This window comes from Paramormyrops kingsleyae, chromosome 6 (assembly GCF_048594095.1).
Source record: "Paramormyrops kingsleyae isolate MSU_618 chromosome 6, PKINGS_0.4, whole genome shotgun sequence".
Lineage (NCBI taxonomy): Eukaryota > Metazoa > Chordata > Actinopteri > Osteoglossiformes > Mormyridae > Paramormyrops > Paramormyrops kingsleyae.
The window spans coordinates 38,858,675-39,001,190 of NC_132802.1; the positions used below are offsets into that span (position 1 = coordinate 38,858,675).

The 142,516-nt window shown below is 41.5% G+C and overlaps 6 protein-coding genes and 10 long non-coding RNA genes across 27 annotated transcripts; 1 reads left to right on the plus strand and 15 right to left on the minus strand.

Annotated features, from left to right (window-relative positions):
• The first annotated feature begins 26,699 nt into the window (after positions 1–26,699).
• Positions 26,700–28,527, plus strand: LOC140591785 (uncharacterized). The gene is made up of 3 exons (XR_011992087.1): positions 26,700–26,780; positions 27,034–27,119; positions 28,126–28,527. It is a non-coding gene; the product is annotated as an uncharacterized lncRNA (long non-coding RNA).
• Positions 28,528–41,011: 12,484 nt separating this feature from the next.
• LOC140591786 (uncharacterized) lies at positions 41,012–41,938 on the minus strand. The gene is made up of 4 exons (XR_011992088.1): positions 41,876–41,938; positions 41,506–41,660; positions 41,283–41,393; positions 41,012–41,101 (listed from the first exon to the last, which is right to left on the minus strand). It is a non-coding gene; the product is annotated as an uncharacterized lncRNA (long non-coding RNA).
• A 1,337-nt stretch (positions 41,939–43,275) lies between these two features.
• Positions 43,276–46,139, minus strand: LOC140591787 (HMG domain-containing protein 3-like). The gene is made up of 6 exons (XM_072713244.1): positions 46,042–46,139; positions 45,811–45,952; positions 45,065–45,712; positions 44,714–44,794; positions 44,375–44,460; positions 43,276–43,368 (listed from the first exon to the last, which is right to left on the minus strand). Exons 2-6 carry the CDS (start codon positions 45,950–45,952, stop codon positions 43,357–43,359), a joined length of 969 nt encoding a protein of 322 aa, XP_072569345.1. The 5' UTR covers positions 46,042–46,139; the 3' UTR covers positions 43,276–43,356.
• Positions 46,140–46,566: 427 nt separating this feature from the next.
• On the minus strand, positions 46,567–47,423 carry LOC140591788 (uncharacterized). The gene is made up of 3 exons (XR_011992089.1): positions 47,266–47,423; positions 46,869–47,008; positions 46,567–46,765 (listed from the first exon to the last, which is right to left on the minus strand). It is a non-coding gene; the product is annotated as an uncharacterized lncRNA (long non-coding RNA).
• An 11,159-nt stretch (positions 47,424–58,582) lies between these two features.
• On the minus strand, positions 58,583–59,509 carry LOC140591789 (uncharacterized). Its single transcript, XR_011992090.1, has 4 exons — positions 59,447–59,509; positions 59,077–59,231; positions 58,854–58,964; positions 58,583–58,672 (listed from the first exon to the last, which is right to left on the minus strand). It is a non-coding gene; the product is annotated as an uncharacterized lncRNA (long non-coding RNA).
• A 1,335-nt stretch (positions 59,510–60,844) lies between these two features.
• LOC140591716 (HMG domain-containing protein 3-like) lies at positions 60,845–67,410 on the minus strand. The gene is made up of 6 exons (XM_072713191.1): positions 67,313–67,410; positions 67,082–67,223; positions 66,336–66,983; positions 65,985–66,065; positions 65,646–65,731; positions 60,845–60,937 (listed from the first exon to the last, which is right to left on the minus strand). The coding sequence occupies exons 2-6, from the start codon at positions 67,221–67,223 to the stop codon at positions 60,926–60,928; spliced, it is 969 nt and encodes a 322-aa protein (XP_072569292.1). The 5' UTR covers positions 67,313–67,410; the 3' UTR covers positions 60,845–60,925.
• A 427-nt stretch (positions 67,411–67,837) lies between these two features.
• On the minus strand, positions 67,838–68,694 carry LOC140591790 (uncharacterized). Its single transcript, XR_011992091.1, has 3 exons — positions 68,537–68,694; positions 68,140–68,279; positions 67,838–68,036 (listed from the first exon to the last, which is right to left on the minus strand). It is a non-coding gene; the product is annotated as an uncharacterized lncRNA (long non-coding RNA).
• A 10,132-nt stretch (positions 68,695–78,826) lies between these two features.
• On the minus strand, positions 78,827–80,591 carry LOC140591791 (uncharacterized). Its single transcript, XR_011992092.1, has 4 exons — positions 79,773–80,591; positions 79,403–79,557; positions 79,180–79,290; positions 78,827–78,998 (listed from the first exon to the last, which is right to left on the minus strand). It is a non-coding gene; the product is annotated as an uncharacterized lncRNA (long non-coding RNA).
• Positions 80,592–82,266: 1,675 nt separating this feature from the next.
• LOC140591792 (uncharacterized) lies at positions 82,267–83,483 on the minus strand. Its single transcript, XR_011992093.1, has 3 exons — positions 82,958–83,483; positions 82,607–82,687; positions 82,267–82,353 (listed from the first exon to the last, which is right to left on the minus strand). It is a non-coding gene; the product is annotated as an uncharacterized lncRNA (long non-coding RNA).
• A 494-nt stretch (positions 83,484–83,977) lies between these two features.
• Positions 83,978–86,087, minus strand: LOC140591833 (uncharacterized). The gene is made up of 6 exons (XM_072713268.1): positions 85,159–86,087; positions 84,762–84,901; positions 84,454–84,658; positions 84,307–84,347; positions 84,017–84,128; positions 83,978–83,982 (listed from the first exon to the last, which is right to left on the minus strand). Exons 1-6 carry the CDS (start codon positions 86,057–86,059, stop codon positions 83,978–83,980), a joined length of 1,404 nt encoding a protein of 467 aa, XP_072569369.1. The 5' UTR covers positions 86,060–86,087.
• Positions 86,088–95,341: 9,254 nt separating this feature from the next.
• On the minus strand, positions 95,342–96,683 carry LOC140591793 (uncharacterized). The gene is made up of 4 exons (XR_011992094.1): positions 96,288–96,683; positions 95,918–96,072; positions 95,695–95,805; positions 95,342–95,513 (listed from the first exon to the last, which is right to left on the minus strand). It is a non-coding gene; the product is annotated as an uncharacterized lncRNA (long non-coding RNA).
• A 1,023-nt stretch (positions 96,684–97,706) lies between these two features.
• Positions 97,707–102,613, minus strand: LOC140591717 (HMG domain-containing protein 3-like). Of its 4 annotated transcripts, none has more exons than XR_011992024.1 (10): positions 101,685–102,613; positions 101,288–101,427; positions 100,980–101,184; positions 100,833–100,873; positions 100,461–100,654; positions 100,230–100,371; positions 99,484–99,569; positions 99,133–99,213; positions 98,794–98,879; positions 97,707–97,787 (listed from the first exon to the last, which is right to left on the minus strand). XR_011992024.1 is itself a non-coding variant. In XM_072713192.1 (9 exons), the coding sequence occupies exons 5-9, from the start codon at positions 100,369–100,371 to the stop codon at positions 97,776–97,778; spliced, it is 969 nt and encodes a 322-aa protein (XP_072569293.1). In that variant the 5' UTR covers positions 100,461–100,873; positions 100,980–101,184; positions 101,288–101,427; positions 101,685–102,309; the 3' UTR covers positions 97,707–97,775. The 4 variants fall into 4 exon arrangements, 1 of the variants encoding a protein (XP_072569293.1); XR_011992023.1 differs by having other exon boundaries at positions 99,484–100,131; XR_011992022.1 differs by having other exon boundaries at positions 99,484–100,371.
• Positions 102,219–118,085, minus strand: LOC140591719 (HMG domain-containing protein 3-like). Of its 5 annotated transcripts, none has more exons than XR_011992031.1 (10): positions 117,157–118,085; positions 116,760–116,899; positions 116,452–116,656; positions 116,305–116,345; positions 115,933–116,126; positions 115,702–115,843; positions 114,956–115,041; positions 114,605–114,685; positions 114,266–114,351; positions 113,179–113,259 (listed from the first exon to the last, which is right to left on the minus strand). XR_011992031.1 is itself a non-coding variant. In XM_072713195.1 (9 exons), the coding sequence occupies exons 5-9, from the start codon at positions 115,841–115,843 to the stop codon at positions 113,248–113,250; spliced, it is 969 nt and encodes a 322-aa protein (XP_072569296.1). In that variant the 5' UTR covers positions 115,933–116,345; positions 116,452–116,656; positions 116,760–116,899; positions 117,157–117,781; the 3' UTR covers positions 113,179–113,247. The 5 variants fall into 5 exon arrangements, 1 of the variants encoding a protein (XP_072569296.1); XR_011992030.1 differs by having other exon boundaries at positions 114,956–115,603; XR_011992032.1 differs by lacking the exons at positions 113,179–113,259; positions 114,266–114,351; positions 114,605–114,685; positions 114,956–115,041 and adding exons at positions 102,219–102,297; positions 103,276–103,426; positions 103,771–103,864.
• Positions 110,824–112,161, minus strand: LOC140591794 (uncharacterized). The gene is made up of 4 exons (XR_011992095.1): positions 111,770–112,161; positions 111,400–111,554; positions 111,177–111,287; positions 110,824–110,995 (listed from the first exon to the last, which is right to left on the minus strand). It is a non-coding gene; the product is annotated as an uncharacterized lncRNA (long non-coding RNA).
• Positions 117,691–133,661, minus strand: LOC140591718 (HMG domain-containing protein 3-like). Of its 5 annotated transcripts, none has more exons than XR_011992027.1 (10): positions 132,733–133,661; positions 132,336–132,475; positions 132,028–132,232; positions 131,881–131,921; positions 131,509–131,702; positions 131,278–131,419; positions 130,532–130,617; positions 130,181–130,261; positions 129,842–129,927; positions 128,755–128,835 (listed from the first exon to the last, which is right to left on the minus strand). XR_011992027.1 is itself a non-coding variant. In XM_072713193.1 (9 exons), the coding sequence occupies exons 5-9, from the start codon at positions 131,417–131,419 to the stop codon at positions 128,824–128,826; spliced, it is 969 nt and encodes a 322-aa protein (XP_072569294.1). In that variant the 5' UTR covers positions 131,509–131,921; positions 132,028–132,232; positions 132,336–132,475; positions 132,733–133,357; the 3' UTR covers positions 128,755–128,823. The 5 variants fall into 5 exon arrangements, 1 of the variants encoding a protein (XP_072569294.1); XR_011992026.1 differs by having other exon boundaries at positions 130,532–131,179; XR_011992028.1 differs by lacking the exons at positions 128,755–128,835; positions 129,842–129,927; positions 130,181–130,261; positions 130,532–130,617 and adding exons at positions 117,691–117,769; positions 118,748–118,898; positions 119,243–119,336.
• LOC140591795 (uncharacterized) lies at positions 126,413–127,426 on the minus strand. The gene is made up of 4 exons (XR_011992096.1): positions 127,359–127,426; positions 126,989–127,143; positions 126,766–126,876; positions 126,413–126,584 (listed from the first exon to the last, which is right to left on the minus strand). It is a non-coding gene; the product is annotated as an uncharacterized lncRNA (long non-coding RNA).
• Positions 133,662–142,516: the final 8,855 nt, after the last annotated feature.

The following is a 142,516-nucleotide window of genomic DNA, read 5'->3' on the forward strand; positions in this document are numbered from 1 at the left end:
TTAAATATTGTGTCTCTAGTTAAAATTTCCGGACTTGAAATGCCCTTAGATTCAGAACATGAGAAGGGTAACACATTGAATAGACTAAAATGAAATTTGAATAAATAAATCATGTATATATGTTTTGTTTTAGGGCGTAACACTAGAAAACGCAGACGGTACGTTTTGCTGCTAGGTTGTTTCTCTTTTGTTTCAGGGACCGCAGGTCTGGGCCTTATGTCCTAAAAATTATATGACAATATTGCAAAATATTTATCACAAATGCATATGTAGAAAACAGACTACGACAGGTGCTTTTGAGTTTTTCTGATTATGATGACCGAATTGTTTTATTAAGAGTTATGGAGTATGTGACCGATATATTATTAAATTACACCAACAACCTCAATGGTATTTATGTAAAAATAGTATATTATGATTGTTAATTATGCAGATGTTTAGGCTATATTATGATGCTCAGGATACTCAAGTTAATGCTGATGATATGAATGCTCTATAAGATATTTTATCGATATCACAGCCTGATAACCTTACAAGCTGCATTACTTCTGCATGCATGTTATGTTGTTAGAATGAGCGTGCACCTCAGAGTAACAGTAAGTTTACACAATGTTTTATTGTTTATGTTTTAAAGCATCCAACGCATTTACAGGCCAGTCCTGATGCAACAAGGTTTTGCCTAGACGGTGTGTTCAGATGCCCATGCTGCACTTATGCAACTGACCAACAATTCAAATTTACAACACACATTCAGAGCCACGTGAGACATGCAGTACAGCATAGAGGTAATTCCTAATGATGTTTATTGGTCTATTGATTTTGGTGGTTTTAAAACATACACATGCTTAAATGTAGAATGCACTTCTTACAATCAAGATAGACAAAATGATGTGGAGTTCCTTAGTGGGAGTCCCTGAAGTCATGTGAATATTGGTAAGCTAATTTACCTATGTTTGTGTTTTGTTTGACACTGTAACTTTCTGATCAGCTACTCCTGACCTCACTCCCCCAGTCCCGTTCTGTGTATACCTTTCTTTTCTGTTGATAGCTTTGGTCTTCATGTTGCCGTCTTGCAGGTTTCTTCATCAGCAAATGCAACAATTATTGCAGACCCACAGGACACTTTCATTGTCTTTATTGCAGCCAAACAATAATACGCAAAGACCAGTTTAAACATCATGTATCCCAATGCATCAGTGAAACCAAGCCAACCACAACGGAAGCGCATCAGTCACCTCCCGCCTCTCCTGCTCCCTCCTTTACTGCTTCTGAAGCTGCATGTCCCCCTCCCCCAGTCCCCATCCTCCACCCCTCACTTTCTTCATGTTCCTCTGATCCTGGCTCCTCAGCAGCACCAGCACTACCACCCTCTCACCCAAAGAAAGCAGAAAACAGTGAAGTGTACTAGCTGTGGCCTAATCCTTAATAGACGGAACCTACGGATACATCTTCGAAGACGTCACACTCCCATCAAAATGGACATTACGGCACAGAACCACCTCAGTGCTCAGTGTGTTGATTACACAAATGGAGTGTTTGCAGTAGCAAAGTCTTTTATAGCACCCAGCACACCAGTACGTGTCATTAAAAGGACATGGGGTCCTGAACAAAAAACAATGTGTGAGCTGGATATCTGCAGAATTAATGCAGAGTTTGCAGAGAGGTCAAACCTTCGTCCATTTGAGTGCCACCACATTCAGTCCCTCGTGTACTGCCTCCAGCCAGAATGGACACTCCATCACTTACAGAGGATGTTTGCAGGTGATGGTACATGACAAGTGGTTTGGGGAAGACAAAAAGGAAAGGTGTTTGGTACGTCAGAGAGAAGCAAATGATGCAGGAGTCCCGTTGTCCTGTCTGGTGACTGTGTGTGGGACCCCCCTACAAAAAGCACATTTCTGTATACGAGTCAACTATCTCCTATTACAGCCGGCTTGGCAGAGTGGTGGTAAGGAATCAATTCTAAAATCATTTCATGGCATTGTCCTTGCGCGAACCCAAGGCAGTCATGCATACCTAAATATGTTGCCAAGTGGCATTTTATTTGAAACAGACCAGGCACTCTTCAGAAAAACCAGAAGTGTGGAGGAGAACATCACAGAACATTTTTCCAATTGACATGGAAAGTTTTGACCTAGAAGAAGGAGCTCCATACTCACCTGAAGGCAAAAATCTGTCGCGGATGGTTCAATACATTTTTCATAAGAAGAAACTGGCCTGCGATTTTCCCCTCAGACGTGGTCAAGACCATTCATTTCCCTGTGCACTTCATACCATCAGAAACCTTTTGCTCAGAATGTTTAGAGCCCACTCCTCTAAGCGAACCTGTGCTGATTACATCTAAGGCTAAAATCCTAACAATCACTGATGTCATAGAAGGTAATGTTCTCTCTTTATTTAAATATTTATTATCGATATTTTAACATTTCATTACTCACTACATGTACTGTAAATGTCAGTGTAGCCATGACATCCACTATCAGCAGCTTAGCCTCCTTCCCAGCAATTCACACTTGTATGCTTACTGAGATAATTTCATACACTGGCTTTAGTACTGTGCAAAGTATAGAGACATGTCACAGTGTAAAATGGTGAAAGATAAATGTGTAACATTTACTGTGCTTGTGTCCATTAGGAATTTCAGTGTACAGAAAATGGTGCTACAGGTGTGGTATGGCTATCGATACCAGGAGGGGACTGATGGTGTCCACAATTTCGATGACCACACACTTCTGTCCATATACATGTGCCATTTTCTACGCAATACACTTCAGGTAGGAACCATGTTCTGTTGTTTTATCATTTAAAACAATTACGAATACTTTATCAAAATAATATATTTGTAAAGCCTTTAAATGTCATACATCAATTTCACAGACTCATCAGGCAGTAGGGAGTGCCATGGATGTGTTGGAGAAGACCTCTGGTAAAACCTATCCATCCAGGGAAAAGGGTCCTGCAGGCTTATTTAAGCTTTGAAGCACTGTCAGACCCGGGTTACACATATTTTTGTGTATCGTGTGGTTATCATCCAGTATCTGTTGTGATGGACCTTCATGAGAAGGGCGTTTTTAGCATGCCTGGTAAGTGAACACATTTATTCATTTTCTCTAGTCTTACATTGTTTCAAGCACCACATATCCAGCTATGACTGTTGGGAACATGCTTACTTAAGTCTTGCTTTCCTTAGTGAGCAGCATTGAGGAACCATCTCAGACTTTTGATGGAAAGGTAAGTGTTGAAAATTTCTGGGAGATGGTTTCCTTGAATGATCAGCCGTGGGTTGGTCCCAAGTAAGTACAGTCCGCACAATGTTCTAGTGGGATGACAGTATTTCTAGCAAATTTACTTTGTTATCTGTGGAATAATGTACTGTTATGTTAATAATATTTCTAACATCATTAAAGGCAACAAGTCAAACCATTTGTCGTCCATCCCAGTAACCATAGTTGGGCTCCGTGGATGGTCCTCACACAAGAGATAGGGATGTTGTACTCAACACTGAATACAAAGAAGTGTATTCTGCTTGTAGTGCAAAGGAGGAATCTGAGTTTAACCTCACAGGGGACCGACTGACTGATGAACTTCTTAAGCTCATGGTACTGAACTTTAAGTCAATTTTTGTCAGTTTGTCAAAGATGTGTGTTTTTGAACCCACGCCAGACCAACTATACTAATGTTCATTATAGATGGAAGCTGTGCGTGCTCTGTCCGACTGTGTGCATAGACCCCAAAGGCTCACGGATGGACCTGGTAACGAGACTTCAACAAGAAATGAAGAACAGAGCGAGTTATGATAAGGTGTTTCACAGATCTGGGGAGCTTCTGGTAAGTTGTGTTCTATTACTGAGAGACCGTTTTTACAGACAGTTCTTAGTTTCATTACTTGGAATGGTTGCACTCTGATTTACAGTTTCCTTAAACAGGTGGATGGGCTGTGGTCACCTGTCTTGTGCTGTGGTGTATTGGTGTTAAGTTCAACAAAGGGCTGAGAGCCCCCGGGACTTGCTGACCTTTTATTGTCGATGAAACATTTTCCAAACATTGTATTATATGATTTTGCGAGAGGGTTGGCAACACATACCAACCTAAGAGATCCAGAAGCATTACCTTCAAACCTCATGGGGGTAGGTTACTTGAGCCTACTGAAGATAACATCAGATGTGCCACTACTGGACAGTAAAAGTGAGCTTGCCATGGCTAGTCACCAAGAAGCCAGTTCCTGATGAAAATGGCCACCCTATAACTGGATCGTCTGAGCATTATGCTCTTTATGATAGATTTCATGAGGCAAACTCAAAAGATGCCAGGGATGTCTTGCGAAAGGTGGAACTGGTCCCAGAGTTACGTGGTTGGATCAACAGCCCGTGTGCTGAACAGCCTCTTTGCGCTGGAATGAGGAAAAAACAATCATTTTCTCAACATGATGACTCCCTCATCGCATGTCTTTTTGATGCAAATATTTTGTGTCACTACAACAATGCTAGAAATTCAAGAACCATAGAAAGCATGAAGAAGAGATTGGGCAAAGGAGTGGACATACAGTTAAATTCCCAATGGTCAGACAGTTTTGGGTATGTATTCCACCCTCATTCTAAATTATTAGTGTAATGTCATGTTTATGTCATGTTTTTGTAATTTTGCTGTCCGGTGCCGTGAAGTTATATTTGTCTTTTAATTGTAGGTGATTCCTCATGTTTATTTTGCAATTTGAAAGATCATAAAGCTATAACTTACAAATCTGTCAGAAATGCTAGACAGCATAGCGTTGATGAGAATGCATGCAGTACAACCGATTTAACTCATTCTAAATCATTTGGTTTAAAATGTGCTTTTTTGCAGCACCAGCTGAAGCACCAGCCGAACAAGCACAAACAACAACAGCAGCACCAGCTCATGGTATGACAACTGCAGCAACCCTGGTATGAAGACAATATATATTTTTTTGAGGGCCTGGTTGTACAACTTAATAAAAACCTTAACACATCCATGTTTTTTTAGAATATGTATACTTATGTATGTTTGCAGTGGGTACTTGATCTGCAGCTAAATGTATACCAACCTTCAGCCACCCTAAGAAAGTGTTATATGCTTCATAAGATGGCTCAGTATCACAGAAATGTGGTGAAACACTTATTTTGTTAATATTTTCATGCATGGTCTGATATGTAGGACAGGAGATCTACCAGTGGTGCAGTGATGACTGCTGGGGACTACCACATCTGGAGCACACAAGTGCCCGATCGGAAATCAGAGACTCAGAGGTGCATGTTTTATGTTTTGTTCCTCCGTATTTGTTTGTTTGTTTATATATTGATAGACTCATTTGATTGATTGCCGCATGGGCTCTCTTAGTCGCAAATTTGGAAACCATTTAACAATTGGCAACCATTTCATGTAATACTGTTGTCATTGTTTATGGGTGTTATAACTTTTAACATCTAATGTATCGTTATTATATTATTTATAACTTGGAAACAAACTATTCATTAATCTGTAATACAATTCCTTTTGTGTCATACTTTTTAAATATTTTCTGTGATGCCTCGTAGTGCATGGCATATAAGTGAAGTGATTAGTTGTCATTGACACACCACAGCACACAGTGCACAACAACAAAATGTGTACTCTGCATTTAACCTATATGACACCATGACATTGCAGAGGAGAGCAGTGCTTGGGGGTGGTACCTTGCTCAGGGTACTTCAGTGGCACCTTTCGATTACAAGTGCACTTTCCCTATCCTTTAGGCCACCACTGACCCTATTACAAACAGCAGCATAATTTAATGGAGTCAGATTAATTGGTCTTAGTGATGATCTGAAGGTGGGATTAGGGTTGTAACGTATGAGATTTTCACGGTATGATAATCGTCTCAGAAAATATCACGGTTTCGTGGTATACGGTATTAAACTATCATTATTATTAGTATAATCATCAGCTACAATGACCCTTAAATGAATAAAAAGAGATATGGTTTTTGGATTAACATGGTTTATTGTAACAAACTTTTTTTTAATGAAAATAAAAAAAACTTTGGAAGTATGAGTCTAACTTTTGGGGGAAAATAATAAAATAAAGCTGCTCATCTCCCATTGAACAAAATAAGGAATAAGTTATTTCTCTTTATATTAGACAAGAATAAACCAAACTGTCCTTCCTCTTTAACAGCATATATGGAGAGCAATATGTGCAGGGTCATGTTTGTTAATATTTTCCTGAGATTATCAAGCAGCATGCATTTCTTTGCTTTTTTTCAGGTCAGATTATGATGAAGAAATGTAAGCATGTTGAGATTTTCAGGGCTCAATCTTGACCGCTGAGGTGAGAGAATGTGTCCACTTGTACTAAACCACTTATGAGTTTTCAGTTAGTGTATTTGATGATTATTCTTTTAAATAAAATTATAAAATGATCATTAAGTGTTCTCTTGAGAGTAGCTCTGGATATGTTCATGTGTTCACGTCTTCACATAGTGAATGAGACAGCAGACGCTTTAAAAACCATGACCATCATGCAGTGGCGGTTTTAGGCATGGGCGACGGGGCAGCCGCCCGGGGCGGCACTTTTTCATGTCACGTGGGGGGCGGCACACGAACTTGGAGGAAACAAAAATAATCTAAATAAAGCGTTTTCTAGAGGGATGGGCGAGCGGAGACGATAAGGGATGAAGTTGGGAGGGCGCCGGGAGGGATTCTATGGGGGGCGCACACGAACTGGAGGACAAAATAATCATCTGTGCCGCTGTGTGTGTGTGTGTGTGTGTGTGTGTGTGTGGGGGGGGGGGGGTAGTTGGTTAATGAGCAAGCGCAGCCTTTTTGCGCTGTATATTCACAGACGCACATCGCGATTTAATTTGCTGCACAGCTATATTTTGATTTATTCATCCATCTATCTATCAAATCGGACATTTTACGTGGCATCTGAATTATACTGTAATTGACTCCATTACATGACTGGATTCCGGGATTCCTCTGCATCACAGAAATAATACGGCTTTAAGTTATAAATGGAACTTACCTTTATCTTCACGGAGGGATGGTGTTCGCGAATATGGGAGAACATGTTCGACGTATTTCCTCCTTTTGCTGCCACTGTTCGTCCACATTTCTTGCAAACTGGATATCACCCCACGATCATTTTTAGGATACCCAAAATATTCCCATACTGCAGATTTAATTTTTTTTTTCGGCGGGAAATAGAGATTAGAATTTGCAGCCACTATCGGACATTTTCGCCGCTGTGCATTTATGGGTGGAGTCTAAGCAGTAAAGCGGAAAGAAGTTGCATATACACAGCAGCGCAGGTGAGATCTGGTTTCTTTTTTTTTTTTCCAAACCGCGGATAGGCAAATGTGCATGATATGATAATCGTACATGTCAATATCACAATAAACCGCCATACCGGTATACCGTTACAACCCTAGTGGGGATTGATACACCTTACAAAGTTTGATGCTGTAATATTTATCACTCTGATGCATGTTCTGACCCATATGCATATAAGCCTTTCAGTCTGACAAGCTGGTAGTATCATGACTGCCTTTTTCCAGGTCTGGTGCCCAACGTGATCAAATTGTTTTACACCTGTGCCCTCAAGGTGGAGTCAACTCTATGTGATACCATTACAATATGTCATAGTTTTACAATAGTTGTGACAATATAATTTCTTTAGGAAAATTCAATGGGTTGAAAGCACAGATGGTAGAGGAGGAGGAATGGGTTCCATCTCCATTGAACAGGTATTTATGTAGCTGATCTTACAGCTGAACCTGCTGTTTTTCTGCTGAACCTGCTGTTTTTCTCTTTTTTTCTCTGTGCTTACTGTGCTGTACCCTACAAAAATGTGAAAACAATGAGCTTCATTTTAAGCAGTTGGAGTTGGAATGTAGAAGTCATGCTATTTTTGTCTGTTTTTGTTATATTACAGAACTATTGTAAAATAATATTTGCGTGCTTGTATGATTTCTTTCACAGATCCCCCTCGACGTCCTGGAGGATATCCTTTTAGAAGTAGTCCTGTTCGAGGGTGACAAAGCTTTTTTAAAGCTGTCACTTGTTTGTCACCTTTTTTTGGGACTTAGTCGGAAGGGAAACATTCCGTGCCCGAGCGCATTTTCAGTGGCTTGACAGTAGGTATAAAACATATTATGATATTTGAATACCCTTTGAGTTAGGATGTTTGTATTCCCATTAACAAGGGATTTTACTCTAATGAATCATTCTTAAATTTGAAACCTACAGGTGTAGTCCCATGGAAACTGTACAGTGCGGCCTATCAAGCACAATTCCGACGATTGTATCGCCTGGAATGCTGCCAGCACTGTCTAGAGACTTATAAGAACAGCTTACCAGGTATGCATACTGTGTAAGAATGTTGACAATTGTTGCTGAAGTCAGTGGTTGCAAAAAGAAAGTCACCAGAACAATTTATTGTGTGTCAGGTCCTGAATATTTTCTTGAAAGTATGCAATGAAAAACATTGTTGCTCTGTTTTGATACTAAGTATGCTTGCTTATTATTTATTGTCCCATAGGCTACATTGGGCGTGGAAGACGAGGGGAACTTCACACAGCCTGGGTTCTGCAGCGAGTTCTGCAAACACCTTACGGAAGACTTGGGTGTGTGAATGGGTGGGTGGGTCAGTGAGTGAGTGAGTGAATGGGTGGGTATGTAAGGAAAATAGCAAATTGGATGACTTTGGAATAAAAAAATAACAGCTACTATGCCTCTGTTTCCTTGTCTACACACAGACTACACACATGACCGAACCACATTTTACGTTTTATCAGCTTTTCATTAAAAAGCACAGTGGCACCCAATTGTGATGAGTTACTGTATGTGGAAATGAGTGGCACCTCTGTATCATTTGTGAATAATTTGTCATCTCATATCGACATTAAATCATAAGTTTATTTAATTTTAATGTTGGCACAGAAATAAGTTACAGTGCCTTTGGAAATGCAATAAAATGCTCATTTGGAAAACGTTTAACTATCCTTTGTAATTGAGTAAAATTATGATAACTGAATACTTTTATAAGGCACTGTATACTTGATTGCAATGGGTTTTATTACTTTCCGGCTATATTAATACACCAATCAATATGTTAACCAATCATCACAGACAAGCATTACATCGATATCGGATTGAAACTATATTATGGCCATCCTACAGCTACATAAACAAGGGTAAATAGTCCTACATTCACTGTCCTGGAGAGAGAGAGCGAGAGAGACAGAGATGTAAACATGTAAGCAGCAGCAGAATAAAATAGAAATATGATTTCAGAATGTTTTACTTACTGTATGCAAATGTCATTTTCGAGAAATGTTTGGCTCGCATTATCACCAAATTGATGACAATATCACCATTTACTACAAAACTTTGAACTCAATAATTAACAAAATAATATATAAGAAATAAATTGAGAAACTAAATTTCCTGTTACAGACAATTTATCTTAAAATAGTTTGATGTTCAGAATGCTCCTCACTCCACTTCACGCAACTTTAAAACACGCAAGGACCATGTTAGGCCAAAAGCTGAACAATGTTTGTGGGCAACACTCTTGATTTCCCCAGGAGATCTAGACATAGCATATATGCTCACCTAAAGGATTATTAGGAACACCTGTTCAATTTCTCATTAATGCAATTATCTAATCAACCAATCACATGGCAGTTGCTTCAATGCATTTAGGGGTGTGGTCCTGGTCAAGACAATCTCCTGAACTCCAAACTGAATGTCAGAATGGGAAAGAAAGGTGATTTAAGCAATTTTGAGCGTGGCATAGTTGTTGGTGCCAGACGGGCCGGTCTGAGTATTTCACAATCTGCTCAGTTACTGGGATTTTCACGCACAACCATTTCTAGGGTTTACAAAGAATGGTGTGCAAAGGGAAAAACATCCAGTATGCGGCAGTCCCGTTGGGCGAAAATGCCTTGTTGATGCTAGAGGTCAGAGGAGAATGGTCCGACTGATTCAAGCTGATAGAAGAGCAACTTTGGCTGAAATAACCACTCGTTACAACCGAGGTATGCAGCAAAGCATTTGTGAAGCCACAACACGCACAACCTTGAGGCGGATGGGCTACAACAGCAGAAGACCCCACCGGGTACCACTCATCTCCACTACAAATAGGAAAAAGAGGCTACAATTTGCACGAGCTCACCAAAATTGGACAGTTGAAGACTGGAAAAATGTTGCCTGGTCTGATGAGTCTCGATTTCTGTTGAGACATTCAAATGGTAGAGTCAGAATTTGGCGTAAACAGAATGAGAACATGGATCCATCATGCCTTGTTACCACTGTGCAGGCTGCTGGTGGTGGTGTAATGGTGTGGGGGATGTTTTCTTGGCACACTTTAGGCCCCTTAGTGCCAATTGGGCATCGTTTAAATGCCACGGCCTACCTGAGCATTGTTTCTGACCATGTCCATCCCTTTATGACCACCATGTACCCATCCTCTGATGGCTACTTCCAGCAGGATAATGCACCATGTCACAAAGCTCGAATCATTTCAAATTGATTTCTTGAACATGACAGTGAGTTCACTGTACTACAATGGCCCCAACAGTCACCAGATCTCAACCCAATAGAGCATCTTCGGGATGTGTTGGAACGGGAGCTTCGTGCCCTGGATGTGCATCCCACAAATCTCCATCAACTGCAAGATGCTATCCTATCAATATGGGTCAACATTTCTAAAGAATGCTTTCAGCACCTTGTTGAATCAATGCCACGTAGAATTAAGGCAGTTCTGAAGGCGAAAGGGGGTCAAACACCATATTAGTATGGTGTTCCTAATAATCCTTTAGGTGAGTGTATGTGTGTATGTGCACAATGAATGAATGGAATAAGCTGCTACAGTTACATTGAACCATGTGCTTGTGCTCATGTGCACAAGCACACACACACACACACACACACACACGCCGATGGGCTTTAAAGTTTAACTTTAGGTCTGTGAAAGCAGACATAATTATTTCTGTCAGGACCTCGATGTGTATCCAAGCCCCAAAAACACACTAACTCAGGCGTTCACGCAACTTATCGCGAAAAACCAGACAGAAATAGACTTGAAAATTTTAAAGAAAAGACATTAGCGGTTTTTGTTAATGTTTAAAGGTATAAAAAAAAACCTTTGCTGCCTTTCTTAAATGGCTAGAAAACATTGCCTCAACACTATTAAACACGGAATCCGCTGTTTGTAAACGGTCCGCATTTTACCCTCACCGCTAAAATAGTTGTGCTTGTTTCACACTTTCTCTTGTTTCGCTTGGGTATGCCTCTACTTAAATATTGTGTCTCTAGTTAAAAGTTTGGGACCTGTGTCTCATTCACATAGGCTTTCACATATGCAAATTGCCACCCCTCTTCTGGGCTAATGCCGTACGCTCATTTTGACAACGAATTACCAGCGTTATTCGTTGATTTTTTTTGTCTAAAATGTTTATTATTCACATTGGTAGAAAAGTGCTTCAATACTTTAAAAAAAAGGTCATGGTTTATTTGAAATAACTGGGCACTCCGTTTGTTGCTGCCATATTTTGAAATGGGTTGTCTAAGGAATCCTTATTCTTTGTTTGATGCCCCGGTTTCGGGTAAACATCCGCGACGGTTTATGACTACACCACATGGCCAAAGTGGCCTGCGAACGGACGATCACCCTGATAACAAAATACAACTAAATACATCTTTGTCAGGATGTGGGGGGGGGAGGTCTATGACATTCGGGCTAAATGGGGGCAATAGCTTGGGGAGCCAGCCTATCTCAAAGCCTGTGGCCTGTTTGATTCTACCCCATGTTTCCTCCGTGTATGTCCGCTGTGATATGCTTAACAGACACGTTTGATGGCATTATTCTAACATAGCATGTTGCTAAATACCGCTCACTAGTTCCTACAGCTATTAAATGTATTTAAATGAAATCGGGGCATCTTGTTTAGAATAAAACTAAGAAAATACAGGAGATCGATCTTTCGCGTGTGTTGCTGCCGCCGCCATTTTGAAAGGCGCGTCTGCGTCACTGCGCATGCGCAAGCTTCGCATCCCATAAGGCAGTTATTTCGCCCGCATTGTTCAAACGGGTGGCACGCGCCTGGCCCTGCTCCTTGGATAATGGCAGCCTAGATCACGCTAGCTTTGTGCTACGCTGACGGGACCCAGAGCCGCTATGGATGGATCTTCGCCTTTGGTGAAGTGTTTTTTTTTCTCTTTGACATTGAAATAAAACTGTTAAACTGATTACGGCTTTTTCTCATTTTTAAAAACTTGGGCTAAAGTAGTTGTGCTTGTTTCACACTTTCTCTTGTTTCGCTTGGGTATGCCTCTACTTAAATATTGTGTCTCTAGTTAAAAGTTTTGGACCTGTGTCTCATTCACATAGGCTTTCACATATGCAAATTGCCACCCCTCTTCTGGGCTAATGCCGTACGCTCATTTTGACAACGAATTACCAGCGTTATTCGTTGATTTTTTTTGTCTAAAATGTTTATTATTCACATTGGTAGAAAAGTGCTTCAATACTTTAAAAAAAAGGTCATGGTTTATTTGAAATAACTGGGCACTCCGTTTGTTGCTGCCATATTTTGAAATGGGTTGTCTAAGGAATCCTTATTCTTTGTTTGATGCCCCGGTTTCGGGTAAACATCCGCGACGGTTTATGACTACACCACATGGCCAAAGTGGCCTGCGAACGGACGATCACCCTGATAACAAAATACAACTAAATACATCTTTGTCAGGATGTGGGGGGGGGAGGTCTATGACATTCGGGCTAAATGGGGGCAATAGCTTGGGGAGCCAGCCTATCTCAAAGCCTGTGGCCTGTTTGATTCTACCCCATGTTTCCTCCGTGTATGTCCGCTGTGATATGCTTAACAGACACGTTTGATGGCATTATTCTAACATAGCATGTTGCTAAATACCGCTCACTAGTTCCTACAGCTATTAAATGTATTTAAATGAAATCGGGGCATCTTGTTTAGAATAAAACTAAGAAAATACAGGAGATCGATCTTTCGCGTGTGTTGCTGCCGCCGCCATTTTGAAAGGCGCGTCTGCGTCACTGCGCATGCGCAAGCTTCGCATCCCATAAGGCAGTTATTTCGCCCGCATTGTTCAAACGGGTGGCACGCGCCTGGCCCTGCTCCTTGGATAATGGCAGCCTAGATCACGCTAGCTTTGTGCTACGCTGACGGGACCCAGAGCCGCTATGGATGGATCTTCGCCTTTGGTGAAGTGTTTTTTTTTCTCTTTGACATTGAAATAAAACTGTTAAACTGATTACGGCTTTTTCTCATTTTTAAAAACTTGGGCTAAAGTAGTTGTGCTTGTTTCACACTTTCTCTTGTTTCGCTTGGGTATGCCTCTACTTAAATATTGTGTCTCTAGTTAAAAGTTTTGGACCTGTGTCTCATTCACATAGGCTTTCACATATGCAAATTGCCACCCCTCTTCTGGGCTAATGCCGTACGCTCATTTTGACAACGAATTACCAGCGTTATTCGTTGATTTTTTTTGTCTAAAATGTTTATTATTCACATTGGTAGAAAAGTGCTTCAATACTTTAAAAAAAAGGTCATGGTTTATTTGAAATAACTGGGCACTCCGTTTGTTGCTGCCATATTTTGAAATGGGTTGTCTAAGGAATCCTTATTCTTTGTTTGATGCCCCGGTTTCGGGTAAACATCCGCGACGGTTTATGACTACACCACATGGCCAAAGTGGCCTGCGAACGGACGATCACCCTGATAACAAAATACAACTAAATACATCTTTGTCAGGATGTGGGGGGGGGAGGTCTATGACATTCGGGCTAAATGGGGGCAATAGCTTGGGGAGCCAGCCTATCTCAAAGCCTGTGGCCTGTTTGATTCTACCCCATGTTTCCTCCGTGTATGTCCGCTGTGATATGCTTAACAGACACGTTTGATGGCATTATTCTAACATAGCATGTTGCTAAATACCGCTCACTAGTTCCTACAGCTATTAAATGTATTTAAATGAAATCGGGGCATCTTGTTTAGAATAAAACTAAGAAAATACAGGAGATCGATCTTTCGCGTGTGTTGCTGCCGCCGCCATTTTGAAAGGCGCGTCTGCGTCACTGCGCATGCGCAAGCTTCGCATCCCATAAGGCAGTTATTTCGCCCGCATTGTTCAAACGGGTGGCACGCGCCTGGCCCTGCTCCTTGGATAATGGCAGCCTAGATCACGCTAGCTTTGTGCTACGCTGACGGGACCCAGAGCCGCTATGGATGGATCTTCGCCTTTGGTGAAGTGTTTTTTTTTCTCTTTGACATTGAAATAAAACTGTTAAACTGATTACGGCTTTTTCTCATTTTTAAAAACTTGGGCTAAAGTAGTTGTGCTTGTTTCACACTTTCTCTTGTTTCGCTTGGGTATGCCTCTACTTAAATATTGTGTCTCTAGTTAAAAGTTTTGGACCTGTGTCTCATTCACATAGGCTTTCACATATGCAAATTGCCACCCCTCTTCTGGGCTAATGCCGTACGCTCATTTTGACAACGAATTACCAGCGTTATTCGTTGATTTTTTTTGTCTAAAATGTTTATTATTCACATTGGTAGAAAAGTGCTTCAATACTTTAAAAAAAAGGTCATGGTTTATTTGAAATAACTGGGCACTCCGTTTGTTGCTGCCATATTTTGAAATGGGTTGTCTAAGGAATCCTTATTCTTTGTTTGATGCCCCGGTTTCGGGTAAACATCCGCGACGGTTTATGACTACACCACATGGCCAAAGTGGCCTGCGAACGGACGATCACCCTGATAACAAAATACAACTAAATACATCTTTGTCAGGATGTGGGGGGGGGGGGGGGGGAGGTCTATGACATTCGGGCTAAATGGGGGCAATAGCTTGGGGAGCCAGCCTATCTCAAAGCCTGTGGCCTGTTTGATTCTACCCCATGTTTCCTCCGTGTATGTCCGCTGTGATATGCTTAACAGACACGTTTGATGGCATTATTCTAACATAGCATGTTGCTAAATACCGCTCACTAGTTCCTACAGCTATTAAATGTATTTAAATGAAATCGGGGCATCTTGTTTAGAATAAAACTAAGAAAATACAGGAGATCGATCTTTCGCGTGTGTTGCTGCCGCCGCCATTTTGAAAGGCGCGTCTGCGTCACTGCGCATGCGCAAGCTTCGCATCCCATAAGGCAGTTATTTCGCCCGCATTGTTCAAACGGGTGGCACGCGCCTGGCCCTGCTCCTTGGATAATGGCAGCCTAGATCACGCTAGCTTTGTGCTACGCTGACGGGACCCAGAGCCGCTATGGATGGATCTTCGCCTTTGGTGAAGTGTTTTTTTTTCTCTTTGACATTGAAATAAAACTGTTAAACTGATTACGGCTTTTTCTCATTTTTAAAAACTTGGGCTAAAGTAGTTGTGCTTGTTTCACACTTTCTCTTGTTTCGCTTGGGTATGCCTCTACTTAAATATTGTGTCTCTAGTTAAAAGTTTTGGACCTGTGTCTCATTCACATAGGCTTTCACATATGCAAATTGCCACCCCTCTTCTGGGCTAATGCCGTACGCTCATTTTGACAACGAATTACCAGCGTTATTCGTTGATTTTTTTTGTCTAAAATGTTTATTATTCACATTGGTAGAAAAGTGCTTCAATACTTTAAAAAAAAGGTCATGGTTTATTTGAAATAACTGGGCACTCCGTTTGTTGCTGCCATATTTTGAAATGGGTTGTCTAAGGAATCCTTATTCTTTGTTTGATGCCCCGGTTTCGGGTAAACATCCGCGACGGTTTATGACTACACCACATGGCCAAAGTGGCCTGCGAACGGACGATCACCCTGATAACAAAATACAACTAAATACATCTTTGTCAGGATGTGTGGGGGGGGGGGGGGGGGAGGTCTATGACATTCGGGCTAAATGGGGGCAATAGCTTGGGGAGCCAGCCTATCTCAAAGCCTGTGGCCTGTTTGATTCTACCCCATGTTTCCTCCGTGTATGTCCGCTGTGATATGCTTAACAGACACGTTTGATGGCATTATTCTAACATAGCATGTTGCTAAATACCGCTCACTAGTTCCTACAGCTATTAAATGTATTTAAATGAAATCGGGGCATCTTGTTTAGAATAAAACTAAGAAAATACAGGAGATCGATCTTTCGCGTGTGTTGCTGCCGCCGCCATTTTGAAAGGCGCGTCTGCGTCACTGCGCATGCGCAAGCTTCGCATCCCATAAGGCAGTTATTTCGCCCGCATTGTTCAAACGGGTGGCACGCGCCTGGCCCTGCTCCTTGGATAATGGCAGCCTAGATCACGCTAGCTTTGTGCTACGCTGACGGGACCCAGAGCCGCTATGGATGGATCTTCGCCTTTGGTGAAGTGTTTTTTTTTCTCTTTGACATTGAAATAAAACTGTTAAACTGATTACGGCTTTTTCTCATTTTTAAAAACTTGGGCTAAAGTAGTTGTGCTTGTTTCACACTTTCTCTTGTTTCGCTTGGGTATGCCTCTACTTAAATATTGTGTCTCTAGTTAAAAGTTTTGGACCTGTGTCTCATTCACATAGGCTTTCACATATGCAAATTGCCACCCCTCTTCTGGGCTAATGCCGTACGCTCATTTTGACAACGAATTACCAGCGTTATTCGTTGATTTTTTTTGTCTAAAATGTTTATTATTCACATTGGTAGAAAAGTGCTTCAATACTTTAAAAAAAAGGTCATGGTTTATTTGAAATAACTGGGCACTCCGTTTGTTGCTGCCATATTTTGAAATGGGTTGTCTAAGGAATCCTTATTCTTTGTTTGATGCCCCGGTTTCGGGTAAACATCCGCGACGGTTTATGACTACACCACATGGCCAAAGTGGCCTGCGAACGGACGATCACCCTGATAACAAAATACAACTAAATACATCTTTGTCAGGATGTGGGGGGGGGGGGGAGGTCTATGACATTCGGGCTAAATGGGGGCAATAGCTTGGGGAGCCAGCCTATCTCAAAGCCTGTGGCCTGTTTGATTCTACCCCATGTTTCCTCCGTGTATGTCCGCTGTGATATGCTTAACAGACACGTTTGATGGCATTATTCTAACATAGCATGTTGCTAAATACCGCTCACTAGTTCCTACAGCTATTAAATGTATTTAAATGAAATCGGGGCATCTTGTTTAGAATAAAGCTAAGAAAATACAGGAGATCGATCTTTCGCGTGTGTTGCTGCCGCCGCCATTTTGAAAGGCGCGTCTGCGTCACTGCGCATGCGCAAGCTTCGCATCCCATAAGGCAGTTATTTCGCCCGCATTGTTCAAACGGGTGGCACGCGCCTGGCCCTGCTCCTTGGATAATGGCAGCCTAGATCACGCTAGCTTTGTGCTACGCTGACGGGACCCAGAGCCGCTATGGATGGATCTTCGCCTTTGGTGAAGTGTTTTTTTTTCTCTTTGACATTGAAATAAAACTGTTAAACTGATTACGGCTTTTTCTCATTTTTAAAAACTTGGGCTAAAGTAGTTGTGCTTGTTTCACACTTTCTCTTGTTTCGCTTGGGTATGCCTCTACTTAAATATTGTGTCTCTAGTTAAAAGTTTTGGACCTGTGTCTCATTCACATAGGCTTTCACATATGCAAATTGCCACCCCTCTTCTGGGCTAATGCCGTACGCTCATTTTGACAACGAATTACCAGCGTTATTCGTTGATTTTTTTTGTCTAAAATGTTTATTATTCACATTGGTAGAAAAGTGCTTCAATACTTTAAAAAAAAGGTCATGGTTTATTTGAAATAACTGGGCACTCCGTTTGTTGCTGCCATATTTTGAAATGGGTTGTCTAAGGAATCCTTATTCTTTGTTTGATGCCCCGGTTTCGGGTAAACATCCGCGACGGTTTATGACTACACCACATGGCCAAAGTGGCCTGCGAACGGACGATCACCCTGATAACAAAATACAACTAAATACATCTTTGTCAGGATGTGGGGGGGGGGGGAGGTCTATGACATTCGGGCTAAATGGGGGCAATAGCTTGGGGAGCCAGCCTATCTCAAAGCCTGTGGCCTGTTTGATTCTACCCCATGTTTCCTCCGTGTATGTCCGCTGTGATATGCTTAACAGACACGTTTGATGGCATTATTCTAACATAGCATGTTGCTAAATACCGCTCACTAGTTCCTACAGCTATCAAATGTATTTAAATGAAATCGGGGCATCTTGTTTAGAATAAAACTAAGAAAATACAGGAGATCGATCTTTCGCGTGTGTTGCTGCCGCCGCCATTTTGAAAGGCGCGTCTGCGTCACTGCGCATGCGCAAGCTTCGCATCCCATAAGGCAGTTATTTCGCCCGCATTGTTCAAACGGGTGGCACGCGCCTGGCCCTGCTCCTTGGATAATGGCAGCCTAGATCACGCTAGCTTTGTGCTACGCTGACGGGACCCAGAGCCGCTATGGATGGATCTTCGCCTTTGGTGAAGTGTTTTTTTTTCTCTTTGACATTGAAATAAAACTGTTAAACTGATTACGGCTTTTTCTCATTTTTAAAAACTTGGGCTAAAGTAGTTGTGCTTGTTTCACACTTTCTCTTGTTTCGCTTGGGTATGCCTCTACTTAAATATTGTGTCTCTAGTTAAAAGTTTTGGACCTGTGTCTCATTCACATAGGCTTTCACATATGCAAATTGCCACCCCTCTTCTGGGCTAATGCCGTACGCTCATTTTGACAACGAATTACCAGCGTTATTCGTTGATTTTTTTTGTCTAAAATGTTTATTATTCACATTGGTAGAAAAGTGCTTCAATACTTTAAAAAAAAGGTCATGGTTTATTTGAAATAACTGGGCACTCCGTTTGTTGCTGCCATATTTTGAAATGGGTTGTCTAAGGAATCCTTATTCTTTGTTTGATGCCCCGGTTTCGGGTAAACATCCGCGACGGTTTATGACTACACCACATGGCCAAAGTGGCCTGCGAACGGACGATCACCCTGATAACAAAATACAACTAAATACATCTTTGTCAGGATGTGGGGGGGGGGGGAGGTCTATGACATTCGGGCTAAATGGGGGCAATAGCTTGGGGAGCCAGCCTATCTCAAAGCCTGTGGCCTGTTTGATTCTACCCCATGTTTCCTCCGTGTATGTCCGCTGTGATATGCTTAACAGACACGTTTGATGGCATTATTCTAACATAGCATGTTGCTAAATACCGCTCACTAGTTCCTACAGCTATCAAATGTATTTAAATGAAATCGGGGCATCTTGTTTAGAATAAAACTAAGAAAATACAGGAGATCGATCTTTCGCGTGTGTTGCTGCCGCCGCCATTTTGAAAGGCGCGTCTGCGTCACTGCGCATGCGCAAGCTTCGCATCCCATAAGGCAGTTATTTCGCCCGCATTGTTCAAACGGGTGGCACGCGCCTGGCCCTGCTCCTTGGATAATGGCAGCCTAGATCACGCTAGCTTTGTGCTACGCTGACGGGACCCAGAGCCGCTATGGATGGATCTTCGCCTTTGGTGAAGTGTTTTTTTTTCTCTTTGACATTGAAATAAAACTGTTAAACTGATTACGGCTTTTTCTCATTTTTAAAAACTTGGGCTAAAGTAGTTGTGCTTGTTTCACACTTTCTCTTGTTTCGCTTGGGTATGCCTCTACTTAAATATTGTGTCTCTAGTTAAAAGTTTTGGACCTGTGTCTCATTCACATAGGCTTTCACATATGCAAATTGCCACCCCTCTTCTGGGCTAATGCCGTACGCTCATTTTGACAACGAATTACCAGCGTTATTCGTTGATTTTTTTTGTCTAAAATGTTTATTATTCACATTGGTAGAAAAGTGCTTCAATACTTTAAAAAAAAGGTCATGGTTTATTTGAAATAACTGGGCACTCCGTTTGTTGCTGCCATATTTTGAAATGGGTTGTCTAAGGAATCCTTATTCTTTGTTTGATGCCCCGGTTTCGGGTAAACATCCGCGACGGTTTATGACTACACCACATGGCCAAAGTGGCCTGCGAACGGACGATCACCCTGATAACAAAATACAACTAAATACATCTTTGTCAGGATGTGGGGGGGGGGGGGAGGTCTATGACATTCGGGCTAAATGGGGGCAATAGCTTGGGGAGCCAGCCTATCTCAAAGCCTGTGGCCTGTTTGATTCTACCCCATGTTTCCTCCGTGTATGTCCGCTGTGATATGCTTAACAGACACGTTTGATGGCATTATTCTAACATAGCATGTTGCTAAATACCGCTCACTAGTTCCTACAGCTATCAAATGTATTTAAATGAAATCGGGGCATCTTGTTTAGAATAAAACTAAGAAAATACAGGAGATCGATCTTTCGCGTGTGTTGCTGCCGCCGCCATTTTGAAAGGCGCGTCTGCGTCACTGCGCATGCGCAAGCTTCGCATCCCATAAGGCAGTTATTTCGCCCGCATTGTTCAAACGGGTGGCACGCGCCTGGCCCTGCTCCTTGGATAATGGCAGCCTAGATCACGCTAGCTTTGTGCTACGCTGACGGGACCCAGAGCCGCTATGGATGGATCTTCGCCTTTGGTGAAGTGTTTTTTTTTCTCTTTGACATTGAAATAAAACTGTTAAACTGATTACGGCTTTTTCTCATTTTTAAAAACTTGGGCTAAAGTAGTTGTGCTTGTTTCACACTTTCTCTTGTTTCGCTTGGGTATGCCTCTACTTAAATATTGTGTCTCTAGTTAAAAGTTTTGGACCTGTGTCTCATTCACATAGGCTTTCACATATGCAAATTGCCACCCCTCTTCTGGGCTAATGCCGTACGCTCATTTTGACAACGAATTACCAGCGTTATTCGTTGATTTTTTTTGTCTAAAATGTTTATTATTCACATTGGTAGAAAAGTGCTTCAATACTTTAAAAAAAAGGTCATGGTTTATTTGAAATAACTGGGCACTCCGTTTGTTGCTGCCATATTTTGAAATGGGTTGTCTAAGGAATCCTTATTCTTTGTTTGATGCCCCGGTTTCGGGTAAACATCCGCGACGGTTTATGACTACACCACATGGCCAAAGTGGCCTGCGAACGGACGATCACCCTGATAACAAAATACAACTAAATACATCTTTGTCAGGATGTGGGGGGGGGGGGAGGTCTATGACATTCGGGCTAAATGGGGGCAATAGCTTGGGGAGCCAGCCTATCTCAAAGCCTGTGGCCTGTTTGATTCTACCCCATGTTTCCTCCGTGTATGTCCGCTGTGATATGCTTAACAGACACGTTTGATGGCATTATTCTAACATAGCATGTTGCTAAATACCGCTCACTAGTTCCTACAGCTATTAAATGTATTTAAATGAAATCGGGGCATCTTGTTTAGAATAAAACTAAGAAAATACAGGAGATCGATCTTTCGCGTGTGTTGCTGCCGCCGCCATTTTGAAAGGCGCGTCTTCGTCACTGCGCATGCGCAAGCTTCGCATCCCATAAGGCAGTTATTTCGCCCGCATTGTTCAAACGGGTGGCACGCGCCTGGCCCTGCTCCTTGGATAATGGCAGCCTAGATCACGCTAGCTTTGTGCTACGCTGACGGGACCCAGAGCCGCTATGGATGGATCTTCGCCTTTGGTGAAGTGTTTTTTTTTCTCTTTGACATTGAAATAAAACTGTTAAACTGATTACGGCTTTTTCTCATTTTTAAAAACTTGGGCTAAAGTAGTTGTGCTTGTTTCACACTTTCTCTTGTTTCGCTTGGGTATGCCTCTACTTAAATATTGTGTCTCTAGTTAAAATTTCCGGACTTGAAATGCCCTTAGATTCAGAACATGAGAAGGGTAACACATTGAATAGACTAAAATGAAATTGGGTATGCCTCTACTTAAATATTGTGTCTCTAGTTAAAATTTCCGGACTTGAAATGCCCTTAGATTCAGAACATGAGAAGGGTAACACATTGAATAGACTAAAATGAAATTTGAATAAATAAATCATGTATATATGTTTTGTTTTAGGGCGTAACACTAGAAAACGCAGACGGTACGTTTTGCTGCTAGGTTGTTTCTCTTTTGTTTCAGGGACCGCAGGTCTGGGCCTTATGTCCTAAAAATTATATGACAATATTGCAAAATATTTATCACAAATGCATATGTAGAAAACAGACTACGACAGGTGCTTTTGAGTTTTTCTGATTATGATGACCGAATTGTTTTATTAAGAGTTATGGAGTATGTGACCGATATATTATTAAATTACACCAACAACCTCAATGGTATTTATGTAAAAATAGTATATTATGATTGTTAATTATGCAGATGTTTAGGCTATATTATGATGCTCAGGATACTCAAGTTAATGCTGATGATATGAATGCTCTATAAGATATTTTATCGATATCACAGCCTGATAACCTTACAAGCTGCATTACTTCTGCATGCATGTTATGTTGTTAGAATGAGCGTGCACCTCAGAGTAACAGTAAGTTTACACAATGTTTTATTGTTTATGTTTTAAAGCATCCAACGCATTTACAGGCCAGTCCTGATGCAACAAGGTTTTGCCTAGACGGTGTGTTCAGATGCCCATGCTGCACTTATGCAACTGACCAACAATTCAAATTTACAACACACATTCAGAGCCACGTGAGACATGCAGTACAGCATAGAGGTAATTCCTAATGATGTTTATTGGTCTATTGATTTTGGTGGTTTTAAAACATACACATGCTTAAATGTAGAATGCACTTCTTACAATCAAGATAGACAAAATGATGTGGAGTTCCTTAGTGGGAGTCCCTGAAGTCATGTGAATATTGGTAAGCTAATTTACCTATGTTTGTGTTTTGTTTGACACTGTAACTTTCTGATCAGCTACTCCTGACCTCACTCCCCCAGTCCCGTTCTGTGTATACCTTTCTTTTCTGTTGATAGCTTTGGTCTTCATGTTGCCGTCTTGCAGGTTTCTTCATCAGCAAATGCAACAATTATTGCAGACCCACAGGACACTTTCATTGTCTTTATTGCAGCCAAACAATAATACGCAAAGACCGGTTTAAACATCATGTATCCCAATGCATCAGTGAAACCAAGCCAACCACAACGGAAGCGCATCAGTCACCTCCCGCCTCTCCTGCTCCCTCCTTTACTGCTTCTGAAGCTGCATGTCCCCCTCCCCCAGTCCCCATCCTCCACCCCTCACTTTCTTCATGTTCCTCTGATCCTGGCTCCTCAGCAGCACCAGCACTACCACCCTCTCACCCAAAGAAAGCAGAAAACAGTGAAGTGTACTAGCTGTGGCCTAATCCTTAATAGACGGAACCTACGGATACATCTTCGAAGACGTCACACTCCCATCAAAATGGACATTACGGCACAGAACCACCTCAGTGCTCAGTGTGTTGATTACACAAATGGAGTGTTTGCAGTAGCAAAGTCTTTTATAGCACCCAGCACACCAGTACGTGTCATTAAAAGGACATGGGGTCCTGAACAAAAAACAATGTGTGAGCTGGATATCTGCAGAATTAATGCAGAGTTTGCAGAGAGGTCAAACCTTCGTCCATTTGAGTGCCACCACATTCAGTCCCTCGTGTACTGCCCTCCAGCCAGAATGGACACTCCATCACTTACAGAGGATGTTTTGCAGGTGATGGTACATGACAAGTGGTTTGGGGAAGACAAAAAGGAAAGGTGTTTGGTACGTCAGAGAGAAGCAAATGATGCAGGAGTCCCGTTGTCCTGTCTGGTGACTGTGTGTGGACCCCCCTACAAAAAGCACATTTCTGTATACGAGTCAACTATCTCCTATTACAGCCGGCTTGGCAGAGTGGTGGTAAGGTACAATTCTAAAATCATTTCATGGCATTGTCCTTGCGCGAACCCAAGGCAGTCATGCATACCTAAATATGTTGCCAAGTGGCATTTATTTGAAACAGACCAGGCACTCTTCAGAAAAACCAGAAGTGTGGAGGAGAACATCACAGAACATTTTCCAATTGACATGGAAAGTTTTGACCTAGAAGAAGGAGCTCCATACTCACCTGAAGGCAAAAATCTGTCGCGGATGGTTCAATACATTTTTCATAAGAAGAAACTGCCTGCGATTTTCCCCTCAGACGTGGTCAAGACCATTCATTTCCCTGTGCACTTCATACCATCAGAAACCTTTTGCTCAGAATGTTTAGAGCCCACTCCTCTAAGCGAACCTGTGCTGATTACATCTAAGGCTAAAATCCTAACAATCACTGATGTCATAGAAGGTATGTTCTCTCTTTATTTAAATATTTATTATCGATATTTTAACATTTCATTACTCACTACATGTACTGTAAATGTCAGTGTAGCCATGACTTCCACTATCAGCAGCTTAGCCTCCTTCCCAGCAATTCACACTTGTATGCTTACTGAGATAATTTCATACACTGGCTTTTAGTACTGTGCAAAGTATAGAGACATGTCACAGTGTAAAATGGTGAAAGATAAATGTGTAACATTTACTGGTGCTTGTGTCCATTAGGAATTTCAGTGTACAGAAAATGGTGCTACAGGTGTGGTATGGCATATCGATACCAGGAGTGGACTGATGGTGTCCACAATTTCGATGACCACACACTTCTGTCCATATACATGTGCCATTTTCTACGCAATACACTTCAGGTAGGAACCATGTTCTGTTGTTTTAATCATTTAAAACAATTACGAATACTTTATCAAAATAATATATTGTAAAGCCTTTAAATGTCATACATCAATTTCACAGACTCATCAGGCAGTAGGGAGTGCCATGGATGTGTTGGAGAAGACCTCTGGTAAAACCTATCCATCCAGGGAAAGGGTCCTGCAGGCTTATTTAAGCTTTGAAGCACTGTCAGACCTCGGTTACACATATGCTTGTGTATCGTGTGGTTATCATCCAGTATCTGTTGTGATGGACCTTCATGAGAAGGGCGTTTTTAGCATGCCTGGTAAGTGAACACATTTATTCATTTTCTTAGTCTTACATTGTTTCAAGCACCACATATCCAGCTATGACTGTTTGGAACATGCTTACTTAAGTCTTGCTTTCCTTAGTGAGCAGCATTGAGGAACCATCTCAGACTTTTGATGGAAAGGTAAGTGTTGAAAATTTCTGGGAGATGGTTTCCCTTGAAATGATCAGCCGTGGGTTGGTCCCAAGTAAGTACAGTCCGCACAATGTTCTAGGTGGGATGACAGTATTCTAGCATTTACTTTGTTTATCGTGGAATAATGTACTGTTATGTTAATAATATTTTCTAACATCATTTAAAGGCAACAAGTCAAACCCATTTGTCGTCCATCCCAGTTACCATAGTTGGGCTCCGTGGATTGGTCCTCACACAAGAGATAGGGATGTTGTACTCAACACTGAATACAAAGAAGTGTATTCTGCTTGTAGTGCAAAGGAGGAATCTGAGTTTAACCTCACAGAGGACCGACTGACTGATGAACTTCTTAAGCTCAAGGTACTGAACTTAAGTCAATTTTTGTCAGTTTTGTCAAAGATGTGTGTTTTTGAACCACGCCAGACCAACTATACTAATGTTCATTATAGATGGAAGCTGTGCGTGCTCTGTGCCGACAGTGTGGCATAGACCCCAAAGGCTCACGGATGGACCTGGTAACGAGACTTCAACAAGAAATGAAGAACAGAGCGAGTTATGATAAGGTGTTTTCACAGATCTGGGGAGCTTCTGGTAAGTTGTGTTCTATTACTGAGAGACCGTTTTTACAGACAGTTCTTAGTTTCATTACTTGGAATGGTTGCACTCTGATTTACAGTTTCCTTAAACAGGTGGATGGGCTGTGGTCACCTGTCCTTGTGCTGTGGTGTATGGTGTTAAGTTCAACATAAGGGCTGAGAGCCCCCGGGACTTTGCTGACCTTTTATTGTCGATGAAACATTTTCCAAACATTGTATTATATGATTTTGCGAGAGGGTTGGCAACACATACCAACCTAAGAGATCCAGAATCATTACCCTTCAAACCTCATGGGGGTAGGTTACTTGAGCCTACTGAAGATAACATCAGATGTGCCACTACTGGACAGATAAAAGTGAGCTTGCCATGGCTAGTCACCAAGAAGCCAGTTCCTGATGAAAATGGCCACCCTATAACTGGATCGTCTGAGCATTATGCTCTTTATGATAGATTTCATGAGGCAAACTCAAAAGATGCCAGGGATGTCTTGCGAAAGGTGGAACTGGTCCCAGAGTTACGTGGTTGGATCAACAGCCCGTGTGCTGAACAGCTCTTTGCTGGAATGAGGAAAAACAATCATTTTCTCAACATGATGACTCCCTCATCGCATGTCTTTTTGATGCGAAATATTTTGTGTCACTACAACAATGCTAGAAATTCAAGAACCATAGAAAGCATGAAGAAGAGATTGGGCAAAGGAGTGGACATACAGTTAAATTCCAATGGTCAGACAGTTTTGGGTATGTATTCCACCCTCATTCTAAATTATTAGTGGTAATGTCATGTTTATGTCATGTTTATGTAATTTTGCTGTCCGGTGCCGTGAAGTTATATTTGTCTTTTAATTGTAGGTGATTCCTCATGTTTATTTTGCAATTTGAAAGATCATAAAGCTATAACTTACAAATCTGTCAGAAATGCTAGACAGCATAGCGTTGATGAGAAATGCATGCAGTACAACCGATTTAACTCATTCTAAATCATTTGGTTTAAAATGTGCTTTTTTGCAGCACCAGCTGAAGCACCAGCCGAACAAGCACAAACAACAACAGCAGCACCAGCTCATGGTATGACAACTGCAGCATCCCCTGGTATGAAGACAATATATATTTTTTGAGGGCCTGGTTGTACAACTTAATAAAAACCTTAACACATCCATGTTTTTTAGAATATGTATACTTATGTATGTTTGCAGTGGGTACTTGATCTGCAGCTAAATGTATACCAACCTTCAGCCACCCTAAGAAAGTGTTATATGCTTCATAAGATGGCTCAGTATCACAGAAATGTGGTGAAACACTTATTTGGTTAATATTTTCATGCATGGTCTGATATGTATGACAGGAGATCTACCAGTGTGCAGTGATGACTGCTGGGGACTACCACATCTGGAGCACACAAGTGCCCGATCGGAAATCAGAGACTCAGAGGTGCATGTTTTATGTTTTGTTCCTCCGTATTTGTTTGTTTGTTTATATATTGATTGACTCATTTGATTGATTGCCGCATGGGCTCTCTTAGTCGCAAATTTGGAAACCATTTAACAATTGGCAACCATTTCATGTAATACAGTTGTCATTGTTTATGGGTGTTATAACTTTTAACATCTAATGTATCGGTTATTATATTATTTATAACTTGGAAACAAACTATTCATTAATCAGTAATACAATTCCTTTTGTGTCATACTTTTTAAATATTTTCTGTGATGCCTCGTAGTGCATGGCATATAAGTGAAGTGATTAGTTGTCATTGACACACCACAGCACACAGTGCACAACAACAAAATGTGTACTCTGCATTTAACCTATATGACACCATGACATTGCAGAGGAGAGCAGTGCTTGGGGGTGGTACCTTGCTCAGGGTACTTCAGTGGCACCTTTCGATTACAAGTGCACTTCCCTATCCATTAGGCCACCACTGACCCTATTACAAACAGCAGCATAATTTAATGGAGTCAGATTAATTGGTCTTAGTGATCTGATCTGAAGGTGGGGATTAGGGTTGTAACGGTATGAGATTTTCACGGTATGATAATCGTCTCAGAAAATATCACGGTTTCGTGGTATACGGTATTAAACTATCATTATTATTAGTATAATCATCAGCTACAATGACCCTTAAATGAATAAAAAGAGATATGGTTTTTGGATGAACATGGTTTATTGTAACAAACTTTTTTTTAATGAAAATAAAAAAAACTTATGGAAGTATGAGTCTAACTTTTGGGGGAAAAATAAATAAAATAAAGCTGCGCATCTCCCATTTGAACAAAATAAGGAATAAGTTATTTCTCTTTATATTAGACAAGAATAAATCAAACTGTCCTTCCTCTTTAACAGCATATATGGGAGAGCAATATGTGCAGGGTCATGTTTGTTAATATTTTCCTGAGATTATCATAGCAGCATGCATTTCTTTGCTTTTTTTCAGGTCAGATTATGATGAAGAAATGTAAGCATGTTGAGATTTTCAGGGCTCAATCTTGACCGCTGAGGTGAGAGAATGTGTCCACTTGTACTAAACACTTATGAGTTTTCAGTTAGTGTATTTGATGATTATTCTTTTAAATAAAATTATAAAATGATCATTAAGTGTTCTCTTGAGAGTAGCTCTGGATATGTTCATGTGTTCACGTCTTCACATAGTGAATGAGACAGCAGACGCTTTAAAAACCATGACCATCATGCAGTGGCGGTTTTAGGCATGGGCGAACGGGGCAGCCGCCCGGGGCGGCACTTTTTCATGTCACGTGGGGGGCGGCACACGAACTTGGAGGAAAACAAAAATAATCTAAATAAAGCGTTTTTCTAGAGGATGGGCGAGCGGAGACGATAAGGGATGAAGTTGGGAGGGCGCCGGGAGGGATTCTATGGGGGGCGGCACACGAACCTGGAGGACAAAATAATCATCTGTGCCGCTGTGTGTGTGTGTGTGTGTGTGTGTGTGTGGGGGGGGGGGGGGGTAGTTGGTTAATGAGCAAGCGGCAGCCTTTTTGCGCTGTATATTCACAGACGCACATCGCGATTTAATTTGCTGCACAGCTATATTTTGATTTATTCATCCATCTATCTATCAAATCGGACATTTTACGTGGCATCTGAATTATACTGTAATTGACTCCAATTACATGACTGGATTCCGGGATTCCCTCTGCATCACAGAAATAATACGGCTTTAAGTTATAAATGGAACTTACCTTTATCTTCACGGAGGGATGGTGTTCGCGAATATGGGAGAACATGTTCGACGTATTTCCTCCTTTTGCGGCCACTGTTCGTCCACATTTCTTGCAAACTGGATATCCACCCCACGATCATTTTTCGGATACCCAAAATATTCCCATACTGCAGATTTTAATTTTTTTTTCGGCGGGAAATAGAGATTAGAATTTGCAGCCACTATCGGACATTTTCGCCGCTGTGCATTTATGGGTGGAGTCTAAGCAGTAAAGCGGAAAGAAGTTGCATATACACAGCAGCGCAGGTGAGATCTGGTTTCTTTTTTTTTTTTCCAAACCGCGGATAGGCAAATGTGCATGATATGATAATCGTACATGTCAATATCACAATAAACCGCCATACCGGTATACCGTTACAACCCTAGTGGGGATTGATACACCTTACAAAGTTGATGCTGTAATATTTATCACTCTGATGCATTGTTCTGACCCATATGCATATAAGCCTTTCAGTCTGACAAGCTGGTAGTATCATGACTGCCTTTTTCCAGGTCTGGTGCCCAACGTGATCAAATTGTTTTACACCTGTGCCCTCAGGTGGAGTCAACTCTATGTGATACCATTACAATATGTCATAGTTTTACAATAGTTGTGACAATATAATTTCTTTTAGGAAAATTCAATGTGTTGAAAGCACAGATGGTAGAGGAGGAGGAATGGGTTCCATCTCCATTGAACAGGTATTTATGTAGCTGATCTTACAGCTGAACCTGCTGTTTTTCTCTTTTTTTCTCTGTGCTTACTGTGCTGTACCCTACAAAAATGTGAAAACAATGAGCTTCATTTTAAGCAGTTGGAGTTGGAATGTAGAAGTCATGCTATTTTTGTCTGTTTTTGTTATATTACAGAACTATTGTAAAATAATATTTGCGTGCTTGTATGATTTCTTTCACAGATCCCCCTCGACGTCCTGGAGGATATCCTTTTAGAAGTAGTCCTGTTCGAGGGTGACAAAGCTTTTTTAAAGCTGTCACTTGTTTGTCACCTTTTTTTGGGACTTAGTCGGAAGGGAAACATTCCGTGCCCGAGCGCATTTTCAGTGGCTTGACAGTAGGTATAAAACATATTATGATATTTGAATACCCTTTGAGTTAGGATGTTTGTATTCCCATTAACAAGGGATTTTACTCTAATGAATCATTCTTAAATTTGAAACCTACAGGTGTAGTCCCATGGAAACTGTACAGTGCGGCCTATCAAGCACAATTCCGACGATTGTATCGCCTGGAATGCTGCCAGCACTGTCTAGAGACTTATAAGAACAGCTTACCAGGTATGCATACTGTGTAAGAATGTTGACAATTGTTGCTGAAGTCAGTGGTTGCAAAAAGAAAGTCACCAGAACAATTTATTGTGTGTCAGGTCCTGAATATTTTCTTGAAAGTATGCAATGAAAAACATTGTTGCTCTGTTTTGATACTAAGTATGCTTGCTTATTATTTATTGTCCCATAGGCTACATTGGGCGTGGAAGACGAGGGGAACTTCACACAGCCTGGGTTCTGCAGCGAGTTCTGCAAACACCTTACGGAAGACTTGGGTGTGTGAATGGGTGGGTGGGTCAGTGAGTGAGTGAGTGAATGGGTGGGTATGTAAGGAAAATAGCAAATTGGATGACTTTGGAATAAAAAAATAACAGCTACTATGCCTCTGTTTCCTTGTCTACACACAGACTACACACATGACCGAACCACATTTTAAGTTTTATCAGCTTTTCATTAAAAAGCACAGTGGCACCCAATTGTGATGAGTTACTGTATGTGGAAATGAGTGGCACCTCTGTATCATTTGTGAATAATTTGTCATCTCATATCGACATTAAATCATAAGTTTATTTAATTTTAATGTTGGCACAGAAATAAGTTACAGTGCCTTTGGAAATGCAATAAAATGCTCATTTGGAAAACGTTTAACTATCCTTTGTAATTGAGTAAAATTATGATAACTGAATACTTTTATAAGGCACTGTATACTTGATTGCAATGGGTTTTATTACTTTCCGGCTATATTAATACACCAATCAATATGTTAACCAATCATCACAGACAAGCATTACATCGATATCGGATTGAAACTATATTATGGCCATCCTACAGCTACATAAACAAGGGTAAATAGTCCTACTTTCACTGTCCTGGAGAGAGAGAGCGAGAGAGACAGAGATGTAAACATGTAAGCAGCAGCAGAATAAAATAGAAATATGATTTCAGAATGTTTTACTTACTGTATGCAAATGTCATTTTCGAGAAATGTTTGGCTCGCATTATCACCAAATTGATGACAATATCACCATTTACTACAAAACTTTGAACTCAATAATTAACAAAATAATATATAAGAAATAAATCGAGAAACTAAATTTCCTGTTACAGACAATTTATCTTAAAATAGTTTGATGTTCAGAATGCTCCTCACTCCACTTCACGCAACTTTAAAACACGCAAGGACCATGTTAGGCCAAAAGCTGAACAATGTTTGTGGGCAACACTCTTGATTTCCCCAGGAGATCTAGACATAGCATATATGCTCACCTAAAGGATTATTAGGAACACCTGTTCAATTTCTCATTAATGCAATTATCTAATCAACCAATCACATGGCAGTTGCTTCAATGCATTTAGGGGTGTGGTCCTGGTCAAGACAATCTCCTGAACTCCAAACTGAATGTCAGAATGGGAAAGAAAGGTGATTTAAGCAATTTTGAGCGTGGCATAGTTGTTGGTGCCAGACGGGCCGGTCTGAGTATTTCACAATCTGCTCAGTTACTGGGATTTTCACGCACAACCATTTCTAGGGTTTACAAAGAATGGTGTGCAAAGGGAAAAACATCCAGTATGCGGCAGTCCCGTTGGGCGAAAATGCCTTGTTGATGCTAGAGGTCAGAGGAGAATGGTCCGACTGATTCAAGCTGATAGAAGAGCAACTTTGGCTGAAATAACCACTCGTTACAACCGAGGTATGCAGCAAAGCATTTGTGAAGCCACAACACGCACAACCTTGAGGCGGATGGGCTACAACAGCAGAAGACCCCACCGGGTACCACTCATCTCCACTACAAATAGGAAAAAGAGGCTACAATTTGCACGAGCTCACCAAAATTGGACAGTTGAAGACTGGAAAAATGTTGCCTGGTCTGATGAGTCTCGATTTCTGTTGAGACATTCAAATGGTAGAGTCAGAATTTGGCGTAAACAGAATGAGAACATGGATCCATCATGCCTTGTTACCACTGTGCAGGCTGCTGGTGGTGGTGTAATGGTGTGGGGGATGTTTTCTTGGCACACTTTAGGCCCCTTAGTGCCAATTGGGCATCGTTTAAATGCCACGGCCTACCTGAGCATTGTTTCTGACCATGTCCATCCCTTTATGACCACCATGTACCCATCCTCTGATGGCTACTTCCAGCAGGATAATGCACCATGTCACAAAGCTCGAATCATTTCAAATTGATTTCTTGAACATGACAGTGAGTTCACTGTACTACAATGGCCCCAACAGTCACCAGATCTCAACCCAATAGAGCATCTTCGGGATGTGTTGGAACGGGAGCTTCGTGCCCTGGATGTGCATCCCACAAATCTCCATCAACTGCAAGATGCTATCCTATCAATATGGGCCAACATTTCTAAAGAATGCTTTCAGCACCTTGTTGAATCAATGCCACGTAGAATTAAGGCAGTTCTGAAGGCGAAAGGGGGTCAAACACCATATTAGTATGGTGTTCCTAATAATCCTTTAGGTGAGTGTATGTGTGTATGTGCACAATGAATGAATGGAATAAGCTGCTACAGTTACATTGAACCATGTGCTTGTGCTCATGTGCACAAGCACACACACACACACACACACGCCGATGGGCTTTAAAGTTTAACTTTAGGTTTGTGAAAGCAGACATAATTATTTCTGTCAGGACCTCGATGTGTATCCAAGCCCCAAAAACACACTAACTCAGGCGTTCACGCAACTTATCGCGAAAAACCAGACAGAAATAGACTTGAAAATTTTAAAGAAAAGACATTAGCGGTTTTTGTTAATGTTTAAAGGTATAAAAAAAAACCTTTGCTGCCTTTCTTAAATGGCTAGAAAACATTGCCTCAACACTATTAAACACGGAATCCGCTGTTTGTAAACGGTCCGCATTTTACCCTCACCGCTAAAATAGTTGTGCTTGTTTCACACTTTCTCTTGTTTCGCTTGGGTATGCCTCTACTTAAATATTGTGTCTCTAGTTAAAAGTTTGGGACCTGTGTCTCATTCACATAGGCTTTCACATATGCAAATTGCCACCCCTCTTCTGGGCTAATGCCGTACGCTCATTTTGACAACGAATTGCCAGCGTTATTCGTTGATTTTTTTTGTCTAAAATGTTTATTATTCACATTGGTAGAAAAGTGCTTCAATACTTTAAAAAAAGGTCATGGTTTATTTGAAATAACTGGGCACTCCGTTTGTTGCTGCCATATTTTGAAATGGGTTGTCTAAGGAATCCTTATTCTTTGTTTGATGCCCCGGTTTCGGGTAAACATCCGCGACGGTTTATGACTACACCACATGGCCAAAGTGGCCTGCGAACGGACGATCACCCTGATAACAAAATACAACTAAATACATCTTTGTCAGGATGTGGGGCGGGGCAGGTCTATGACATTCGGGCTAAATGGGGGCAATAGCTTGGGGAGCCAGCCTATCTCAAAGCCTGTGGCCTGTTTGATTCTACCCCATGTTTCCTCCGTGTATGTCCGCTGTGATATGCTTAACAGACACGTTTGATGGCATTATTCTAACATAGCATGTTGCTAAATACCGCTCACTAGTTCCTACAGCTATTAAATGTATTTAAATGAAATCGGGGCATCTTGTTTAGAATAAAACTAAGAAAATACAGGAGATCGATCTTTCGCGTGTGTTGCTGCCGCCGCCATTTTGAAAGGCGCGTCTGCGTCACTGCGCATGCGCAAGCTTCGCATCCCATAAGGCAGTTATTTCGCCCGCATTGTTCAAACGGGTGGCACGCGCCTGGCCCTGCTCCTTGGATAATGGCAGCCTAGATCACGCTAGCTTTGTGCTACACTGACGGGACCCAGAGCCGCTATGGATGGATCTTCGCCTTTGGTGAAGTGTTTTTTTTTCTCTTTGACATTGAAATAAAACTGTTAAACTGATTACGGCTTTTTCTCATTTTTAAAAACTTGGGCTAAAGTAGTTGTGCTTGTTTCACACTTTCTCTTGTTTCGCTTGGGTATGCCTCTACTTAAATATTGTGTCTCTAGTTAAAAGTTTTGGACCTGTGTCTCATTCACATAGGCTTTCACATATGCAAATTGCCACCCCTCTTCTGGGCTAATGCCGTACGCTCATTTTGACAACGAATTACCAGCGTTATTCGTTGATTTTTTTTGTCTAAAATGTTTATTATTCACATTGGTAGAAAAGTGCTTCAATACTTTAAAAAAAGGTCATGGTTTATTTGAAATAACTGGGCACTCCGTTTGTTGCTGCCATATTTTGAAATGGGTTGTCTAAGGAATCCTTATTCTTTGTTTGATGCCCCGGTTTCGGGTAAACATCCGCGACGGTTTATGACTACACCACATGGCCAAAGTGGCCTGCGAACGGACGATCACCCTGATAACAAAATACAACTAAATACATCTTTGTCAGGATGTGGGGGGGGGGGGAGGTCTATGACATTCGGGCTAAATGGGGGCAATAGCTTGGGGAGCCAGCCTATCTCAAAGCCTGTGGCCTGTTTGATTCTACCCCATGTTTCCTCCGTGTATGTCCGCTGTGATATGCTTAACAGACACGTTTGATGGCATTATTCTAACATAGCATGTTGCTAAATACCGCTCACTAGTTCCTACAGCTATTAAATGTATTTAAATGAAATCGGGGCATCTTGTTTAGAATAAAACTAAGAAAATACAGGAGATCGATCTTTCGCGTGTGTTGCTGCCGCCGCCATTTTGAAAGGCGCGTCTGCGTCACTGCGCATGCGCAAGCTTCGCATCCCATAAGGCAGTTATTTCGCCCGCATTGTTCAAACGGGTGGCACGCGCCTGGCCCTGCTCCTTGGATAATGGCAGCCTAGATCACGCTAGCTTTGTGCTACACTGACGGGACCCAGAGCCGCTATGGATGGATCTTCGCCTTTGGTGAAGTGTTTTTTTTTCTCTTTGACATTGAAATAAAACTGTTAAACTGATTACGGCTTTTTCTCATTTTTAAAAACTTGGGCTAAAGTAGTTGTGCTTGTTTCACACTTTCTCTTGTTTCGCTTGGGTATGCCTCTACTTAAATATTGTGTCTCTAGTTAAAAGTTTTGGACCTGTGTCTCATTCACATAGGCTTTCACATATGCAAATTGCCACCCCTCTTCTGGGCTAATGCCGTACGCTCATTTTGACAACGAATTACCAGCGTTATTCGTTGATTTTTTTTGTCTAAAATGTTTATTATTCACATTGGTAGAAAGAAAAGTGCTTCAATACTTTAAAAAAAAGGTCATGGTTTATTTGAAATAACTGGGCACTCCGTTTGTTGCTGCCATATTTTGAAATGGGTTGTCTAAGGAATCCTTATTCTTTGTTTGATGCCCCGGTTTCGGGTAAACATCCGCGACGGTTTATGACTACACCACATGGCCAAAGTGGCCTGCGAACGGACGATCACCCTGATAACAAAATACAACTAAATACATCTTTGTCAGGATGTGGGGGGGGGGGGAGGTCTATGACATTCGGGCTAAATGGGGGCAATAGCTTGGGGAGCCAGCCTATCTCAAAGCCTGTGGCCTGTTTGATTCTACCCCATGTTTCCTCCGTGTATGTCCGCTGTGATATGCTTAACAGACACGTTTGATGGCATTATTCTAACATAGCATGTTGCTAAATACCGCTCACTAGTTCCTACAGCTATTAAATGTATTTAAATGAAATCGGGGCATCTTGTTTAGAATAAAACTAAGAAAATACAGGAGATCGATCTTTCGCGTGTGTTGCTGCCGCCGCCATTTTGAAAGGCGCGTCTGCGTCACTGCGCATGCGCAAGCTTCGCATCCCATAAGGCAGTTATTTCGCCCGCATTGTTCAAACGGGTGGCACGCGCCTGGCCCTGCTCCTTGGATAATGGCAGCCTAGATCACGCTAGCTTTGTGCTACACTGACGGGACCCAGAGCCGCTATGGATGGATCTTCGCCTTTGGTGAAGTGTTTTTTTTTTCTCTTTGACATTGAAATAAAACTGTTAAACTGATTACGGCTTTTTCTCATTTTTAAAAACTTGGGCTAAAGTAGTTGTGCTTGTTTCACACTTTCTCTTGTTTCGCTTGGGTATGCCTCTACTTAAATATTGTGTCTCTAGTTAAAAGTTTTGGACCTGTGTCTCATTCACATAGGCTTTCACATATGCAAATTGCCACCCCTCTTCTGGGCTAATGCCGTACGCTCATTTTGACAACGAATTACCAGCGTTATTCGTTGATTTTTTTTGTCTAAAATGTTTATTATTCACATTGGTAGAAAAGTGCTTCAATACTTTAAAAAAAGAAGGTCATGGTTTATTTGAAATAACTGGGCACTCCGTTTGTTGCTGCCATATTTTGAAATGGGTTGTCTAAGGAATCCTTATTCTTTGTTTGATGCCCCGGTTTCGGGTAAACATCCGCGACGGTTTATGACTACACCACATGGCCAAAGTGGCCTGCGAACGGACGATCACCCTGATAACAAAATACAACTAAATACATCTTTGTCAGGATGTGGGGGGGGGGGAGAGGTCTATGACATTCGGGCTAAATGGGGGCAATAGCTTGGGGAGCCAGCCTATCTCAAAGCCTGTGGCCTGTTTGATTCTACCCCATGTTTCCTCCGTGTATGTCCGCTGTGATATGCTTAACAGACACGTTTGATGGCATTATTCTAACATAGCATGTTGCTAAATACCGCTCACTAGTTCCTACAGCTATTAAATGTATTTAAATGAAATCGGGGCATCTTGTTTAGAATAAAACTAAGAAAATACAGGAGATCGATCTTTCGCGTGTGTTGCTGCCGCCGCCATTTTGAAAGGCGCGCCTGCGTCACTGCGCATGCGCAAGCTTCGCATCCCATAAGGCAGTTATTTCGCCCGCATTGTTCAAACGGGTGGCACGCGCCTGGCCCTGCTCCTTGGATAATGGCAGCCTAGATCACGCTAGCTTTGTGCTACGCTGACGGGACCCAGAGCCGCTATGGATGGATCTTCGCCTTTGGTGAAGTGTTTTTTTTTCTCTTTGACATTGAAATAAAACTGTTAAACTGATTACGGCTTTTTCTCATTTTTAAAAACTTGGGCTAAAGTAGTTGTGCTTGTTTCACACTTTCTCTTGTTTCGCTTGGGTATGCCTCTACTTAAATATTGTGTCTCTAGTTAAAAGTTTTGGACCTGTGTCTCATTCACATAGGCTTTCACATATGCAAATTGCCACCCCTCTTCTGGGCTAATGCCGTACGCTCATTTTGACAACGAATTACCAGCGTTATTCGTTGATTTTTTTTGTCTAAAATGTTTATTATTCACATTGGTAGAAACGTGCTTCAATACTTTAAAAAAAAGGTCATGGTTTATTTGAAATAACTGGGCACTCCGTTTGTTGCTGCCATATTTTGAAATGGGTTGTCTAAGGAATCCTTATTCTTTGTTTGATGCCCCGGTTTCGGGTAAACATCCGCGACGGTTTATGACTACACCACATGGCCAAAGTGCGAACGGACGATCACCCTGATAACAAAATACAACTAAATACATCTTTGTCAGGATGTGGGGGGGGGGGGGAGGTCTATGACATTCGGGCTAAATGGGGGCAATAGCTTGGGGAGCCAGTAAGCATATCACAGCGGACATACACGGAGGAAACATGGGGTAGAATCAAACAGGCCACAGGCTTTGAGATAGGCTGGCTCCCCAAGCTATTGCCCCCATTTAGCCCGAATGTCATAGACCTGCCCCGCCCCACATCCTGACAAAGATGTATTTAGTTGTATTTTGTTATCAGGGTGATCGTCCGTTCGCAGGCCACTTTGGCCATGTGGTGTAGTCATAAACCGTCGCGGATGTTTACCCGAAACCGGGGCATCAAACAAAGAATAAGGATTCCTTAGACAACCCATTTCAAAATATGGCAGCAACAAACGGAGTGCCCAGTTATTTCAAATAAACCATGACCTTTTTTTAAAGTATTGAAGCACCTTTCTACCAATGTGAATAATAAACATTTTAGACAAAAAAAATCAACGAATAACGCTGGCAATTCGTTGTCAAAATGAGCGTACGGCATTAGCCCAGAAGAGGGGTGGCAATTTGCATATGTGAAAGCCTATGTGAATGAGACACAGGTCCCAAACTTTTAACTAGAGACACAATATTTAAGTAGAGGCATACCCAAGCGAAACAAGAGAAAGTGTGAAACAAGCACAACTATTTTAGCGGTGAGGGTAAAATGCGGACCGTTTACAAACAGCGGATTCCGTGTTTAATAGTGTTGAGGCAATGTTTTCTAGCCATTTAAGAAAGGCAGCAAAGGTTTTTTTTTATACCTTTAAACATTAACAAAAACCGCTAATGTCTTTTCTTTAAAATTTTCAAGTCTATTTCTGTCTGGTTTTTCGCGATAAGTTGCGTGAACGCCTGAGTTAGTGTGTTTTTGGGGCTTGGATACACATCGAGGTCCTGACAGAAATAATTATGTCTGCTTTCACAAACCTAAAGTTAAACTTTAAAGCCCATCGGCGTGTGTGTGTGTGTGTGTGTGTGTGTGCTTGTGCACATGAGCACAAGCACATGGTTCAATGTAACTGTAGCAGCTTATTCCATTCATTCATTGTGCACATACACACATACACTCACCTAAAGGATTATTAGGAACACCATACTAATATGGTGTTTGACCCCCTTTCGCCTTCAGAACTGCCTTAATTCTACGTGGCATTGATTCAACAAGGTGCTGAAAGCATTCTTTAGAAATGTTGGCCCATATTGATAGGATAGCATCTTGCAGTTGATGGAGATTTGTGGGATGCACATCCAGGGCACGAAGCTCCCGTTCCAACACATCCCGAAGATGCTCTATTGGGTTGAGATCTGGTGACTGTTGGGGCCATTGTAGTACAGTGAACTCACTGTCATGTTCAAGAAATCAATTTGAAATGATTCGAGCTTTGTGACATGGTGCATTATCCTGCTGGAAGTAGCCATCAGAGGATGGGTACATGGTGGTCATAAAGGGATGGACATGGTCAGAAACAATGCTCAGGTAGGCCGTGGCATTTAAACGATGCCCAGTTGGCACTAAGGGGCCTAAAGTGTGCCAAGAAAACATCCCCCACACCATTACACCACCACCAGCAGCCTGCACAGTGGTAACAAGGCATGATGGATCCATGTTCTCATTCTGTTTACGCCAAATTCTGACTCTACCATTTGAATGTCTCAACAGAAATCGAGACTCATCAGACCAGGCAACATTTTTCCAGTCTTCAACTGTCCAATTTTGGTGAGCTCGTGCAAATTGTAGCCTCTTTTTCCTATTTGTAGTGGAGATGAGTGGTACCCGGTGGGGTCTTCTGCTGTTGTAGCCCATCCGCCTCAAGGTTGTGCGTGTTGTGGCTTCACAAATGCTTTGCTGCATACCTCGGTTGTAACGAGTGGTTATTTCAGCCAAAGTTGCTCTTCTATCAGCTTGAATCAGTCGGACCATTCTCCTCTGACCTCTAGCATCAACAAGGCATTTTCGCCCAACGGGACTGCCGCATACTGGATGTTTTTCCCTTTGCACACCATTCTTTGTAAACCCTAGAAATGGTTGTGCGTGAAAATCCCAGTAACTGAGCAGATTGTGAAATACTCAGACCGGCCCGTCTGGCACCAACAACTATGCCACGCTCAAAATTGCTTAAATCACCTTTCTTTCCCATTCTGACATTCAGTTTGGAGTTCAGGAGATTGTCTTGACCAGGACCACACCCCTAAATGCATTGAAGCAACTGCCATGTGATTGGTTGATTAGATAATTGCATTAATGAGAAATTGAACAGGTGTTCCTAATAATCCTTTAGGTGAGCATATATGCTATGTCTAGATCTCCTGGGGAAATCAAGAGTGTTGCCCACAAACATTGTTCAGCTTTTGGCCTAACATGGTCCTTGCGTGTTTTAAAGTTGCGTGAAGTGGAGTGAGGAGCATTCTGAACATCAAACTATTTTAAGATAAATTGTCTGTAACAGGAAATTTAGTTTCTCAATTTATTTCTTATATATTATTTTGTTAATTATTGAGTTCAAAGTTTTGTAGTAAATGGTGATATTGTCATCAATTTGGTGATAATGCGAGCCAAACATTTCTCGAAAATGACATTTGCATACAGTAAGTAAAACATTCTGAAATCATATTTCTATTTTATTCTGCTGCTGCTTACATGTTTACATCTCTGTCTCTCTCGCTCTCTCTCTCCAGGACAGTGAAAGTAGGACTATTTACCCTTGTTTATGTAGCTGTAGGATGGCCATAATATAGTTTCAATCCGATATCGATGTAATGCTTGTCTGTGATGATTGGTTAACATATTGATTGGTGTATTAATATAGCCGGAAAGTAATAAAACCCATTGCAATCAAGTATACAGTGCCTTATAAAAGTATTCAGTTATCATAATTTTACTCAATTACAAAGGATAGTTAAACGTTTTCCAAATGAGCATTTTATTGCATTTCCAAAGGCACTGTAACTTATTTCTGTGCCAACATTAAAATTAAATAAACTTATGATTTAATGTCGATATGAGATGACAAATTATTCACAAATGATACAGAGGTGCCACTCATTTCCACATACAGTAACTCATCACAATTGGGTGCCACTGTGCTTTTTAATGAAAAGCTGATAAAACTTAAAATGTGGTTCGGTCATGTGTGTAGTCTGTGTGTAGACAAGGAAACAGAGGCATAGTAGCTGTTATTTTTTTATTCCAAAGTCATCCAATTTGCTATTTTCCTTACATACCCACCCATTCACTCACTCACTCACTGACCCACCCACCCATTCACACACCCAAGTCTTCCGTAAGGTGTTTGCAGAACTCGCTGCAGAACCCAGGCTGTGTGAAGTTCCCCTCGTCTTCCACGCCCAATGTAGCCTATGGGACAATAAATAATAAGCAAGCATACTTAGTATCAAAACAGAGCAACAATGTTTTTCATTGCATACTTTCAAGAAAATATTCAGGACCTGACACACAATAAATTGTTCTGGTGACTTTCTTTTTGCAACCACTGACTTCAGCAACAATTGTCAACATTCTTACACAGTATGCATACCTGGTAAGCTGTTCTTATAAGTCTCTAGACAGTGCTGGCAGCATTCCAGGCGATACAATCGTCGGAATTGTGCTTGATAGGCCGCACTGTACAGTTTCCATGGGACTACACCTGTAGGTTTCAAATTTAAGAATGATTCATTAGAGTAAAATCCCTTGTTAATGGGAATACAAACATCCTAACTCAAAGGGTATTCAAATATCATAATATGTTTTATACCTACTGTCAAGCCACTGAAAATGCGCTCGGGCACGGAATGTTTCCCTTCCGACTAAGTCCCAAAAAAAGGTGACAAACAAGTGACAGCTTTAAAAAAGCTTTGTCACCCTCGAACAGGACTACTTCTAAAAGGATATCCTCCAGGACGTCGAGGGGGATCTGTGAAAGAAATCATACAAGCACGCAAATATTATTTTACAATAGTTCTGTAATATAACAAAAACAGACAAAAATAGCATGACTTCTACATTCCAACTCCAACTGCTTAAAATGAAGCTCATTGTTTTCACATTTTTGTAGGGTACAGCACAGTAAGCACAGAGAAAAAAAGAGAAAAACAGCAGGTTCAGCTGTAAGATCAGCTACATAAATACCTGTTCAATGGAGATGGAACCCATTCCTCCTCCTCTACCATCTGTGCTTTCAACACATTGAATTTTCCTAAAAGAAATTATATTGTCACAACTATTGTAAAACTATGACATATTGTAATGGTATCACATAGAGTTGACTCCACCTGAGGGCACAGGTGTAAAACAATTTGATCACGTTGGGCACCAGACCTGGAAAAAGGCAGTCATGATACTACCAGCTTGTCAGACTGAAAGGCTTATATGCATATGGGTCAGAACAATGCATCAGAGTGATAAATATTACAGCATCAACTTTGTAAGGTGTATCAATCCCCACTAGGGTTGTAACGGTATACCGGTATGGCGGTTTATTGTGATATTGACATGTACGATTATCATATCATGCACATTTGCCTATCCGCGGTTTGGAAAAAAAAAAAAGAAACCAGATCTCACCTGCGCTGCTGTGTATATGCAACTTCTTTCCGCTTTACTGCTTAGACTCCACCCATAAATGCACAGCGGCGAAAATGTCCGATAGTGGCTGCAAATTCTAATCTCTATTTCCCGCCGAAAAAAAAATTAAAATCTGCAGTATGGGAATATTTTGGGTATCCGAAAAATGATCGTGGGGTGGATATCCAGTTTGCAAGAAATGTGGACGAACAGTGGCCGCAAAAGGAGGAAATACGTCGAACATGTTCTCCCATATTCGCGAACACCATCCCTCCGTGAAGATAAAGGTAAGTTCCATTTATAACTTAAAGCCGTATTATTTCTGTGATGCAGAGGGAATCCCGGAATCCAGTCATGTAATTGGAGTCAATTACAGTATAATTCAGATGCCACGTAAAATGTCCGATTTGATAGATAGATGGATGAATAAATCAAAATATAGCTGTGCAGCAAATTAAATCGCGATGTGCGTCTGTGAATATACAGCGCAAAAAGGCTGCCGCTTGCTCATTAACCAACTACCCCCCCCCCCCCCACACACACACACACACACACACACACACACACACAGCGGCACAGATGATTATTTTGTCCTCCAGGTTCGTGTGCCGCCCCCCATAGAATCCCTCCCGGCGCCCTCCCAACTTCATCCCTTATCGTCTCCGCTCGCCCATCCTCTAGAAAAACGCTTTATTTAGATTATTTTTGTTTTCCTCCAAGTTCGTGTGCCGCCCCCCACGTGACATGAAAAAGTGCCGCCCCGGGCGGCTGCCCCGTTCGCCCATGCCTAAAACCGCCACTGCATGATGGTCATGGTTTTTAAAGCGTCTGCTGTCTCATTCACTATGTGAAGACGTGAACACATGAACATATCCAGAGCTACTCTCAAGAGAACACTTAATGATCATTTTATAATTTTATTTAAAAGAATAATCATCAAATACACTAACTGAAAACTCATAGGTGTTTAGTACAAGTGGACACATTCTCTCACCTCAGCGGTCAAGATTGAGCCCTGAAAATCTCAACATGCTTACATTTCTTCATCATAATCTGACCTGAAAAAAAGCAAAGAAATGCATGCTGCTATGATAATCTCAGGAAAATATTAACAAACATGACCCTGCACATATTGCTCTCCCATATATGCTGTTAAAGAGGAAGGACAGTTTGATTTATTCTTGTCTAATATAAAGAGAAATAACTTATTCCTTATTTTGTTCAAATGGGAGATGCGCAGCTTTATTTTATTTATTTTTCCCCCAAAAGTTAGACTCATACTTCCATAAGTTTTTTTTATTTTCATTAAAAAAAAGTTTGTTACAATAAACCATGTTCATCCAAAAACCATATCTCTTTTTATTCATTTAAGGGTCATTGTAGCTGATGATTATACTAATAATAATGATAGTTTAATACCGTATACCACGAAACCGTGATATTTTCTGAGACGATTATCATACCGTGAAAATCTCATACCGTTACAACCCTAATCCCCACCTTCAGATCAGATCACTAAGACCAATTAATCTGACTCCATTAAATTATGCTGCTGTTTGTAATAGGGTCAGTGGTGGCCTAATGGATAGGGAAGTGCACTTGTAATCGAAAGGTGCCACTGAAGTACCCTGAGCAAGGTACCACCCCCAAGCACTGCTCTCCTCTGCAATGTCATGGTGTCATATAGGTTAAATGCAGAGTACACATTTTGTTGTTGTGCACTGTGTGCTGTGGTGTGTCAATGACAACTAATCACTTCACTTATATGCCATGCACTACGAGGCATCACAGAAAATATTTAAAAAGTATGACACAAAAGGAATTGTATTACTGATTAATGAATAGTTTGTTTCCAAGTTATAAATAATATAATAACCGATACATTAGATGTTAAAAGTTATAACACCCATAAACAATGACAACTGTATTACATGAAATGGTTGCCAATTGTTAAATGGTTTCCAAATTTGCGACTAAGAGAGCCCATGCGGCAATCAATCAAATGAGTCAATCAATATATAAACAAACAAACAAATACGGAGGAACAAAACATAAAACATGCACCTCTGAGTCTCTGATTTCCGATCGGGCACTTGTGTGCTCCAGATGTGGTAGTCCCCAGCAGTCATCACTGCACACTGGTAGATCTCCTGTCATACATATCAGACCATGCATGAAAATATTAACCAAATAAGTGTTTCACCACATTTCTGTGATACTGAGCCATCTTATGAAGCATATAACACTTTCTTAGGGTGGCTGAAGGTTGGTATACATTTAGCTGCAGATCAAGTACCCACTGCAAACATACATAAGTATACATATTCTAAAAAACATGGATGTGTTAAGGTTTTTATTAAGTTGTACAACCAGGCCCTCAAAAAATATATATTGTCTTCATACCAGGGGATGCTGCAGTTGTCATACCATGAGCTGGTGCTGCTGTTGTTGTTTGTGCTTGTTCGGCTGGTGCTTCAGCTGGTGCTGCAAAAAAGCACATTTTAAACCAAATGATTTAGAATGAGTTAAATCGGTTGTACTGCATGCATTTCTCATCAACGCTATGCTGTCTAGCATTTCTGACAGATTTGTAAGTTATAGCTTTATGATCTTTCAAATTGCAAAATAAACATGAGGAATCACCTACAATTAAAAGACAAATATAACTTCACGGCACCGGACAGCAAAATTACATAAACATGACATAAACATGACATTACCACTAATAATTTAGAATGAGGGTGGAATACATACCCAAAACTGTCTGACCATTGGAATTTAACTGTATGTCCACTCCTTTGCCCAATCTCTTCTTCATGCTTTCTATGGTTCTTGAATTTCTAGCATTGTTGTAGTGACACAAAATATTTCGCATCAAAAAGACATGCGATGAGGGAGTCATCATGTTGAGAAAATGATTGTTTTTCCTCATTCCAGCAAAGAGCTGTTCAGCACACGGGCTGTTGATCCAACCACGTAACTCTGGGACCAGTTCCACCTTTCGCAAGACATCCCTGGCATCTTTTGAGTTTGCCTCATGAAATCTATCATAAAGAGCATAATGCTCAGACGATCCAGTTATAGGGTGGCCATTTTCATCAGGAACTGGCTTCTTGGTGACTAGCCATGGCAAGCTCACTTTTATCTGTCCAGTAGTGGCACATCTGATGTTATCTTCAGTAGGCTCAAGTAACCTACCCCCATGAGGTTTGAAGGGTAATGATTCTGGATCTCTTAGGTTGGTATGTGTTGCCAACCCTCTCGCAAAATCATATAATACAATGTTTGGAAAATGTTTCATCGACAATAAAAGGTCAGCAAAGTCCCGGGGGCTCTCAGCCCTTATGTTGAACTTAACACCATACACCACAGCACAAGGACAGGTGACCACAGCCCATCCACCTGTTTAAGGAAACTCTAAATCAGAGTGCAACCATTCCAAGTAATGAAACTAAGAACTGTCTGTAAAAACGGTCTCTCAGTAATAGAACACAACTTACCAGAAGCTCCCCAGATCTGTGAAAACACCTTATCATAACTCGCTCTGTTCTTCATTTCTTGTTGAAGTCTCGTTACCAGGTCCATCCGTGAGCCTTTGGGGTCTATGCCACACTGTCGGCACAGAGCACGCACAGCTTCCATCTATAATGAACATTAGTATAGTTGGTCTGGCGTGGTTCAAAAACACACATCTTTGACAAAACTGACAAAAATTGACTTAAGTTCAGTACCTTGAGCTTAAGAAGTTCATCAGTCAGTCGGTCCTCTGTGAGGTTAAACTCAGATTCCTCCTTTGCACTACAAGCAGAATACACTTCTTTGTATTCAGTGTTGAGTACAACATCCCTATCTCTTGTGTGAGGACCAATCCACGGAGCCCAACTATGGTAACTGGGATGGACGACAAATGGGTTTGACTTGTTGCCTTTAAATGATGTTAGAAAATATTATTAACATAACAGTACATTATTCCACGATAAACAAAGTAAATGCTAGAATACTGTCATCCCACCTAGAACATTGTGCGGACTGTACTTACTTGGGACCAACCCACGGCTGATCATTTCAAGGGAAACCATCTCCCAGAAATTTTCAACACTTACCTTTCCATCAAAAGTCTGAGATGGTTCCTCAATGCTGCTCACTAAGGAAAGCAAGACTTAAGTAAGCATGTTCCAAACAGTCATAGCTGGATATGTGGTGCTTGAAACAATGTAAGACTAAGAAAATGAATAAATGTGTTCACTTACCAGGCATGCTAAAAACGCCCTTCTCATGAAGGTCCATCACAACAGATACTGGATGATAACCACACGATACACAAGCATATGTGTAACCGAGGTCTGACAGTGCTTCAAAGCTTAAATAAGCCTGCAGGACCCTTTCCCTGGATGGATAGGTTTTACCAGAGGTCTTCTCCAACACATCCATGGCACTCCCTACTGCCTGATGAGTCTGTGAAATTGATGTATGACATTTAAAGGCTTTACAATATATTATTTTGATAAAGTATTCGTAATTGTTTTAAATGATTAAAACAACAGAACATGGTTCCTACCTGAAGTGTATTGCGTAGAAAATGGCACATGTATATGGACAGAAGTGTGTGGTCATCGAAATTGTGGACACCATCAGTCCACTCCTGGTATCGATATGCCATACCACACCTGTAGCACCATTTTCTGTACACTGAAATTCCTAATGGACACAAGCACCAGTAAATGTTACACATTTATCTTTCACCATTTTACACTGTGACATGTCTCTATACTTTGCACAGTACTAAAAGCCAGTGTATGAAATTATCTCAGTAAGCATACAAGTGTGAATTGCTGGGAAGGAGGCTAAGCTGCTGATAGTGGAAGTCATGGCTACACTGACATTTACAGTACATGTAGTGAGTAATGAAATGTTAAAATATCGATAATAAATATTTAAATAAAGAGAGAACATACCTTCTATGACATCAGTGATTGTTAGGATTTTAGCCTTAGATGTAATCAGCACAGGTTCGCTTAGAGGAGTGGGCTCTAAACATTCTGAGCAAAAGGTTTCTGATGGTATGAAGTGCACAGGGAAATGAATGGTCTTGACCACGTCTGAGGGGAAAATCGCAGGCAGTTTCTTCTTATGAAAAATGTATTGAACCATCCGCGACAGATTTTTGCCTTCAGGTGAGTATGGAGCTCCTTCTTCTAGGTCAAAACTTTCCATGTCAATTGGAAAATGTTCTGTGATGTTCTCCTCCACACTTCTGGTTTTTCTGAAGAGTGCCTGGTCTGTTTCAAATAAATGCCACTTGGCAACATATTTAGGTATGCATGACTGCCTTGGGTTCGCGCAAGGACAATGCCATGAAATGATTTTAGAATTGTACCTTACCACCACTCTGCCAAGCCGGCTGTAATAGGAGATAGTTGACTCGTATACAGAAATGTGCTTTTTGTAGGGGGGTCCACACACAGTCACCAGACAGGACAACGGGACTCCTGCATCATTTGCTTCTCTCTGACGTACCAAACACCTTTCCTTTTTGTCTTCCCCAAACCACTTGTCATGTACCATCACCTGCAAAACATCCTCTGTAAGTGATGGAGTGTCCATTCTGGCTGGAGGGCAGTACACGAGGGACTGAATGTGGTGGCACTCAAATGGACGAAGGTTTGACCTCTCTGCAAACTCTGCATTAATTCTGCAGATATCCAGCTCACACATTGTTTTTTGTTCAGGACCCCATGTCCTTTTAATGACACGTACTGGTGTGCTGGGTGCTATAAAAGACTTTGCTACTGCAAACACTCCATTTGTGTAATCAACACACTGAGCACTGAGGTGGTTCTGTGCCGTAATGTCCATTTTGATGGGAGTGTGACGTCTTCGAAGATGTATCCGTAGGTTCCGTCTATTAAGGATTAGGCCACAGCTAGTACACTTCACTGTTTTCTGCTTTCTTTGGGTGAGAGGGTGGTAGTGCTGGTGCTGCTGAGGAGCCAGGATCAGAGGAACATGAAGAAAGTGAGGGGTGGAGGATGGGGACTGGGGGAGGGGGACATGCAGCTTCAGAAGCAGTAAAGGAGGGAGCAGGAGAGGCGGGAGGTGACTGATGCGCTTCCGTTGTGGTTGGCTTGGTTTCACTGATGCATTGGGATACATGATGTTTAAACTGGTCTTTGCGTATTATTGTTTGGCTGCAATAAAGACAATGAAAGTGTCCTGTGGGTCTGCAATAATTGTTGCATTTGCTGATGAAGAAACCTGCAAGACGGCAACATGAAGACCAAAGCTATCAACAGAAAAGAAAGGTATACACAGAACGGGACTGGGGGAGTGAGGTCAGGAGTAGCTGATCAGAAAGTTACAGTGTCAAACAAAACACAAACATAGGTAAATTAGCTTACCAATATTCACATGACTTCAGGGACTCCCACTAAGGAACTCCACATCATTTTGTCTATCTTGATTGTAAGAAGTGCATTCTACATTTAAGCATGTGTATGTTTTAAAACCACCAAAATCAATAGACCAATAAACATCATTAGGAATTACCTCTATGCTGTACTGCATGTCTCACGTGGCTCTGAATGTGTGTTGTAAATTTGAATTGTTGGTCAGTTGCATAAGTGCAGCATGGGCATCTGAACACACCGTCTAGGCAAAACCTTGTTGCATCAGGACTGGCCTGTAAATGCGTTGGATGCTTTAAAACATAAACAATAAAACATTGTGTAAACTTACTGTTACTCTGAGGTGCACGCTCATTCTAACAACATAACATGCATGCAGAAGTAATGCAGCTTGTAAGGTTATCAGGCTGTGATATCGATAAAATATCTTATAGAGCATTCATATCATCAGCATTAACTTGAGTATCCTGAGCATCATAATATAGCCTAAACATCTGCATAATTAACAATCATAATATACTATTTTTACATAAATACCATTGAGGTTGTTGGTGTAATTTAATAATATATCGGTCACATACTCCATAACTCTTAATAAAACAATTCGGTCATCATAATCAGAAAAACTCAAAAGCACCTGTCGTAGTCTGTTTTCTACATATGCATTTGTGATAAATATTTTGCAATATTGTCATATAATTTTTAGGACATAAGGCCCAGACCTGCGGTCCCTGAAACAAAAGAGAAACAACCTAGCAGCAAAACGTACCGTCTGCGTTTTCTAGTGTTACGCCCTAAAACAAAACATATATACATGATTTATTTATTCAAATTTCATTTTAGTCTATTCAATGTGTTACCCTTCTCATGTTCTGAATCTAAGGGCATTTCAAGTCCGGAAATTTTAACTAGAGACACAATATTTAAGTAGAGGCATACCCAAGCGAAACAAGAGAAAGTGTGAAACAAGCACAACTACTTTAGCCCAAGTTTTTAAAAATGAGAAAAAGCCGTAATCAGTTTAACAGTTTTATTTCAATGTCAAAGAGAAAAAAAAACACTTCACCAAAGGCGAAGATCCATCCATAGCGGCTCTGGGTCCCGTCAGCGTAGCACAAAGCTAGCATGATCTAGGCTGCCATTATCCAAGGAGCAGGGCCAGGCGCGTGCCACCCGTTTGAACAATGCGGGCGAAATAACTGCCTTATGGGATGCGAAGCTTGCGCATGCGCAGTGACGCAGACGCGCCTTTCAAAATGGCGGCGGCAGCAACACACGCGAAAGATCGATCTCCTGTATTTTCTTAGTTTTATTCTAAACAAGATGCCCCGATTTCATTTAAATACATTTAATAGCTGTAGGAACTAGTGAGCGGTATTTAGCAACATGCTATGTTAGAATAATGCCATCAAACGTGTCTGTTAAGCATATCACAGCGGACATACACGGAGGAAACATGGGGTAGAATCAAACAGGCCACAGGCTTTGAGATAGGCTGGCTCCCCAAGCTATTGCCCCCATTTAGCCCGAATGTCATAGACCTCTCCCCCCCCACATCCTGACAAAGATGTATTTAGTTGTATTTTGTTATCAGGGTGATCGTCCGTTCGCAGGCCACTTTGGCCATGTGGTGTAGTCATAAACCGTCGCGGATGTTTACCCGAAACCGGGGCATCAAACAAAGAATAAGGATTCCTTAGACAACCCATTTCAAAATATGGCAGCAACAAACGGAGTGCCCAGTTATTTCAAATAAACCATGACCTTTTTTTTAAAGTATTGAAGCACTTTTCTTTCTACCAATGTGAATAATAAACATTTTAGACAAAAAAAATCAACGAATAACGCTGGTAATTCGTTGTCAAAATGAGCGTACGGCATTAGCCCAGAAGAGGGGTGGCAATTTGCATATGTGAAAGCCTATGTGAATGAGACACAGGTCCAAAACTTTTAACTAGAGACACAATATTTAAGTAGAGGCATACCCAAGCGAAACAAGAGAAAGTGTGAAACAAGCACAACTACTTTAGCCCAAGTTTTTAAAAATGAGAAAAAGCCGTAATCAGTTTAACAGTTTTATTTCAATGTCAAAGAGAAAAAAAAACACTTCACCAAAGACGAAGATCCATCCATAGCGGCTCTGGGTCCCGTCAGTGTAGCACAAAGCTAGCGTGATCTAGGCTGCCATTATCCAAGGAGCAGGGCCAGGCGCGTGCCACCCGTTTGAACAATGCGGGCGAAATAACTGCCTTATGGGATGCGAAGCTTGCGCATGCGCAGTGACGCAGACGCGCCTTTCAAAATGGCGGCGGCAGCAACACACGCGAAAGATCGATCTCCTGTATTTTCTTAGTTTTATTCTAAACAAGATGCCCCGATTTCATTTAAATACATTTAATAGCTGTAGGAACTAGTGAGCGGTATTTAGCAACATGCTATGTTAGAATAATGCCATCAAACGTGTCTGTTAAGCATATCACAGCGGACATACACGGAGGAAACATGGGGTAGAATCAAACAGGCCACAGGCTTTGAGATAGGCTGGCTCCCCAAGCTATTGCCCCCATTTAGCCCGAATGTCATAGACCTCTCCCCCCCCACATCCTGACAAAGATGTATTTAGTTGTATTTTGTTATCAGGGTGATCGTCCGTTCGCAGGCCACTTTGGCCATGTGGTGTAGTCATAAACCGTCGCGGATGTTTACCCGAAACCGGGGCATCAAACAAAGAATAAGGATTCCTTAGACAACCCATTTCAAAATATGGCAGCAACAAACGGAGTGCCCAGTTATTTCAAATAAACCATAACCTTTTTTTTAAAGTATTGAAGCACTTTTCTTTCTACCAATGTGAATAATAAACATTTTAGACAAAAAAAATCAACGAATAACGCTGGTAATTCGTTGTCAAAATGAGCGTACGGCATTAGCCCAGAAGAGGGGTGGCAATTTGCATATGTGAAAGCCTATGTGAATGAGACACAGGTCCAAAACTTTTAACTAGAGACACAATATTTAAGTAGAGGCATACCCAAGCGAAACAAGAGAAAGTGTGAAACAAGCACAACTACTTTAGCCCAAGTTTTTAAAAATGAGAAAAAGCCGTAATCAGTTTAACAGTTTTATTTCAATGTCAAAGAGAAAAAAAAACACTTCACCAAAGACGAAGATCCATCCATAGCGGCTCTGGGTCCCGTCAGTGTAGCACAAAGCTAGCGTGATCTAGGCTGCCATTATCCAAGGAGCAGGGCCAGGCGCGTGCCACCCGTTTGAACAATGCGGGCGAAATAACTGCCTTATGGGATGCGAATCTTGCGCATGCGCAGTGACGCAGACGCGCCTTTCAAAATGGCGGCGGCAGCAACACACGCGAAAGATCGATCTCCTGTATTTTCTTAGTTTTATTCTAAACAAGATGCCCCGATTTCATTTAAATACATTTAATAGCTGTAGGAACTAGTGAGCGGTATTTAGCAACATGCTATGTTAGAATAATGCCATCAAACGTGTCTGTTAAGCATATCACAGCGGACATACACGGAGGAAACATGGGGTAGAATCAAACAGGCCACAGGCTTTGAGATAGGCTGGCTCCCCAAGCTATTGCCCCCATTTAGCCCGAATGTCATAGACCTCTCCCCCCCCACATCCTGACAAAGATGTATTTAGTTGTATTTTGTTATCAGGGTGATCGTCCGTTCGCAGGCCACTTTGGCCATGTGGTGTAGTCATAAACCGTCGCGGATGTTTACCCGAAACCGGGGCATCAAACAAAGAATAAGGATTCCTTAGACAACCCATTTCAAAATATGGCAGCAACAAACGGAGTGCCCAGTTATTTCAAATAAACCATGACCTTTTTTTTAAAGTATTGAAGCACTTTTCTTTCTACCAATGTGAATAATAAACATTTTAGACAAAAAAAATCAACGAATAACGCTGGTAATTCGTTGTCAAAATGAGCGTACGGCATTAGCCCAGAAGAGGGGTGGCAATTTGCATATGTGAAAGCCTATGTGAATGAGACACAGGTCCAAAACTTTTAACTAGAGACACAATATTTAAGTAGAGGCATACCCAAGCGAAACAAGAGAAAGTGTGAAACAAGCACAACTACTTTAGCCCAAGTTTTTAAAAATGAGAAAAAGCCGTAATCAGTTTAACAGTTTTATTTCAATGTCAAAGAGAAAAAAAAACACTTCACCAAAGACGAAGATCCATCCATAGCGGCTCTGGGTCCCGTCAGTGTAGCACAAAGCTAGCGTGATCTAGGCTGCCATTATCCAAGGAGCAGGGCCAGGCGCGTGCCACCCGTTTGAACAATGCGGGCGAAATAACTGCCTTATGGGATGCGAAGCTTGCGCATGCGCAGTGACGCAGACGCGCCTTTCAAAATGGCGGCGGCAGCAACACACGCGAAAGATCGATCTCCTGTATTTTCTTAGTTTTATTCTAAACAAGATGCCCCGATTTCATTTAAATACATTTAATAGCTGTAGGAACTAGTGAGCGGTATTTAGCAACATGCTATGTTAGAATAATGCCATCAAACGTGTCTGTTAAGCATATCACAGCGGACATACACGGAGGAAACATGGGGTAGAATCAAACAGGCCACAGGCTTTGAGATAGGCTGGCTCCCCAAGCTATTGCCCCCATTTAGCCCGAATGTCATAGACCTCTCCCCCCCCACATCCTGACAAAGATGTATTTAGTTGTATTTTGTTATCAGGGTGATCGTCCGTTCGCAGGCCACTTTGGCCATGTGGTGTAGTCATAAACCGTCGCGGATGTTTACCCGAAACCGGGGCATCAAACAAAGAATAAGGATTCCTTAGACAACCCATTTCAAAATATGGCAGCAACAAACGGAGTGCCCAGTTATTTCAAATAAACCATAACCTTTTTTTTAAAGTATTGAAGCACTTTTCTTTCTACCAATGTGAATAATAAACATTTTAGACAAAAAAAATCAACGAATAACGCTGGTAATTCGTTGTCAAAATGAGCGTACGGCATTAGCCCAGAAGAGGGGTGGCAATTTGCATATGTGAAAGCCTATGTGAATGAGACACAGGTCCAAAACTTTTAACTAGAGACACAATATTTAAGTAGAGGCATACCCAAGCGAAACAAGAGAAAGTGTGAAACAAGCACAACTACTTTAGCCCAAGTTTTTAAAAATGAGAAAAAGCCGTAATCAGTTTAACAGTTTTATTTCAATGTCAAAGAGAAAAAAAAACACTTCACCAAAGACGAAGATCCATCCATAGCGGCTCTGGGTCCCGTCAGTGTAGCACAAAGCTAGCGTGATCTAGGCTGCCATTATCCAAGGAGCAGGGCCAGGCGCGTGCCACCCGTTTGAACAATGCGGGCGAAATAACTGCCTTATGGGATGCGAATCTTGCGCATGCGCAGTGACGCAGACGCGCCTTTCAAAATGGCGGCGGCAGCAACACACGCGAAAGATCGATCTCCTGTATTTTCTTAGTTTTATTCTAAACAAGATGCCCCGATTTCATTTAAATACATTTAATAGCTGTAGGAACTAGTGAGCGGTATTTAGCAACATGCTATGTTAGAATAATGCCATCAAACGTGTCTGTTAAGCATATCACAGCGGACATACACGGAGGAAACATGGGGTAGAATCAAACAGGCCACAGGCTTTGAGATAGGCTGGCTCCCCAAGCTATTGCCCCCATTTAGCCCGAATGTCATAGACCTCTCCCCCCCCCCACATCCTGACAAAGATGTATTTAGTTGTATTTTGTTATCAGGGTGATCGTCCGTTCGCAGGCCACTTTGGCCATGTGGTGTAGTCATAAACCGTCGCGGATGTTTACCCGAAACCGGGGCATCAAACAAAGAATAAGGATTCCTTAGACAACCCATTTCAAAATATGGCAGCAACAAACGGAGTGCCCAGTTATTTCAAATAAACCATGACCTTTTTTTTAAAGTATTGAAGCACTTTTCTTTCTACCAATGTGAATAATAAACATTTTAGACAAAAAAAATCAACGAATAACGCTGGTAATTCGTTGTCAAAATGAGCGTACGGCATTAGCCCAGAAGAGGGGTGGCAATTTGCATATGTGAAAGCCTATGTGAATGAGACACAGGTCCAAAACTTTTAACTAGAGACACAATATTTAAGTAGAGGCATACCCAAGCGAAACAAGAGAAAGTGTGAAACAAGCACAACTACTTTAGCCCAAGTTTTTAAAAATGAGAAAAAGCCGTAATCAGTTTAACAGTTTTATTTCAATGTCAAAGAGAAAAAAAAACACTTCACCAAAGGCGAAGATCCATCCATAGCGGCTCTGGGTCCCGTCAGTGTAGCACAAAGCTAGCGTGATCTAGGCTGCCATTATCCAAGGAGCAGGGCCAGGCGCGTGCCACCCGTTTGAACAATGCGGGCGAAATAACTGCCTTATGGGATGCGAAGCTTGCGCATGCGCAGTGACGCAGACGCGCCTTTCAAAATGGCGGCTGCAGCAACACACGCGAAAGATCGATCTCCTGTATTTTCTTAGTTTTATTCTAAACAAGATGCCCCGATTTCATTTAAATACATTTAATAGCTGTAGGAACTAGTGAGCGGTATTTAGCAACATGCTATGTTAGAATAATGCCATCAAACGTGTCTGTTAAGCATATCACAGCGGACATACACGGAGGAAACATGGGGTAGAATCAAACAGGCCACAGGCTTTGAGATAGGCTGGCTCCCCAAGCTATTGCCCCCATTTAGCCCGAATGTCATAGACCTGCCCCGCCCCACATCCTGACAAAGATGTATTTAGTTGTATTTTGTTATCAGGGTGATCGTCCGTTCGCAGGCCACTTTGGCCATGTGGTGTAGTCATAAACCGTCGCGGATGTTTACCCGAAACCGGGGCATCAAACAAAGAATAAGGATTCCTTAGACAACCCATTTCAAAATATGGCAGCAACAAACGGAGTGCCCAGTTATTTCAAATAAACCATGACCTTTTTTTAAAGTATTGAAGCACTTTTCTACCAATGTGAATAATAAACATTTTAGACAAAAAAAATCAACGAATAACGCTGGCAATTCGTTGTCAAAATGAGCATACGGCATTAGCCCAGAAGAGGGGTGGCAATTTGCATATGTGAAAGCCTATGTGAATGAGACACAGGTCCCAAACTTTTAACTAGAGACACAATATTTAAGTAGAGGCATACCCAAGCGAAACAAGAGAAAGTGTGAAACAAGCACAACTATTTTAGCGGTGAGGGTAAAATGCGGACCGTTTACAAACAGCGGATTCCGTGTTTAATAGTGTTGAGGCAATGTTTTCTAGCCATTTAAGAAAGGCAGCAAAGGTTTTTTTTATACCTTTAAACATTAACAAAAACCGCTAATGTCTTTTCTTTAAAATTTTCAAGTCTATTTCTGTCTGGTTTTTCGCGATAAGTTGCGTGAACGCCTGAGTTAGTGTGTTTTTGGGGCTTGGATACACATCGAGGTCCTGACAGAAATAATTATGTCTGCTTTCACAAACCTAAAGTTAAACTTTAAAGCCCATCGGCGTGTGTGTGTGTGTGTGTGTGTGTGCTTGTGCACATGAGCACAAGCACATGGTTCAATGTAACTGTAGCAGCTTATTCCATTCATTCATTGTGCACATACACACATACACTCACCTAAAGGATTATTAGGAACACCATACTAATATGGTGTTTGACCCCCTTTCGCCTTCAGAACTGCCTTAATTCTACGTGGCATTGATTCAACAAGGTGCTGAAAGCATTCTTTAGAAATGTTGGCCCATATTGATAGGATAGCATCTTGCAGTTGATGGAGATTTGTGGGATGCACATCCAGGGCACGAAGCTCCCGTTCCAACACATCCCGAAGATGCTCTATTGGGTTGAGATCTGGTGACTGTTGGGGCCATTGTAGTACAGTGAACTCACTGTCATGTTCAAGAAATCAATTTGAAATGATTCGAGCTTTGTGACATGGTGCATTATCCTGCTGGAAGTAGCCATCAGAGGATGGGTACATGGTGGTCATAAAGGGATGGACATGGTCAGAAACAATGCTCAGGTAGGCCGTGGCATTTAAACGATGCCCAGTTGGCACTAAGGGGCCTAAAGTGTGCCAAGAAAACATCCCCCACACCATTACACCACCACCAGCAGCCTGCACAGTGGTAACAAGGCATGATGGATCCATGTTCTCATTCTGTTTACGCCAAATTCTGACTCTACCATTTGAATGTCTCAACAGAAATCGAGACTCATCAGACCAGGCAACATTTTTCCAGTCTTCAACTGTCCAATTTTGGTGAGCTCGTGCAAATTGTAGCCTCTTTTTCCTATTTGTAGTGGAGATGAGTGGTACCCGGTGGGGTCTTCTGCTGTTGTAGCCCATCCGCCTCAAGGTTGTGCGTGTTGTGGCTTCACAAATGCTTTGCTGCATACCTCGGTTGTAACGAGTGGTTATTTCAGCCAAAGTTGCTCTTCTATCAGCTTGAATCAGTCGGACCATTCTCCTCTGACCTCTAGCATCAACAAGGCATTTTCGCCCAACGGGACTGCCGCATACTGGATGTTTTTCCCTTTGCACACCATTCTTTGTAAACCCTAGAAATGGTTGTGCGTGAAAATCCCAGTAACTGAGCAGATTGTGAAATACTCAGACCGGCCCGTCTGGCACCAACAACTATGCCACGCTCAAAATTGCTTAAATCACCTTTCTTTCCCATTCTGACATTCAGTTTGGAGTTCAGGAGATTGTCTTGACCAGGACCACACCCCTAAATGCATTGAAGCAACTGCCATGTGATTGGTTGATTAGATAATTGCATTAATGAGAAATTGAACAGGTGTTCCTAATAATCCTTTAGGTGAGCATATATGCTATGTCTAGATCTCCTGGGGAAATCAAGAGTGTTGCCCACAAACATTGTTCAGCTTTTGGCCTAACATGGTCCTTGCGTGTTTTAAAGTTGCGTGAAGTGGAGTGAGGAGCATTCTGAACATCAAACTATTTTAAGATAAATTGTCTGTAACAGGAAATTTAGTTTCTCAATTTATTTCTTATATATTATTTTGTTAATTATTGAGTTCAAAGTTTTGTAGTAAATGGTGATATTGTCATCAATTTGGTGATAATGCGAGCCAAACATTTCTCGAAAATGACATTTGCATACAGTAAGTAAAACATTCTGAAATCATATTTCTATTTTATTCTGCTGCTGCTTACATGTTTACATCTCTGTCTCTCTCGCTCTCTCTCTCCAGGACAGTGAAAGTAGGACTATTTACCCTTGTTTATGTAGCTGTAGGATGGCCATAATATAGTTTCAATCCGATATCGATGTAATGCTTGTCTGTGATGATTGGTTAACATATTGATTGGTGTATTAATATAGCCGGAAAGTAATAAAACCCATTGCAATCAAGTATACAGTGCCTTATAAAAGTATTCAGTTATCATAATTTTACTCAATTACAAAGGATAGTTAAACGTTTTCCAAATGAGCATTTTATTGCATTTCCAAAGGCACTGTAACTTATTTCTGTGCCAACATTAAAATTAAATAAACTTATGATTTAATGTCGATATGAGATGACAAATTATTCACAAATGATACAGAGGTGCCACTCATTTCCACATACAGTAACTCATCACAATTGGGTGCCACTGTGCTTTTTAATGAAAAGCTGATAAAACTTAAAATGTGGTTCGGTCATGTGTGTAGTCTGTGTGTAGACAAGGAAACAGAGGCATAGTAGCTGTTATTTTTTTATTCCAAAGTCATCCAATTTGCTATTTTCCTTACATACCCACCCATTCACTCACTCACTCACTGACCCACCCACCCATTCACACACCCAAGTCTTCCGTAAGGTGTTTGCAGAACTCGCTGCAGAACCCAGGCTGTGTGAAGTTCCCCTCGTCTTCCACGCCCAATGTAGCCTATGGGACAATAAATAATAAGCAAGCATACTTAGTATCAAAACAGAGCAACAATGTTTTTCATTGCATACTTTCAAGAAAATATTCAGGACCTGACACACAATAAATTGTTCTGGTGACTTTCTTTTTGCAACCACTGACTTCAGCAACAATTGTCAACATTCTTACACAGTATGCATACCTGGTAAGCTGTTCTTATAAGTCTCTAGACAGTGCTGGCAGCATTCCAGGCGATACAATCGTCGGAATTGTGCTTGATAGGCCGCACTGTACAGTTTCCATGGGACTACACCTGTAGGTTTCAAATTTAAGAATGATTCATTAGAGTAAAATCCCTTGTTAATGGGAATACAAACATCCTAACTCAAAGGGTATTCAAATATCATAATATGTTTTATACCTACTGTCAAGCCACTGAAAATGCGCTCGGGCACGGAATGTTTCCCTTCCGACTAAGTCCCAAAAAAAGGTGACAAACAAGTGACAGCTTTAAAAAAGCTTTGTCACCCTCGAACAGGACTACTTCTAAAAGGATATCCTCCAGGACGTCGAGGGGGATCTGTGAAAGAAATCATACAAGCACGCAAATATTATTTTACAATAGTTCTGTAATATAACAAAAACAGACAAAAATAGCATGACTTCTACATTCCAACTCCAACTGCTTAAAATGAAGCTCATTGTTTTCACATTTTTGTAGGGTACAGCACAGTAAGCACAGAGAAAAAAAGAGAAAAACAGCAGGTTCAGCTGTAAGATCAGCTACATAAATACCTGTTCAATGGAGATGGAACCCATTCCTCCTCCTCTACCATCTGTGCTTTCAACACATTGAATTTTCCTAAAAGAAATTATATTGTCACAACTATTGTAAAACTATGACATATTGTAATGGTATCACATAGAGTTGACTCCACCTGAGGGCACAGGTGTAAAACAATTTGATCACGTTGGGCACCAGACCTGGAAAAAGGCAGTCATGATACTACCAGCTTGTCAGACTGAAAGGCTTATATGCATATGGGTCAGAACAATGCATCAGAGTGATAAATATTACAGCATCAACTTTGTAAGGTGTATCAATCCCCACTAGGGTTGTAACGGTATACCGGTATGGCGGTTTATTGTGATATTGACATGTACGATTATCATATCATGCACATTTGCCTATCCGCGGTTTGGAAAAAAAAAAAAGAAACCAGATCTCACCTGCGCTGCTGTGTATATGCAACTTCTTTCCGCTTTACTGCTTAGACTCCACCCATAAATGCACAGCGGCGAAAATGTCCGATAGTGGCTGCAAATTCTAATCTCTATTTCCCGCCGAAAAAAAAATTAAAATCTGCAGTATGGGAATATTTTGGGTATCCGAAAAATGATCGTGGGGTGGATATCCAGTTTGCAAGAAATGTGGACGAACAGTGGCCGCAAAAGGAGGAAATACGTCGAACATGTTCTCCCATATTCGCGAACACCATCCCTCCGTGAAGATAAAGGTAAGTTCCATTTATAACTTAAAGCCGTATTATTTCTGTGATGCAGAGGGAATCCCGGAATCCAGTCATGTAATTGGAGTCAATTACAGTATAATTCAGATGCCACGTAAAATGTCCGATTTGATAGATAGATGGATGAATAAATCAAAATATAGCTGTGCAGCAAATTAAATCGCGATGTGCGTCTGTGAATATACAGCGCAAAAAGGCTGCCGCTTGCTCATTAACCAACTACCCCCCCCCCCCCCCCACACACACACACACACACACACACACACACAGCGGCACAGATGATTATTTTGTCCTCCAGGTTCGTGTGCCGCCCCCCATAGAATCCCTCCCGGCGCCCTCCCAACTTCATCCCTTATCGTCTCCGCTCGCCCATCCTCTAGAAAAACGCTTTATTTAGATTATTTTTGTTTTCCTCCAAGTTCGTGTGCCGCCCCCCACGTGACATGAAAAAGTGCCGCCCCGGGCGGCTGCCCCGTTCGCCCATGCCTAAAACCGCCACTGCATGATGGTCATGGTTTTTAAAGCGTCTGCTGTCTCATTCACTATGTGAAGACGTGAACACATGAACATATCCAGAGCTACTCTCAAGAGAACACTTAATGATCATTTTATAATTTTATTTAAAAGAATAATCATCAAATACACTAACTGAAAACTCATAGGTGTTTAGTACAAGTGGACACATTCTCTCACCTCAGCGGTCAAGATTGAGCCCTGAAAATCTCAACATGCTTACATTTCTTCATCATAATCTGACCTGAAAAAAAGCAAAGAAATGCATGCTGCTATGATAATCTCAGGAAAATATTAACAAACATGACCCTGCACATATTGCTCTCCCATATATGCTGTTAAAGAGGAAGGACAGTTTGATTTATTCTTGTCTAATATAAAGAGAAATAACTTATTCCTTATTTTGTTCAAATGGGAGATGCGCAGCTTTATTTTATTTACAGATGGTACTGCTGGGAGTATGCTGGCGTGTTTGACTGCCGCTGCTCTCCGGTGTATGTTTTGTAGCTCTGCGGCTTGTTTGTTTTTCGAGTTTTATTCAGTTTTATTTGTTTTATCTAATTTTATTCAGTTTTATCTGGAGTTGTTTTATTACTTTAAAATCGCTTTACAAACTTACCTGGATAACACCATTTGTAAAGCTGTACCTGCTAAACGCGGGCTCTCGCCTTGACGCGATCGGCTGTTCTGCCGTCCTCCGTGGCGGAGGTGTGGGAGCTCGGTTCGAGCAACGGGCTGCGTTGTGGAGGAGCAGACGGCAGAGGAGTGTCGGCAGCTCCGTTAATTCCTGGACCGTGGGGAAGAGGAAGGGCCGTTTACGGAGGACGAAGGAGCGCTGGACGCAGCGGCTTTCACCCCCCCCCGAGGAGCTGTCTGCTGACCTGCGGCCCGGGGAGTTTGTGGGGTCACTGCAGTGTTTGAGAATGCCGCCGCTGCTGCAGTACTCCGCCTCTACCCTTCGCCAGCTCAACACCCGCTGCCTCCCGGACTGCGCTGCTTCTCTCCAACAGCTTGGACTCCTCCGCAACTCCCGTCCTTCACATCGGGGATCTGGACGTATTTTTTCTCACCATATCTCATCTGTGGACGCCATCCCGTCCATCTGGTCCTACCGCTCTGATACTTCCGCATTGCGTCATCACAACAACCGATACGTGAGTCAATCCAACCTCCGCTCTGTTCCTCGCGCATCACAACACACTGCAAATTCACGTCATCTGAACTTTTCTCTCCTTAACACCCGCTCCCTCAGCAATAAGGAACTCATTTTAAATGAGTACATCATAGACAATAAACTGGATTTTCTCTGTTTGACTGAAACCTGGCATAAACCTATGGACTATCTCTCCCTAAATCAGACCACACCCCCTGGATTCACTTTTGTTGAAAATCCCCGTTCTAAAGGGCGCGGCGGCGGCACAGCTGTTATTTTTAAAAAAGACATTAAATTAACCCCTCTCTCTTTCTCAAAATTTCACTCATTTGAATATACTGCTTTCAAACTGTCCGGTCCATCTCCACTTGTAACTGCTGTTATTTACCGCTCGCCGAAACCTGACCCCTCATTCCTTCCAGACCTCACAGATTTTCTGACTCAGTTAAGTGCCATATCATCTTCCATCCTTCTGCTTGGTGACTTTAATTTTCACATTGACAATGTCAACTCCAAACCCGCTGCTGAATTCATGGACCTTCTTCAATTGTTCAATATCACCCAATATGTTAATTTCCCCACTCATACTCATGGTCACATTCTTGATTTGGTTTGCTCCAATGGTCCCACAATAATCAATCTCTCCAGCCATAATCTTTGTATATCTGACCACTTTGCCATAAATTTTAACATACAAATCCCACTCACAGCTCATAAAGCAAAACGTATCATAACCTTTAGAAATCTAAAATCCATTGACACTTCTGCTCTTTCTGCTCTTCTTTCTTCTAAACTGCCTACCTTCACTTCCCCTCTGTCTGAAAACCCTTCTGAACTTGTCAATCATTACAATAATACCCTCTCCTACTGTCTTGATGAACTGGCCCCCACTAAAACTAAAACCGTTTCCTTCACTTATACTGCCCCCTGGTACACTCCTGAGCTTCATCAAATGAAGTCTCGTAAGCGCCAGCTTGAGAGACTGTACAAGAAATCTGGTTTAACTGTTCATCTCCAAATCTACACAGACTACATACAGCAATACAAAGATACATTAAACTCTACCCGGTCCAAATACTACTCCAACCTCATCTACTCCGGTTCTAATAACCCTAAAGCTCTCTTTTCCACAATAAACACACTCCTAAAGCCTAACAACATCCCCTCATCTTCCTTCACCACTGACAAATGCAATCAATTTCAATCATTCTTTCAGTCCAAAATAGATTCTGTTTACAGTTCAATAGACCTTTCCTCTTCCCACGCTGTTCCACCTGATCCTCCTCCGCCCAATCAACAGCTCTCTCACTTCACACCCATTACCCCTGCTCACCTGACAAAACTTTTTTCTGGCATTAAAACTTCCACATGTTCCCTGGACCCTATTCCCTCTCCTCTAATCAAAGCCTGTCTTCCTGTTCTCTCTCCACTGATCACCCAAATTATAAACTCCTCCCTCTCCTCCGGTTTTGTTCCACAGTCTCTCAAGCTGGCTGCTATTACCCCCATTCTCAAAAAACCAAACCACGACCCCGACATCTGTGCTAATTTCCGTCCCATATCCAACCTCCCCTTTCTGTCTAAAATCCTGGAACGTGTAGTTGCCGCTCAACTCCAAACCCACCTTTCTTTCAACAGTCTCTATGAACCATTCCAGTCTGGCTTCCGTCCTAAACACAGCACCGAAACAGCTCTGCTCAAAATCACTAATGACCTTCTCCTCTCCTCTGACTCTGGCCACCTCTCCATTCTCATCCTCCTGGACCTCACTGCAGCCTTTGACACTATCAGTCACTCCATCCTCCTGTCTCGTCTCAAAAACTCATTGAACATCACCGGCTCTGCTCTCTTCTGGCTCCGGTCCTATCTCACAAATCGACAACAGTTTATCCATTTTAATCATTGCTCATCTACTATAGCCCCCCTGCAGCAGGGGGTACCCCAGGGTTCGGTGCTTGGTCCTCTCCTATTCATTCTCTACATCCTCCCCCTCGGCAACATCATTCGTCGTCACGGTCTCCGCTTTCATTGCTACGCTGACGACATTCAACTTTACATCTCCACAACATCCATCAACCCCAGCATCCACTCCACTCTCACCCACTGTCTAACTGACATTAAAAACTGGATGAATCATAATTTCCTCAAACTAAACAGTGACAAAACAGACTTCATCATCATTGGTCCACACAACATCACCAAATCCTCACTACATTTCAGTGTGCACTTTGACAACACCATACTCTCTCCATCCCCACTCATCCGTAACCTCGGTGTACTCTTAGACCCCACTCTTTCATTTGAACCCCACGTCAAGCACATAACCCGGACTGCATTCTTTCACCTTAAAAACATAGCCCGTCTCCGCCCATCACTCACCTTCTCTGCCGCTGAAACTCTCATCCACGCATTTATCACATCCAGAATCGATTACTGCAATAGCATCCTCTACGGTTCACCATCCAAAACTCTCAACAGATTACAGTACATTCAGAATTCCGCTGCCCGGCTCCTTACCCAAACCCGCTCACGTGAACACATCACCCCTGTCCTCCAAAAGCTACACTGGCTCCCCGTCCCTCAGCGCATCCACTTCAAAATCCTTCTCATCACATTCAAAGCACTCCACAACCTGGCCCCTTCTTACCTCACAGACCTGCTCCATCACCATACTCCATCTCGCTCCCTACGCTCGTCCAGCTCGAACCTCCTGTCCCTGCCCTGTAGGACCAAGCTCCGAACCTGGGGGGACAGAGCCTTCTCCATCGCTGCCCCCACCCTCTGGAACTCACTGCCCAAATCCCTCCGCGACTGCTCTGACCTCCCTACTTTTAAAACGGAACTCAAAACTCACCTGTTTAAAATTGCTTTTAATGTTTGATTTTATGTTGTAAATTGTGTGTTCTTTTATTCTATTGTGCTGTGAAGCGTCTTTGAGTGTCCTGAAAAGCGCTTTATAAATAAAATGTATTATTATTATTATTATTTATTTTTCCCCCAAAAGTTAGACTCATACTTCCATAAGTTTTTTTTATTTTCATTAAAAAAAAGTTTGTTACAATAAACCATGTTCATCCAAAAACCATATCTCTTTTTATTCATTTAAGGGTCATTGTAGCTGATGATTATACTAATAATAATGATAGTTTAATACCGTATACCACGAAACCGTGATATTTTCTGAGACGATTATCATACCGTGAAAATCTCATACCGTTACAACCCTAATCCCCACCTTCAGATCAGATCACTAAGACCAATTAATCTGACTCCATTAAATTATGCTGCTGTTTGTAATAGGGTCAGTGGTGGCCTAATGGATAGGGAAGTGCACTTGTAATCGAAAGGTGCCACTGAAGTACCCTGAGCAAGGTACCACCCCCAAGCACTGCTCTCCTCTGCAATGTCATGGTGTCATATAGGTTAAATGCAGAGTACACATTTTGTTGTTGTGCACTGTGTGCTGTGGTGTGTCAATGACAACTAATCACTTCACTTATATGCCATGCACTACGAGGCATCACAGAAAATATTTAAAAAGTATGACACAAAAGGAATTGTATTACTGATTAATGAATAGTTTGTTTCCAAGTTATAAATAATATAATAACCGATACATTAGATGTTAAAAGTTATAACACCCATAAACAATGACAACTGTATTACATGAAATGGTTGCCAATTGTTAAATGGTTTCCAAATTTGCGACTAAGAGAGCCCATGCGGCAATCAATCAAATGAGTCAATCAATATATAAACAAACAAACAAATACGGAGGAACAAAACATAAAACATGCACCTCTGAGTCTCTGATTTCCGATCGGGCACTTGTGTGCTCCAGATGTGGTAGTCCCCAGCAGTCATCACTGCACACTGGTAGATCTCCTGTCATACATATCAGACCATGCATGAAAATATTAACCAAATAAGTGTTTCACCACATTTCTGTGATACTGAGCCATCTTATGAAGCATATAACACTTTCTTAGGGTGGCTGAAGGTTGGTATACATTTAGCTGCAGATCAAGTACCCACTGCAAACATACATAAGTATACATATTCTAAAAAACATGGATGTGTTAAGGTTTTTATTAAGTTGTACAACCAGGCCCTCAAAAAATATATATTGTCTTCATACCAGGGGATGCTGCAGTTGTCATACCATGAGCTGGTGCTGCTGTTGTTGTTTGTGCTTGTTCGGCTGGTGCTTCAGCTGGTGCTGCAAAAAAGCACATTTTAAACCAAATGATTTAGAATGAGTTAAATCGGTTGTACTGCATGCATTTCTCATCAACGCTATGCTGTCTAGCATTTCTGACAGATTTGTAAGTTATAGCTTTATGATCTTTCAAATTGCAAAATAAACATGAGGAATCACCTACAATTAAAAGACAAATATAACTTCACGGCACCGGACAGCAAAATTACATAAACATGACATAAACATGACATTACCACTAATAATTTAGAATGAGGGTGGAATACATACCCAAAACTGTCTGACCATTGGAATTTAACTGTATGTCCACTCCTTTGCCCAATCTCTTCTTCATGCTTTCTATGGTTCTTGAATTTCTAGCATTGTTGTAGTGACACAAAATATTTCGCATCAAAAAGACATGCGATGAGGGAGTCATCATGTTGAGAAAATGATTGTTTTTCCTCATTCCAGCAAAGAGCTGTTCAGCACACGGGCTGTTGATCCAACCACGTAACTCTGGGACCAGTTCCACCTTTCGCAAGACATCCCTGGCATCTTTTGAGTTTGCCTCATGAAATCTATCATAAAGAGCATAATGCTCAGACGATCCAGTTATAGGGTGGCCATTTTCATCAGGAACTGGCTTCTTGGTGACTAGCCATGGCAAGCTCACTTTTATCTGTCCAGTAGTGGCACATCTGATGTTATCTTCAGTAGGCTCAAGTAACCTACCCCCATGAGGTTTGAAGGGTAATGATTCTGGATCTCTTAGGTTGGTATGTGTTGCCAACCCTCTCGCAAAATCATATAATACAATGTTTGGAAAATGTTTCATCGACAATAAAAGGTCAGCAAAGTCCCGGGGGCTCTCAGCCCTTATGTTGAACTTAACACCATACACCACAGCACAAGGACAGGTGACCACAGCCCATCCACCTGTTTAAGGAAACTCTAAATCAGAGTGCAACCATTCCAAGTAATGAAACTAAGAACTGTCTGTAAAAACGGTCTCTCAGTAATAGAACACAACTTACCAGAAGCTCCCCAGATCTGTGAAAACACCTTATCATAACTCGCTCTGTTCTTCATTTCTTGTTGAAGTCTCGTTACCAGGTCCATCCGTGAGCCTTTGGGGTCTATGCCACACTGTCGGCACAGAGCACGCACAGCTTCCATCTATAATGAACATTAGTATAGTTGGTCTGGCGTGGTTCAAAAACACACATCTTTGACAAAACTGACAAAAATTGACTTAAGTTCAGTACCTTGAGCTTAAGAAGTTCATCAGTCAGTCGGTCCTCTGTGAGGTTAAACTCAGATTCCTCCTTTGCACTACAAGCAGAATACACTTCTTTGTATTCAGTGTTGAGTACAACATCCCTATCTCTTGTGTGAGGACCAATCCACGGAGCCCAACTATGGTAACTGGGATGGACGACAAATGGGTTTGACTTGTTGCCTTTAAATGATGTTAGAAAATATTATTAACATAACAGTACATTATTCCACGATAAACAAAGTAAATGCTAGAATACTGTCATCCCACCTAGAACATTGTGCGGACTGTACTTACTTGGGACCAACCCACGGCTGATCATTTCAAGGGAAACCATCTCCCAGAAATTTTCAACACTTACCTTTCCATCAAAAGTCTGAGATGGTTCCTCAATGCTGCTCACTAAGGAAAGCAAGACTTAAGTAAGCATGTTCCAAACAGTCATAGCTGGATATGTGGTGCTTGAAACAATGTAAGACTAAGAAAATGAATAAATGTGTTCACTTACCAGGCATGCTAAAAACGCCCTTCTCATGAAGGTCCATCACAACAGATACTGGATGATAACCACACGATACACAAGCATATGTGTAACCGAGGTCTGACAGTGCTTCAAAGCTTAAATAAGCCTGCAGGACCCTTTCCCTGGATGGATAGGTTTTACCAGAGGTCTTCTCCAACACATCCATGGCACTCCCTACTGCCTGATGAGTCTGTGAAATTGATGTATGACATTTAAAGGCTTTACAATATATTATTTTGATAAAGTATTCGTAATTGTTTTAAATGATTAAAACAACAGAACATGGTTCCTACCTGAAGTGTATTGCGTAGAAAATGGCACATGTATATGGACAGAAGTGTGTGGTCATCGAAATTGTGGACACCATCAGTCCACTCCTGGTATCGATATGCCATACCACACCTGTAGCACCATTTTCTGTACACTGAAATTCCTAATGGACACAAGCACCAGTAAATGTTACACATTTATCTTTCACCATTTTACACTGTGACATGTCTCTATACTTTGCACAGTACTAAAAGCCAGTGTATGAAATTATCTCAGTAAGCATACAAGTGTGAATTGCTGGGAAGGAGGCTAAGCTGCTGATAGTGGAAGTCATGGCTACACTGACATTTACAGTACATGTAGTGAGTAATGAAATGTTAAAATATCGATAATAAATATTTAAATAAAGAGAGAACATACCTTCTATGACATCAGTGATTGTTAGGATTTTAGCCTTAGATGTAATCAGCACAGGTTCGCTTAGAGGAGTGGGCTCTAAACATTCTGAGCAAAAGGTTTCTGATGGTATGAAGTGCACAGGGAAATGAATGGTCTTGACCACGTCTGAGGGGAAAATCGCAGGCAGTTTCTTCTTATGAAAAATGTATTGAACCATCCGCGACAGATTTTTGCCTTCAGGTGAGTATGGAGCTCCTTCTTCTAGGTCAAAACTTTCCATGTCAATTGGAAAATGTTCTGTGATGTTCTCCTCCACACTTCTGGTTTTTCTGAAGAGTGCCTGGTCTGTTTCAAATAAATGCCACTTGGCAACATATTTAGGTATGCATGACTGCCTTGGGTTCGCGCAAGGACAATGCCATGAAATGATTTTAGAATTGTACCTTACCACCACTCTGCCAAGCCGGCTGTAATAGGAGATAGTTGACTCGTATACAGAAATGTGCTTTTTGTAGGGGGGTCCACACACAGTCACCAGACAGGACAACGGGACTCCTGCATCATTTGCTTCTCTCTGACGTACCAAACACCTTTCCTTTTTGTCTTCCCCAAACCACTTGTCATGTACCATCACCTGCAAAACATCCTCTGTAAGTGATGGAGTGTCCATTCTGGCTGGAGGGCAGTACACGAGGGACTGAATGTGGTGGCACTCAAATGGACGAAGGTTTGACCTCTCTGCAAACTCTGCATTAATTCTGCAGATATCCAGCTCACACATTGTTTTTTGTTCAGGACCCCATGTCCTTTTAATGACACGTACTGGTGTGCTGGGTGCTATAAAAGACTTTGCTACTGCAAACACTCCATTTGTGTAATCAACACACTGAGCACTGAGGTGGTTCTGTGCCGTAATGTCCATTTTGATGGGAGTGTGACGTCTTCGAAGATGTATCCGTAGGTTCCGTCTATTAAGGATTAGGCCACAGCTAGTACACTTCACTGTTTTCTGCTTTCTTTGGGTGAGGGGGTGGTAGTGCTGGTGCTGCTGAGGAGCCAGGATCAGAGGAACATGAAGAAAGTGAGGGGTGGAGGATGGGGACTGGGGGAGGGGGACATGCAGCTTCAGAAGCAGTAAAGGAGGGAGCAGGAGAGGCGGGAGGTGACTGATGCGCTTCCGTTGTGGTTGGCTTGGTTTCACTGATGCATTGGGATACATGATGTTTAAACTGGTCTTTGCGTATTATTGTTTGGCTGCAATAAAGACAATGAAAGTGTCCTGTGGGTCTGCAATAATTGTTGCATTTGCTGATGAAGAAACCTGCAAGACGGCAACATGAAGACCAAAGCTATCAACAGAAAAGAAAGGTATACACAGAACGGGACTGGGGGAGTGAGGTCAGGAGTAGCTGATCAGAAAGTTACAGTGTCAAACAAAACACAAACATAGGTAAATTAGCTTACCAATATTCACATGACTTCAGGGACTCCCACTAAGGAACTCCACATCATTTTGTCTATCTTGATTGTAAGAAGTGCATTCTACATTTAAGCATGTGTATGTTTTAAAACCACCAAAATCAATAGACCAATAAACATCATTAGGAATTACCTCTATGCTGTACTGCATGTCTCACGTGGCTCTGAATGTGTGTTGTAAATTTGAATTGTTGGTCAGTTGCATAAGTGCAGCATGGGCATCTGAACACACCGTCTAGGCAAAACCTTGTTGCATCAGGACTGGCCTGTAAATGCGTTGGATGCTTTAAAACATAAACAATAAAACATTGTGTAAACTTACTGTTACTCTGAGGTGCACGCTCATTCTAACAACATAACATGCATGCAGAAGTAATGCAGCTTGTAAGGTTATCAGGCTGTGATATCGATAAAATATCTTATAGAGCATTCATATCATCAGCATTAACTTGAGTATCCTGAGCATCATAATATAGCCTAAACATCTGCATAATTAACAATCATAATATACTATTTTTACATAAATACCATTGAGGTTGTTGGTGTAATTTAATAATATATCGGTCACATACTCCATAACTCTTAATAAAACAATTCGGTCATCATAATCAGAAAAACTCAAAAGCACCTGTCGTAGTCTGTTTTCTACATATGCATTTGTGATAAATATTTTGCAATATTGTCATATAATTTTTAGGACATAAGGCCCAGACCTGCGGTCCCTGAAACAAAAGAGAAACAACCTAGCAGCAAAACGTACCGTCTGCGTTTTCTAGTGTTACGCCCTAAAACAAAACATATATACATGATTTATTTATTCAAATTTCATTTTAGTCTATTCAATGTGTTACCCTTCTCATGTTCTGAATCTAAGGGCATTTCAAGTCCGGAAATTTTAACTAGAGACACAATATTTAAGTAGAGGCATACCCAATTTCATTTTAGTCTATTCAATGTGTTACCCTTCTCATGTTCTGAATCTAAGGGCATTTCAAGTCCGGAAATTTTAACTAGAGACACAATATTTAAGTAGAGGCATACCCAAGCGAAACAAGAGAAAGTGTGAAACAAGCACAACTACTTTAGCCCAAGTTTTTAAAAATGAGAAAAAGCCGTAATCAGTTTAACAGTTTTATTTCAATGTCAAAGAGAAAAAAAAACACTTCACCAAAGGCGAAGATCCATCCATAGCGGCTCTGGGTCCCGTCAGCGTAGCACAAAGCTAGCGTGATCTAGGCTGCCATTATCCAAGGAGCAGGGCCAGGCGCGTGCCACCCGTTTGAACAATGCGGGCGAAATAACTGCCTTATGGGATGCGAAGCTTGCGCATGCGCAGTGACGCAGACGCGCCTTTCAAAATGGCGGCGGCAGCAACACACGCGAAAGATCGATCTCCTGTATTTTCTTAGTTTTATTCTAAACAAGATGCCCCGATTTCATTTAAATACATTTAATAGCTGTAGGAACTAGTGAGCGGTATTTAGCAACATGCTATGTTAGAATAATGCCATCAAACGTGTCTGTTAAGCATATCACAGCGGACATACACGGAGGAAACATGGGGTAGAATCAAACAGGCCACAGGCTTTGAGATAGGCTGGCTCCCCAAGCTATTGCCCCCATTTAGCCCGAATGTCATAGACCTCCCCCCCCCCCCACATCCTGACAAAGATGTATTTAGTTGTATTTTGTTATCAGGGTGATCGTCCGTTCGCAGGCCACTTTGGCCATGTGGTGTAGTCATAAACCGTCGCGGATGTTTACCCGAAACCGGGGCATCAAACAAAGAATAAGGATTCCTTAGACAACCCATTTCAAAATATGGCAGCAACAAACGGAGTGCCCAGTTATTTCAAATAAACCATGACCTTTTTTTTAAAGTATTGAAGCACTTTTCTACCAATGTGAATAATAAACATTTTAGACAAAAAAAATCAACGAATAACGCTGGTAATTCGTTGTCAAAATGAGCGTACGGCATTAGCCCAGAAGAGGGGTGGCAATTTGCATATGTGAAAGCCTATGTGAATGAGACACAGGTCCAAAACTTTTAACTAGAGACACAATATTTAAGTAGAGGCATACCCAAGCGAAACAAGAGAAAGTGTGAAACAAGCACAACTACTTTAGCCCAAGTTTTTAAAAATGAGAAAAAGCCGTAATCAGTTTAACAGTTTTATTTCAATGTCAAAGAGAAAAAAAAACACTTCACCAAAGGCGAAGATCCATCCATAGCGGCTCTGGGTCCCGTCAGCGTAGCACAAAGCTAGCGTGATCTAGGCTGCCATTATCCAAGGAGCAGGGCCAGGCGCGTGCCACCCGTTTGAACAATGCGGGCGAAATAACTGCCTTATGGGATGCGAAGCTTGCGCATGCGCAGTGACGCAGACGCGCCTTTCAAAATGGCGGCGGCAGCAACACACGCGAAAGATCGATCTCCTGTATTTTCTTAGTTTTATTCTAAACAAGATGCCCCGATTTCATTTAAATACATTTAATAGCTGTAGGAACTAGTGAGCGGTATTTAGCAACATGCTATGTTAGAATAATGCCATCAAACGTGTCTGTTAAGCATATCACAGCGGACATACACGGAGGAAACATGGGGTAGAATCAAACAGGCCACAGGCTTTGAGATAGGCTGGCTCCCCAAGCTATTGCCCCCATTTAGCCCGAATGTCATAGACCTCCCCCCCCCCCACATCCTGACAAAGATGTATTTAGTTGTATTTTGTTATCAGGGTGATCGTCCGTTCGCAGGCCACTTTGGCCATGTGGTGTAGTCATAAACCGTCGCGGATGTTTACCCGAAACCGGGGCATCAAACAAAGAATAAGGATTCCTTAGACAACCCATTTCAAAATATGGCAGCAACAAACGGAGTGCCCAGTTATTTCAAATAAACCATGACCTTTTTTTTAAAGTATTGAAGCACTTTTCTACCAATGTGAATAATAAACATTTTAGACAAAAAAAATCAACGAATAACGCTGGTAATTCGTTGTCAAAATGAGCGTACGGCATTAGCCCAGAAGAGGGGTGGCAATTTGCATATGTGAAAGCCTATGTGAATGAGACACAGGTCCAAAACTTTTAACTAGAGACACAATATTTAAGTAGAGGCATACCCAAGCGAAACAAGAGAAAGTGTGAAACAAGCACAACTACTTTAGCCCAAGTTTTTAAAAATGAGAAAAAGCCGTAATCAGTTTAACAGTTTTATTTCAATGTCAAAGAGAAAAAAAAACACTTCACCAAAGGCGAAGATCCATCCATAGCGGCTCTGGGTCCCGTCAGCGTAGCACAAAGCTAGCGTGATCTAGGCTGCCATTATCCAAGGAGCAGGGCCAGGCGCGTGCCACCCGTTTGAACAATGCGGGCGAAATAACTGCCTTATGGGATGCGAAGCTTGCGCATGCGCAGTGACGCAGACGCGCCTTTCAAAATGGCGGCGGCAGCAACACACGCGAAAGATCGATCTCCTGTATTTTCTTAGTTTTATTCTAAACAAGATGCCCCGATTTCATTTAAATACATTTAATAGCTGTAGGAACTAGTGAGCGGTATTTAGCAACATGCTATGTTAGAATAATGCCATCAAACGTGTCTGTTAAGCATATCACAGCGGACATACACGGAGGAAACATGGGGTAGAATCAAACAGGCCACAGGCTTTGAGATAGGCTGGCTCCCCAAGCTATTGCCCCCATTTAGCCCGAATGTCATAGACCTCCCCCCCCCCCCACATCCTGACAAAGATGTATTTAGTTGTATTTTGTTATCAGGGTGATCGTCCGTTCGCAGGCCACTTTGGCCATGTGGTGTAGTCATAAACCGTCGCGGATGTTTACCCGAAACCGGGGCATCAAACAAAGAATAAGGATTCCTTAGACAACCCATTTCAAAATATGGCAGCAACAAACGGAGTGCCCAGTTATTTCAAATAAACCATGACCTTTTTTTTAAAGTATTGAAGCACTTTTCTACCAATGTGAATAATAAACATTTTAGACAAAAAAAATCAACGAATAACGCTGGTAATTCGTTGTCAAAATGAGCGTACGGCATTAGCCCAGAAGAGGGGTGGCAATTTGCATATGTGAAAGCCTATGTGAATGAGACACAGGTCCAAAACTTTTAACTAGAGACACAATATTTAAGTAGAGGCATACCCAAGCGAAACAAGAGAAAGTGTGAAACAAGCACAACTACTTTAGCCCAAGTTTTTAAAAATGAGAAAAAGCCGTAATCAGTTTAACAGTTTTATTTCAATGTCAAAGAGAAAAAAAAACACTTCACCAAAGGCGAAGATCCATCCATAGCGGCTCTGGGTCCCGTCAGCGTAGCACAAAGCTAGCGTGATCTAGGCTGCCATTATCCAAGGAGCAGGGCCAGGCGCGTGCCACCCGTTTGAACAATGCGGGCGAAATAACTGCCTTATGGGATGCGAAGCTTGCGCATGCGCAGTGACGCAGACGCGCCTTTCAAAATGGCGGCGGCAGCAACACACGCGAAAGATCGATCTCCTGTATTTTCTTAGTTTTATTCTAAACAAGATGCCCCGATTTCATTTAAATACATTTAATAGCTGTAGGAACTAGTGAGCGGTATTTAGCAACATGCTATGTTAGAATAATGCCATCAAACGTGTCTGTTAAGCATATCACAGCGGACATACACGGAGGAAACATGGGGTAGAATCAAACAGGCCACAGGCTTTGAGATAGGCTGGCTCCCCAAGCTATTGCCCCCATTTAGCCCGAATGTCATAGACCTCCCCCCCCCCCACATCCTGACAAAGATGTATTTAGTTGTATTTTGTTATCAGGGTGATCGTCCGTTCGCAGGCCACTTTGGCCATGTGGTGTAGTCATAAACCGTCGCGGATGTTTACCCGAAACCGGGGCATCAAACAAAGAATAAGGATTCCTTAGACAACCCATTTCAAAATATGGCAGCAACAAACGGAGTGCCCAGTTATTTCAAATAAACCATGACCTTTTTTTTAAAGTATTGAAGCACTTTTCTACCAATGTGAATAATAAACATTTTAGACAAAAAAAATCAACGAATAACGCTGGTAATTCGTTGTCAAAATGAGCGTACGGCATTAGCCCAGAAGAGGGGTGGCAATTTGCATATGTGAAAGCCTATGTGAATGAGACACAGGTCCAAAACTTTTAACTAGAGACACAATATTTAAGTAGAGGCATACCCAAGCGAAACAAGAGAAAGTGTGAAACAAGCACAACTACTTTAGCCCAAGTTTTTAAAAATGAGAAAAAGCCGTAATCAGTTTAACAGTTTTATTTCAATGTCAAAGAGAAAAAAAAACACTTCACCAAAGGCGAAGATCCATCCATAGCGGCTCTGGGTCCCGTCAGCGTAGCACAAAGCTAGCGTGATCTAGGCTGCCATTATCCAAGGAGCAGGGCCAGGCGCGTGCCACCCGTTTGAACAATGCGGGCGAAATAACTGCCTTATGGGATGCGAAGCTTGCGCATGCGCAGTGACGCAGACGCGCCTTTCAAAATGGCGGCGGCAGCAACACACGCGAAAGATCGATCTCCTGTATTTTCTTAGTTTTATTCTAAACAAGATGCCCCGATTTCATTTAAATACATTTAATAGCTGTAGGAACTAGTGAGCGGTATTTAGCAACATGCTATGTTAGAATAATGCCATCAAACGTGTCTGTTAAGCATATCACAGCGGACATACACGGAGGAAACATGGGGTAGAATCAAACAGGCCACAGGCTTTGAGATAGGCTGGCTCCCCAAGCTATTGCCCCCATTTAGCCCGAATGTCATAGACCTGCCCCGCCCCACATCCTGACAAAGATGTATTTAGTTGTATTTTGTTATCAGGGTGATCGTCCGTTCGCAGGCCACTTTGGCCATGTGGTGTAGTCATAAACCGTCGCGGATGTTTACCCGAAACCGGGGCATCAAACAAAGAATAAGGATTCCTTAGACAACCCATTTCAAAATATGGCAGCAACAAACGGAGTGCCCAGTTATTTCAAATAAACCATGACCTTTTTTTAAAGTATTGAAGCACTTTTCTACCAATGTGAATAATAAACATTTTAGACAAAAAAAATCAACGAATAACGCTGGCAATTCGTTGTCAAAATGAGCGTACGGCATTAGCCCAGAAGAGGGGTGGCAATTTGCATATGTGAAAGCCTATGTGAATGAGACACAGGTCCCAAACTTTTAACTAGAGACACAATATTTAAGTAGAGGCATACCCAAGCGAAACAAGAGAAAGTGTGAAACAAGCACAACTATTTTAGCGGTGAGGGTAAAATGCGGACCGTTTACAAACAGCGGATTCCGTGTTTAATAGTGTTGAGGCAATGTTTTCTAGCCATTTAAGAAAGGCAGCAAAGGTTTTTTTTTTATACCTTTAAACATTAACAAAAACCGCTAATGTCTTTTCTTTAAAATTTTCAAGTCTATTTCTGTCTGGTTTTTCGCGATAAGTTGCGTGAACGCCTGAGTTAGTGTGTTTTTGGGGCTTGGATACACATCGAGGTCCTGACAGAAATAATTATGTCTGCTTTCACAAACCTAAAGTTAAACTTTAAAGCCCATCGGCGTGTGTGTGTGTGTGTGTGTGTGTGCTTGTGCACATGAGCACAAGCACATGGTTCAATGTAACTGTAGCAGCTTATTCCATTCATTCATTGTGCACATACACACATACACTCACCTAAAGGATTATTAGGAACACCATACTAATATGGTGTTTGACCCCCTTTCGCCTTCAGAACTGCCTTAATTCTACGTGGCATTGATTCAACAAGGTGCTGAAAGCATTCTTTAGAAATGTTGGCCCATATTGATAGGATAGCATCTTGCAGTTGATGGAGATTTGTGGGATGCACATCCAGGGCACGAAGCTCCCGTTCCAACACATCCCGAAGATGCTCTATTGGGTTGAGATCTGGTGACTGTTGGGGCCATTGTAGTACAGTGAACTCACTGTCATGTTCAAGAAATCAATTTGAAATGATTCGAGCTTTGTGACATGGTGCATTATCCTGCTGGAAGTAGCCATCAGAGGATGGGTACATGGTGGTCATAAAGGGATGGACATGGTCAGAAACAATGCTCAGGTAGGCCGTGGCATTTAAACGATGCCCAATTGGCACTAAGGGGCCTAAAGTGTGCCAAGAAAACATCCCCCACACCATTACACCACCACCAGCAGCCTGCACAGTGGTAACAAGGCATGATGGATCCATGTTCTCATTCTGTTTACGCCAAATTCTGACTCTACCATTTGAATGTCTCAACAGAAATCGAGACTCATCAGACCAGGCAACATTTTTCCAGTCTTCAACTGTCCAATTTTGGTGAGCTCGTGCAAATTGTAGCCTCTTTTTCCTATTTGTAGTGGAGATGAGTGGTACCCGGTGGGGTCTTCTGCTGTTGTAGCCCATCCGCCTCAAGGTTGTGCGTGTTGTGGCTTCACAAATGCTTTGCTGCATACCTCGGTTGTAACGAGTGGTTATTTCAGCCAAAGTTGCTCTTCTATCAGCTTGAATCAGTCGGACCATTCTCCTCTGACCTCTAGCATCAACAAGGCATTTTCGCCCAACGGGACTGCCGCATACTGGATGTTTTTCCCTTTGCACACCATTCTTTGTAAACCCTAGAAATGGTTGTGCGTGAAAATCCCAGTAACTGAGCAGATTGTGAAATACTCAGACCGGCCCGTCTGGCACCAACAACTATGCCACGCTCAAAATTGCTTAAATCACCTTTCTTTCCCATTCTGACATTCAGTTTGGAGTTCAGGAGATTGTCTTGACCAGGACCACACCCCTAAATGCATTGAAGCAACTGCCATGTGATTGGTTGATTAGATAATTGCATTAATGAGAAATTGAACAGGTGTTCCTAATAATCCTTTAGGTGAGCATATATGCTATGTCTAGATCTCCTGGGGAAATCAAGAGTGTTGCCCACAAACATTGTTCAGCTTTTGGCCTAACATGGTCCTTGCGTGTTTTAAAGTTGCGTGAAGTGGAGTGAGGAGCATTCTGAACATCAAACTATTTTAAGATAAATTGTCTGTAACAGGAAATTTAGTTTCTCAATTTATTTCTTATATATTATTTTGTTAATTATTGAGTTCAAAGTTTTGTAGTAAATGGTGATATTGTCATCAATTTGGTGATAATGCGAGCCAAACATTTCTCGAAAATGACATTTGCATACAGTAAGTAAAACATTCTGAAATCATATTTCTATTTTATTCTGCTGCTGCTTACATGTTTACATCTCTGTCTCTCTCGCTCTCTCTCTCCAGGACAGTGAAAGTAGGACTATTTACCCTTGTTTATGTAGCTGTAGGATGGCCATAATATAGTTTCAATCCGATATCGATGTAATGCTTGTCTGTGATGATTGGTTAACATATTGATTGGTGTATTAATATAGCCGGAAAGTAATAAAACCCATTGCAATCAAGTATACAGTGCCTTATAAAAGTATTCAGTTATCATAATTTTACTCAATTACAAAGGATAGTTAAACGTTTTCCAAATGAGCATTTTATTGCATTTCCAAAGGCACTGTAACTTATTTCTGTGCCAACATTAAAATTAAATAAACTTATGATTTAATGTCGATATGAGATGACAAATTATTCACAAATGATACAGAGGTGCCACTCATTTCCACATACAGTAACTCATCACAATTGGGTGCCACTGTGCTTTTTAATGAAAAGCTGATAAAACTTAAAATGTGGTTCGGTCATGTGTGTAGTCTGTGTGTAGACAAGGAAACAGAGGCATAGTAGCTGTTATTTTTTTATTCCAAAGTCATCCAATTTGCTATTTTCCTTACATACCCACCCATTCACTCACTCACTCACTGACCCACCCACCCATTCACACACCCAAGTCTTCCGTAAGGTGTTTGCAGAACTCGCTGCAGAACCCAGGCTGTGTGAAGTTCCCCTCGTCTTCCACGCCCAATGTAGCCTATGGGACAATAAATAATAAGCAAGCATACTTAGTATCAAAACAGAGCAACAATGTTTTTCATTGCATACTTTCAAGAAAATATTCAGGACCTGACACACAATAAATTGTTCTGGTGACTTTCTTTTTGCAACCACTGACTTCAGCAACAATTGTCAACATTCTTACACAGTATGCATACCTGGTAAGCTGTTCTTATAAGTCTCTAGACAGTGCTGGCAGCATTCCAGGCGATACAATCGTCGGAATTGTGCTTGATAGGCCGCACTGTACAGTTTCCATGGGACTACACCTGTAGGTTTCAAATTTAAGAATGATTCATTAGAGTAAAATCCCTTGTTAATGGGAATACAAACATCCTAACTCAAAGGGTATTCAAATATCATAATATGTTTTATACCTACTGTCAAGCCACTGAAAATGCGCTCGGGCACGGAATGTTTCCCTTCCGACTAAGTCCCAAAAAAAGGTGACAAACAAGTGACAGCTTTAAAAAAGCTTTGTCACCCTCGAACAGGACTACTTCTAAAAGGATATCCTCCAGGACGTCGAGGGGGATCTGTGAAAGAAATCATACAAGCACGCAAATATTATTTTACAATAGTTCTGTAATATAACAAAAACAGACAAAAATAGCATGACTTCTACATTCCAACTCCAACTGCTTAAAATGAAGCTCATTGTTTTCACATTTTTGTAGGGTACAGCACAGTAAGCACAGAGAAAAAAAGAGAAAAACAGCAGGTTCAGCTGTAAGATCAGCTACATAAATACCTGTTCAATGGAGATGGAACCCATTCCTCCTCCTCTACCATCTGTGCTTTCAACACATTGAATTTTCCTAAAAGAAATTATATTGTCACAACTATTGTAAAACTATGACATATTGTAATGGTATCACATAGAGTTGACTCCACCTGAGGGCACAGGTGTAAAACAATTTGATCACGTTGGGCACCAGACCTGGAAAAAGGCAGTCATGATACTACCAGCTTGTCAGACTGAAAGGCTTATATGCATATGGGTCAGAACAATGCATCAGAGTGATAAATATTACAGCATCAACTTTGTAAGGTGTATCAATCCCCACTAGGGTTGTAACGGTATACCGGTATGGCGGTTTATTGTGATATTGACATGTACGATTATCATATCATGCACATTTGCCTATCCGCGGTTTGGAAAAAAAAAAAGAAACCAGATCTCACCTGCGCTGCTGTGTATATGCAACTTCTTTCCGCTTTACTGCTTAGACTCCACCCATAAATGCACAGCGGCGAAAATGTCCGATAGTGGCTGCAAATTCTAATCTCTATTTCCCGCCGAAAAAAAAATTAAAATCTGCAGTATGGGAATATTTTGGGTATCCGAAAAATGATCGTGGGGTGGATATCCAGTTTGCAAGAAATGTGGACGAACAGTGGCCGCAAAAGGAGGAAATACGTCGAACATGTTCTCCCATATTCGCGAACACCATCCCTCCGTGAAGATAAAGGTAAGTTCCATTTATAACTTAAAGCCGTATTATTTCTGTGATGCAGAGGGAATCCCGGAATCCAGTCATGTAATTGGAGTCAATTACAGTATAATTCAGATGCCACGTAAAATGTCCGATTTGATAGATAGATGGATGAATAAATCAAAATATAGCTGTGCAGCAAATTAAATCGCGATGTGCGTCTGTGAATATACAGCGCAAAAAGGCTGCCGCTTGCTCATTAACCAACTACCCCCCCCCCCCCCCCCACACACACACACACACACACACACACACAGCGGCACAGATGATTATTTTGTCCTCCAGGTTCGTGTGCCGCCCCCCATAGAATCCCTCCCGGCGCCCTCCCAACTTCATCCCTTATCGTCTCCGCTCGCCCATCCTCTAGAAAAACGCTTTATTTAGATTATTTTTGTTTTCCTCCAAGTTCGTGTGCCGCCCCCCACGTGACATGAAAAAGTGCCGCCCCGGGCGGCTGCCCCGTTCGCCCATGCCTAAAACCGCCACTGCATGATGGTCATGGTTTTTAAAGCGTCTGCTGTCTCATTCACTATGTGAAGACGTGAACACATGAACATATCCAGAGCTACTCTCAAGAGAACACTTAATGATCATTTTATAATTTTATTTAAAAGAATAATCATCAAATACACTAACTGAAAACTCATAGGTGTTTAGTACAAGTGGACACATTCTCTCACCTCAGCGGTCAAGATTGAGCCCTGAAAATCTCAACATGCTTACATTTCTTCATCATAATCTGACCTGAAAAAAAGCAAAGAAATGCATGCTGCTATGATAATCTCAGGAAAATATTAACAAACATGACCCTGCACATATTGCTCTCCCATATATGCTGTTAAAGAGGAAGGACAGTTTGATTTATTCTTGTCTAATATAAAGAGAAATAACTTATTCCTTATTTTGTTCAAATGGGAGATGCGCAGCTTTATTTTATTTATTTTTCCCCCAAAAGTTAGACTCATACTTCCATAAGTTTTTTTTATTTTCATTAAAAAAAAGTTTGTTACAATAAACCATGTTCATCCAAAAACCATATCTCTTTTTATTCATTTAAGGGTCATTGTAGCTGATGATTATACTAATAATAATGATAGTTTAATACCGTATACCACGAAACCGTGATATTTTCTGAGACGATTATCATACCGTGAAAATCTCATACCGTTACAACCCTAATCCCCACCTTCAGATCAGATCACTAAGACCAATTAATCTGACTCCATTAAATTATGCTGCTGTTTGTAATAGGGTCAGTGGTGGCCTAATGGATAGGGAAGTGCACTTGTAATCGAAAGGTGCCACTGAAGTACCCTGAGCAAGGTACCACCCCCAAGCACTGCTCTCCTCTGCAATGTCATGGTGTCATATAGGTTAAATGCAGAGTACACATTTTGTTGTTGTGCACTGTGTGCTGTGGTGTGTCAATGACAACTAATCACTTCACTTATATGCCATGCACTACGAGGCATCACAGAAAATATTTAAAAAGTATGACACAAAAGGAATTGTATTACTGATTAATGAATAGTTTGTTTCCAAGTTATAAATAATATAATAACCGATACATTAGATGTTAAAAGTTATAACACCCATAAACAATGACAACTGTATTACATGAAATGGTTGCCAATTGTTAAATGGTTTCCAAATTTGCGACTAAGAGAGCCCATGCGGCAATCAATCAAATGAGTCAATCAATATATAAACAAACAAACAAATACGGAGGAACAAAACATAAAACATGCACCTCTGAGTCTCTGATTTCCGATCGGGCACTTGTGTGCTCCAGATGTGGTAGTCCCCAGCAGTCATCACTGCACACTGGTAGATCTCCTGTCATACATATCAGACCATGCATGAAAATATTAACCAAATAAGTGTTTCACCACATTTCTGTGATACTGAGCCATCTTATGAAGCATATAACACTTTCTTAGGGTGGCTGAAGGTTGGTATACATTTAGCTGCAGATCAAGTACCCACTGCAAACATACATAAGTATACATATTCTAAAAAACATGGATGTGTTAAGGTTTTTATTAAGTTGTACAACCAGGCCCTCAAAAAATATATATTGTCTTCATACCAGGGGATGCTGCAGTTGTCATACCATGAGCTGGTGCTGCTGTTGTTGTTTGTGCTTGTTCGGCTGGTGCTTCAGCTGGTGCTGCAAAAAAGCACATTTTAAACCAAATGATTTAGAATGAGTTAAATCGGTTGTACTGCATGCATTTCTCATCAACGCTATGCTGTCTAGCATTTCTGACAGATTTGTAAGTTATAGCTTTATGATCTTTCAAATTGCAAAATAAACATGAGGAATCACCTACAATTAAAAGACAAATATAACTTCACGGCACCGGACAGCAAAATTACATAAACATGACATAAACATGACATTACCACTAATAATTTAGAATGAGGGTGGAATACATACCCAAAACTGTCTGACCATTGGAATTTAACTGTATGTCCACTCCTTTGCCCAATCTCTTCTTCATGCTTTCTATGGTTCTTGAATTTCTAGCATTGTTGTAGTGACACAAAATATTTCGCATCAAAAAGACATGCGATGAGGGAGTCATCATGTTGAGAAAATGATTGTTTTTCCTCATTCCAGCAAAGAGCTGTTCAGCACACGGGCTGTTGATCCAACCACGTAACTCTGGGACCAGTTCCACCTTTCGCAAGACATCCCTGGCATCTTTTGAGTTTGCCTCATGAAATCTATCATAAAGAGCATAATGCTCAGACGATCCAGTTATAGGGTGGCCATTTTCATCAGGAACTGGCTTCTTGGTGACTAGCCATGGCAAGCTCACTTTTATCTGTCCAGTAGTGGCACATCTGATGTTATCTTCAGTAGGCTCAAGTAACCTACCCCCATGAGGTTTGAAGGGTAATGATTCTGGATCTCTTAGGTTGGTATGTGTTGCCAACCCTCTCGCAAAATCATATAATACAATGTTTGGAAAATGTTTCATCGACAATAAAAGGTCAGCAAAGTCCCGGGGGCTCTCAGCCCTTATGTTGAACTTAACACCATACACCACAGCACAAGGACAGGTGACCACAGCCCATCCACCTGTTTAAGGAAACTGTAAATCAGAGTGCAACCATTCCAAGTAATGAAACTAAGAACTGTCTGTAAAAACGGTCTCTCAGTAATAGAACACAACTTACCAGAAGCTCCCCAGATCTGTGAAAACACCTTATCATAACTCGCTCTGTTCTTCATTTCTTGTTGAAGTCTCGTTACCAGGTCCATCCGTGAGCCTTTGGGGTCTATGCCACACTGTCGGCACAGAGCACGCACAGCTTCCATCTATAATGAACATTAGTATAGTTGGTCTGGCGTGGTTCAAAAACACACATCTTTGACAAAACTGACAAAAATTGACTTAAGTTCAGTACCTTGAGCTTAAGAAGTTCATCAGTCAGTCGGTCCTCTGTGAGGTTAAACTCAGATTCCTCCTTTGCACTACAAGCAGAATACACTTCTTTGTATTCAGTGTTGAGTACAACATCCCTATCTCTTGTGTGAGGACCAATCCACGGAGCCCAACTATGGTAACTGGGATGGACGACAAATGGGTTTGACTTGTTGCCTTTAAATGATGTTAGAAAATATTATTAACATAACAGTACATTATTCCACGATAAACAAAGTAAATGCTAGAATACTGTCATCCCACCTAGAACATTGTGCGGACTGTACTTACTTGGGACCAACCCACGGCTGATCATTTCAAGGGAAACCATCTCCCAGAAATTTTCAACACTTACCTTTCCATCAAAAGTCTGAGATGGTTCCTCAATGCTGCTCACTAAGGAAAGCAAGACTTAAGTAAGCATGTTCCAAACAGTCATAGCTGGATATGTGGTGCTTGAAACAATGTAAGACTAAGAAAATGAATAAATGTGTTCACTTACCAGGCATGCTAAAAACGCCCTTCTCATGAAGGTCCATCACAACAGATACTGGATGATAACCACACGATACACAAGCATATGTGTAACCGAGGTCTGACAGTGCTTCAAAGCTTAAATAAGCCTGCAGGACCCTTTCCCTGGATGGATAGGTTTTACCAGAGGTCTTCTCCAACACATCCATGGCACTCCCTACTGCCTGATGAGTCTGTGAAATTGATGTATGACATTTAAAGGCTTTACAATATATTATTTTGATAAAGTATTCGTAATTGTTTTAAATGATTAAAACAACAGAACATGGTTCCTACCTGAAGTGTATTGCGTAGAAAATGGCACATGTATATGGACAGAAGTGTGTGGTCATCGAAATTGTGGACACCATCAGTCCACTCCTGGTATCGATATGCCATACCACACCTGTAGCACCATTTTCTGTACACTGAAATTCCTAATGGACACAAGCACCAGTAAATGTTACACATTTATCTTTCACCATTTTACACTGTGACATGTCTCTATACTTTGCACAGTACTAAAAGCCAGTGTATGAAATTATCTCAGTAAGCATACAAGTGTGAATTGCTGGGAAGGAGGCTAAGCTGCTGATAGTGGAAGTCATGGCTACACTGACATTTACAGTACATGTAGTGAGTAATGAAATGTTAAAATATCGATAATAAATATTTAAATAAAGAGAGAACATACCTTCTATGACATCAGTGATTGTTAGGATTTTAGCCTTAGATGTAATCAGCACAGGTTCGCTTAGAGGAGTGGGCTCTAAACATTCTGAGCAAAAGGTTTCTGATGGTATGAAGTGCACAGGGAAATGAATGGTCTTGACCACGTCTGAGGGGAAAATCGCAGGCAGTTTCTTCTTATGAAAAATGTATTGAACCATCCGCGACAGATTTTTGCCTTCAGGTGAGTATGGAGCTCCTTCTTCTAGGTCAAAACTTTCCATGTCAATTGGAAAATGTTCTGTGATGTTCTCCTCCACACTTCTGGTTTTTCTGAAGAGTGCCTGGTCTGTTTCAAATAAATGCCACTTGGCAACATATTTAGGTATGCATGACTGCCTTGGGTTCGCGCAAGGACAATGCCATGAAATGATTTTAGAATTGTACCTTACCACCACTCTGCCAAGCCGGCTGTAATAGGAGATAGTTGACTCGTATACAGAAATGTGCTTTTTGTAGGGGGGTCCACACACAGTCACCAGACAGGACAACGGGACTCCTGCATCATTTGCTTCTCTCTGACGTACCAAACACCTTTCCTTTTTGTCTTCCCCAAACCACTTGTCATGTACCATCACCTGCAAAACATCCTCTGTAAGTGATGGAGTGTCCATTCTGGCTGGAGGGCAGTACACGAGGGACTGAATGTGGTGGCACTCAAATGGACGAAGGTTTGACCTCTCTGCAAACTCTGCATTAATTCTGCAGATATCCAGCTCACACATTGTTTTTTGTTCAGGACCCCATGTCCTTTTAATGACACGTACTGGTGTGCTGGGTGCTATAAAAGACTTTGCTACTGCAAACACTCCATTTGTGTAATCAACACACTGAGCACTGAGGTGGTTCTGTGCCGTAATGTCCATTTTGATGGGAGTGTGACGTCTTCGAAGATGTATCCGTAGGTTCCGTCTATTAAGGATTAGGCCACAGCTAGTACACTTCACTGTTTTCTGCTTTCTTTGGGTGAGAGGGTGGTAGTGCTGGTGCTGCTGAGGAGCCAGGATCAGAGGAACATGAAGAAAGTGAGGGGTGGAGGATGGGGACTGGGGGAGGGGGACATGCAGCTTCAGAAGCAGTAAAGGAGGGAGCAGGAGAGGCGGGAGGTGACTGATGCGCTTCCGTTGTGGTTGGCTTGGTTTCACTGATGCATTGGGATACATGATGTTTAAACTGGTCTTTGCGTATTATTGTTTGGCTGCAATAAAGACAATGAAAGTGTCCTGTGGGTCTGCAATAATTGTTGCATTTGCTGATGAAGAAACCTGCAAGACGGCAACATGAAGACCAAAGCTATCAACAGAAAAGAAAGGTATACACAGAACGGGACTGGGGGAGTGAGGTCAGGAGTAGCTGATCAGAAAGTTACAGTGTCAAACAAAACACAAACATAGGTAAATTAGCTTACCAATATTCACATGACTTCAGGGACTCCCACTAAGGAACTCCACATCATTTTGTCTATCTTGATTGTAAGAAGTGCATTCTACATTTAAGCATGTGTATGTTTTAAAACCACCAAAATCAATAGACCAATAAACATCATTAGGAATTACCTCTATGCTGTACTGCATGTCTCACGTGGCTCTGAATGTGTGTTGTAAATTTGAATTGTTGGTCAGTTGCATAAGTGCAGCATGGGCATCTGAACACACCGTCTAGGCAAAACCTTGTTGCATCAGGACTGGCCTGTAAATGCGTTGGATGCTTTAAAACATAAACAATAAAACATTGTGTAAACTTACTGTTACTCTGAGGTGCACGCTCATTCTAACAACATAACATGCATGCAGAAGTAATGCAGCTTGTAAGGTTATCAGGCTGTGATATCGATAAAATATCTTATAGAGCATTCATATCATCAGCATTAACTTGAGTATCCTGAGCATCATAATATAGCCTAAACATCTGCATAATTAACAATCATAATATACTATTTTTACATAAATACCATTGAGGTTGTTGGTGTAATTTAATAATATATCGGTCACATACTCCATAACTCTTAATAAAACAATTCGGTCATCATAATCAGAAAAACTCAAAAGCACCTGTCGTAGTCTGTTTTCTACATATGCATTTGTGATAAATATTTTGCAATATTGTCATATAATTTTTAGGACATAAGGCCCAGACCTGCGGTCCCTGAAACAAAAGAGAAACAACCTAGCAGCAAAACGTACCGTCTGCGTTTTCTAGTGTTACGCCCTAAAACAAAACATATATACATGATTTATTTATTCAAATTTCATTTTAGTCTATTCAATGTGTTACCCTTCTCATGTTCTGAATCTAAGGGCATTTCAAGTCCGGAAATTTTAACTAGAGACACAATATTTAAGTAGAGGCATACCCAAGCGAAACAAGAGAAAGTGTGAAACAAGCACAACTACTTTAGCCCAAGTTTTTAAAAATGAGAAAAAGCCGTAATCAGTTTAACAGTTTTATTTCAATGTCAAAGAGAAAAAAAACACTTCACCAAAGGCGAAGATCCATCCATAGCGGCTCTGGGTCCCGTCAGTGTAGCACAAAGCTAGCGTGATCTAGGCTGCCATTATCCAAGGAGCAGGGCCAGGCGCGTGCCACCCGTTTGAACAATGCGGGCGAAATAACTGCCTTATGGGATGCGAAGCTTGCGCATGCGCAGTGACGCAGACGCGCCTTTCAAAATGGCGGCGGCAGCAACACACGCGAAAGATCGATCTCCTGTATTTTCTTAGTTTTATTCTAAACAAGATGCCCCGATTTCATTTAAATACATTTAATAGCTGTAGGAACTAGTGAGCGGTATTTAGCAACATGCTATGTTAGAATAATGCCATCAAACGTGTCTGTTAAGCATATCACAGCGGACATACACGGAGGAAACATGGGGTAGAATCAAACAGGCCACAGGCTTTGAGATAGGCTGGCTCCCCAAGCTATTGCCCCCATTTAGCCCGAATGTCATAGACCTCCCCCCCCCCCACATCCTGACAAAGATGTATTTAGTTGTATTTTGTTATCAGGGTGATCGTCCGTTCGCAGGCCACTTTGGCCATGTGGTGTAGTCATAAACCGTCGCGGATGTTTACCCGAAACCGGGGCATCAAACAAAGAATAAGGATTCCTTAGACAACCCATTTCAAAATATGGCAGCAACAAACGGAGTGCCCAGTTATTTCAAATAAACCATGACCTTTTTTTTAAAGTATTGAAGCACTTTTCTACCAATGTGAATAATAAACATTTTAGACAAAAAAAATCAACGAATAACGCTGGTAATTCGTTGTCAAAATGAGCGTACGGCATTAGCCCAGAAGAGGGGTGGCAATTTGCATATGTGAAAGCCTATGTGAATGAGACACAGGTCCAAAACTTTTAACTAGAGACACAATATTTAAGTAGAGGCATACCCAAGCGAAACAAGAGAAAGTGTGAAACAAGCACAACTACTTTAGCCCAAGTTTTTAAAAATGAGAAAAAGCCGTAATCAGTTTAACAGTTTTATTTCAATGTCAAAGAGAAAAAAAAACACTTCACCAAAGGCGAAGATCCATCCATAGCGGCTCTGGGTCCCGTCAGCGTAGCACAAAGCTAGCGTGATCTAGGCTGCCATTATCCAAGGAGCAGGGCCAGGCGCGTGCCACCCGTTTGAACAATGCGGGCGAAATAACTGCCTTATGGGATGCGAAGCTTGCGCATGCGCAGTGACGCAGACGCGCCTTTCAAAATGGCGGCGGCAGCAACACACGCGAAAGATCGATCTCCTGTATTTTCTTAGTTTTATTCTAAACAAGATGCCCCGATTTCATTTAAATACATTTAATAGCTGTAGGAACTAGTGAGCGGTATTTAGCAACATGCTATGTTAGAATAATGCCATCAAACGTGTCTGTTAAGCATATCACAGCGGACATACACGGAGGAAACATGGGGTAGAATCAAACAGGCCACAGGCTTTGAGATAGGCTGGCTCCCCAAGCTATTGCCCCCATTTAGCCCGAATGTCATAGACCTCTCCCCCCCCACATCCTGACAAAGATGTATTTAGTTGTATTTTGTTATCAGGGTGATCGTCCGTTCGCAGGCCACTTTGGCCATGTGGTGTAGTCATAAACCGTCGCGGATGTTTACCCGAAACCGGGGCATCAAACAAAGAATAAGGATTCCTTAGACAACCCATTTCAAAATATGGCAGCAACAAACGGAGTGCCCAGTTATTTCAAATAAACCATGACCTTTTTTTTAAAGTATTGAAGCACTTTTCTTTCTACCAATGTGAATAATAAACATTTTAGACAAAAAAAATCAACGAATAACGCTGGTAATTCGTTGTCAAAATGAGCGTACGGCATTAGCCCAGAAGAGGGGTGGCAATTTGCATATGTGAAAGCCTATGTGAATGAGACACAGGTCCAAAACTTTTAACTAGAGACACAATATTTAAGTAGAGGCATACCCAAGCGAAACAAGAGAAAGTGTGAAACAAGCACAACTACTTTAGCCCAAGTTTTTAAAAATGAGAAAAAGCCGTAATCAGTTTAACAGTTTTATTTCAATGTCAAAGAGAAAAAAAAACACTTCACCAAAGACGAAGATCCATCCATAGCGGCTCTGGGTCCCGTCAGTGTAGCACAAAGCTAGCGTGATCTAGGCTGCCATTATCCAAGGAGCAGGGCCAGGCGCGTGCCACCCGTTTGAACAATGCGGGCGAAATAACTGCCTTATGGGATGCGAAGCTTGCGCATGCGCAGTGACGCAGACGCGCCTTTCAAAATGGCGGCGGCAGCAACACACGCGAAAGATCGATCTCCTGTATTTTCTTAGTTTTATTCTAAACAAGATGCCCCGATTTCATTTAAATACATTTAATAGCTGTAGGAACTAGTGAGCGGTATTTAGCAACATGCTATGTTAGAATAATGCCATCAAACGTGTCTGTTAAGCATATCACAGCGGACATACACGGAGGAAACATGGGGTAGAATCAAACAGGCCACAGGCTTTGAGATAGGCTGGCTCCCCAAGCTATTGCCCCCATTTAGCCCGAATGTCATAGACCTCTCCCCCCCCCCACATCCTGACAAAGATGTATTTAGTTGTATTTTGTTATCAGGGTGATCGTCCGTTCGCAGGCCACTTTGGCCATGTGGTGTAGTCATAAACCGTCGCGGATGTTTACCCGAAACCGGGGCATCAAACAAAGAATAAGGATTCCTTAGACAACCCATTTCAAAATATGGCAGCAACAAACGGAGTGCCCAGTTATTTCAAATAAACCATGACCTTTTTTTTAAAGTATTGAAGCACTTTTCTTTCTACCAATGTGAATAATAAACATTTTAGACAAAAAAAATCAACGAATAACGCTGGTAATTCGTTGTCAAAATGAGCGTACGGCATTAGCCCAGAAGAGGGGTGGCAATTTGCATATGTGAAAGCCTATGTGAATGAGACACAGGTCCAAAACTTTTAACTAGAGACACAATATTTAAGTAGAGGCATACCCAAGCGAAACAAGAGAAAGTGTGAAACAAGCACAACTACTTTAGCCCAAGTTTTTAAAAATGAGAAAAAGCCGTAATCAGTTTAACAGTTTTATTTCAATGTCAAAGAGAAAAAAAAACACTTCACCAAAGGCGAAGATCCATCCATAGCGGCTCTGGGTCCCGTCAGTGTAGCACAAAGCTAGCGTGATCTAGGCTGCCATTATCCAAGGAGCAGGGCCAGGCGCGTGCCACCCGTTTGAACAATGCGGGCGAAATAACTGCCTTATGGGATGCGAAGCTTGCGCATGCGCAGTGACGCAGACGCGCCTTTCAAAATGGCGGCTGCAGCAACACACGCGAAAGATCGATCTCCTGTATTTTCTTAGTTTTATTCTAAACAAGATGCCCCGATTTCATTTAAATACATTTGATAGCTGTAGGAACTAGTGAGCGGTATTTAGCAACATGCTATGTTAGAATAATGCCATCAAACGTGTCTGTTAAGCATATCACAGCGGACATACACGGAGGAAACATGGGGTAGAATCAAACAGGCCACAGGCTTTGAGATAGGCTGGCTCCCCAAGCTATTGCCCCCATTTAGCCCGAATGTCATAGACCTCTCCCCCCCCCCACATCCTGACAAAGATGTATTTAGTTGTATTTTGTTATCAGGGTGATCGTCCGTTCGCAGGCCACTTTGGCCATGTGGTGTAGTCATAAACCGTCGCGGATGTTTACCCGAAACCGGGGCATCAAACAAAGAATAAGGATTCCTTAGACAACCCATTTCAAAATATGGCAGCAACAAACGGAGTGCCCAGTTATTTCAAATAAACCATGACCTTTTTTTTAAAGTATTGAAGCACTTTTCTACCAATGTGAATAATAAACATTTTAGACAAAAAAAATCAACGAATAACGCTGGTAATTCGTTGTCAAAATGAGCGTACGGCATTAGCCCAGAAGAGGGGTGGCAATTTGCATATGTGAAAGCCTATGTGAATGAGACACAGGTCCAAAACTTTTAACTAGAGACACAATATTTAAGTAGAGGCATACCCAAGCGAAACAAGAGAAAGTGTGAAACAAGCACAACTACTTTAGCCCAAGTTTTTAAAAATGAGAAAAAGCCGTAATCAGTTTAACAGTTTTATTTCAATGTCAAAGAGAAAAAAAAACACTTCACCAAAGGCGAAGATCCATCCATAGCGGCTCTGGGTCCCGTCAGTGTAGCACAAAGCTAGCGTGATCTAGGCTGCCATTATCCAAGGAGCAGGGCCAGGCGCGTGCCACCCGTTTGAACAATGCGGGCGAAATAACTGCCTTATGGGATGCGAAGCTTGCGCATGCGCAGTGACGCAGACGCGCCTTTCAAAATGGCGGCGGCAGCAACACACGCGAAAGATCGATCTCCTGTATTTTCTTAGTTTTATTCTAAACAAGATGCCCCGATTTCATTTAAATACATTTAATAGCTGTAGGAACTAGTGAGCGGTATTTAGCAACATGCTATGTTAGAATAATGCCATCAAACGTGTCTGTTAAGCATATCACAGCGGACATACACGGAGGAAACATGGGGTAGAATCAAACAGGCCACAGGCTTTGAGATAGGCTGGCTCCCCAAGCTATTGCCCCCATTTAGCCCGAATGTCATAGACCTGCCCCGCCCCACATCCTGACAAAGATGTATTTAGTTGTATTTTGTTATCAGGGTGATCGTCCGTTCGCAGGCCACTTTGGCCATGTGGTGTAGTCATAAACCGTCGCGGATGTTTACCCGAAACCGGGGCATCAAACAAAGAATAAGGATTCCTTAGACAACCCATTTCAAAATATGGCAGCAACAAACGGAGTGCCCAGTTATTTCAAATAAACCATGACCTTTTTTTAAAGTATTGAAGCACTTTTCTACCAATGTGAATAATAAACATTTTAGACAAAAAAAATCAACGAATAACGCTGGCAATTCGTTGTCAAAATGAGCATACGGCATTAGCCCAGAAGAGGGGTGGCAATTTGCATATGTGAAAGCCTATGTGAATGAGACACAGGTCCCAAACTTTTAACTAGAGACACAATATTTAAGTAGAGGCATACCCAAGCGAAACAAGAGAAAGTGTGAAACAAGCACAACTATTTTAGCGGTGAGGGTAAAATGCGGACCGTTTACAAACAGCGGATTCCGTGTTTAATAGTGTTGAGGCAATGTTTTCTAGCCATTTAAGAAAGGCAGCAAAGGTTTTTTTTATACCTTTAAACATTAACAAAAACCGCTAATGTCTTTTCTTTAAAATTTTCAAGTCTATTTCTGTCTGGTTTTTCGCGATAAGTTGCGTGAACGCCTGAGTTAGTGTGTTTTTGGGGCTTGGATACACATCGAGGTCCTGACAGAAATAATTATGTCTGCTTTCACAAACCTAAAGTTAAACTTTAAAGCCCATCGGCGTGTGTGTGTGTGTGTGTGTGTGTGCTTGTGCACATGAGCACAAGCACATGGTTCAATGTAACTGTAGCAGCTTATTCCATTCATTCATTGTGCACATACACACATACACTCACCTAAAGGATTATTAGGAACACCATACTAATATGGTGTTTGACCCCCTTTCGCCTTCAGAACTGCCTTAATTCTACGTGGCATTGATTCAACAAGGTGCTGAAAGCATTCTTTAGAAATGTTGGCCCATATTGATAGGATAGCATCTTGCAGTTGATGGAGATTTGTGGGATGCACATCCAGGGCACGAAGCTCCCGTTCCAACACATCCCGAAGATGCTCTATTGGGTTGAGATCTGGTGACTGTTGGGGCCATTGTAGTACAGTGAACTCACTGTCATGTTCAAGAAATCAATTTGAAATGATTCGAGCTTTGTGACATGGTGCATTATCCTGCTGGAAGTAGCCATCAGAGGATGGGTACATGGTGGTCATAAAGGGATGGACATGGTCAGAAACAATGCTCAGGTAGGCCGTGGCATTTAAACGATGCCCAGTTGGCACTAAGGGGCCTAAAGTGTGCCAAGAAAACATCCCCCACACCATTACACCACCACCAGCAGCCTGCACAGTGGTAACAAGGCATGATGGATCCATGTTCTCATTCTGTTTACGCCAAATTCTGACTCTACCATTTGAATGTCTCAACAGAAATCGAGACTCATCAGACCAGGCAACATTTTTCCAGTCTTCAACTGTCCAATTTTGGTGAGCTCGTGCAAATTGTAGCCTCTTTTTCCTATTTGTAGTGGAGATGAGTGGTACCCGGTGGGGTCTTCTGCTGTTGTAGCCCATCCGCCTCAAGGTTGTGCGTGTTGTGGCTTCACAAATGCTTTGCTGCATACCTCGGTTGTAACGAGTGGTTATTTCAGCCAAAGTTGCTCTTCTATCAGCTTGAATCAGTCGGACCATTCTCCTCTGACCTCTAGCATCAACAAGGCATTTTCGCCCAACGGGACTGCCGCATACTGGATGTTTTTCCCTTTGCACACCATTCTTTGTAAACCCTAGAAATGGTTGTGCGTGAAAATCCCAGTAACTGAGCAGATTGTGAAATACTCAGACCGGCCCGTCTGGCACCAACAACTATGCCACGCTCAAAATTGCTTAAATCACCTTTCTTTCCCATTCTGACATTCAGTTTGGAGTTCAGGAGATTGTCTTGACCAGGACCACACCCCTAAATGCATTGAAGCAACTGCCATGTGATTGGTTGATTAGATAATTGCATTAATGAGAAATTGAACAGGTGTTCCTAATAATCCTTTAGGTGAGCATATATGCTATGTCTAGATCTCCTGGGGAAATCAAGAGTGTTGCCCACAAACATTGTTCAGCTTTTGGCCTAACATGGTCCTTGCGTGTTTTAAAGTTGCGTGAAGTGGAGTGAGGAGCATTCTGAACATCAAACTATTTTAAGATAAATTGTCTGTAACAGGAAATTTAGTTTCTCAATTTATTTCTTATATATTATTTTGTTAATTATTGAGTTCAAAGTTTTGTAGTAAATGGTGATATTGTCATCAATTTGGTGATAATGCGAGCCAAACATTTCTCGAAAATGACATTTGCATACAGTAAGTAAAACATTCTGAAATCATATTTCTATTTTATTCTGCTGCTGCTTACATGTTTACATCTCTGTCTCTCTCGCTCTCTCTCTCCAGGACAGTGAAAGTAGGACTATTTACCCTTGTTTATGTAGCTGTAGGATGGCCATAATATAGTTTCAATCCGATATCGATGTAATGCTTGTCTGTGATGATTGGTTAACATATTGATTGGTGTATTAATATAGCCGGAAAGTAATAAAACCCATTGCAATCAAGTATACAGTGCCTTATAAAAGTATTCAGTTATCATAATTTTACTCAATTACAAAGGATAGTTAAACGTTTTCCAAATGAGCATTTTATTGCATTTCCAAAGGCACTGTAACTTATTTCTGTGCCAACATTAAAATTAAATAAACTTATGATTTAATGTCGATATGAGATGACAAATTATTCACAAATGATACAGAGGTGCCACTCATTTCCACATACAGTAACTCATCACAATTGGGTGCCACTGTGCTTTTTAATGAAAAGCTGATAAAACTTAAAATGTGGTTCGGTCATGTGTGTAGTCTGTGTGTAGACAAGGAAACAGAGGCATAGTAGCTGTTATTTTTTTATTCCAAAGTCATCCAATTTGCTATTTTCCTTACATACCCACCCATTCACTCACTCACTCACTGACCCACCCACCCATTCACACACCCAAGTCTTCCGTAAGGTGTTTGCAGAACTCGCTGCAGAACCCAGGCTGTGTGAAGTTCCCCTCGTCTTCCACGCCCAATGTAGCCTATGGGACAATAAATAATAAGCAAGCATACTTAGTATCAAAACAGAGCAACAATGTTTTTCATTGCATACTTTCAAGAAAATATTCAGGACCTGACACACAATAAATTGTTCTGGTGACTTTCTTTTTGCAACCACTGACTTCAGCAACAATTGTCAACATTCTTACACAGTATGCATACCTGGTAAGCTGTTCTTATAAGTCTCTAGACAGTGCTGGCAGCATTCCAGGCGATACAATCGTCGGAATTGTGCTTGATAGGCCGCACTGTACAGTTTCCATGGGACTACACCTGTAGGTTTCAAATTTAAGAATGATTCATTAGAGTAAAATCCCTTGTTAATGGGAATACAAACATCCTAACTCAAAGGGTATTCAAATATCATAATATGTTTTATACCTACTGTCAAGCCACTGAAAATGCGCTCGGGCACGGAATGTTTCCCTTCCGACTAAGTCCCAAAAAAAGGTGACAAACAAGTGACAGCTTTAAAAAAGCTTTGTCACCCTCGAACAGGACTACTTCTAAAAGGATATCCTCCAGGACGTCGAGGGGGATCTGTGAAAGAAATCATACAAGCACGCAAATATTATTTTACAATAGTTCTGTAATATAACAAAAACAGACAAAAATAGCATGACTTCTACATTCCAACTCCAACTGCTTAAAATGAAGCTCATTGTTTTCACATTTTTGTAGGGTACAGCACAGTAAGCACAGAGAAAAAAAGAGAAAAACAGCAGGTTCAGCTGTAAGATCAGCTACATAAATACCTGTTCAATGGAGATGGAACCCATTCCTCCTCCTCTACCATCTGTGCTTTCAACACATTGAATTTTCCTAAAAGAAATTATATTGTCACAACTATTGTAAAACTATGACATATTGTAATGGTATCACATAGAGTTGACTCCACCTGAGGGCACAGGTGTAAAACAATTTGATCACGTTGGGCACCAGACCTGGAAAAAGGCAGTCATGATACTACCAGCTTGTCAGACTGAAAGGCTTATATGCATATGGGTCAGAACAATGCATCAGAGTGATAAATATTACAGCATCAACTTTGTAAGGTGTATCAATCCCCACTAGGGTTGTAACGGTATACCGGTATGGCGGTTTATTGTGATATTGACATGTACGATTATCATATCATGCACATTTGCCTATCCGCGGTTTGGAAAAAAAAAAAAGAAACCAGATCTCACCTGCGCTGCTGTGTATATGCAACTTCTTTCCGCTTTACTGCTTAGACTCCACCCATAAATGCACAGCGGCGAAAATGTCCGATAGTGGCTGCAAATTCTAATCTCTATTTCCCGCCGAAAAAAAAATTAAAATCTGCAGTATGGGAATATTTTGGGTATCCGAAAAATGATCGTGGGGTGGATATCCAGTTTGCAAGAAATGTGGACGAACAGTGGCCGCAAAAGGAGGAAATACGTCGAACATGTTCTCCCATATTCGCGAACACCATCCCTCCGTGAAGATAAAGGTAAGTTCCATTTATAACTTAAAGCCGTATTATTTCTGTGATGCAGAGGGAATCCCGGAATCCAGTCATGTAATTGGAGTCAATTACAGTATAATTCAGATGCCACGTAAAATGTCCGATTTGATAGATAGATGGATGAATAAATCAAAATATAGCTGTGCAGCAAATTAAATCGCGATGTGCGTCTGTGAATATACAGCGCAAAAAGGCTGCCGCTTGCTCATTAACCAACTACCCCCCCCCCCCCCCCCACACACACACACACACACACACACACACACACACACACAGCGGCACAGATGATTATTTTGTCCTCCAGGTTCGTGTGCCGCCCCCCATAGAATCCCTCCCGGCGCCCTCCCAACTTCATCCCTTATCGTCTCCGCTCGCCCATCCTCTAGAAAAACGCTTTATTTAGATTATTTTTGTTTTCCTCCAAGTTCGTGTGCCGCCCCCCACGTGACATGAAAAAGTGCCGCCCCGGGCGGCTGCCCCGTTCGCCCATGCCTAAAACCGCCACTGCATGATGGTCATGGTTTTTAAAGCGTCTGCTGTCTCATTCACTATGTGAAGACGTGAACACATGAACATATCCAGAGCTACTCTCAAGAGAACACTTAATGATCATTTTATAATTTTATTTAAAAGAATAATCATCAAATACACTAACTGAAAACTCATAGGTGTTTAGTACAAGTGGACACATTCTCTCACCTCAGCGGTCAAGATTGAGCCCTGAAAATCTCAACATGCTTACATTTCTTCATCATAATCTGACCTGAAAAAAAGCAAAGAAATGCATGCTGCTATGATAATCTCAGGAAAATATTAACAAACATGACCCTGCACATATTGCTCTCCCATATATGCTGTTAAAGAGGAAGGACAGTTTGATTTATTCTTGTCTAATATAAAGAGAAATAACTTATTCCTTATTTTGTTCAAATGGGAGATGCGCAGCTTTATTTTATTTATTTTTCCCCCAAAAGTTAGACTCATACTTCCATAAGTTTTTTTTATTTTCATTAAAAAAAAGTTTGTTACAATAAACCATGTTCATCCAAAAACCATATCTCTTTTTATTCATTTAAGGGTCATTGTAGCTGATGATTATACTAATAATAATGATAGTTTAATACCGTATACCACGAAACCGTGATATTTTCTGAGACGATTATCATACCGTGAAAATCTCATACCGTTACAACCCTAATCCCCACCTTCAGATCAGATCACTAAGACCAATTAATCTGACTCCATTAAATTATGCTGCTGTTTGTAATAGGGTCAGTGGTGGCCTAATGGATAGGGAAGTGCACTTGTAATCGAAAGGTGCCACTGAAGTACCCTGAGCAAGGTACCACCCCCAAGCACTGCTCTCCTCTGCAATGTCATGGTGTCATATAGGTTAAATGCAGAGTACACATTTTGTTGTTGTGCACTGTGTGCTGTGGTGTGTCAATGACAACTAATCACTTCACTTATATGCCATGCACTACGAGGCATCACAGAAAATATTTAAAAAGTATGACACAAAAGGAATTGTATTACTGATTAATGAATAGTTTGTTTCCAAGTTATAAATAATATAATAACCGATACATTAGATGTTAAAAGTTATAACACCCATAAACAATGACAACTGTATTACATGAAATGGTTGCCAATTGTTAAATGGTTTCCAAATTTGCGACTAAGAGAGCCCATGCGGCAATCAATCAAATGAGTCAATCAATATATAAACAAACAAACAAATACGGAGGAACAAAACATAAAACATGCACCTCTGAGTCTCTGATTTCCGATCGGGCACTTGTGTGCTCCAGATGTGGTAGTCCCCAGCAGTCATCACTGCACACTGGTAGATCTCCTGTCATACATATCAGACCATGCATGAAAATATTAACCAAATAAGTGTTTCACCACATTTCTGTGATACTGAGCCATCTTATGAAGCATATAACACTTTCTTAGGGTGGCTGAAGGTTGGTATACATTTAGCTGCAGATCAAGTACCCACTGCAAACATACATAAGTATACATATTCTAAAAAACATGGATGTGTTAAGGTTTTTATTAAGTTGTACAACCAGGCCCTCAAAAAATATATATTGTCTTCATACCAGGGGATGCTGCAGTTGTCATACCATGAGCTGGTGCTGCTGTTGTTGTTTGTGCTTGTTCGGCTGGTGCTTCAGCTGGTGCTGCAAAAAAGCACATTTTAAACCAAATGATTTAGAATGAGTTAAATCGGTTGTACTGCATGCATTTCTCATCAACGCTATGCTGTCTAGCATTTCTGACAGATTTGTAAGTTATAGCTTTATGATCTTTCAAATTGCAAAATAAACATGAGGAATCACCTACAATTAAAAGACAAATATAACTTCACGGCACCGGACAGCAAAATTACATAAACATGACATAAACATGACATTACCACTAATAATTTAGAATGAGGGTGGAATACATACCCAAAACTGTCTGACCATTGGAATTTAACTGTATGTCCACTCCTTTGCCCAATCTCTTCTTCATGCTTTCTATGGTTCTTGAATTTCTAGCATTGTTGTAGTGACACAAAATATTTCGCATCAAAAAGACATGCGATGAGGGAGTCATCATGTTGAGAAAATGATTGTTTTTCCTCATTCCAGCAAAGAGCTGTTCAGCACACGGGCTGTTGATCCAACCACGTAACTCTGGGACCAGTTCCACCTTTCGCAAGACATCCCTGGCATCTTTTGAGTTTGCCTCATGAAATCTATCATAAAGAGCATAATGCTCAGACGATCCAGTTATAGGGTGGCCATTTTCATCAGGAACTGGCTTCTTGGTGACTAGCCATGGCAAGCTCACTTTTATCTGTCCAGTAGTGGCACATCTGATGTTATCTTCAGTAGGCTCAAGTAACCTACCCCCATGAGGTTTGAAGGGTAATGATTCTGGATCTCTTAGGTTGGTATGTGTTGCCAACCCTCTCGCAAAATCATATAATACAATGTTTGGAAAATGTTTCATCGACAATAAAAGGTCAGCAAAGTCCCGGGGGCTCTCAGCCCTTATGTTGAACTTAACACCATACACCACAGCACAAGGACAGGTGACCACAGCCCATCCACCTGTTTAAGGAAACTCTAAATCAGAGTGCAACCATTCCAAGTAATGAAACTAAGAACTGTCTGTAAAAACGGTCTCTCAGTAATAGAACACAACTTACCAGAAGCTCCCCAGATCTGTGAAAACACCTTATCATAACTCGCTCTGTTCTTCATTTCTTGTTGCAGTCTCGTTACCAGGTCCATCCGTGAGCCTTTGGGGTCTATGCCACACTGTCGGCACAGAGCACGCACAGCTTCCATCTATAATGAACATTAGTATAGTTGGTCTGGCGTGGTTCAAAAACACACATCTTTGACAAAACTGACAAAAATTGACTTAAGTTCAGTACCTTGAGCTTAAGAAGTTCATCAGTCAGTCGGTCCTCTGTGAGGTTAAACTCAGATTCCTCCTTTGCACTACAAGCAGAATACACTTCTTTGTATTCAGTGTTGAGTACAACATCCCTATCTCTTGTGTGAGGACCAATCCACGGAGCCCAACTATGGTAACTGGGATGGACGACAAATGGGTTTGACTTGTTGCCTTTAAATGATGTTAGAAAATATTATTAACATAACAGTACATTATTCCACGATAAACAAAGTAAATGCTAGAATACTGTCATCCCACCTAGAACATTGTGCGGACTGTACTTACTTGGGACCAACCCACGGCTGATCATTTCAAGGGAAACCATCTCCCAGAAATTTTCAACACTTACCTTTCCATCAAAAGTCTGAGATGGTTCCTCAATGCTGCTCACTAAGGAAAGCAAGACTTAAGTAAGCATGTTCCAAACAGTCATAGCTGGATATGTGGTGCTTGAAACAATGTAAGACTAAGAAAATGAATAAATGTGTTCACTTACCAGGCATGCTAAAAACGCCCTTCTCATGAAGGTCCATCACAACAGATACTGGATGATAACCACACGATACACAAGCATATGTGTAACCGAGGTCTGACAGTGCTTCAAAGCTTAAATAAGCCTGCAGGACCCTTTCCCTGGATGGATAGGTTTTACCAGAGGTCTTCTCCAACACATCCATGGCACTCCCTACTGCCTGATGAGTCTGTGAAATTGATGTATGACATTTAAAGGCTTTACAATATATTATTTTGATAAAGTATTCGTAATTGTTTTAAATGATTAAAACAACAGAACATGGTTCCTACCTGAAGTGTATTGCGTAGAAAATGGCACATGTATATGGACAGAAGTGTGTGGTCATCGAAATTGTGGACACCATCAGTCCACTCCTGGTATCGATATGCCATACCACACCTGTAGCACCATTTTCTGTACACTGAAATTCCTAATGGACACAAGCACCAGTAAATGTTACACATTTATCTTTCACCATTTTACACTGTGACATGTCTCTATACTTTGCACAGTACTAAAAGCCAGTGTATGAAATTATCTCAGTAAGCATACAAGTGTGAATTGCTGGGAAGGAGGCTAAGCTGCTGATAGTGGAAGTCATGGCTACACTGACATTTACAGTACATGTAGTGAGTAATGAAATGTTAAAATATCGATAATAAATATTTAAATAAAGAGAGAACATACCTTCTATGACATCAGTGATTGTTAGGATTTTAGCCTTAGATGTAATCAGCACAGGTTCGCTTAGAGGAGTGGGCTCTAAACATTCTGAGCAAAAGGTTTCTGATGGTATGAAGTGCACAGGGAAATGAATGGTCTTGACCACGTCTGAGGGGAAAATCGCAGGCAGTTTCTTCTTATGAAAAATGTATTGAACCATCCGCGACAGATTTTTGCCTTCAGGTGAGTATGGAGCTCCTTCTTCTAGGTCAAAACTTTCCATGTCAATTGGAAAATGTTCTGTGATGTTCTCCTCCACACTTCTGGTTTTTCTGAAGAGTGCCTGGTCTGTTTCAAATAAATGCCACTTGGCAACATATTTAGGTATGCATGACTGCCTTGGGTTCGCGCAAGGACAATGCCATGAAATGATTTTAGAATTGTACCTTACCACCACTCTGCCAAGCCGGCTGTAATAGGAGATAGTTGACTCGTATACAGAAATGTGCTTTTTGTAGGGGGGTCCACACACAGTCACCAGACAGGACAACGGGACTCCTGCATCATTTGCTTCTCTCTGACGTACCAAACACCTTTCCTTTTTGTCTTCCCCAAACCACTTGTCATGTACCATCACCTGCAAAACATCCTCTGTAAGTGATGGAGTGTCCATTCTGGCTGGAGGGCAGTACACGAGGGACTGAATGTGGTGGCACTCAAATGGACGAAGGTTTGACCTCTCTGCAAACTCTGCATTAATTCTGCAGATATCCAGCTCACACATTGTTTTTTGTTCAGGACCCCATGTCCTTTTAATGACACGTACTGGTGTGCTGGGTGCTATAAAAGACTTTGCTACTGCAAACACTCCATTTGTGTAATCAACACACTGAGCACTGAGGTGGTTCTGTGCCGTAATGTCCATTTTGATGGGAGTGTGACGTCTTCGAAGATGTATCCGTAGGTTCCGTCTATTAAGGATTAGGCCACAGCTAGTACACTTCACTGTTTTCTGCTTTCTTTGGGTGAGAGGGTGGTAGTGCTGGTGCTGCTGAGGAGCCAGGATCAGAGGAACATGAAGAAAGTGAGGGGTGGAGGATGGGGACTGGGGGAGGGGGACATGCAGCTTCAGAAGCAGTAAAGGAGGGAGCAGGAGAGGCGGGAGGTGACTGATGCGCTTCCGTTGTGGTTGGCTTGGTTTCACTGATGCATTGGGATACATGATGTTTAAACTGGTCTTTGCGTATTATTGTTTGGCTGCAATAAAGACAATGAAAGTGTCCTGTGGGTCTGCAATAATTGTTGCATTTGCTGATGAAGAAACCTGCAAGACGGCAACATGAAGACCAAAGCTATCAACAGAAAAGAAAGGTATACACAGAACGGGACTGGGGGAGTGAGGTCAGGAGTAGCTGATCAGAAAGTTACAGTGTCAAACAAAACACAAACATAGGTAAATTAGCTTACCAATATTCACATGACTTCAGGGACTCCCACTAAGGAACTCCACATCATTTTGTCTATCTTGATTGTAAGAAGTGCATTCTACATTTAAGCATGTGTATGTTTTAAAACCACCAAAATCAATAGACCAATAAACATCATTAGGAATTACCTCTATGCTGTACTGCATGTCTCACGTGGCTCTGAATGTGTGTTGTAAATTTGAATTGTTGGTCAGTTGCATAAGTGCAGCATGGGCATCTGAACACACCGTCTAGGCAAAACCTTGTTGCATCAGGACTGGCCTGTAAATGCGTTGGATGCTTTAAAACATAAACAATAAAACATTGTGTAAACTTACTGTTACTCTGAGGTGCACGCTCATTCTAACAACATAACATGCATGCAGAAGTAATGCAGCTTGTAAGGTTATCAGGCTGTGATATCGATAAAATATCTTATAGAGCATTCATATCATCAGCATTAACTTGAGTATCCTGAGCATCATAATATAGCCTAAACATCTGCATAATTAACAATCATAATATACTATTTTTACATAAATACCATTGAGGTTGTTGGTGTAATTTAATAATATATCGGTCACATACTCCATAACTCTTAATAAAACAATTCGGTCATCATAATCAGAAAAACTCAAAAGCACCTGTCGTAGTCTGTTTTCTACATATGCATTTGTGATAAATATTTTGCAATATTGTCATATAATTTTTAGGACATAAGGCCCAGACCTGCGGTCCCTGAAACAAAAGAGAAACAACCTAGCAGCAAAACGTACCGTCTGCGTTTTCTAGTGTTACGCCCTAAAACAAAACATATATACATGATTTATTTATTCAAATTTCATTTTAGTCTATTCAATGTGTTACCCTTCTCATGTTCTGAATCTAAGGGCATTTCAAGTCCGGAAATTTTAACTAGAGACACAATATTTAAGTAGAGGCATACCCAAGCGAAACAAGAGAAAGTGTGAAACAAGCACAACTACTTTAGCCCAAGTTTTTAAAAATGAGAAAAAGCCGTAATCAGTTTAACAGTTTTATTTCAATGTCAAAGAGAAAAAAAACACTTCACCAAAGGCGAAGATCCATCCATAGCGGCTCTGGGTCCCGTCAGTGTAGCACAAAGCTAGCGTGATCTAGGCTGCCATTATCCAAGGAGCAGGGCCAGGCGCGTGCCACCCGTTTGAACAATGCGGGCGAAATAACTGCCTTATGGGATGCGAAGCTTGCGCATGCGCAGTGACGCAGACGCGCCTTTCAAAATGGCGGCGGCAGCAACACACGCGAAAGATCGATCTCCTGTATTTTCTTAGTTTTATTCTAAACAAGATGCCCCGATTTCATTTAAATACATTTAATAGCTGTAGGAACTAGTGAGCGGTATTTAGCAACATGCTATGTTAGAATAATGCCATCAAACGTGTCTGTTAAGCATATCACAGCGGACATACACGGAGGAAACATGGGGTAGAATCAAACAGGCCACAGGCTTTGAGATAGGCTGGCTCCCCAAGCTATTGCCCCCATTTAGCCCGAATGTCATAGACCTCCCCCCCCCCCACATCCTGACAAAGATGTATTTAGTTGTATTTTGTTATCAGGGTGATCGTCCGTTCGCAGGCCACTTTGGCCATGTGGTGTAGTCATAAACCGTCGCGGATGTTTACCCGAAACCGGGGCATCAAACAAAGAATAAGGATTCCTTAGACAACCCATTTCAAAATATGGCAGCAACAAACGGAGTGCCCAGTTATTTCAAATAAACCATGACCTTTTTTTTAAAGTATTGAAGCACTTTTCTACCAATGTGAATAATAAACATTTTAGACAAAAAAAATCAACGAATAACGCTGGTAATTCGTTGTCAAAATGAGCGTACGGCATTAGCCCAGAAGAGGGGTGGCAATTTGCATATGTGAAAGCCTATGTGAATGAGACACAGGTCCAAAACTTTTAACTAGAGACACAATATTTAAGTAGAGGCATACCCAAGCGAAACAAGAGAAAGTGTGAAACAAGCACAACTACTTTAGCCCAAGTTTTTAAAAATGAGAAAAAGCCGTAATCAGTTTAACAGTTTTATTTCAATGTCAAAGAGAAAAAAAAACACTTCACCAAAGGCGAAGATCCATCCATAGCGGCTCTGGGTCCCGTCAGCGTAGCACAAAGCTAGCATGATCTAGGCTGCCATTATCCAAGGAGCAGGGCCAGGCGCGTGCCACCCGTTTGAACAATGCGGGCGAAATAACTGCCTTATGGGATGCGAAGCTTGCGCATGCGCAGTGACGCAGACGCGCCTTTCAAAATGGCGGCGGCAGCAACACACGCGAAAGATCGATCTCCTGTATTTTCTTAGTTTTATTCTAAACAAGATGCCCCGATTTCATTTAAATACATTTAATAGCTGTAGGAACTAGTGAGCGGTATTTAGCAACATGCTATGTTAGAATAATGCCATCAAACGTGTCTGTTAAGCATATCACAGCGGACATACACGGAGGAAACATGGGGTAGAATCAAACAGGCCACAGGCTTTGAGATAGGCTGGCTCCCCAAGCTATTGCCCCCATTTAGCCCGAATGTCATAGACCTCTCCCCCCCCACATCCTGACAAAGATGTATTTAGTTGTATTTTGTTATCAGGGTGATCGTCCGTTCGCAGGCCACTTTGGCCATGTGGTGTAGTCATAAACCGTCGCGGATGTTTACCCGAAACCGGGGCATCAAACAAAGAATAAGGATTCCTTAGACAACCCATTTCAAAATATGGCAGCAACAAACGGAGTGCCCAGTTATTTCAAATAAACCATGACCTTTTTTTTAAAGTATTGAAGCACTTTTCTTTCTACCAATGTGAATAATAAACATTTTAGACAAAAAAAATCAACGAATAACGCTGGTAATTCGTTGTCAAAATGAGCGTACGGCATTAGCCCAGAAGAGGGGTGGCAATTTGCATATGTGAAAGCCTATGTGAATGAGACACAGGTCCAAAACTTTTAACTAGAGACACAATATTTAAGTAGAGGCATACCCAAGCGAAACAAGAGAAAGTGTGAAACAAGCACAACTACTTTAGCCCAAGTTTTTAAAAATGAGAAAAAGCCGTAATCAGTTTAACAGTTTTATTTCAATGTCAAAGAGAAAAAAAAACACTTCACCAAAGACGAAGATCCATCCATAGCGGCTCTGGGTCCCGTCAGTGTAGCACAAAGCTAGCGTGATCTAGGCTGCCATTATCCAAGGAGCAGGGCCAGGCGCGTGCCACCCGTTTGAACAATGCGGGCGAAATAACTGCCTTATGGGATGCGAAGCTTGCGCATGCGCAGTGACGCAGACGCGCCTTTCAAAATGGCGGCGGCAGCAACACACGCGAAAGATCGATCTCCTGTATTTTCTTAGTTTTATTCTAAACAAGATGCCCCGATTTCATTTAAATACATTTAATAGCTGTAGGAACTAGTGAGCGGTATTTAGCAACATGCTATGTTAGAATAATGCCATCAAACGTGTCTGTTAAGCATATCACAGCGGACATACACGGAGGAAACATGGGGTAGAATCAAACAGGCCACAGGCTTTGAGATAGGCTGGCTCCCCAAGCTATTGCCCCCATTTAGCCCGAATGTCATAGACCTCTCCCCCCCCCCACATCCTGACAAAGATGTATTTAGTTGTATTTTGTTATCAGGGTGATCGTCCGTTCGCAGGCCACTTTGGCCATGTGGTGTAGTCATAAACCGTCGCGGATGTTTACCCGAAACCGGGGCATCAAACAAAGAATAAGGATTCCTTAGACAACCCATTTCAAAATATGGCAGCAACAAACGGAGTGCCCAGTTATTTCAAATAAACCATGACCTTTTTTTTAAAGTATTGAAGCACTTTTCTTTCTACCAATGTGAATAATAAACATTTTAGACAAAAAAAATCAACGAATAACGCTGGTAATTCGTTGTCAAAATGAGCGTACGGCATTAGCCCAGAAGAGGGGTGGCAATTTGCATATGTGAAAGCCTATGTGAATGAGACACAGGTCCAAAACTTTTAACTAGAGACACAATATTTAAGTAGAGGCATACCCAAGCGAAACAAGAGAAAGTGTGAAACAAGCACAACTACTTTAGCCCAAGTTTTTAAAAATGAGAAAAAGCCGTAATCAGTTTAACAGTTTTATTTCAATGTCAAAGAGAAAAAAAAACACTTCACCAAAGGCGAAGATCCATCCATAGCGGCTCTGGGTCCCGTCAGTGTAGCACAAAGCTAGCGTGATCTAGGCTGCCATTATCCAAGGAGCAGGGCCAGGCGCGTGCCACCCGTTTGAACAATGCGGGCGAAATAACTGCCTTATGGGATGCGAAGCTTGCGCATGCGCAGTGACGCAGACGCGCCTTTCAAAATGGCGGCTGCAGCAACACACGCGAAAGATCGATCTCCTGTATTTTCTTAGTTTTATTCTAAACAAGATGCCCCGATTTCATTTAAATACATTTAATAGCTGTAGGAACTAGTGAGCGGTATTTAGCAACATGCTATGTTAGAATAATGCCATCAAACGTGTCTGTTAAGCATATCACAGCGGACATACACGGAGGAAACATGGGGTAGAATCAAACAGGCCACAGGCTTTGAGATAGGCTGGCTCCCCAAGCTATTGCCCCCATTTAGCCCGAATGTCATAGACCTGCCCCGCCCCACATCCTGACAAAGATGTATTTAGTTGTATTTTGTTATCAGGGTGATCGTCCGTTCGCAGGCCACTTTGGCCATGTGGTGTAGTCATAAACCGTCGCGGATGTTTACCCGAAACCGGGGCATCAAACAAAGAATAAGGATTCCTTAGACAACCCATTTCAAAATATGGCAGCAACAAACGGAGTGCCCAGTTATTTCAAATAAACCATGACCTTTTTTTAAAGTATTGAAGCACTTTTCTACCAATGTGAATAATAAACATTTTAGACAAAAAAAATCAACGAATAACGCTGGCAATTCGTTGTCAAAATGAGCATACGGCATTAGCCCAGAAGAGGGGTGGCAATTTGCATATGTGAAAGCCTATGTGAATGAGACACAGGTCCCAAACTTTTAACTAGAGACACAATATTTAAGTAGAGGCATACCCAAGCGAAACAAGAGAAAGTGTGAAACAAGCACAACTATTTTAGCGGTGAGGGTAAAATGCGGACCGTTTACAAACAGCGGATTCCGTGTTTAATAGTGTTGAGGCAATGTTTTCTAGCCATTTAAGAAAGGCAGCAAAGGTTTTTTTTATACCTTTAAACATTAACAAAAACCGCTAATGTCTTTTCTTTAAAATTTTCAAGTCTATTTCTGTCTGGTTTTTCGCGATAAGTTGCGTGAACGCCTGAGTTAGTGTGTTTTTGGGGCTTGGATACACATCGAGGTCCTGACAGAAATAATTATGTCTGCTTTCACAAACCTAAAGTTAAACTTTAAAGCCCATCGGCGTGTGTGTGTGTGTGTGTGTGTGTGCTTGTGCACATGAGCACAAGCACATGGTTCAATGTAACTGTAGCAGCTTATTCCATTCATTCATTGTGCACATACACACATACACTCACCTAAAGGATTATTAGGAACACCATACTAATATGGTGTTTGACCCCCTTTCGCCTTCAGAACTGCCTTAATTCTACGTGGCATTGATTCAACAAGGTGCTGAAAGCATTCTTTAGAAATGTTGGCCCATATTGATAGGATAGCATCTTGCAGTTGATGGAGATTTGTGGGATGCACATCCAGGGCACGAAGCTCCCGTTCCAACACATCCCGAAGATGCTCTATTGGGTTGAGATCTGGTGACTGTTGGGGCCATTGTAGTACAGTGAACTCACTGTCATGTTCAAGAAATCAATTTGAAATGATTCGAGCTTTGTGACATGGTGCATTATCCTGCTGGAAGTAGCCATCAGAGGATGGGTACATGGTGGTCATAAAGGGATGGACATGGTCAGAAACAATGCTCAGGTAGGCCGTGGCATTTAAACGATGCCCAGTTGGCACTAAGGGGCCTAAAGTGTGCCAAGAAAACATCCCCCACACCATTACACCACCACCAGCAGCCTGCACAGTGGTAACAAGGCATGATGGATCCATGTTCTCATTCTGTTTACGCCAAATTCTGACTCTACCATTTGAATGTCTCAACAGAAATCGAGACTCATCAGACCAGGCAACATTTTTCCAGTCTTCAACTGTCCAATTTTGGTGAGCTCGTGCAAATTGTAGCCTCTTTTTCCTATTTGTAGTGGAGATGAGTGGTACCCGGTGGGGTCTTCTGCTGTTGTAGCCCATCCGCCTCAAGGTTGTGCGTGTTGTGGCTTCACAAATGCTTTGCTGCATACCTCGGTTGTAACGAGTGGTTATTTCAGCCAAAGTTGCTCTTCTATCAGCTTGAATCAGTCGGACCATTCTCCTCTGACCTCTAGCATCAACAAGGCATTTTCGCCCAACGGGACTGCCGCATACTGGATGTTTTTCCCTTTGCACACCATTCTTTGTAAACCCTAGAAATGGTTGTGCGTGAAAATCCCAGTAACTGAGCAGATTGTGAAATACTCAGACCGGCCCGTCTGGCACCAACAACTATGCCACGCTCAAAATTGCTTAAATCACCTTTCTTTCCCATTCTGACATTCAGTTTGGAGTTCAGGAGATTGTCTTGACCAGGACCACACCCCTAAATGCATTGAAGCAACTGCCATGTGATTGGTTGATTAGATAATTGCATTAATGAGAAATTGAACAGGTGTTCCTAATAATCCTTTAGGTGAGCATATATGCTATGTCTAGATCTCCTGGGGAAATCAAGAGTGTTGCCCACAAACATTGTTCAGCTTTTGGCCTAACATGGTCCTTGCGTGTTTTAAAGTTGCGTGAAGTGGAGTGAGGAGCATTCTGAACATCAAACTATTTTAAGATAAATTGTCTGTAACAGGAAATTTAGTTTCTCAATTTATTTCTTATATATTATTTTGTTAATTATTGAGTTCAAAGTTTTGTAGTAAATGGTGATATTGTCATCAATTTGGTGATAATGCGAGCCAAACATTTCTCGAAAATGACATTTGCATACAGTAAGTAAAACATTCTGAAATCATATTTCTATTTTATTCTGCTGCTGCTTACATGTTTACATCTCTGTCTCTCTCGCTCTCTCTCTCCAGGACAGTGAAAGTAGGACTATTTACCCTTGTTTATGTAGCTGTAGGATGGCCATAATATAGTTTCAATCCGATATCGATGTAATGCTTGTCTGTGATGATTGGTTAACATATTGATTGGTGTATTAATATAGCCGGAAAGTAATAAAACCCATTGCAATCAAGTATACAGTGCCTTATAAAAGTATTCAGTTATCATAATTTTACTCAATTACAAAGGATAGTTAAACGTTTTCCAAATGAGCATTTTATTGCATTTCCAAAGGCACTGTAACTTATTTCTGTGCCAACATTAAAATTAAATAAACTTATGATTTAATGTCGATATGAGATGACAAATTATTCACAAATGATACAGAGGTGCCACTCATTTCCACATACAGTAACTCATCACAATTGGGTGCCACTGTGCTTTTTAATGAAAAGCTGATAAAACTTAAAATGTGGTTCGGTCATGTGTGTAGTCTGTGTGTAGACAAGGAAACAGAGGCATAGTAGCTGTTATTTTTTTATTCCAAAGTCATCCAATTTGCTATTTTCCTTACATACCCACCCATTCACTCACTCACTCACTGACCCACCCACCCATTCACACACCCAAGTCTTCCGTAAGGTGTTTGCAGAACTCGCTGCAGAACCCAGGCTGTGTGAAGTTCCCCTCGTCTTCCACGCCCAATGTAGCCTATGGGACAATAAATAATAAGCAAGCATACTTAGTATCAAAACAGAGCAACAATGTTTTTCATTGCATACTTTCAAGAAAATATTCAGGACCTGACACACAATAAATTGTTCTGGTGACTTTCTTTTTGCAACCACTGACTTCAGCAACAATTGTCAACATTCTTACACAGTATGCATACCTGGTAAGCTGTTCTTATAAGTCTCTAGACAGTGCTGGCAGCATTCCAGGCGATACAATCGTCGGAATTGTGCTTGATAGGCCGCACTGTACAGTTTCCATGGGACTACACCTGTAGGTTTCAAATTTAAGAATGATTCATTAGAGTAAAATCCCTTGTTAATGGGAATACAAACATCCTAACTCAAAGGGTATTCAAATATCATAATATGTTTTATACCTACTGTCAAGCCACTGAAAATGCGCTCGGGCACGGAATGTTTCCCTTCCGACTAAGTCCCAAAAAAAGGTGACAAACAAGTGACAGCTTTAAAAAAGCTTTGTCACCCTCGAACAGGACTACTTCTAAAAGGATATCCTCCAGGACGTCGAGGGGGATCTGTGAAAGAAATCATACAAGCACGCAAATATTATTTTACAATAGTTCTGTAATATAACAAAAACAGACAAAAATAGCATGACTTCTACATTCCAACTCCAACTGCTTAAAATGAAGCTCATTGTTTTCACATTTTTGTAGGGTACAGCACAGTAAGCACAGAGAAAAAAAGAGAAAAACAGCAGGTTCAGCTGTAAGATCAGCTACATAAATACCTGTTCAATGGAGATGGAACCCATTCCTCCTCCTCTACCATCTGTGCTTTCAACACATTGAATTTTCCTAAAAGAAATTATATTGTCACAACTATTGTAAAACTATGACATATTGTAATGGTATCACATAGAGTTGACTCCACCTGAGGGCACAGGTGTAAAACAATTTGATCACGTTGGGCACCAGACCTGGAAAAAGGCAGTCATGATACTACCAGCTTGTCAGACTGAAAGGCTTATATGCATATGGGTCAGAACAATGCATCAGAGTGATAAATATTACAGCATCAACTTTGTAAGGTGTATCAATCCCCACTAGGGTTGTAACGGTATACCGGTATGGCGGTTTATTGTGATATTGACATGTACGATTATCATATCATGCACATTTGCCTATCCGCGGTTTGGAAAAAAAAAAAAGAAACCAGATCTCACCTGCGCTGCTGTGTATATGCAACTTCTTTCCGCTTTACTGCTTAGACTCCACCCATAAATGCACAGCGGCGAAAATGTCCGATAGTGGCTGCAAATTCTAATCTCTATTTCCCGCCGAAAAAAAAATTAAAATCTGCAGTATGGGAATATTTTGGGTATCCGAAAAATGATCGTGGGGTGGATATCCAGTTTGCAAGAAATGTGGACGAACAGTGGCCGCAAAAGGAGGAAATACGTCGAACATGTTCTCCCATATTCGCGAACACCATCCCTCCGTGAAGATAAAGGTAAGTTCCATTTATAACTTAAAGCCGTATTATTTCTGTGATGCAGAGGGAATCCCGGAATCCAGTCATGTAATTGGAGTCAATTACAGTATAATTCAGATGCCACGTAAAATGTCCGATTTGATAGATAGATGGATGAATAAATCAAAATATAGCTGTGCAGCAAATTAAATCGCGATGTGCGTCTGTGAATATACAGCGCAAAAAGGCTGCCGCTTGCTCATTAACCAACTACCCCCCCCCCCCCCCACACACACACACACACACACACACACACACAGCGGCACAGATGATTATTTTGTCCTCCAGGTTCGTGTGCCGCCCCCCATAGAATCCCTCCCGGCGCCCTCCCAACTTCATCCCTTATCGTCTCCGCTCGCCCATCCTCTAGAAAAACGCTTTATTTAGATTATTTTTGTTTTCCTCCAAGTTCGTGTGCCGCCCCCCACGTGACATGAAAAAGTGCCGCCCCGGGCGGCTGCCCCGTTCGCCCATGCCTAAAACCGCCACTGCATGATGGTCATGGTTTTTAAAGCGTCTGCTGTCTCATTCACTATGTGAAGACGTGAACACATGAACATATCCAGAGCTACTCTCAAGAGAACACTTAATGATCATTTTATAATTTTATTTAAAAGAATAATCATCAAATACACTAACTGAAAACTCATAGGTGTTTAGTACAAGTGGACACATTCTCTCACCTCAGCGGTCAAGATTGAGCCCTGAAAATCTCAACATGCTTACATTTCTTCATCATAATCTGACCTGAAAAAAAGCAAAGAAATGCATGCTGCTATGATAATCTCAGGAAAATATTAACAAACATGACCCTGCACATATTGCTCTCCCATATATGCTGTTAAAGAGGAAGGACAGTTTGATTTATTCTTGTCTAATATAAAGAGAAATAACTTATTCCTTATTTTGTTCAAATGGGAGATGCGCAGCTTTATTTTATTTATTTTTCCCCCAAAAGTTAGACTCATACTTCCATAAGTTTTTTTTATTTTCATTAAAAAAAAGTTTGTTACAATAAACCATGTTCATCCAAAAACCATATCTCTTTTTATTCATTTAAGGGTCATTGTAGCTGATGATTATACTAATAATAATGATAGTTTAATACCGTATACCACGAAACCGTGATATTTTCTGAGACGATTATCATACCGTGAAAATCTCATACCGTTACAACCCTAATCCCCACCTTCAGATCAGATCACTAAGACCAATTAATCTGACTCCATTAAATTATGCTGCTGTTTGTAATAGGGTCAGTGGTGGCCTAATGGATAGGGAAGTGCACTTGTAATCGAAAGGTGCCACTGAAGTACCCTGAGCAAGGTACCACCCCCAAGCACTGCTCTCCTCTGCAATGTCATGGTGTCATATAGGTTAAATGCAGAGTACACATTTTGTTGTTGTGCACTGTGTGCTGTGGTGTGTCAATGACAACTAATCACTTCACTTATATGCCATGCACTACGAGGCATCACAGAAAATATTTAAAAAGTATGACACAAAAGGAATTGTATTACTGATTAATGAATAGTTTGTTTCCAAGTTATAAATAATATAATAACCGATACATTAGATGTTAAAAGTTATAACACCCATAAACAATGACAACTGTATTACATGAAATGGTTGCCAATTGTTAAATGGTTTCCAAATTTGCGACTAAGAGAGCCCATGCGGCAATCAATCAAATGAGTCAATCAATATATAAACAAACAAACAAATACGGAGGAACAAAACATAAAACATGCACCTCTGAGTCTCTGATTTCCGATCGGGCACTTGTGTGCTCCAGATGTGGTAGTCCCCAGCAGTCATCACTGCACACTGGTAGATCTCCTGTCATACATATCAGACCATGCATGAAAATATTAACCAAATAAGTGTTTCACCACATTTCTGTGATACTGAGCCATCTTATGAAGCATATAACACTTTCTTAGGGTGGCTGAAGGTTGGTATACATTTAGCTGCAGATCAAGTACCCACTGCAAACATACATAAGTATACATATTCTAAAAAACATGGATGTGTTAAGGTTTTTATTAAGTTGTACAACCAGGCCCTCAAAAAATATATATTGTCTTCATACCAGGGGATGCTGCAGTTGTCATACCATGAGCTGGTGCTGCTGTTGTTGTTTGTGCTTGTTCGGCTGGTGCTTCAGCTGGTGCTGCAAAAAAGCACATTTTAAACCAAATGATTTAGAATGAGTTAAATCGGTTGTACTGCATGCATTTCTCATCAACGCTATGCTGTCTAGCATTTCTGACAGATTTGTAAGTTATAGCTTTATGATCTTTCAAATTGCAAAATAAACATGAGGAATCACCTACAATTAAAAGACAAATATAACTTCACGGCACCGGACAGCAAAATTACATAAACATGACATAAACATGACATTACCACTAATAATTTAGAATGAGGGTGGAATACATACCCAAAACTGTCTGACCATTGGAATTTAACTGTATGTCCACTCCTTTGCCCAATCTCTTCTTCATGCTTTCTATGGTTCTTGAATTTCTAGCATTGTTGTAGTGACACAAAATATTTCGCATCAAAAAGACATGCGATGAGGGAGTCATCATGTTGAGAAAATGATTGTTTTTCCTCATTCCAGCAAAGAGCTGTTCAGCACACGGGCTGTTGATCCAACCACGTAACTCTGGGACCAGTTCCACCTTTCGCAAGACATCCCTGGCATCTTTTGAGTTTGCCTCATGAAATCTATCATAAAGAGCATAATGCTCAGACGATCCAGTTATAGGGTGGCCATTTTCATCAGGAACTGGCTTCTTGGTGACTAGCCATGGCAAGCTCACTTTTATCTGTCCAGTAGTGGCACATCTGATGTTATCTTCAGTAGGCTCAAGTAACCTACCCCCATGAGGTTTGAAGGGTAATGATTCTGGATCTCTTAGGTTGGTATGTGTTGCCAACCCTCTCGCAAAATCATATAATACAATGTTTGGAAAATGTTTCATCGACAATAAAAGGTCAGCAAAGTCCCGGGGGCTCTCAGCCCTTATGTTGAACTTAACACCATACACCACAGCACAAGGACAGGTGACCACAGCCCATCCACCTGTTTAAGGAAACTCTAAATCAGAGTGCAACCATTCCAAGTAATGAAACTAAGAACTGTCTGTAAAAACGGTCTCTCAGTAATAGAACACAACTTACCAGAAGCTCCCCAGATCTGTGAAAACACCTTATCATAACTCGCTCTGTTCTTCATTTCTTGTTGAAGTCTCGTTACCAGGTCCATCCGTGAGCCTTTGGGGTCTATGCCACACTGTCGGCACAGAGCACGCACAGCTTCCATCTATAATGAACATTAGTATAGTTGGTCTGGCGTGGTTCAAAAACACACATCTTTGACAAAACTGACAAAAATTGACTTAAGTTCAGTACCTTGAGCTTAAGAAGTTCATCAGTCAGTCGGTCCTCTGTGAGGTTAAACTCAGATTCCTCCTTTGCACTACAAGCAGAATACACTTCTTTGTATTCAGTGTTGAGTACAACATCCCTATCTCTTGTGTGAGGACCAATCCACGGAGCCCAACTATGGTAACTGGGATGGACGACAAATGGGTTTGACTTGTTGCCTTTAAATGATGTTAGAAAATATTATTAACATAACAGTACATTATTCCACGATAAACAAAGTAAATGCTAGAATACTGTCATCCCACCTAGAACATTGTGCGGACTGTACTTACTTGGGACCAACCCACGGCTGATCATTTCAAGGGAAACCATCTCCCAGAAATTTTCAACACTTACCTTTCCATCAAAAGTCTGAGATGGTTCCTCAATGCTGCTCACTAAGGAAAGCAAGACTTAAGTAAGCATGTTCCAAACAGTCATAGCTGGATATGTGGTGCTTGAAACAATGTAAGACTAAGAAAATGAATAAATGTGTTCACTTACCAGGCATGCTAAAAACGCCCTTCTCATGAAGGTCCATCACAACAGATACTGGATGATAACCACACGATACACAAGCATATGTGTAACCGAGGTCTGACAGTGCTTCAAAGCTTAAATAAGCCTGCAGGACCCTTTCCCTGGATGGATAGGTTTTACCAGAGGTCTTCTCCAACACATCCATGGCACTCCCTACTGCCTGATGAGTCTGTGAAATTGATGTATGACATTTAAAGGCTTTACAATATATTATTTTGATAAAGTATTCGTAATTGTTTTAAATGATTAAAACAACAGAACATGGTTCCTACCTGAAGTGTATTGCGTAGAAAATGGCACATGTATATGGACAGAAGTGTGTGGTCATCGAAATTGTGGACACCATCAGTCCACTCCTGGTATCGATATGCCATACCACACCTGTAGCACCATTTTCTGTACACTGAAATTCCTAATGGACACAAGCACCAGTAAATGTTACACATTTATCTTTCACCATTTTACACTGTGACATGTCTCTATACTTTGCACAGTACTAAAAGCCAGTGTATGAAATTATCTCAGTAAGCATACAAGTGTGAATTGCTGGGAAGGAGGCTAAGCTGCTGATAGTGGAAGTCATGGCTACACTGACATTTACAGTACATGTAGTGAGTAATGAAATGTTAAAATATCGATAATAAATATTTAAATAAAGAGAGAACATACCTTCTATGACATCAGTGATTGTTAGGATTTTAGCCTTAGATGTAATCAGCACAGGTTCGCTTAGAGGAGTGGGCTCTAAACATTCTGAGCAAAAGGTTTCTGATGGTATGAAGTGCACAGGGAAATGAATGGTCTTGACCACGTCTGAGGGGAAAATCGCAGGCAGTTTCTTCTTATGAAAAATGTATTGAACCATCCGCGACAGATTTTTGCCTTCAGGTGAGTATGGAGCTCCTTCTTCTAGGTCAAAACTTTCCATGTCAATTGGAAAATGTTCTGTGATGTTCTCCTCCACACTTCTGGTTTTTCTGAAGAGTGCCTGGTCTGTTTCAAATAAATGCCACTTGGCAACATATTTAGGTATGCATGACTGCCTTGGGTTCGCGCAAGGACAATGCCATGAAATGATTTTAGAATTGTACCTTACCACCACTCTGCCAAGCCGGCTGTAATAGGAGATAGTTGACTCGTATACAGAAATGTGCTTTTTGTAGGGGGGTCCACACACAGTCACCAGACAGGACAACGGGACTCCTGCATCATTTGCTTCTCTCTGACGTACCAAACACCTTTCCTTTTTGTCTTCCCCAAACCACTTGTCATGTACCATCACCTGCAAAACATCCTCTGTAAGTGATGGAGTGTCCATTCTGGCTGGAGGGCAGTACACGAGGGACTGAATGTGGTGGCACTCAAATGGACGAAGGTTTGACCTCTCTGCAAACTCTGCATTAATTCTGCAGATATCCAGCTCACACATTGTTTTTTGTTCAGGACCCCATGTCCTTTTAATGACACGTACTGGTGTGCTGGGTGCTATAAAAGACTTTGCTACTGCAAACACTCCATTTGTGTAATCAACACACTGAGCACTGAGGTGGTTCTGTGCCGTAATGTCCATTTTGATGGGAGTGTGACGTCTTCGAAGATGTATCCGTAGGTTCCGTCTATTAAGGATTAGGCCACAGCTAGTACACTTCACTGTTTTCTGCTTTCTTTGGGTGAGAGGGTGGTAGTGCTGGTGCTGCTGAGGAGCCAGGATCAGAGGAACATGAAGAAAGTGAGGGGTGGAGGATGGGGACTGGGGGAGGGGGACATGCAGCTTCAGAAGCAGTAAAGGAGGGAGCAGGAGAGGCGGGAGGTGACTGATGCGCTTCCGTTGTGGTTGGCTTGGTTTCACTGATGCATTGGGATACATGATGTTTAAACTGGTCTTTGCGTATTATTGTTTGGCTGCAATAAAGACAATGAAAGTGTCCTGTGGGTCTGCAATAATTGTTGCATTTGCTGATGAAGAAACCTGCAAGACGGCAACATGAAGACCAAAGCTATCAACAGAAAAGAAAGGTATACACAGAACGGGACTGGGGGAGTGAGGTCAGGAGTAGCTGATCAGAAAGTTACAGTGTCAAACAAAACACAAACATAGGTAAATTAGCTTACCAATATTCACATGACTTCAGGGACTCCCACTAAGGAACTCCACATCATTTTGTCTATCTTGATTGTAAGAAGTGCATTCTACATTTAAGCATGTGTATGTTTTAAAACCACCAAAATCAATAGACCAATAAACATCATTAGGAATTACCTCTATGCTGTACTGCATGTCTCACGTGGCTCTGAATGTGTGTTGTAAATTTGAATTGTTGGTCAGTTGCATAAGTGCAGCATGGGCATCTGAACACACCGTCTAGGCAAAACCTTGTTGCATCAGGACTGGCCTGTAAATGCGTTGGATGCTTTAAAACATAAACAATAAAACATTGTGTAAACTTACTGTTACTCTGAGGTGCACGCTCATTCTAACAACATAACATGCATGCAGAAGTAATGCAGCTTGTAAGGTTATCAGGCTGTGATATCGATAAAATATCTTATAGAGCATTCATATCATCAGCATTAACTTGAGTATCCTGAGCATCATAATATAGCCTAAACATCTGCATAATTAACAATCATAATATACTATTTTTACATAAATACCATTGAGGTTGTTGGTGTAATTTAATAATATATCGGTCACATACTCCATAACTCTTAATAAAACAATTCGGTCATCATAATCAGAAAAACTCAAAAGCACCTGTCGTAGTCTGTTTTCTACATATGCATTTGTGATAAATATTTTGCAATATTGTCATATAATTTTTAGGACATAAGGCCCAGACCTGCGGTCCCTGAAACAAAAGAGAAACAACCTAGCAGCAAAACGTACCGTCTGCGTTTTCTAGTGTTACGCCCTAAAACAAAACATATATACATGATTTATTTATTCAAATTTCATTTTAGTCTATTCAATGTGTTACCCTTCTCATGTTCTGAATCTAAGGGCATTTCAAGTCCGGAAATTTTAACTAGAGACACAATATTTAAGTAGAGGCATACCCAATTTCATTTTAGTCTATTCAATGTGTTACCCTTCTCATGTTCTGAATCTAAGGGCATTTCAAGTCCGGAAATTTTAACTAGAGACACAATATTTAAGTAGAGGCATACCCAAGCGAAACAAGAGAAAGTGTGAAACAAGCACAACTACTTTAGCCCAAGTTTTTAAAAATGAGGAAAAGCCGTAATCAGTTTAACAGTTTTATTTCAATGTCAAAGAGAAAAAAAAACACTTCACCAAAGGCGAAGATCCATCCATAGCGGCTCTGGGTCCCGTCAGCGTAGCACAAAGCTAGCGTGATCTAGGCTGCCATTATCCAAGGAGCAGGGCCAGGCGCGTGCCACCCGTTTGAACAATGCGGGCGAAATAACTGCCTTATGGGATGCGAAGCTTGCGCATGCGCAGTGACGCAGACGCGCCTTTCAAAATGGCGGCGGCAGCAACACACGCGAAAGATCGATCTCCTGTATTTTCTTAGTTTTATTCTAAACAAGATGCCCCGATTTCATTTAAATACATTTAATAGCTGTAGGAACTAGTGAGCGGTATTTAGCAACATGCTATGTTAGAATAATGCCATCAAACGTGTCTGTTAAGCATATCACAGCGGACATACACGGAGGAAACATGGGGTAGAATCAAACAGGCCACAGGCTTTGAGATAGGCTGGCTCCCCAAGCTATTGCCCCCATTTAGCCCGAATGTCATAGACCTCTCCCCCCCCCCCCCACATCCTGACAAAGATGTATTTAGTTGTATTTTGTTATCAGGGTGATCGTCCGTTCGCAGGCCACTTTGGCCATGTGGTGTAGTCATAAACCGTCGCGGATGTTTACCCGAAACCGGGGCATCAAACAAAGAATAAGGATTCCTTAGACAACCCATTTCAAAATATGGCAGCAACAAACGGAGTGCCCAGTTATTTCAAATAAACCATGACCTTTTTTTTAAAGTATTGAAGCACTTTTCTACCAATGTGAATAATAAACATTTTAGACAAAAAAAATCAACGAATAACGCTGGTAATTCGTTGTCAAAATGAGCGTACGGCATTAGCCCAGAAGAGGGGTGGCAATTTGCATATGTGAAAGCCTATGTGAATGAGACACAGGTCCAAAACTTTTAACTAGAGACACAATATTTAAGTAGAGGCATACCCAAGCGAAACAAGAGAAAGTGTGAAACAAGCACAACTACTTTAGCCCAAGTTTTTAAAAATGAGGAAAAGCCGTAATCAGTTTAACAGTTTTATTTCAATGTCAAAGAGAAAAAAAAACACTTCACCAAAGGCGAAGATCCATCCATAGCGGCTCTGGGTCCCGTCAGCGTAGCACAAAGCTAGCGTGATCTAGGCTGCCATTATCCAAGGAGCAGGGCCAGGCGCGTGCCACCCGTTTGAACAATGCGGGCGAAATAACTGCCTTATGGGATGCGAAGCTTGCGCATGCGCAGTGACGCAGACGCGCCTTTCAAAATGGCGGCGGCAGCAACACACGCGAAAGATCGATCTCCTGTATTTTCTTAGTTTTATTCTAAACAAGATGCCCCGATTTCATTTAAATACATTTAATAGCTGTAGGAACTAGTGAGCGGTATTTAGCAACATGCTATGTTAGAATAATGCCATCAAACGTGTCTGTTAAGCATATCACAGCGGACATACACGGAGGAAACATGGGGTAGAATCAAACAGGCCACAGGCTTTGAGATAGGCTGGCTCCCCAAGCTATTGCCCCCATTTAGCCCGAATGTCATAGACCTCTCCCCCCCCCCCCACATCCTGACAAAGATGTATTTAGTTGTATTTTGTTATCAGGGTGATCGTCCGTTCGCAGGCCACTTTGGCCATGTGGTGTAGTCATAAACCGTCGCGGATGTTTACCCGAAACCGGGGCATCAAACAAAGAATAAGGATTCCTTAGACAACCCATTTCAAAATATGGCAGCAACAAACGGAGTGCCCAGTTATTTCAAATAAACCATGACCTTTTTTTTAAAGTATTGAAGCACTTTTCTACCAATGTGAATAATAAACATTTTAGACAAAAAAAAATCAACGAATAACGCTGGTAATTCGTTGTCAAAATGAGCGTACGGCATTAGCCCAGAAGAGGGGTGGCAATTTGCATATGTGAAAGCCTATGTGAATGAGACACAGGTCCAAAACTTTTAACTAGAGACACAATATTTAAGTAGAGGCATACCCAAGCGAAACAAGAGAAAGTGTGAAACAAGCACAACTACTTTAGCCCAAGTTTTTAAAAATGAGAAAAAGCCGTAATCAGTTTAACAGTTTTATTTCAATGTCAAAGAGAAAAAAAAACACTTCACCAAAGGCGAAGATCCATCCATAGCGGCTCTGGGTCCCGTCAGCGTAGCACAAAGCTAGCGTGATCTAGGCTGCCATTATCCAAGGAGCAGGGCCAGGCGCGTGCCACCCGTTTGAACAATGCGGGCGAAATAACTGCCTTATGGGATGCGAAGCTTGCGCATGCGCAGTGACGCAGACGCGCCTTTCAAAATGGCGGCGGCAGCAACACACGCGAAAGATCGATCTCCTGTATTTTCTTAGTTTTATTCTAAACAAGATGCCCCGATTTCATTTAAATACATTTAATAGCTGTAGGAACTAGTGAGCGGTATTTAGCAACATGCTATGTTAGAATAATGCCATCAAACGTGTCTGTTAAGCATATCACAGCGGACATACACGGAGGAAACATGGGGTAGAATCAAACAGGCCACAGGCTTTGAGATAGGCTGGCTCCCCAAGCTATTGCCCCCATTTAGCCCGAATGTCATAGACCTCTCCCCCCCCCCCACATCCTGACAAAGATGTATTTAGTTGTATTTTGTTATCAGGGTGATCGTCCGTTCGCAGGCCACTTTGGCCATGTGGTGTAGTCATAAACCGTCGCGGATGTTTACCCGAAACCGGGGCATCAAACAAAGAATAAGGATTCCTTAGACAACCCATTTCAAAATATGGCAGCAACAAACGGAGTGCCCAGTTATTTCAAATAAACCATGACCTTTTTTTTAAAGTATTGAAGCACTTTTCTACCAATGTGAATAATAAACATTTTAGACAAAAAAAATCAACGAATAACGCTGGTAATTCGTTGTCAAAATGAGCGTACGGCATTACCCCAGAAGAGGGGTGGCAATTTGCATATGTGAAAGCCTATGTGAATGAGACACAGGTCCAAAACTTTTAACTAGAGACACAATATTTAAGTAGAGGCATACCCAAGCGAAACAAGAGAAAGTGTGAAACAAGCACAACTACTTTAGCCCAAGTTTTTAAAAATGAGAAAAAGCCGTAATCAGTTTAACAGTTTTATTTCAATGTCAAAGAGAAAAAAAAACACTTCACCAAAGGCGAAGATCCATCCATAGCGGCTCTGGGTCCCGTCAGCGTAGCACAAAGCTAGCGTGATCTAGGCTGCCATTATCCAAGGAGCAGGGCCAGGCGCGTGCCACCCGTTTGAACAATGCGGGCGAAATAACTGCCTTATGGGATGCGAAGCTTGCGCATGCGCAGTGACGCAGACGCGCCTTTCAAAATGGCGGCGGCAGCAACACACGCGAAAGATCGATCTCCTGTATTTTCTTAGTTTTATTCTAAACAAGATGCCCCGATTTCATTTAAATACATTTAATAGCTGTAGGAACTAGTGAGCGGTATTTAGCAACATGCTATGTTAGAATAATGCCATCAAACGTGTCTGTTAAGCATATCACAGCGGACATACACGGAGGAAACATGGGGTAGAATCAAACAGGCCACAGGCTTTGAGATAGGCTGGCTCCCCAAGCTATTGCCCCCATTTAGCCCGAATGTCATAGACCTGCCCCGCCCCACATCCTGACAAAGATGTATTTAGTTGTATTTTGTTATCAGGGTGATCGTCCGTTCGCAGGCCACTTTGGCCATGTGGTGTAGTCATAAACCGTCGCGGATGTTTACCCGAAACCGGGGCATCAAACAAAGAATAAGGATTCCTTAGACAACCCATTTCAAAATATGGCAGCAACAAACGGAGTGCCCAGTTATTTCAAATAAACCATGACCTTTTTTTAAAGTATTGAAGCACTTTTCTACCAATGTGAATAATAAACATTTTAGACAAAAAAAATCAACGAATAACGCTGGCAATTCGTTGTCAAAATGAGCGTACGGCATTAGCCCAGAAGAGGGGTGGCAATTTGCATATGTGAAAGCCTATGTGAATGAGACACAGGTCCCAAACTTTTAACTAGAGACACAATATTTAAGTAGAGGCATACCCAAGCGAAACAAGAGAAAGTGTGAAACAAGCACAACTATTTTAGCGGTGAGGGTAAAATGCGGACCGTTTACAAACAGCGGATTCCGTGTTTAATAGTGTTGAGGCAATGTTTTCTAGCCATTTAAGAAAGGCAGCAAAGGTTTTTTTTTATACCTTTAAACATTAACAAAAACCGCTAATGTCTTTTCTTTAAAATTTTCAAGTCTATTTCTGTCTGGTTTTTCGCGATAAGTTGCGTGAACGCCTGAGTTAGTGTGTTTTTGGGGCTTGGATACACATCGAGGTCCTGACAGAAATAATTATGTCTGCTTTCACAAACCTAAAGTTAAACTTTAAAGCCCATCGGCGTGTGTGTGTGTGTGTGTGTGTGTGTGCTTGTGCACATGAGCACAAGCACATGGTTCAATGTAACTGTAGCAGCTTATTCCATTCATTCATTGTGCACATACACACATACACTCACCTAAAGGATTATTAGGAACACCATACTAATATGGTGTTTGACCCCCTTTCGCCTTCAGAACTGCCTTAATTCTACGTGGCATTGATTCAACAAGGTGCTGAAAGCATTCTTTAGAAATGTTGGCCCATATTGATAGGATAGCATCTTGCAGTTGATGGAGATTTGTGGGATGCACATCCAGGGCACGAAGCTCCCGTTCCAACACATCCCGAAGATGCTCTATTGGGTTGAGATCTGGTGACTGTTGGGGCCATTGTAGTACAGTGAACTCACTGTCATGTTCAAGAAATCAATTTGAAATGATTCGAGCTTTGTGACATGGTGCATTATCCTGCTGGAAGTAGCCATCAGAGGATGGGTACATGGTGGTCATAAAGGGATGGACATGGTCAGAAACAATGCTCAGGTAGGCCGTGGCATTTAAACGATGCCCAATTGGCACTAAGGGGCCTAAAGTGTGCCAAGAAAACATCCCCCACACCATTACACCACCACCAGCAGCCTGCACAGTGGTAACAAGGCATGATGGATCCATGTTCTCATTCTGTTTACGCCAAATTCTGACTCTACCATTTGAATGTCTCAACAGAAATCGAGACTCATCAGACCAGGCAACATTTTTCCAGTCTTCAACTGTCCAATTTTGGTGAGCTCGTGCAAATTGTAGCCTCTTTTTCCTATTTGTAGTGGAGATGAGTGGTACCCGGTGGGGTCTTCTGCTGTTGTAGCCCATCCGCCTCAAGGTTGTGCGTGTTGTGGCTTCACAAATGCTTTGCTGCATACCTCGGTTGTAACGAGTGGTTATTTCAGCCAAAGTTGCTCTTCTATCAGCTTGAATCAGTCGGACCATTCTCCTCTGACCTCTAGCATCAACAAGGCATTTTCGCCCAACGGGACTGCCGCATACTGGATGTTTTTCCCTTTGCACACCATTCTTTGTAAACCCTAGAAATGGTTGTGCGTGAAAATCCCAGTAACTGAGCAGATTGTGAAATACTCAGACCGGCCCGTCTGGCACCAACAACTATGCCACGCTCAAAATTGCTTAAATCACCTTTCTTTCCCATTCTGACATTCAGTTTGGAGTTCAGGAGATTGTCTTGACCAGGACCACACCCCTAAATGCATTGAAGCAACTGCCATGTGATTGGTTGATTAGATAATTGCATTAATGAGAAATTGAACAGGTGTTCCTAATAATCCTTTAGGTGAGCATATATGCTATGTCTAGATCTCCTGGGGAAATCAAGAGTGTTGCCCACAAACATTGTTCAGCTTTTGGCCTAACATGGTCCTTGCGTGTTTTAAAGTTGCGTGAAGTGGAGTGAGGAGCATTCTGAACATCAAACTATTTTAAGATAAATTGTCTGTAACAGGAAATTTAGTTTCTCAATTTATTTCTTATATATTATTTTGTTAATTATTGAGTTCAAAGTTTTGTAGTAAATGGTGATATTGTCATCAATTTGGTGATAATGCGAGCCAAACATTTCTCGAAAATGACATTTGCATACAGTAAGTAAAACATTCTGAAATCATATTTCTATTTTATTCTGCTGCTGCTTACATGTTTACATCTCTGTCTCTCTCGCTCTCTCTCTCCAGGACAGTGAAAGTAGGACTATTTACCCTTGTTTATGTAGCTGTAGGATGGCCATAATATAGTTTCAATCCGATATCGATGTAATGCTTGTCTGTGATGATTGGTTAACATATTGATTGGTGTATTAATATAGCCGGAAAGTAATAAAACCCATTGCAATCAAGTATACAGTGCCTTATAAAAGTATTCAGTTATCATAATTTTACTCAATTACAAAGGATAGTTAAACGTTTTCCAAATGAGCATTTTATTGCATTTCCAAAGGCACTGTAACTTATTTCTGTGCCAACATTAAAATTAAATAAACTTATGATTTAATGTCGATATGAGATGACAAATTATTCACAAATGATACAGAGGTGCCACTCATTTCCACATACAGTAACTCATCACAATTGGGTGCCACTGTGCTTTTTAATGAAAAGCTGATAAAACTTAAAATGTGGTTCGGTCATGTGTGTAGTCTGTGTGTAGACAAGGAAACAGAGGCATAGTAGCTGTTATTTTTTTATTCCAAAGTCATCCAATTTGCTATTTTCCTTACATACCCACCCATTCACTCACTCACTCACTGACCCACCCACCCATTCACACACCCAAGTCTTCCGTAAGGTGTTTGCAGAACTCGCTGCAGAACCCAGGCTGTGTGAAGTTCCCCTCGTCTTCCACGCCCAATGTAGCCTATGGGACAATAAATAATAAGCAAGCATACTTAGTATCAAAACAGAGCAACAATGTTTTTCATTGCATACTTTCAAGAAAATATTCAGGACCTGACACACAATAAATTGTTCTGGTGACTTTCTTTTTGCAACCACTGACTTCAGCAACAATTGTCAACATTCTTACACAGTATGCATACCTGGTAAGCTGTTCTTATAAGTCTCTAGACAGTGCTGGCAGCATTCCAGGCGATACAATCGTCGGAATTGTGCTTGATAGGCCGCACTGTACAGTTTCCATGGGACTACACCTGTAGGTTTCAAATTTAAGAATGATTCATTAGAGTAAAATCCCTTGTTAATGGGAATACAAACATCCTAACTCAAAGGGTATTCAAATATCATAATATGTTTTATACCTACTGTCAAGCCACTGAAAATGCGCTCGGGCACGGAATGTTTCCCTTCCGACTAAGTCCCAAAAAAAGGTGACAAACAAGTGACAGCTTTAAAAAAGCTTTGTCACCCTCGAACAGGACTACTTCTAAAAGGATATCCTCCAGGACGTCGAGGGGGATCTGTGAAAGAAATCATACAAGCACGCAAATATTATTTTACAATAGTTCTGTAATATAACAAAAACAGACAAAAATAGCATGACTTCTACATTCCAACTCCAACTGCTTAAAATGAAGCTCATTGTTTTCACATTTTTGTAGGGTACAGCACAGTAAGCACAGAGAAAAAAAGAGAAAAACAGCAGGTTCAGCTGTAAGATCAGCTACATAAATACCTGTTCAATGGAGATGGAACCCATTCCTCCTCCTCTACCATCTGTGCTTTCAACACATTGAATTTTCCTAAAAGAAATTATATTGTCACAACTATTGTAAAACTATGACATATTGTAATGGTATCACATAGAGTTGACTCCACCTGAGGGCACAGGTGTAAAACAATTTGATCACATTGGGCACCAGACCTGGAAAAAGGCAGTCATGATACTACCAGCTTGTCAGACTGAAAGGCTTATATGCATATGGGTCAGAACAATGCATCAGAGTGATAAATATTACAGCATCAACTTTGTAAGGTGTATCAATCCCCACTAGGGTTGTAACGGTATACCGGTATGGCGGTTTATTGTGATATTGACATGTACGATTATCATATCATGCACATTTGCCTATCCGCGGTTTGGAAAAAAAAAAAAGAAACCAGATCTCACCTGCGCTGCTGTGTATATGCAACTTCTTTCCGCTTTACTGCTTAGACTCCACCCATAAATGCACAGCGGCGAAAATGTCCGATAGTGGCTGCAAATTCTAATCTCTATTTCCCGCCGAAAAAAAAATTAAAATCTGCAGTATGGGAATATTTTGGGTATCCGAAAAATGATCGTGGGGTGGATATCCAGTTTGCAAGAAATGTGGACGAACAGTGGCCGCAAAAGGAGGAAATACGTCGAACATGTTCTCCCATATTCGCGAACACCATCCCTCCGTGAAGATAAAGGTAAGTTCCATTTATAACTTAAAGCCGTATTATTTCTGTGATGCAGAGGGAATCCCGGAATCCAGTCATGTAATTGGAGTCAATTACAGTATAATTCAGATGCCACGTAAAATGTCCGATTTGATAGATAGATGGATGAATAAATCAAAATATAGCTGTGCAGCAAATTAAATCGCGATGTGCGTCTGTGAATATACAGCGCAAAAAGGCTGCCGCTTGCTCATTAACCAACTACCCCCCCCACACACACACACACACACACACACAGCGGCACAGATGATTATTTTGTCCTCCAGGTTCGTGTGCCGCCCCCCATAGAATCCCTCCCGGCGCCCTCCCAACTTCATCCCTTATCGTCTCCGCTCGCCCATCCTCTAGAAAAACGCTTTATTTAGATTATTTTTGTTTTCCTCCAAGTTCGTGTGCCGCCCCCCACGTGACATGAAAAAGTGCCGCCCCGGGCGGCTGCCCCGTTCGCCCATGCCTAAAACCGCCACTGCATGATGGTCATGGTTTTTAAAGCGTCTGCTGTCTCATTCACTATGTGAAGACGTGAACACATGAACATATCCAGAGCTACTCTCAAGAGAACACTTAATGATCATTTTATAATTTTATTTAAAAGAATAATCATCAAATACACTAACTGAAAACTCATAGGTGTTTAGTACAAGTGGACACATTCTCTCACCTCAGCGGTCAAGATTGAGCCCTGAAAATCTCAACATGCTTACATTTCTTCATCATAATCTGACCTGAAAAAAAGCAAAGAAATGCATGCTGCTATGATAATCTCAGGAAAATATTAACAAACATGACCCTGCACATATTGCTCTCCCATATATGCTGTTAAAGAGGAAGGACAGTTTGATTTATTCTTGTCTAATATAAAGAGAAATAACTTATTCCTTATTTTGTTCAAATGGGAGATGCGCAGCTTTATTTTATTTATTTTTCCCCCAAAAGTTAGACTCATACTTCCATAAGTTTTTTTTATTTTCATTAAAAAAAAGTTTGTTACAATAAACCATGTTCATCCAAAAACCATATCTCTTTTTATTCATTTAAGGGTCATTGTAGCTGATGATTATACTAATAATAATGATAGTTTAATACCGTATACCACGAAACCGTGATATTTTCTGAGACGATTATCATACCGTGAAAATCTCATACCGTTACAACCCTAATCCCCACCTTCAGATCAGATCACTAAGACCAATTAATCTGACTCCATTAAATTATGCTGCTGTTTGTAATAGGGTCAGTGGTGGCCTAATGGATAGGGAAGTGCACTTGTAATCGAAAGGTGCCACTGAAGTACCCTGAGCAAGGTACCACCCCCAAGCACTGCTCTCCTCTGCAATGTCATGGTGTCATATAGGTTAAATGCAGAGTACACATTTTGTTGTTGTGCACTGTGTGCTGTGGTGTGTCAATGACAACTAATCACTTCACTTATATGCCATGCACTACGAGGCATCACAGAAAATATTTAAAAAGTATGACACAAAAGGAATTGTATTACTGATTAATGAATAGTTTGTTTCCAAGTTATAAATAATATAATAACCGATACATTAGATGTTAAAAGTTATAACACCCATAAACAATGACAACTGTATTACATGAAATGGTTGCCAATTGTTAAATGGTTTCCAAATTTGCGACTAAGAGAGCCCATGCGGCAATCAATCAAATGAGTCAATCAATATATAAACAAACAAACAAATACGGAGGAACAAAACATAAAACATGCACCTCTGAGTCTCTGATTTCCGATCGGGCACTTGTGTGCTCCAGATGTGGTAGTCCCCAGCAGTCATCACTGCACACTGGTAGATCTCCTGTCATACATATCAGACCATGCATGAAAATATTAACCAAATAAGTGTTTCACCACATTTCTGTGATACTGAGCCATCTTATGAAGCATATAACACTTTCTTAGGGTGGCTGAAGGTTGGTATACATTTAGCTGCAGATCAAGTACCCACTGCAAACATACATAAGTATACATATTCTAAAAAACATGGATGTGTTAAGGTTTTTATTAAGTTGTACAACCAGGCCCTCAAAAAATATATATTGTCTTCATACCAGGGGATGCTGCAGTTGTCATACCATGAGCTGGTGCTGCTGTTGTTGTTTGTGCTTGTTCGGCTGGTGCTTCAGCTGGTGCTGCAAAAAAGCACATTTTAAACCAAATGATTTAGAATGAGTTAAATCGGTTGTACTGCATGCATTTCTCATCAACGCTATGCTGTCTAGCATTTCTGACAGATTTGTAAGTTATAGCTTTATGATCTTTCAAATTGCAAAATAAACATGAGGAATCACCTACAATTAAAAGACAAATATAACTTCACGGCACCGGACAGCAAAATTACATAAACATGACATAAACATGACATTACCACTAATAATTTAGAATGAGGGTGGAATACATACCCAAAACTGTCTGACCATTGGAATTTAACTGTATGTCCACTCCTTTGCCCAATCTCTTCTTCATGCTTTCTATGGTTCTTGAATTTCTAGCATTGTTGTAGTGACACAAAATATTTCGCATCAAAAAGACATGCGATGAGGGAGTCATCATGTTGAGAAAATGATTGTTTTTCCTCATTCCAGCAAAGAGCTGTTCAGCACACGGGCTGTTGATCCAACCACGTAACTCTGGGACCAGTTCCACCTTTCGCAAGACATCCCTGGCATCTTTTGAGTTTGCCTCATGAAATCTATCATAAAGAGCATAATGCTCAGACGATCCAGTTATAGGGTGGCCATTTTCATCAGGAACTGGCTTCTTGGTGACTAGCCATGGCAAGCTCACTTTTATCTGTCCAGTAGTGGCACATCTGATGTTATCTTCAGTAGGCTCAAGTAACCTACCCCCATGAGGTTTGAAGGGTAATGATTCTGGATCTCTTAGGTTGGTATGTGTTGCCAACCCTCTCGCAAAATCATATAATACAATGTTTGGAAAATGTTTCATCGACAATAAAAGGTCAGCAAAGTCCCGGGGGCTCTCAGCCCTTATGTTGAACTTAACACCATACACCACAGCACAAGGACAGGTGACCACAGCCCATCCACCTGTTTAAGGAAACTCTAAATCAGAGTGCAACCATTCCAAGTAATGAAACTAAGAACTGTCTGTAAAAACGGTCTCTCAGTAATAGAACACAACTTACCAGAAGCTCCCCAGATCTGTGAAAACACCTTATCATAACTCGCTCTGTTCTTCATTTCTTGTTGAAGTCTCGTTACCAGGTCCATCCGTGAGCCTTTGGGGTCTATGCCACACTGTCGGCACAGAGCACGCACAGCTTCCATCTATAATGAACATTAGTATAGTTGGTCTGGCGTGGTTCAAAAACACACATCTTTGACAAAACTGACAAAAATTGACTTAAGTTCAGTACCTTGAGCTTAAGAAGTTCATCAGTCAGTCGGTCCTCTGTGAGGTTAAACTCAGATTCCTCCTTTGCACTACAAGCAGAATACACTTCTTTGTATTCAGTGTTGAGTACAACATCCCTATCTCTTGTGTGAGGACCAATCCACGGAGCCCAACTATGGTAACTGGGATGGACGACAAATGGGTTTGACTTGTTGCCTTTAAATGATGTTAGAAAATATTATTAACATAACAGTACATTATTCCACGATAAACAAAGTAAATGCTAGAATACTGTCATCCCACCTAGAACATTGTGCGGACTGTACTTACTTGGGACCAACCCACGGCTGATCATTTCAAGGGAAACCATCTCCCAGAAATTTTCAACACTTACCTTTCCATCAAAAGTCTGAGATGGTTCCTCAATGCTGCTCACTAAGGAAAGCAAGACTTAAGTAAGCATGTTCCAAACAGTCATAGCTGGATATGTGGTGCTTGAAACAATGTAAGACTAAGAAAATGAATAAATGTGTTCACTTACCAGGCATGCTAAAAACGCCCTTCTCATGAAGGTCCATCACAACAGATACTGGATGATAACCACACGATACACAAGCATATGTGTAACCGAGGTCTGACAGTGCTTCAAAGCTTAAATAAGCCTGCAGGACCCTTTCCCTGGATGGATAGGTTTTACCAGAGGTCTTCTCCAACACATCCATGGCACTCCCTACTGCCTGATGAGTCTGTGAAATTGATGTATGACATTTAAAGGCTTTACAATATATTATTTTGATAAAGTATTCGTAATTGTTTTAAATGATTAAAACAACAGAACATGGTTCCTACCTGAAGTGTATTGCGTAGAAAATGGCACATGTATATGGACAGAAGTGTGTGGTCATCGAAATTGTGGACACCATCAGTCCACTCCTGGTATCGATATGCCATACCACACCTGTAGCACCATTTTCTGTACACTGAAATTCCTAATGGACACAAGCACCAGTAAATGTTACACATTTATCTTTCACCATTTTACACTGTGACATGTCTCTATACTTTGCACAGTACTAAAAGCCAGTGTATGAAATTATCTCAGTAAGCATACAAGTGTGAATTGCTGGGAAGGAGGCTAAGCTGCTGATAGTGGAAGTCATGGCTACACTGACATTTACAGTACATGTAGTGAGTAATGAAATGTTAAAATATCGATAATAAATATTTAAATAAAGAGAGAACATACCTTCTATGACATCAGTGATTGTTAGGATTTTAGCCTTAGATGTAATCAGCACAGGTTCGCTTAGAGGAGTGGGCTCTAAACATTCTGAGCAAAAGGTTTCTGATGGTATGAAGTGCACAGGGAAATGAATGGTCTTGACCACGTCTGAGGGGAAAATCGCAGGCAGTTTCTTCTTATGAAAAATGTATTGAACCATCCGCGACAGATTTTTGCCTTCAGGTGAGTATGGAGCTCCTTCTTCTAGGTCAAAACTTTCCATGTCAATTGGAAAATGTTCTGTGATGTTCTCCTCCACACTTCTGGTTTTTCTGAAGAGTGCCTGGTCTGTTTCAAATAAATGCCACTTGGCAACATATTTAGGTATGCATGACTGCCTTGGGTTCGCGCAAGGACAATGCCATGAAATGATTTTAGAATTGTACCTTACCACCACTCTGCCAAGCCGGCTGTAATAGGAGATAGTTGACTCGTATACAGAAATGTGCTTTTTGTAGGGGGGTCCACACACAGTCACCAGACAGGACAACGGGACTCCTGCATCATTTGCTTCTCTCTGACGTACCAAACACCTTTCCTTTTTGTCTTCCCCAAACCACTTGTCATGTACCATCACCTGCAAAACATCCTCTGTAAGTGATGGAGTGTCCATTCTGGCTGGAGGGCAGTACACGAGGGACTGAATGTGGTGGCACTCAAATGGACGAAGGTTTGACCTCTCTGCAAACTCTGCATTAATTCTGCAGATATCCAGCTCACACATTGTTTTTTGTTCAGGACCCCATGTCCTTTTAATGACACGTACTGGTGTGCTGGGTGCTATAAAAGACTTTGCTACTGCAAACACTCCATTTGTGTAATCAACACACTGAGCACTGAGGTGGTTCTGTGCCGTAATGTCCATTTTGATGGGAGTGTGACGTCTTCGAAGATGTATCCGTAGGTTCCGTCTATTAAGGATTAGGCCACAGCTAGTACACTTCACTGTTTTCTGCTTTCTTTGGGTGAGAGGGTGGTAGTGCTGGTGCTGCTGAGGAGCCAGGATCAGAGGAACATGAAGAAAGTGAGGGGTGGAGGATGGGGACTGGGGGAGGGGGACATGCAGCTTCAGAAGCAGTAAAGGAGGGAGCAGGAGAGGCGGGAGGTGACTGATGCGCTTCCGTTGTGGTTGGCTTGGTTTCACTGATGCATTGGGATACATGATGTTTAAACTGGTCTTTGCGTATTATTGTTTGGCTGCAATAAAGACAATGAAAGTGTCCTGTGGGTCTGCAATAATTGTTGCATTTGCTGATGAAGAAACCTGCAAGACGGCAACATGAAGACCAAAGCTATCAACAGAAAAGAAAGGTATACACAGAACGGGACTGGGGGAGTGAGGTCAGGAGTAGCTGATCAGAAAGTTACAGTGTCAAACAAAACACAAACATAGGTAAATTAGCTTACCAATATTCACATGACTTCAGGGACTCCCACTAAGGAACTCCACATCATTTTGTCTATCTTGATTGTAAGAAGTGCATTCTACATTTAAGCATGTGTATGTTTTAAAACCACCAAAATCAATAGACCAATAAACATCATTAGGAATTACCTCTATGCTGTACTGCATGTCTCACGTGGCTCTGAATGTGTGTTGTAAATTTGAATTGTTGGTCAGTTGCATAAGTGCAGCATGGGCATCTGAACACACCGTCTAGGCAAAACCTTGTTGCATCAGGACTGGCCTGTAAATGCGTTGGATGCTTTAAAACATAAACAATAAAACATTGTGTAAACTTACTGTTACTCTGAGGTGCACGCTCATTCTAACAACATAACATGCATGCAGAAGTAATGCAGCTTGTAAGGTTATCAGGCTGTGATATCGATAAAATATCTTATAGAGCATTCATATCATCAGCATTAACTTGAGTATCCTGAGCATCATAATATAGCCTAAACATCTGCATAATTAACAATCATAATATACTATTTTTACATAAATACCATTGAGGTTGTTGGTGTAATTTAATAATATATCGGTCACATACTCCATAACTCTTAATAAAACAATTCGGTCATCATAATCAGAAAAACTCAAAAGCACCTGTCGTAGTCTGTTTTCTACATATGCATTTGTGATAAATATTTTGCAATATTGTCATATAATTTTTAGGACATAAGGCCCAGACCTGCGGTCCCTGAAACAAAAGAGAAACAACCTAGCAGCAAAACGTACCGTCTGCGTTTTCTAGTGTTACGCCCTAAAACAAAACATATATACATGATTTATTTATTCAAATTTCATTTTAGTCTATTCAATGTGTTACCCTTCTCATGTTCTGAATCTAAGGGCATTTCAAGTCCGGAAATTTTAACTAGAGACACAATATTTAAGTAGAGGCATACCCAAGCGAAACAAGAGAAAGTGTGAAACAAGCACAACTACTTTAGCCCAAGTTTTTAAAAATGAGAAAAAGCCGTAATCAGTTTAACAGTTTTATTTCAATGTCAAAGAGAAAAAAAACACTTCACCAAAGGCGAAGATCCATCCATAGCGGCTCTGGGTCCCGTCAGTGTAGCACAAAGCTAGCGTGATCTAGGCTGCCATTATCCAAGGAGCAGGGCCAGGCGCGTGCCACCCGTTTGAACAATGCGGGCGAAATAACTGCCTTATGGGATGCGAAGCTTGCGCATGCGCAGTGACGCAGACGCGCCTTTCAAAATGGCGGCGGCAGCAACACACGCGAAAGATCGATCTCCTGTATTTTCTTAGTTTTATTCTAAACAAGATGCCCCGATTTCATTTAAATACATTTAATAGCTGTAGGAACTAGTGAGCGGTATTTAGCAACATGCTATGTTAGAATAATGCCATCAAATCATATGCAGCAAAGCATTTGTGAAGCCACAACACGCACAACCTTGAGGCGGATGGGCTACAACAGCAGAAGACCCCACCGGGTACCACTCATCTCCACTACAAATAGGAAAAAGAGGCTACAATTTGCACGAGCTCACCAAAATTGGACAGTTGAAGACTGGAAAAATGTTGCCTGGTCTGATGAGTCTCGATTTCTGTTGAGACATTCAAATGGTAGAGTCAGAATTTGGCGTAAACAGAATGAGAACATGGATCCATCATGCCTTGTTACCACTGTGCAGGCTGCTGGTGGTGGTGTAATGGTGTGGGGGATGTTTTCTTGGCACACTTTAGGCCCCTTAGTGCCAATTGGGCATCGTTTAAATGCCACGGCCTACCTGAGCATTGTTTCTGACCATGTCCATCCCTTTATGACCACCATGTACCCATCCTCTGATGGCTACTTCCAGCAGGATAATGCACCATGTCACAAAGCTCGAATCATTTCAAATTGATTTCTTGAACATGACAGTGAGTTCACTGTACTACAATGGCCCCAACAGTCACCAGATCTCAACCCAATAGAGCATCTTCGGGATGTGTTGGAACGGGAGCTTCGTGCCCTGGATGTGCATCCCACAAATCTCCATCAACTGCAAGATGCTATCCTATCAATATGGGCCAACATTTCTAAAGAATGCTTTCAGCACCTTGTTGAATCAATGCCACGTAGAATTAAGGCAGTTCTGAAGGCGAAAGGGGGTCAAACACCATATTAGTATGGTGTTCCTAATAATCCTTTAGGTGAGTGTATGTGTGTATGTGCACAATGAATGAATGGAATAAGCTGCTACAGTTACATTGAACCATGTGCTTGTGCTCATGTGCACAAGCACACACACACACACACACACACACGCCGATGGGCTTTAAAGTTTAACTTTAGGTTTGTGAAAGCAGACATAATTATTTCTGTCAGGACCTCGATGTGTATCCAAGCCCCAAAAACACACTAACTCAGGCGTTCACGCAACTTATCGCGAAAAACCAGACAGAAATAGACTTGAAAATTTTAAAGAAAAGACATTAGCGGTTTTTGTTAATGTTTAAAGGTATAAAAAAAAAACCTTTGCTGCCTTTCTTAAATGGCTAGAAAACATTGCCTCAACACTATTAAACACGGAATCCGCTGTTTGTAAACGGTCCGCATTTTACCCTCACCGCTAAAATAGTTGTGCTTGTTTCACACTTTCTCTTGTTTCGCTTGGGTATGCCTCTACTTAAATATTGTGTCTCTAGTTAAAAGTTTGGGACCTGTGTCTCATTCACATAGGCTTTCACATATGCAAATTGCCACCCCTCTTCTGGGCTAATGCCGTACGCTCATTTTGACAACGAATTGCCAGCGTTATTCGTTGATTTTTTTTGTCTAAAATGTTTATTATTCACATTGGTAGAAAAGTGCTTCAATACTTTAAAAAAAGGTCATGGTTTATTTGAAATAACTGGGCACTCCGTTTGTTGCTGCCATATTTTGAAATGGGTTGTCTAAGGAATCCTTATTCTTTGTTTGATGCCCCGGTTTCGGGTAAACATCCGCGACGGTTTATGACTACACCACATGGCCAAAGTGGCCTGCGAACGGACGATCACCCTGATAACAAAATACAACTAAATACATCTTTGTCAGGATGTGGGGCGGGGCAGGTCTATGACATTCGGGCTAAATGGGGGCAATAGCTTGGGGAGCCAGCCTATCTGAAAGCCTGTGGCCTGTTTGATTCTACCCCATGTTTCCTCCGTGTATGTCCGCTGTGATATGCTTAACAGACACGTTTGATGGCATTATTCTAACATAGCATGTTGCTAAATACCGCTCACTAGTTCCTACAGCTATTAAATGTATTTAAATGAAATCGGGGCATCTTGTTTAGAATAAAACTAAGAAAATACAGGAGATCGATCTTTCGCGTGTGTTGCTGCCGCCGCCATTTTGAAAGGCGCGTCTGCGTCACTGCGCATGCGCAAGCTTCGCATCCCATAAGGCAGTTATTTCGCCCGCATTGTTCAAACGGGTGGCACGCGCCTGGCCCTGCTCCTTGGATAATGGCAGCCTAGATCACGCTAGCTTTGTGCTACGCTGACGGGACCCAGAGCCGCTATGGATGGATCTTCGCCTTTGGTGAAGTGTTTTTTTTTCTCTTTGACATTGAAATAAAACTGTTAAACTGATTACGGCTTTTTCTCATTTTTAAAAACTTGGGCTAAAGTAGTTGTGCTTGTTTCACACTTTCTCTTGTTTCGCTTGGGTATGCCTCTACTTAAATATTGTGTCTCTAGTTAAAAGTTTTGGACCTGTGTCTCATTCACATAGGCTTTCACATATGCAAATTGCCACCCCTCTTCTGGGCTAATGCCGTACGCTCATTTTGACAACGAATTACCAGCGTTATTCGTTGATTTTTTTTGTCTAAAATGTTTATTATTCACATTGGTAGAAAAGTGCTTCAATACTTTAAAAAAAAGGTCATGGTTTATTTGAAATAACTGGGCACTCCGTTTGTTGCTGCCATATTTTGAAATGGGTTGTCTAAGGAATCCTTATTCTTTGTTTGATGCCCCGGTTTCGGGTAAACATCCGCGACGGTTTATGACTACACCACATGGCCAAAGTGGCCTGCGAACGGACGATCACCCTGATAACAAAATACAACTAAATACATCTTTGTCAGGATGTGGGGGGGGGGGGAGGTCTATGACATTCGGGCTAAATGGGGGCAATAGCTTGGGGAGCCAGCCTATCTGAAAGCCTGTGGCCTGTTTGATTCTACCCCATGTTTCCTCCGTGTATGTCCGCTGTGATATGCTTAACAGACACGTTTGATGGCATTATTCTAACATAGCATGTTGCTAAATACCGCTCACTAGTTCCTACAGCTATTAAATGTATTTAAATGAAATCGGGGCATCTTGTTTAGAATAAAACTAAGAAAATACAGGAGATCGATCTTTCGCGTGTGTTGCTGCCGCCGCCATTTTGAAAGGCGCGTCTGCGTCACTGCGCATGCGCAAGCTTCGCATCCCATAAGGCAGTTATTTCGCCCGCATTGTTCAAACGGGTGGCACGCGCCTGGCCCTGCTCCTTGGATAATGGCAGCCTAGATCACGCTAGCTTTGTGCTACGCTGACGGGACCCAGAGCCGCTATGGATGGATCTTCGCCTTTGGTGAAGTGTTTTTTTTTCTCTTTGACATTGAAATAAAACTGTTAAACTGATTACGGCTTTTTCTCATTTTTAAAAACTTGGGCTAAAGTAGTTGTGCTTGTTTCACACTTTCTCTTGTTTCGCTTGGGTATGCCTCTACTTAAATATTGTGTCTCTAGTTAAAAGTTTTGGACCTGTGTCTCATTCACATAGGCTTTCACATATGCAAATTGCCACCCCTCTTCTGGGCTAATGCCGTACGCTCATTTTGACAACGAATCACCAGCGTTATTCGTTGATTTTTTTTGTCTAAAATGTTTATTATTCACATTGGTAGAAAAGTGCTTCAATACTTTAAAAAAAGGTCATGGTTTATTTGAAATAACTGGGCACTCCGTTTGTTGCTGCCATATTTTGAAATGGGTTGTCTAAGGAATCCTTATTCTTTGTTTGATGCCCCGGTTTCGGGTAAACATCCGCGACGGTTTATGACTACACCACATGGCCAAAGTGGCCTGCGAACGGACGATCACCCTGATAACAAAATACAACTAAATACATCTTTGTCAGGATGTGGGGGGGGGGGAGGTCTATGACATTCGGGCTAAATGGGGGCAATAGCTTGGGGAGCCAGCCTATCTCAAAGCCTGTGGCCTGTTTGATTCTACCCCATGTTTCCTCCGTGTATGTCCGCTGTGATATGCTTAACAGACACGTTTGATGGCATTATTCTAACATAGCATGTTGCTAAATACCGCTCACTAGTTCCTACAGCTATTAAATGTATTTAAATGAAATCGGGGCATCTTGTTTAGAATAAAACTAAGAAAATACAGGAGATCGATCTTTCGCGTGTGTTGCTGCCGCCGCCATTTTGAAAGGCGCGTCTGCGTCACTGCGCATGCGCAAGCTTCGCATCCCATAAGGCAGTTATTTCGCCCGCATTGTTCAAACGGGTGGCACGCGCCTGGCCCTGCTCCTTGGATAATGGCAGCCTAGATCACGCTAGCTTTGTGCTACGCTGACGGGACCCAGAGCCGCTATGGATGGATCTTCGCCTTTGGTGAAGTGTTTTTTTTTCTCTTTGACATTGAAATAAAACTGTTAAACTGATTACGGCTTTTTCTCATTTTTAAAAACTTGGGCTAAAGTAGTTGTGCTTGTTTCACACTTTCTCTTGTTTCGCTTGGGTATGCCTCTACTTAAATATTGTGTCTCTAGTTAAAAGTTTTGGACCTGTGTCTCATTCACATAGGCTTTCACATATGCAAATTGCCACCCCTCTTCTGGGCTAATGCCGTACGCTCATTTTGACAACGAATTACCAGCGTTATTCGTTGATTTTTTTTGTCTAAAATGTTTATTATTCACATTGGTAGAAAAGTGCTTCAATACTTTAAAAAAAAGGTCATGGTTTATTTGAAATAACTGGGCACTCCGTTTGTTGCTGCCATATTTTGAAATGGGTTGTCTAAGGAATCCTTATTCTTTGTTTGATGCCCCGGTTTCGGGTAAACATCCGCGACGGTTTATGACTACACCACATGGCCAAAGTGGCCTGCGAACGGACGATCACCCTGATAACAAAATACAACTAAATACATCTTTGTCAGGATGTGGGGGGGGGGGGAGGTCTATGACATTCGGGCTAAATGGGGGCAATAGCTTGGGGAGCCAGCCTATCTGAAAGCCTGTGGCCTGTTTGATTCTACCCCATGTTTCCTCCGTGTATGTCCGCTGTGATATGCTTAACAGACACGTTTGATGGCATTATTCTAACATAGCATGTTGCTAAATACCGCTCACTAGTTCCTACAGCTATTAAATGTATTTAAATGAAATCGGGGCATCTTGTTTAGAATAAAACTAAGAAAATACAGGAGATCGATCTTTCGCGTGTGTTGCTGCCGCCGCCATTTTGAAAGGCGCGTCTGCGTCACTGCGCATGCGCAAGCTTCGCATCCCATAAGGCAGTTATTTCGCCCGCATTGTTCAAACGGGTGGCACGCGCCTGGCCCTGCTCCTTGGATAATGGCAGCCTAGATCACGCTAGCTTTGTGCTACGCTGACGGGACCCAGAGCCGCTATGGATGGATCTTCGCCTTTGGTGAAGTGTTTTTTTTTCTCTTTGACATTGAAATAAAACTGTTAAACTGATTACGGCTTTTTCTCATTTTTAAAAACTTGGGCTAAAGTAGTTGTGCTTGTTTCACACTTTCTCTTGTTTCGCTTGGGTATGCCTCTACTTAAATATTGTGTCTCTAGTTAAAAGTTTTGGACCTGTGTCTCATTCACATAGGCTTTCACATATGCAAATTGCCACCCCTCTTCTGGGCTAATGCCGTACGCTCATTTTGACAACGAATCACCAGCGTTATTCGTTGATTTTTTTTGTCTAAAATGTTTATTATTCACATTGGTAGAAAAGTGCTTCAATACTTTAAAAAAAGGTCATGGTTTATTTGAAATAACTGGGCACTCCGTTTGTTGCTGCCATATTTTGAAATGGGTTGTCTAAGGAATCCTTATTCTTTGTTTGATGCCCCGGTTTCGGGTAAACATCCGCGACGGTTTATGACTACACCACATGGCCAAAGTGGCCTGCGAACGGACGATCACCCTGATAACAAAATACAACTAAATACATCTTTGTCAGGATGTGGGGGGGGGGGAGGTCTATGACATTCGGGCTAAATGGGGGCAATAGCTTGGGGAGCCAGCCTATCTCAAAGCCTGTGGCCTGTTTGATTCTACCCCATGTTTCCTCCGTGTATGTCCGCTGTGATATGCTTAACAGACACGTTTGATGGCATTATTCTAACATAGCATGTTGCTAAATACCGCTCACTAGTTCCTACAGCTATTAAATGTATTTAAATGAAATCGGGGCATCTTGTTTAGAATAAAACTAAGAAAATACAGGAGATCGATCTTTCGCGTGTGTTGCTGCCGCCGCCATTTTGAAAGGCGCGTCTGCGTCACTGCGCATGCGCAAGCTTCGCATCCCATAAGGCAGTTATTTCGCCCGCATTGTTCAAACGGGTGGCACGCGCCTGGCCCTGCTCCTTGGATAATGGCAGCCTAGATCACGCTAGCTTTGTGCTACGCTGACGGGACCCAGAGCCGCTATGGATGGATCTTCGCCTTTGGTGAAGTGTTTTTTTTTCTCTTTGACATTGAAATAAAACTGTTAAACTGATTACGGCTTTTTCTCATTTTTAAAAACTTGGGCTAAAGTAGTTGTGCTTGTTTCACACTTTCTCTTGTTTCGCTTGGGTATGCCTCTACTTAAATATTGTGTCTCTAGTTAAAAGTTTTGGACCTGTGTCTCATTCACATAGGCTTTCACATATGCAAATTGCCACCCCTCTTCTGGGCTAATGCCGTACGCTCATTTTGACAACGAATTACCAGCGTTATTCGTTGATTTTTTTTGTCTAAAATGTTTATTATTCACATTGGTAGAAAAGTGCTTCAATACTTTAAAAAAAAGGTCATGGTTTATTTGAAATAACTGGGCACTCCGTTTGTTGCTGCCATATTTTGAAATGGGTTGTCTAAGGAATCCTTATTCTTTGTTTGATGCCCCGGTTTCGGGTAAACATCCGCGACGGTTTATGACTACACCACATGGCCAAAGTGGCCTGCGAACGGACGATCACCCTGATAACAAAATACAACTAAATACATCTTTGTCAGGATGTGGGGGGGGGGGGGAGGTCTATGACATTCGGGCT

What these genes read in the sequence shown, in the direction of transcription:
- LOC140591787 (XM_072713244.1), bottom strand. Translation starts at nt 45,952, where the DNA reads ATGGAAGCTGTGCGTGCTCTGTGCCGACAGTGTGGCATAGACCCCAAA. An exon ending in CAATGGTCAGACAGTTTTGG is followed by an intron (nt 44,795 to 45,064) that starts GTATGTATTCCA and finishes GCTTTTTTGCAG; the next exon opens with CACCAGCTGAAGCACCAGCC. An exon ending in GACAACTGCAGCATCCCCTG is followed by an intron (nt 44,461 to 44,713) that starts GTATGAAGACAA and finishes TATGTATGACAG; the next exon opens with GAGATCTACCAGTGTGCAGT.
- LOC140591716 (XM_072713191.1), bottom strand. Translation starts at nt 67,223, where the DNA reads ATGGAAGCTGTGCGTGCTCTGTGCCGACAGTGTGGCATAGACCCCAAA. An exon ending in ACAGATCTGGGGAGCTTCTG is followed by an intron (nt 66,984 to 67,081) that starts GTAAGTTGTGTT and finishes TTCCTTAAACAG; the next exon opens with GTGGATGGGCTGTGGTCACC. An exon ending in GACAACTGCAGCATCCCCTG is followed by an intron (nt 65,732 to 65,984) that starts GTATGAAGACAA and finishes TATGTATGACAG; the next exon opens with GAGATCTACCAGTGTGCAGT.
- LOC140591718 (XM_072713193.1), bottom strand. Translation starts at nt 131,419, where the DNA reads ATGGAAGCTGTGCGTGCTCTGTGCCGACAGTGTGGCATAGACCCCAAA. An exon ending in ACAGATCTGGGGAGCTTCTG is followed by an intron (nt 131,180 to 131,277) that starts GTAAGTTGTGTT and finishes TTCCTTAAACAG; the next exon opens with GTGGATGGGCTGTGGTCACC. An exon ending in CAATGGTCAGACAGTTTTGG is followed by an intron (nt 130,262 to 130,531) that starts GTATGTATTCCA and finishes GCTTTTTTGCAG; the next exon opens with CACCAGCTGAAGCACCAGCC.
- LOC140591717 (XM_072713192.1), bottom strand. Translation starts at nt 100,371, where the DNA reads ATGGAAGCTGTGCGTGCTCTGTGCCGACAGTGTGGCATAGACCCCAAA. An exon ending in ACAGATCTGGGGAGCTTCTG is followed by an intron (nt 100,132 to 100,229) that starts GTAAGTTGTGTT and finishes TTCCTTAAACAG; the next exon opens with GTGGATGGGCTGTGGTCACC. An exon ending in CAATGGTCAGACAGTTTTGG is followed by an intron (nt 99,214 to 99,483) that starts GTATGTATTCCA and finishes GCTTTTTTGCAG; the next exon opens with CACCAGCTGAAGCACCAGCC.
- LOC140591833 (XM_072713268.1), bottom strand. Translation starts at nt 86,059, where the DNA reads ATGGACATTACGGCACAGAACCACCTCAGTGCTCAGTGTGTTGATTAC. An exon ending in TTCTACGCAATACACTTCAG is followed by an intron (nt 84,659 to 84,761) that starts GTAGGAACCATG and finishes TCAATTTCACAG; the next exon opens with ACTCATCAGGCAGTAGGGAG. An exon ending in CTCAGACTTTTGATGGAAAG is followed by an intron (nt 84,129 to 84,306) that starts GTAAGTGTTGAA and finishes CATCATTTAAAG; the next exon opens with GCAACAAGTCAAACCCATTT.
- LOC140591719 (XM_072713195.1), bottom strand. Translation starts at nt 115,843, where the DNA reads ATGGAAGCTGTGCGTGCTCTGTGCCGACAGTGTGGCATAGACCCCAAA. An exon ending in ACAGATCTGGGGAGCTTCTG is followed by an intron (nt 115,604 to 115,701) that starts GTAAGTTGTGTT and finishes TTCCTTAAACAG; the next exon opens with GTGGATGGGCTGTGGTCACC. An exon ending in GACAACTGCAGCATCCCCTG is followed by an intron (nt 114,352 to 114,604) that starts GTATGAAGACAA and finishes TATGTATGACAG; the next exon opens with GAGATCTACCAGTGTGCAGT.